Source organism: Onychostruthus taczanowskii, unplaced genomic scaffold (genome assembly GCF_017590055.1).
Source record: "Onychostruthus taczanowskii isolate IOZ18803 unplaced genomic scaffold, ASM1759005v1 scaffold28, whole genome shotgun sequence".
NCBI classification, from domain to species: domain Eukaryota; kingdom Metazoa; phylum Chordata; class Aves; order Passeriformes; family Passeridae; genus Onychostruthus; species Onychostruthus taczanowskii.
In genome coordinates, this window is record NW_024500128.1 from 1,702,923 (window position 1) to 1,840,775 (window position 137,853).

General features: G+C 38.8%; 1 protein-coding gene across 1 annotated transcript; it reads right to left on the minus strand.

The window, feature by feature from the left end:
- Positions 1 to 4,107: 4,107 nt before the first annotated feature.
- On the minus strand, positions 4,108 to 114,338 carry OSBPL10 (oxysterol binding protein like 10). The gene is given in 13 exon segments (XM_041407916.1): positions 4,108 to 4,216; positions 4,929 to 5,082; positions 6,857 to 7,039; positions 8,435 to 8,621; positions 17,228 to 17,711; positions 24,257 to 24,403; positions 42,498 to 42,658; positions 51,015 to 51,225; positions 70,424 to 70,615; positions 81,538 to 81,617; positions 83,350 to 83,531; positions 114,068 to 114,190; positions 114,192 to 114,338. Coding segments are annotated over 13 exon segments (2,241 nt in total). The 5' UTR covers positions 114,284 to 114,338; the 3' UTR covers positions 4,108 to 4,171.
- Between the last annotated feature and the right edge of the window lie 23,515 nt (positions 114,339 to 137,853).

Sequence of the window (137,853 nt, forward strand, 5' to 3'; positions counted from 1 at the left end):
GTTGCCTACTACTTACCTGAGCTTTATTTTTTTCCTAAATCTAACGTGACTTCAAGGATTCTGCCAATGTTCTGCAGTTAAAATGAAATAAAAAGTTGGGAGTCATTGAGGCATCCACATAGAAAAAGCAGCATTACAAAGAAGAACTGGCACTGTCTCACCTTCCTTGGTTCCTCAGGAATCTGCACACCAGGTATGTTTACAGCTGGACCATGGAATCAAACAGCTAAACTCACTCCTGCCTCATTGGGAGAACTGAACAGCGCTTCTACCAGCAAACACTATCAGCATCTTCCCTCTTCATCTCACACACAATTCCCAGACTAGTTTATTTCCTTAGCTCCAGCCATCCTTTTTCCTTTTATTTGTTCTACTGTGTCAAATTTTGAAGAATAATTGTCACAAAACAGTAAAAAAAACAAAAGAAACCCCCACCAAAACAATAAAACCAAACAACAAAAGACAAGTGAGCCAGGCTCAGGTCAGCAGTTGCTAAGGAACTAAAGCTGCAAGTGTCTAGAACTCAATAAGACTGCATAGCTTCTGAATTTCTTAATCATTACTGGTGGGAGCAGTGAGGCAGACAGTGCTGTTGGTAATCCCAGAAGAAATATTTTGACTTGCAGAAGTAATTTCATAACAAGGAGAAAAGTTGTTAATTAATGTCTTGATAGATTTACTCTTGAAAAAGCCACTGAATGCTTTGACAGAGCCCCTGGTACATACCAGTCTCATCAGGAGTAAAAGCTGAAATAATAATACTTGGCTGTGACTAAAACGGCCTCACATCTTTAACCCAAGTGGATAAACTGCTCCAAGATGGGGCCTTGAAGCAATGCCATGGAAGGCAAGGAACAGGGCTGGGTAGTGTTTCCTGCCCTATTTACAGGCAGTGTTGTTTTCCGTTTTGCATAAAAACAAAGTGTTCCAGCAAGATTGTTTCCAGCACACTGGATGAATGTTTAAAGAAAACCAGAAGGGCATTATTCAACACTTGAAAAATGCTGACCACGATCTGTGTGATTCCTTTAAGAACATTTTTTCTCCTCACGCAAGTGTCCAATGCTGCAGTAATGTAGAGGTGCGTTTTAAGAGGTTCTAATCAAGAATCTCTGTTGGTGATAAAGATTAAATGAAATGGGATTTTCAGAAACAAGTGTACACCTTTTCCTATTTCCTTTTTACTTGCCAAAATGAAGCAGATGTTCCCCAGCCTTTCCTAAAGCTGTTGTTGCTGCCCAGCTCTGTTTTCCCTGGGTAGAGCTATCCAATTTAACCAAAGAACTTACCTTCAGAGTGTCTGGGAGAATAAGCAGGGTGGAAAAGCCTGGCACCAAACCGGGATTAACCTAGCAAACTTCCATGGGAACCATGCTCAGGTGTCATACACAGCTCCTGGACAGTCAGTGACTGACACCACTGAACTAAGGCTTCCATGGAAAGAGAAAGGGCATTCCACTACTAAATGAAACAAATTTTTATTCATGAGCATTCTCATTTTAAATTAACAAATTATGAAAGGAAGGCAAATCAGAAGAGACTGCCAGAGCATCTTTTAAATGATAAAGGTATAAATTTTCTTTCTGAACATTTCTAATTTAAGAAAGAAAAAGGTTGCATAGGCTTTCTACAGGTGTGCACAAAAAAAAAAAAATTAAGTACATGGAAGTTTTTACATTACAATTCAGTGTACATCAGCTACTTGAAAAGGAAAGTATTTACTTGCAATTCCAAGACAGCTATTGGAACGACCTACAGAATAAGGCTTATGAATATTTACTTTTCAGTCCTGCAAAATATACTGAACACATACTATAAGAAAAATAAAATGACACTTGTGAATCTTGTTCTGGAATCTCTCACTGATGGGATCTTTTCTGAAAGGACTTTTTACTTTCATGTCTCCCAAGTTAATTTGGGAAAGAAGCAGTGGTAATGGCATCAGGGGATTCTTCATAGCGTCAGAACGGAAGAAAAGATTGGCCAGAGCACAAGTGGAATGTCCTCAGCATGCAGAAACAACCAACCATGCAGACAGAGAAAATCTTCAATAAATTACAAGCAGAAAATTATTCAAATTTCTCCTCAAAAGAACAGCTACAGCATCTCTGTAGCCTTGACAGTCACACCATCCCAGCTGAAAGAGGTCCACTCCTTCAGGGGCCCAGGCCTGCATGCCTGAGACACAGAGGTTTGCAATGGCTATTTAGTGAGTATGTGTCTTGTTCTTTGGTGTGTGAGAGTTCTGGGAGGATGTTCCATGGGTTTAACTCTGCTTTTTCCATTGTTCTTTGTGATGATACTAAAAACTGTAGGAATACTTTTAGGTACTTATCGGACTAATCTCTAGAACAAGAGTGTATCCATTATAAAGTGAATTCTTGCAGGTGATAAAGTGTTCCTGATGATACTCAGTAGCAGTTCAGTGATTACTGCAACAGCATCGTTTTGGTTTTGTTACAGAAAACTGTTACATCAACTATTCCTAAAAAATAAGTTGGTTTTTTCCCTCTTAAAAAAAAAGTGTCAGTTACAAAACCAAGCTCATACAATCCACTTTTTTTTTTTTTTTAAATAGGATTTAAATAATTTAGAATGTGAATCTTTCTAATGTATAAAAAAAAAAAAAAAAAAAAAAAAAAAAGACAGACAAGAGGACTAAATAGATTTAGGAGGAAAAGTAGCCACACCTTCCTTAAATAGATCTCTGAAGTTCAAATCCAAAGGAACAACTAATGGAATGTTTCCTTGTGCACACACCTCCTCCGCTCAGCCTTCTGAGCTCAAGAGATTTTAACATCTACTGAAAAAACAAAATGCAGGACATAAGGACAGATGTGAGCCGTGCTTTGACCTAGATATCTCTGTGGTATAAGCATAGGTCAGTGTATGAACAAAGCAGACAAAAGGCACAAAATTACTCAGCTCTACAGATGGGCATCCATGCTACTGTGTGTTAGAAATACAGTGGTTTTGTTACGGGACACTGTGGAAAGAAGCACTGAGCACATTTTACACATGCCTTTTGCTGCCAGCTCTCTCAAAAATATCTTCATTTCCAACAAATACAAACTAAAAAGCGACACAGCCTTAACACACTTCTAGAATCCACTTTGTCAGTATCACAGTGGGTACCTTACAAAGCAAGATCAAGCGACAGGAGTTTTTAATTTTTCTTTTTAACACTACAAAACAAATTGTATCCCATTTCATTTGCTTCATTCATAAAGTTACTGTCTCAGTGGAATAATTTACTAAATTGTTACTTTTACATCAGTGAATCATTTATCTGGGAAGGCTAGTTATATCACCTCTACTCATCCAGATGTTTTATCAGAAGCAATCCCATTTAGTGGAGCATGTAAGCCAGAAGTGTTGGCACGACAGCAGCCAGAGAACATTACACAGCAAGATCAAAGTTACCAGAGCAGCTGGCTCGGGGTGGTGACCAGAGATCGACTGAACAGCTGGAGATGAACAGACAAAGCAGCGAGGACACAACGGGTTAGTGTGAAGAACAACATTCTGGAGAAGGTGTTGCTACTTCTTACAGGGTGGTAGGAAATTCACACTCGTCAGTGACAGGAACACGCCCTGAACTCGGCAACCCAGAGCGGGCACAGCCAGTGGATCATTCTTATGTCAAAGTGAGTTACTCGCTGACTGTTCAGACAGATCGACTGCCGTTAAGAGACGCGTCACGTTTTAAGTGCAAAACATTTTTGGCAAAAGTGAAAAATAGAAAAACCTTAACCAGTACTAATAAAAAAGTATTTTCTTAAATACTAGCACAGGGCCTGATCCTGCAAGCACACAACTCAGGGAACCCCGGCCGAGGCCAGCCAGGGCTCTGTGCCCTAACACTTGGAGGAAAAGGTCTCTGAGTCGCTATTGGTGTTGGTACTGTTTACATGTAGTGTAAATAACACACACAACACATGCACACCGTGGGTACTTAGGGACGTGTGCCTGTGTGTCTGTGGATCTGCACACACAAAATGGCTCCTGAATAAACTCGAGCTCCTGGTTATTTTGAGATGCATCATTCACAGTACACAGCTTCCCGTGGGGATCTTCTGGGAACAGGACCTATCCAAGGACATCCTGAAGTTACATACTGTATCATTTTAATGCCTTTCAGGTAAAGTTACGAGGCAACTGCTCTCTCCTGTCAGTGGGTCTTCCAGAGAGGATTCACGTACAGCCAACCGTCACCCTGTAAGAAAATTAAGCAAAGTTTACAAACAAGACTTATAAATACCATATTTGTACGTCCACACAAAAGCTAAAATAAGACCAAACAAGAAGTCATCCCTGTCACCTCAAAATTTTGTGTTTAAAGAATTGACAAGTAAGGTAGGGGGGAGGGAAAAAATTACAAGGGGGAAGAGATGCAATGGGAAGATGCAAGAGATGCTGACTTAAATAGCAGCTAATGGAACCATTTCCTCAGTCTCCTTTCCCCTTCACCTTTCCTCCAAGAAAGGGGAAAGATGAACTTGGTAAAATTTGTTTCCTTTCACACACATGTAACCCAAGACTGTGTTTAGGATGTCAATACTTACTTACATTGGATAAATCTCCCTAGATTGTCCTCATTTTAGTATGCTAAGATTATAGGGGAAGTGAGTATGCAGAATTTGAGAAGTAAGGGCTGGATTTTACAGAAAAAACACATCATTTTACCTGCCTAACATTAGGCACCAAAAATGCAGATCAAAATCAATCTAACTGAAGAAAAGTGAACAAGTTCACAACATAGACATGGAAAAGCCCACTGCTCTCATTCAAGAGCCAGACTCTGTCAAAAATAAAATTTAAGCAATCAGTGGTACATAACAACACTAGCCCATGACAAAAGCCACAGACATTGACTTGTCCCCTGTGCAGGAACTTGCTAAAGGTCTAAACCAAGAAACTCCAAGTACCTCTTTGGCAAAGTATTTGGGTTTCCAGGGAGTTGTGAGCGCCGCTCGCTGCCGCTCCTCTGCTCGCTGTCTCTCTTCCAGGCGGTGCTTGTGCTCCGTGGCGGCATCGATGTTCCCCTCCTTCAGAGAGTTGGTGACCTGCTGCCACAGGCGCCTGCCAGGGAGAAGGAGCACAAGGGAGGGTGAGAACAGCTCTGCCACAGCCCACTGCTGCTGGACACCAGACTGGTGAGCAGCAGGCTGAGGCCACGCTATCCATGCTGGTTTTCCAAGTCCCACAGCTTGGGAACCACCACTCTGCTAGGATATTCATCACATTTGTGGACCAGATTTTCAGATTCACTCAGCTCCCAGTATTTTGCAGTGCAATTTTCTCAGCAGACTCTGTTTATATTCTCTTCACCACCTGAGCTTTTTTTCTCAAAGCAGGTGGTTTTATTTCTACCATTTCTAGTTCACATTCCTTACTGATGTTCCTCCATCCCCCAAATAGCAGGCGTTTAATTCTGCATTTTTTGCAGGTAATTTTTTGAATTATAAATGAGTGTCAGCCAAAAGCCAAAAGTGCATTGAGTGGTCCAACAAGGTCACTAGCAGAGGAACTGATTCTAGGGAGCCCCTGTAGTCTGTGCTCTGTATTCCCAGTTACAATATTTACCAGCACAGAGCTACACGCTTCTCACACAGCTCTCCACGCTCAGATACAGTGCCTTAGATCAGCCTAGAAGAAGCTTTGCCCAGAAAAGCACTGAGAAAAACCCTCATAGAATGGTTTGGGTTGGAAGAGACCTTAAAGATCCTCTAGTTGCACCCTCCCTGCCATGAGCAGGGACACCTCCCACTAGACCAGGCTGCTCAGAGCCCCATCCAACCTGGCCTTGAGCAATGCCAGGGATGGGGCATCCACACCTTCTGGGCAATCTGTTCCAGTGCCTCACCACCCTCACAGTAAAGAATTTCTTCCTAATATGTAATCCAAACTGCTCTCTGTCTGAAACCAACCATAGCTTTCACATCTGTCCAGGGCTGTTTAAATGAGGTTGTGTTCACAATGTGATAAACTGCAGATCCTGCAGAGCCACTGGATGGATGCAATTTGCTGACTAGTATCTAAAAAACACAATAAATACACTGAAAAGCTACTGGTTTCCTTATTTACAACAATCTTTATGTTCCACACTACAGGGGAAAAATGAGTTTGTGGATAAGCAAGTGGTCTAGAAAGTAGACAAATTGTATCTGACCCTGCACAATGACTCAAGACACCTTTGTAAAATAAAAAGACATTTACAGATAATAAAATGTAGTTTAACTCATATTTTTAAAACCTTCAATAAAATCTTCCTAAATTCAATTAAAGTATCGATTTTTCTGAAGATAAACATCAAGAGTTATTGACAGTGAATACAGAACAGGTTTTTTTCTAATGTATTTAGTCCGAGTTAGGCACATGATGTAGGTTCCAAGAGCCTCAAAACGACCTGTGTGTGTGTGTCTTTATATCATAATGCCTCACATTTTATATATGTTTATACAAATATATATTCTAAAATATATAAAACATGAAGCACCAGTTTCAATGATATGCAACATACAATATACATACCACTCTGAATTGCTTGCAACAAACTGACTGATTTGCCTCCCATGTTGCAATCACTCCAAGAAGCAGGTGAAAACACTGCATTACCATTTTCCAGATGCTCATTAAAACAAATATAGGCATTTTTCCCATCTACAAAATTGATGTACTCGTCACTACAGTGTAATTTATGCTCCAAGGAACCAACACACAGCCTGAGCTCTCTGTGCCCAGATTTTGTGCTGTAGGAAGCAAGGAATTTTTGAACCACAGCACTCAGAGCTGCAGTTGGCTTCCCCACTCTGTTCCCACCCAAAGTTCAGCACTGCAAAGCCTCTGCCCTTACCTTGATTCCAGTGGCCCTTGGTTTGCTGTGGGCCTGATCTTTTTCCTGATAACAGGCAGTTTGGTGGTGTCAATCACTTTGGTGTCTCCGTTGCTGTAAGTGAATTCCAGGGTGCCATTCCACTCTCCCTGTGCCTTGCACACAATGGTGTTCGTTGGATTGTGCTTCACTTCAGCTGTAACCCTGATTCAAGGGGGAAGGAAAAACAGACCACAGAAATAACTGGTACCATTTATTACCAGCACATGACAGCACTACCTTGCTGAGGGTGCAAGCAGCCTTCTAGCTCCACAAATCAATTATTCAGGCAAAGTAGTGATGCTGCCTCCAAAAAAGAAAGACTCATCGCAGGAAAGCTCCTCTAACACAGCAACAACTTTGGGATGACATTCTACCTAACTACAGTAGTAACCCAACTTAAAATTGTGATACTCAGCTCAAGCCCAGACCAAATGGTTACCGCAGCAGCCTGAAAAACAATCCATGACATCCATGTGACATTTGCAATACATGACACTTTCATGCCGGAACATAACGCTGCCAGAGACCTATGTCAAAAACTTTGGGTATCTTTGATTTCTTCTTTAGCTCTGCAAGTTCACTTCTCAGCTGCTGAGAGGCAATGAATAAAGCCACCTCTCCAGTCAAAGAACTGGTCTGAGAGTGAGCAAAATAGACACGTAGGATTGGAAAACTGAAATGCGGGGAGAAGTTCTGTGAATGTGTCCATGAGCACGCACACATGTGCTTTAGAAAGCCATGTAATGTGTAAACTCAATTTTTTAATTACTAAAGTAATACAGCACAACATCCCCAAATTTTTATTCACCCTGATGGCACCAATTATTAATCTACAACTTTTAAAGAAAAACCATGTCAAAACAGCCCCATGCAAACATTTACCTGAACACAACACTGAAATCTGAAATAAAACAGAGGTAACCATGCAAAGCACAGTCTCCTCTGGACACTGCAGCAGTCCACAGCAGAACAAGAAAGGGATCTGATGTTAATAACCAGGACATCAACCTGGGCACGGAAGCAAGACAGGAGGCTGTCCTGCACAGAGCCTCTTTGCACCCTTAGTAAAGGGGAACCAAAGAAGACAAATAACATTTTCACCATCTGGAATTTCAGTGCAGAGGCAAAGTCCCCAGTAGGGAGCTACCACTATGGTCAGTGACACTTTTGCTTCTCTCCTCTTTTCAGGAGCTCCACCTGGAACACCAGTTCATCTGCAAGACCCACACAGAAGCAGCAGCTGGGGTAGAAGAAATATGGCCTTTTCCATGTACATTCTTCTGATCCTACACTTACACTTTTACAAGCAACAAAGCCTGGAGAGATCCATTCACTTTATTTTAATGAGAGAAATACATCCAATTCAGTTAAACAACATAATATGTATTGCTACAATAAACTGCCCTAGAGCTTTAAGTCATCTCCAGCACTAATAGGAATAGAACTTTAGCTATCTGTCTGTAAAATACTGCAACAGAAGAACTGAACAGATGCCCTAGAGCCTTTTCCCTGAAATCCAGCAGCAGGTAAACAAGAGTAAGACAGTAATGGCTGTACCTGTGGACCTTCCCTCCATAGAAGGGCTTGGTGTGGAAGGTGACCGTGGCAGAATAGCCTGTTCTGGCACAGTTGATGTTGACTTTCCCTCCAAGCTCCACCCATGGGATGGTAAGGATTGAGCGAGCGTAGGCACTGGGCAGGGTGAAGACATACTCCTCTTCATGTTCCAGCAGGTGAAGAACACCTGTGCAGAAGAGGAGAAAGTGAGGTGATAAAGGGTTCACTGATAAGATCTGATGGTCACTGACCAATTACCACCATCAAAATGCACATCCACGGAGAGCACGTGCAGCTCTCCTTGAAGGAGGGCACTGTCTGCTAGGAAACTCTGCTCTCTAGAACAAGTTTCTTCCAACAAGCATTTTCAAAAGCATCCCATTTGACTGAGCACCCTGATATATTGACTGCTACCAAACAACTTCTCAGAAAATCTGACTGGATTCCTTACTTTGTATTACTGTTAAAAGCTGGATAAACATAGAATGTCCACCTAAAAAGCCATACTGAAAATTCAGATGCTCTCTCAGTGTTGTACCATAATCTCCCTCCAGAAAAAATATGGGCATGGCCAAAGGACTGTTCACTTCTCCATTCAGTTAGAAACAGCCATGTCCTCCACTAATTTCCTCTTGATGCTGTGAAAGGCTGTAAGTCTCTGTGGGTACAATAAGAAAACATGGCACCTACAAATTTCCTATTAACTTTGCTCTTTAATTTCATAATGCCTGGTTTCTCACACAGGCTTTGAAAAAATCTTGCATAATCAAAGAGGTGCCCAGCAGGGCCACTGCTCTATTAGCACCAAGTCCAATATCTGTCTCTACCAGGCAGAGAAAATGGTAATTCTATCTCTTTCTATAAAGGTCCCTCCACCCTCAGCACCATGAGGCTGTAACTAAAAACAGCACACAACAGCAGCAGTTTTTCAACATTACTTGGAAGTTGCACAAAGAAAGTTGCTTTCCTGATCAGACCTTTGCAGCTTCCCCTGAGGCTAAGGGTACAACTCTATCCCCATAAAATCTGTAGTTTGATCTTCAGGATAACAGGACATAAGACCAGGAAAAGAGCACCATAAACCTCGCACACAGAATTAGATCATGCCAAATGTCTGCAGTGTATTTTTTATTAGAGTTTTACAGTCTTTTGTGTCCCATTTACTAACTGCCTAAAGGCAAAAATGACACCTTTGAAAATATTTTTTCACAACAGGGACTGAAAATAACCTATCACAGGAAGAACTCAGAACCCAGAAATATTTGGAAATAAAAGAAAGGAAAGTTATTTTGACACAGTAATAGTATCTGTTTAGTAGCAAGATAAGCTGGAGCCCATTTGCCTTCACCCTGGGGCAGGCAGGGGAAGAGCACACTGTTAGTGGTATTGATTAATCTATCTGTTTAAGGGAATACTGACACTACTTTTTCAAAGTGATCTCACATTTAATGATGAAAAAGCACTAAATAGGAACATAACACTACTGCTGCCAATATGAAAATATGCCTTTAACACTGCATGGAAAAAACAAACTTAAATTAAAACACACTCAAAATTAAAAGCACAGAGCTCTAAGGGAGCCCTGATCTTGAATATTGGCTCCAGCTAACAAAACTAAATACAGGCACAGGAAACTCTGCAATTTGTCACTTCTGCCTTCTGAACTATTTCACAGGAAAACATTTGCAAACCAGAACAGCTTCATGCAGTTGTTCTCAGAACCTCTGCAACCTCGGCCTCCCAGCAGCGACACAGCCAGCACATCCACTCTGGCAGCTCTGACACAAGGAGCTGGGAGTGCAAAAGCAGGCAGAAAAGCCGTGTCTTAAAAGGACCTTTAACCATTTAGTCTTGGCAAGCTACAAGCTCCTCACGTCACGTGCTGAGCCCTCACCAGCAGGGAAAGGCCAGGAGGACATAGCCAGAACACACAGACATATTTTGCCTCGAGCTTCCTCGGCTTCACACCTGCACAGACATCCAAGCAGGAAGGCTGAACTACCTAACTCACCCTGGACATGCAGACAGGAATAACTTATACTCAAAAAACTATTCTGGTTATCAAACTCATTAAATGGATGCTATAATACCATTCAGTTAATAAAGAACAATTTTTGTAGAATCACAGAATGGCCTGGGTTGGAAGGGACCTTAAAGATCATCGAGTTTCAACCCCCCTGCCATGGGCAGGGACACCTTCCTCCAGACCAGGCTGCTAAGTAGCCCATCCAACCTGGCCTTGAACACTTCCAGGGATGGGGCATCCACAATTTCTTTGGGCAGCCTGTTCCAGCCCTTTAATACCCACTCAGTAAAGAATTTTTTTCCTAATATCTAACCTAAACCCACTCTCTTTCATTTTAAAGTCATTCCCCCTTTTGCTGCAGCTACATGCCCTTGTAAAAAGTCTCCCTACCTCTTAATACCCACTCACTAAAGAATTTTTTTCCTAATATCTAACCTAAACCCACTCTCTTTCATTTTAAAGTCATTCCCCCTTTTGCTGCAGCTACATGCCCTTGTAAAAAGTCTCCCTACCTCTCCCAATCTCTTCTGATCACCACTGTATGTGATGTTCCTCACGTGAGAGGGAACTGGTATGATAAACACAATTTCCTTATGGGTCAGTACAGGTTTGCCTCTGTCCCCCTGATGGGATCAAGAGCTTTTTCTCCCTAGTCCGGTGGGAGGGGCTCAGAGCTGCAGTGCTGCCAAGCACATTTAAAGTGGAGAGCAAACAGCAGCAGTGACCTTCAATGTAAATATTTAACCACCACAGCAGGTTAGATATTAAAAACTGAACCCAGCTCTCTTGGCAGTATTTTTAGCACCTGGTAGCATATTTTCTGAATTCCTTGAACACCTGAATAAATACATTTTTTAATGAAGCACTATCTCACTTGAAATATGACTCCAGCTCCATAATTACAGTCTAAAAGAGATTAAAGGGCTGATCTGAAATACCCATGACTTGATAATACTTTTAGTATTAACCTGACTGTTTTGCATTCCACTGTTCACAGAGCCCACATGCAAAGCCTCATTTAAATGAAGCACCAGAAACACTGTGGCTGCACCAGCAAATCTGAACAGAGACCTGCGCTCCCTTAGGGGAGAGGAAGCCAAAAATTACACTGAGATTCAACATTTGTAACAGGTACCACAATTTGAAGTAACTCCCCACCCAGCCAAGTGTCAAATTGTAAACCAATTAACTGAAAGCTAACAGTTACTTTACAATTATTTTTACATCTGGTTATAATCATTACATTGCAACTGATCTTTAAAAACAACTGCTGGAAAATACACAGGCTATTTTTCTTCCCTTGCTTCCCTGCTGTAAGGGATGATTCAAGTTTAGTTTGAAAATGGCTATAAAGTAAATATACATGAAAAACTGTAGAATATTCTCCCATTTTTAGTTTTTTCCCCTCTCATATCTAAGAGTTCTTTCAAAAAATTCCAATTCCTTAAAAAAAAAAAAATCTGAAGTATTTATAGGCAACAATTACACAAGGAAGAAGTACACCAGACCAGCACTCTGGGAGGAACAGTGGATTTAGTAACCTGGTTTGTCAAGAAAAAATGCTACAGAGAAGGGTAAATTTGTTAAAAACCACTGCAGGATATTGAAATTCCCCCTTGACATGTCCTCAACACCATTTACTCCTCCTTTTGACTACAGCAATGTATTCAGAGTCACACCCCTATCCATGAGCCCTCAGCCTGCATTAAAGGAAGCCATGGGCCTGGCGTATCACTCTCCCAGTTTGACTCTTACATGTCCCTCACTGATGCTGCAGCTTTGTGAATTGATTTCCCAGTAACACATATTGACAAAACACCCCAGAGGAGGCTCTGGATCAATAAGCTGCAGAAGAGACATGTGGGATTTAATGCTTCCCACTGCCTGCGTGGAGATCAATCTGAACAACAAATGGCACGTGGGACACCAGGGGCCGGGGGCTGTTTCACCATTTAAGCAGCTCTTCACCCTGTCTGTGTTTCCCAGAACACACAGAGAGGAGCAAGGTACATGTGGGCTGAGCCCCAAAGGGGTGCTGGGCATCACAACTGCCCAGATCCCAAAGGAAAACAGGAAATGCCAGAACCGGGCTCCTATTGTCTCAAACCTTCCAGGCAGCTGTGTTGAGCACTGCTCATTTTTCAAAGCTTGGAACGATTTGCTAAATTAAGTAACGAGTGCCATGCTATATGAAAATGGTTCTAAAAACACTGGGCTAAAAATATTAATGCAAAAATGAGGACTGAGGGAAAATCTTAGGTAGCTGTAATTGCATGGAGCAATCAAGCTTTGGGACTGGTAAGTTTTAAGTCACTCATTTCTCAGTAACAGAAATTATAGACCTGTACATCTATTAATACATAATATATGTATATGTATTTGAACAGAAGGAAAAAAAAAGAGAGGAAAAAACATTCATTGCTCTCTTTTAAATTTACCCTGGAAAGAGCACTGAACCTTTTACCCAGCTATCAGATCTTTTCAAGTTGATTTCAATTTAGACAAAATAATTTTGGAAGCCTATACCTCACTACTTTTTAAAACATTTAAAATAGCAGAAGTGAAAACATCAGATGTAACTAGCCACTTGACAATACAAAGCAATCCATTTAAATGTACTTTATGCTCTCTACAAAATTAACCCATAAATCAAAGATGACACTTTTTGTTGGCTTTTGCTGCTCTGAACCAAAATCCAAGAGCAGAAAAGGAGCAGGCACTAAGGTGTGCTCACCACGGCATCCTTACCCCACGACCAGTATCCTTTTAAAGATCCTATGGACCATGCAAAAACCATTAAATATTTATATTGACTTTCTCATCTTTTGCTAATTTAAATCTTAATGCAACCCTGTTCATTACAGCCTCATCTTCTCCCTCACTCCTTCATTAGTACATAATTAACATTAACCAGAATTAGGGACTGCGTATGCAACCTAAATTCTTTTATGCAAAATACCCTCTTTTCTATTCCGGATGGCTTTCTCATGAGGAAACTCAGTGCTGACTACTCTGAAGAATGGGGGTTTTGTCATACAGCAAAGAAAAGTTGCAAGATTTCATTAGCAAGCCAGATTTAGAGCACTCATAAACAGAAATGAAAAAAAGGCTAGCATATAAAACAGCTCCCCACATGGATTTCCAGCAGTGCTCTCCCAATTGTTCTGCATCTCTGCAGCTGATAGTTACTTTGAATCAACAAACAAAAACCACAGACAGAAAAAAAATCTTAGTCACTTTGAGGTGCAACGTACAAAAAAATGACACCACTGAGACACTGAGCTGAAGCCCTTGTGTGCCAAGACCATACCATCCTTAAATCCCCTAATTCTTTAAATTCCTTTATAAACCTTTGTACTTCCATGATATTCTATGTCAGCTTCTAAGAAAAAGCATAAAAAGCAATGTGCTCTATACATCTAAGGACTTGCTATAAAAATATGATTCAAAGCCTCCACAGACACATTACCATATTCCTTACACACTATAGGTCCAAAAATTCAGTACTATTTTCTTTCTGCAAATAGAAAAAGCTTCACTGAACTGTTGGAGGGACACATTGTATTGTTCAGTAGAGAGCAAACTTTCAAAACACACCACAGTTGCTTTATTGAACATTAGGCTACAATGAAGTTTCTGGTCATTGTCACAGAATCATAGAATGGCCTGTGTTGGAAGGGACCTTAAAAATCATGTCGTTGCAAACCCTCTGCTGTGAGCAGGGACACCTTCCACTAGACCAGGCTGCTCACAGCCCCATCCAACCTGGCCTTGGAAACCTCCAAGGACAGGGCATCCACAACTTCTCTGTGCAACCTGGTCAGACAGAACTGTAGGGATACATATCTGACTAGAGCAAGATGGTCACTCACTATCACTAAATTATCCAAAGCATTAATTACAGTTCTCTAACACTCTGTCTGGAAGGATGTTTTTCCCCTCTAACATATCAATTAATATTGATTTAATCTGTAGTATAACGAACCTAATATTGAACCAACAGCAGAATTATTTAACCCAAGTCTCAAAACAGGCACAAATATATTAGAGGCATCAAGGAAACTGTATTTCAAGTAACATGATGCCACATCTTAAATCCTTTCTGGTCTTCCAAAAAGGGAAAGGCCTCCACATGTATGTAATTTAACTCCAGCAACAGGCAAAAAAAAGGGCTGAATGCACATAATGAGGGGAAATTAAAAAAAAAAAAAGAAGAGACAAGACAAAATGCCAACAATAGCACATGATTAGTTTGGTCATCCAATGGACAGTAGCAAAAAACCCCGCAACAACCAAAACCCAGAGATTTTGAGGATCCATGAGATGTTACTTTGTCTCTCATCAAAAGTAGGATCAGTGATACTTCATTCCCCAGAAACTCACATAATCTGCTTTTAAAAGATTGAAATAATATTCTACAACCTTACTAGCCAACCTCGGTGTGTGAAAGTTTCTCCAAGGAGCTAACTTTAGTTTCTACCCACCTTGAGTAGCTTCATGTGCCTTCTAACTAACAGCATCTTTCCACAGTCCAACTAACTTTGCTAGACTAATCCACCCCATATGAAATGTTGCAACTCTAACACATCCCTAAACACAAGGAAAAATCTCCAAATTATATTTCACATTACAAAAATTATTAGGCACATAAATACAGGCTGAGGTTTTCTACACTTTTAGTCCAACAGCTCCTTTTTGTCAGTTCAGCAATATATTGCCTGGTACTCACACTGACCTCAATCTACTACAGAATTTATACTTATGCAGCACATAAGAAAGAAGCATCTGCAGTAGATTCTAATTTTTACACAGCTTGACAAACCCACACACCAACTTAATCAGGAAGACTTCCCTAGACCTAAAATAAATAAACAAAAAAATTAAAGAAAGTGCAGTTTCAAGTGAAGGAACTGCACTGCAAAACTGGTATTTTAAACTGAGGCTGTCAGGCTTAGGCTTGCTGTTTTCAGATGACAGAAAAGCCTCAGTGGTACAACTTCTTGCTGCCCATTGCCAGTCCTCAACGTGCAACAGAAATGCCTGGGCTGCACTGAAGTGTCTCCTCACTTCTCAGAAATGCTGTCACTGTGAAGGTTCCTGCTCTTGCACTGCTTACATGAACAAAAAGATGAATACTAACTATGAACTGGTGAACCCAGACTTCCTCCCAGCATGCACATCACAAATACAGCAGCAAACCTTGGAATAAAAGAGTTTGCTACTGCAGATGTTCCCCAAAGCCCGCCTCCACTCCTGGGATGTCTCCAGGATCATGAAAAAAAGAAAGAGCATAGGGAAGAATGTTATTCTCATAAGCACACATTAAACAATCCTTGGGGTGAGTAAGCAGTTAATTCTTAGACCCTTTCTCTCTCAGAACTGGGACACATCAGGACTTTGAAGTCTTAAATAATCCCCACAGTAGACACCCCCAATCCCAGGGAACTTGTGTGTGCTAGCAGCAAGAGAAAGAAATTTCCCTACTCCTACATAATCATAAGTGACTTTGTGTTTAATTTTATTTCCATTAAATAGTTCCCTTCACTGAGCAAAAGAGTACTAGAAATGAACATGTACCAGAAAAATGCAGAATGTTAAGCCAGTGACTCAGGCTGGCAGTAGTATAGGCAGGGGACAGACAGACAGACCGACCAATTTCCATTCTGACACTCCCTTCCCAACTCCCTTAACTCCATATTCAAAGCAAAATACCTAAATCATAGGAAGAAGAAAACGGGTGCTAACATAGACTTAATCACAAGGGTATCAAAACCAGTAGTAAGGAGGTTTCATGCCTCTTCTATTAAAAAAGGGAATATATTGCCATCAGGGAAGGACCTGTATTTTTTCACCATAGTTATTTTGTTGCTATTAATAAGCAAAACCAAACCACTGCATTTCCCACTCCATTTTTTTTAGTGCCTTTAATACCACAGTATTTAACATAATGGTGACAAAAATAAGCAAGTTGTCTTCATAGTTCTGAGAGTACAGTCCAAGAACTAGTTAAGGTAAAACACTAAAATCTATACATCTTACCCTCATCCATAGTATCTTACCCTCAAATGGCCAAAGGGATTAAATTGCTTAGAAACACACATCTCAATGCATTAACAGTCAGTGTCAACACTGGTACAAATGTGTGCATCAGTTCAGATCATCCATTAAGGATTTGTTATGACTTCCTGTATTTCTGAACTCAAGCTGGGCAGTGATTTATCACAATGCAGACTGCATGTGTATGACACAGAAAATCAGGATTCACACCTCTAACACGTGACTTTCTAGAAAGCTTATGAAAATACACTAAATTTGCAAACACTACAGAAATCATGATTCCTTGCAGAAACTATGAAAAACAAATGTTAGATTTATGCAAAAACATGTCCCTTCTCATTGCTTTGTTCCAATAGTGAACACCAAATCCCATATTACTTTAAAAGTGACCAAAAATGTTCTCACAGAATATGCTATAATTTGGCATAAGCTATTATAACTTAATTATTTCTGAAGTCTGGCCATATATATTAACAGAGTCTTATCAATATAATCACACATTTATATATGCAATGTGTATTTCATGTTCTGTCTGGACAGCAGTAGGTTATATGAATCCTACAGTTTTAATTCCAAACTTCATAAAAGCAAACAGTCGTAAGGTTCAAATGAAAGGTCAGAAGGGACAGCAAGTAGGAAAAACATTTGGATTTCTGTTGACACCCAGAAATACTGGCTCAAAAAAAGCAGAATAAAAGCACATTTCTTACCTTCACCTACCATAGAAACACCTATTGACATGCCCATGAACTTGCTTTTGGTCCATACGTGAGCGTTCACACACATTTTCTTCTCTTTGCACTCACAGTAAAAGCAAGATACTGGCGGATGATGAGACACTTGCTCGGCTACAAACCTCAGCTTGTAGCACGTGGACTGGTCCTGGCCCAGCTCCTTGGCTGAGTCCTTAGAAAGCGTGGAGGCACCATTAGTTCTGAATGCTTTCACTTTATCTTTAGGCACGTCCCACGAGCAGTGAAAGGTTTCACCAATTATGGGGTTATAGGGCTTCTTGGCAACTGCTCCCTTTCGGCCTTCGTGAAAAGCTGTTAGATAATACTCCACAAAGCAGATAATTCTTTCCTCGGGAGTGGCTCCAGCTGCAATTGACAAAAATAGGTCTGGATGGGCCATGAAATTTGCATACATCTCCAGCAGGGATCTTTTCTCCAAAATAAATGTTGGAAGCACTACCTGTATGCAAAGCAGACAAAGGCATATATGATTTCCCTGTGATCACACTACTGAGGGGAAAGGGGGAGAGGGAACAGTTAGAACAGCTGTAATTCTGACCCTGCCAAATTTTGGGATAGCATATTCCCTCCCATGCCACAACAATTTAATTTTCTTTGCAGTGTAAATAATGAGTGAAGGAAAAAGCAATGGCCTTGATACCCATGCAGGCTGCTTCCTATTTCATTATGACTTTCAAGAGCAGCTGTACAGCCCACCCCTGTACAACACAACAGGCATGGGCTGTATCACACACATGGAAACCCACTTTTTCCTCTCCTCTCAGTTAACAAACCAGCCATTGTTTTCCTTGTTTACAGGACACAAAAACATACTTGGATATAAACTAATGTACACCAAACGTCAACAAACCAGACTAATCACAACCCTCCAAAATGGGAGGGGCACACCCTCCCAAACCACCAGAAGATGAGTATTTTATATGAACGTACCAGTCACCAAACTCTAAGTGGTGGAGAATGTAAGGGGTACATCCATCCCTTCTGTCAAACATCTGTGCTCCATATTTCACCCCTGGGCTGCTGACCACCCACTCTCCATGGATTGGGTCCCTTCCAGCCTCTAACAAACGAACCCAAGGAGATCCAACCACAACCAAATCATAGCCAAATCTCCAGTCTATTTCCATCCCAAGGAGCCTTCCCAAGAGGCTGTAGGCAAGAAAGCACTCCCCATTTGCCCGAGCATGTCATCAAATGTCATGTCTCCCCTCAAATCCCAAGTCAAATCCCTTGCCATCCCCTAAGATCGCCTGTCTCCCTCAAGCCCATGGCACACCCCCTCAGTTTCAGATGGTACCATGTCACTGCATGGCTTCACTTTATTTCAAACAAGTTGAAACAAAAACTGCATAAACCATTACATTCATATTATGGGAAAATCTCATATTATTTCTGTGGGCCCAGAAAAAAACCTGGGGCTGAGCACTAGGCAGCCTGCCCAGGAGGGAGCCAGCCCCAAGTGATTTGGGTACAGTCTCAAGGGCCCTCTCCAGCAATGCAGATGCTGCCAGGTCACTCCACAATAACACTTTGTTGGAAGTTTCCAGTGAAACATCCTGGAGGGCACTGCAAGGCAAACAAGGGCTAAGGGACACAATTTATTTCTCTCCCTTCTTTCCCCCCGTGCTCCCCACACTGTGCAGGTCCATCGCAGGGGAGCTCAGGGGCTGCTCTCGTGTGACCAAAAGGAACTTCTGGCACACACAAATTTATCTTATGTGAATCCAAGTGGCTCAATGATGCCAGATGCAAATCAACAGCTATTACAGCAATTCTTCTGCTTTCATCTTTAAATTTTCACTGCATTTTCACTTTAAATTTTTATTTTTTTCCCTTTCCCAAAAGCAAGGGTTATTTACAGCAGGCAGGGAGCCACTGTTTGTCACAAACACATTTGCTTTCCCCCTGCTGGTCCAGCTTGCTATTCTAAGTGGGACCAAAGCACAGATCAGCCCTTTTGGATCCCATGGATAATGAAATAGAAGCTTTCAAACTTTTATTAATCATTCAGCCCTTCTCAAAGAGAACTTGTAAACAGGAACAAGAATTCCAGTCACAGCAGCTCAAACAGAGTCTTTACAGCTACACAGCAAGTCACAGTACCTTCTGCAAAAAGAGAAAACTCCTGTGTCTGGTAACTTATCTGCTTATTGGCTCTCTTCTGTATTTTATATTTACACATACAGTCCTTTATAGGCTAATAATTTTTACAAGTTTAGATATAAATCAAGCAAAGTTCCATCTGTAATATGCCTCTGACTCTACTCTCTAAGCCTTGAGGACTCCACATGATTTCTGCTACCAACCTACTGAGGCCCTGAATGATGGAGAACCTTAATTTTACACTGTGTGTGGCAGACTGAGTGCTAAAGACAGCATACAGTGCTGGTGGTGTGACATGACAGGCTGAGGAGATAGGTTTTCAAAAGTGAAATCCAAAATTTTGAAGGCAAAGTGGATAGCCAGTAGAGTTTGGTTTTGGGGTTTTTTTATTTTTATTTTTAGCTCTTTAAACAATTCCATCTTATTTGCAGCATTCTCATTCTGACCAAATATTCATTATCCAATATAATCTTTAAAAAAAATGCAATTCAGCAGCTGAGATCCTCAATTCAGGATCTCATTTTAATACAAATTGTATACTAAAACATCAGGTTACTAGAGGGGAAAGTGAAAGCAAAACATATAAAAATCTCACATATTTTCTATCTAGAAATACCAGTGGTGCCTTTGTGAGTTCACTGCAGAGACTTCAAAGGCCAAACTCATTTGAATAAACAGCACTCTGCATCCCACTATGGCCAAGAGCCTCCCTCTAAAGACAGTGACCTTTATTAGCACAAACAGAGGAGAAGAAAACTGCAGACCATCCTTCAGATGATGCATATTTTATGGTACAACACTAACACTGCTGTGGTTTCATCCCATTGTTGTGGTCATAGAGCCTTGGTACCTCCTCCCTTAAGCCCTAGATGTGTGCTTTGCTAAACCCAGCTACACCAGCACTGCCACCAGATGAGATGTGATGAATCACTGGCCTCTAACTATTGAGTTTCAAGAATCAATTTAAAATCTGAGTAAGGCCTGAACTCCAACTCAAATTATCTCACTTTAAAAGCCCAACTAAGCTGGAAATGACATCCTTAATTGTGGCAGGAAAGGATCCACTGAATAACTGAACTGTTTCCACACAAGGAGGCAGAACTATGAAATAAAAATATTTGACTTTTAAAGTTTACACAACTGCAGTATTACAAAATATGCCTACAAAACACGGCCTTTTATTAAATAACCTCACAGCCTTGAAGTTTCAATATGCAACACCACCACACATTCATATAGCAAAAAAAAAAAAAAAAAAAACACACCAATCAATTTTTTAAATTGCCCCATCTTGATTTCTGCAGAAATAAGAAAAATGAAATAAACAAATTTGCAAGTTTACAGAATTCTTCTTGTCCAGAAGCTGGGCTTCTTGTCAACAGCTTGGGCTGCTGTGCACTGGTGCCAGCACTCCAGCTTTTAAAGGAATGAGCTTTTTAACTTTTCTGCAGCCAGACAGAATGAACTGTCCAGAAAAATACACTTAGGACATATGTTCTTTATGCTGGCTTTAGACAGGACTATGAATTATTTTTTTAATTGCATATGAAGTCAAAACTGACTAATTTTTTCCTCTGAGAAAATGCCAGCATGACAACCATTTGGACAAAAGAAACACTCTAGAATAAATACCAAGTTGCTGAAGTCTGAAGAAAAAAAATCACCTCACTGCATGCTAAAATGTTAGAACAATCTATTCTTACTCTCTCTCAGGCTTCAGATGAAATGAAAGCAGTTTAAGAGGCATTCTTCCATTTTCATTGAGGTTGAAAAGACAATACTGGTTGAAAACTTGATTATAACCTCCTAGGTTTGAATTCACTTAATTAGATCTGAATGCAACTGAGAAAAATGAGCACAATGTCTTAAGAATAGAGATATTCATCCCCACTATTATTTACTGTGAGGAAAAACATGGGTGTCAGCATCATTCCCTAGTTTTTTCAGAAATCCAGCCAAGGTACTTCATGCTGAGATATCTTTCTCTTAAAGGTGTAAAAGCTTTCTTTTCACTGTCATCTGTGTCACTGTGGGACTAAAATAAGCTACGTTTCATGCCACTTACATTTTAAAATTGCAAGGTAAAAGAATATTGACAAGCAAAGTAAAAACTTATGACATCGTGAACAGATCACAATGTTAATTTACAACAGGTTGACATTCTGCAGAATTACTGGAAGCCCCTTTACAAAGAATCGCAACCCTTTACCTTTAGCACATATTTATTGTGTAAAGGAAGGTAGGGGAATGCAGGGGAGTGGATCACCCATCTGTAAAAGTAACTATAATCCATTAGATGCCATTTGCCAACAAAGGCTGTCAGTGGATTTTGGCACTATTTTTCATTTTCTAAAAGTCTGAAGAACAAACAATTCAGAAACTTGTTTTTTTCCCCAGCAATTCTATTTTTAAATGAGGCTGAATGTCCTATCCCAGTCCGAAGCATCAGTTGTGTACCACATTCTGCTGCTGTGAACTGCTCCCCACCCAACTCTCCCCAGCAGCTGTTGAAGTCTATTTGGCCACCATGAAGTTTAGCCCCTTCTAGCAAATGCCCACACAGATTTAATACTTCACTGCAGGTGTTCTCCTTCACAGCAGTTTTTACTCCTTAACTCCTCACTAAAAGGCAAAGCAGTATGACACATTCCAGAAGTGAAGCACCTCCACAACATTAAATGTGGCTATCTTCACTGTGGGAAACTGCTGTCAGCACAGGCAAGGCCACGGCTAACATAAGGATAAGATGTTTCCTGTGATATGGAATGTGAAGGTAATGCTCATGCATCCAGAACCCAAAATCACCAAAGGCTCAGAAAAAGCTGTTTGTTCATGTGAGTATCATGCAGCAATCCACAGCTCTCAGAATGAACCAAAGACACAGCCCTAGGGAAGAAGGCACAGGAAATGGAAACATGTAAAAACATCCTCTAATATTAGCAACCCCTGTGCCGCAACCACTTCCAGCAGAAGATGATGAGCATCAAGGTGCTCTGAAATCTGACTTTCAGAGGAATAATGAAAAATGGGAAGAAGCACAGCCAACAAACCCAGCTTTACTGTCAGATGTCAGCGGCCCTAAGGGCCTCATGTCAGTAAGCAAAGTTGATAAAAAAAGCAGCCAGCTGTCTTGTATTTTTTTTAATCCTCAAAATGGGCAGAAAAGTGATGTGCACATGTGGCATGTCTCATTAATACTTATCATATGTGTATTCATGCATCACACAGACTACAAACAGATCTAACTCTGCCATATGCCTGTTCCTTTTCTCATTTCAACATTTATCATTATCTTTAAAAACCGTGCTCTAAGAACACTACATAAGAAACAGATTATCATATATGTATTTACCTTAATATCTTTCTTGTAAGTGTCTACTCTTCTCTTATTTACAGGAATTTCTCTTACTTACATTAACTGTGTGTCTTTGGGTTTTGCCTACTCTGCCATGACAAGAAGATGACGGTGAAAATCAGGAAAGAAAAATCTTGTCTTTTGCCAAAGACAAATTGTTCTGAAGATGCAAGAACCACAGATAAGAAATCATAGCCTAGTTTGAACATTATAGAATCAGACAGCCTTAGAAAACCAACACAGAAAAGTGGAAGAGCTAAGAAAAAGTGAGAATGTAAGGAAAAAAAAAAAAACAAAAATGAACTGTATATAACCCCAGACATACTAAAAAGTGACAAGTATAAATTATTCAAGACGAAATTATGAAACTTTCATTTTATTTAGAATAAAACATTCATTTCTGTGCAGCTACTCAGCAACAGAACACAGGATTGCTCAGTCTTAAAAATGTAATTATTTTAAAACACTGGCAATCGTTCCAGAGGAAGCAGGAAAAACTACATTGAGAAAATTTTATTTTGTAAGAAAGTTATTGTTTTTGATTAACATGCAAAAAAAAGAAAAGCATACAAACTCTTCAGAATATCAAAATGCCCATGAGAACAACTTCCTGCAAAACTACTCCATGTGCCAGAGAACTTCTCTGGTCCTTCCAAATTTTGTATCACTTGTGGAGAGTGTCAGAATGAGCTCTTATTTTCATATGTGAAAAGTGGACAACAGGAGATTTCTTTTAAACAGAAAACCCTTGTGCAAGGAGAGGATATTCCATATATTTACCAAAATCTGCTTGATTATTTATTAAGCCCCACAAGAAGGTTTCACTGGAATACAAGACTATCCAAAAAGAAGCACTCCTTGCTTCCTTAACATCCACCTCATTACCAAAACTCTGAGGACTCAAGGGAAAATTCCTCTGTAATTTCTTTGCTTGTATCAGTATGGACAAGCTTGTGACAATACTGGTTCTAGAACCAGAAGAATACACAGAAGTTTAGACTGCTGAGCTGCTCAACACTGACAAGAATTGATACACTGAAGACTGTAATTTCTTTACCATCATGGGTTTTTTTGAAGCTGACTTGCAATTAAATGGAATCCAATCCACAAAGCAATTATGAGAACATGTATATCCTTAATCCGTACAACTGCCATTTTTTTTCCTCAAACTCCCAGTGCACCCTGACGTACTTGGTGGGTTCCATACACAACATATGGTTACTCTGAAAGACTTGCAAAAAAATAAGCAAGAGTGTTGGAGGATTTTTGTTTCTTCTTTTTTTTTTTTTCTTTCCCTCTCCCTCCATCTACAAAATACCTGATGAGGTCACTTCATGTGAAAGCCTGCCTAGCAAGAGACAGCACTCCATAGCTCTCTGGAACCACACTTTTATAAACAGGAAAGCTTGGCTGTCCACAGGGGCAAAACACACTCACAAGAACCGGCTGTGCACACAAACACACAGAAGAATGAGGAAAAAAAAAAAAAACAGTAAACAAATATAAAAGAGATACAGTGCTCATACCCTGGTAAGGTCCATGCCAAGTTTGAGCTGAGAGATGAGATGGAGAATTACACTGCGTTGATCATCCATGACTCCTAAATCCTCCTCTTCATTATCTTCAGTATCTGTCATTTCATCTTCAACTAGGATCAACTCAGAAGCTGAATGCTGAAATGAAAAGAAACGTCACCATCTGAACAAAAAGATACAGAATGGCTATTTTCTCCCCACTATATATGTTTAAAAATGGAGCTGTCTTGATAGAACTGAAGATAGCCTCTGTTAAAGCCAAGAAAAGATACAAACTCAAAATAAATAAAAAATCCAGTGATGGGTTCATAAAGCATTTTGATCCTTTCCTCAGAATGAGAGTACTAAGTAGGAGATCTTAATTTACACATTCTCTTCTCATATTTATACTGCAGTCAACTCAGATAAAACTCATAGCACATGTAAGTAACAAGTAATCTTTTCATTAAATAGAAATATGCAGTTGAAAATGAGTCTTCAAGTTTGCTCTATAAATCTCCCCAGCAAATATTCATGTCATACATAGATGCTGCATGACCCGATTTCACAGGTTTTTTCCTTTCTCTATCCAATTTCAAAGTCAGACACCTAAGAAAGTCAAGATATTAACTAAAGAAGATAAAAAGACAACTATAATTAAAGAACGCACCTCTGAAAAAAACCTAAAGACATTAAATTTTGGGAAGCAGAGCAATGCCATAACTCTTTATAACTATTGCAACACTTCATCACCTTACAGCACAACGCCCGTGCTGCTGAGTTTCCAAAAATACAAGCTGAATATCAATAGACAGGCACCATGCCAGTCCCTTCAAGAGGAACTTTACAGCAAAAGGGATAAAGACTTGTGATATTTTATTTTTCCTCAGGGTTTACAATGTATAACTAACAATAATCCAAACAGGTGGTAGTTACTTTGTTCAAGCCATTGAAACCACTCTGTAAGCCTTCCAGATATGTATTCAAGTAAGCTTTTTGTACTTCAAGGGGAAAAAAAAACTGGGTTATGTAGATGAAAAATTACAGCCCAGCATGTCATTATTGCCCAAAGATTCCATGCTGTAAATGAGACAATACTCCCTGTAAAAGTTAGCATTCTTTCATGCTAAATTGCATTTCTGCAGGAACAGCTAGCTCATTACATAAAACAAGAAATTTTTCATCTCAGTGTGGAAGCCTACGCAACTGAAAAGTTTCACTAAAACCAGCTAATATCCAGAATCAGGTTTCAAAGGAATATTTCTGAATGATCACATTAGAGACCCCTCAGGTGAACTGCAGCTTGTGTAAGGGGAGTTTCTTTGAAATTAAGTTACTATGGAGGTTTCCAAGATTTGAATAAAGAACTTTTTTTAATTACTTAAATGTTTAGGTAGCTATTCTTAAAATAAAAGCTATTTGGTGAAGCCCAATGACATCTGCAAGACACTTCACAGTTGCTTTATTTAGAAAGTAGAATATGTAGATTACATAAAACAGAAACTGGTGAGCTGTAACCTCAACAACTTAGAGCTTTTCAAAAGGACAAAACCACACTTTCTTCTTCCCACTCCCTCGGAAAATAAAAGGAGAGAAGATAAGCCCTTTTCTCCCAAAATGCACAGCATTATTACCCAACTGATGCCTCAATGACAAGTTCAATTAACGTAAAACCTGACAATCTCACACAAAATTATCAGTTGGGGAGGGATAAAGCACTGAAGCCTGGCAGAGTCATACAGGCTATGATTTATTTTGAGGTAGCAGGGAAAAAGCAGTATCAGAACTTACAGAAGATGCTTCCACAGGAGGCTTCCCTTTGATCCAGCTTGACCTCATTGAGAGCACTGAGCTACCGAAGAGGCTCTGCTGCTTCTGTTACTGCCATGAACCGAGCTTGCGGCAAACAAGCTCCAGCAGGAATTAACAGCGCTACAAAAAAAGCAAGGGAACCTCCCCTCCTCACTCCCACCCCCTTTTTTTTTTTTTTTTTTTTTTGCTATCTGAGGGGTTGGAGAGTGTGCACCGGATGGCAATCTGCTCCTTGCGTTTCCAGTCACATGGCATTGAGATCAGTGAGCTTAAATGCACGCAGCTCCAACTGGGAAACGGTGCTGCTGTTCCCAGAGGATATCCTGATCGGCGGCTCTCCAGGAGGGAGGGAAGGGGCACAAATTTGTGTGAGTATGCACAAGTGTGAGAAAGAAAGAGGACAGAAACAGAACATGCTAGCAGGTAACATCCTTCTACATGAACATAAAACAGCTGCGTAGCCTTAAGTAGCTAACAGCATCAGAAAACAAACTAATTACCATTGCCAGTCTGCAGACTAAATTACATACTAAGAATTTTCTTTTTCTCCCAAAGATTGTACATTTACCCAGGGCCAGAAAATCCTTGTTTCCTTCTTTCTTGATGAAATAGGTGTTAGGCTTCCCTTGCCTCTTAACTGTTACTAACAAAATAGCAAGCAACTCAGAATATTCTGTGAAATTACCCCTCTCTGCTACTCTGAAAAACATCCACGGTCAGAGCAAGCTACCCTATGGACACTTGGGGTGCTCACTAAACTAGCATTTGCACTGCTCTAAATTAAAGCCTTTCTGATCATCAGGGAGGATGAGCACAACGTAACATTAGGATCAATTGTGTTTAATGAGCACACTGTAAAGACTAAAATTTTAATTACCTTTACTATTCCTATTCTAAGGACTTGTGCAAGGTCACCAAAAAAAACACAACTCTGCTATTACAGTCATCAACACACTAGTGACCTTCAGTGAATGACATGCAGACAACTGCTCTTTTCTCATTTTTCAAGGAAAAGAATTTAAGGAAGCAGTTTACAATTCATGCTACAGGAACTGAAGAGCAGTCATCTTCAGAAAGCAATATCCTTTCTATATTTCTCCCTCTCTCCTCATTAGCTGTTCTACGTAATTATTAAATAGGTTTTTAGGAGCACATAAACTAACTTCAACTAATACATTTTCTTAAACCAACATGTAAGCACCACACAGTGTGAGTGGACACATGCAGTCACAAGATACAAAGCTAGTGCATCTTTAAAGTGTCATAAAAGTTGAACCATTCTTTAATTCTTTTTCTATCCATGAAAATAGTGTGCAGTTTAGTAGTATCCAATGCGTAAGCATTCAGCAGAATGCAAAGGATTATGTGGGCTGATTATCCTTTAACGGCAGCTTTTCTGAATTATCAGACACAGACTTTTTTTTACCTTGTCCTGTAAAACATAACTGCACAACTGACCTAGGAAAGCAGCGATCTGCTCCACCCCTGTGTGGTCAGAGCACAAAGTAAAAGCTATTGAGCTGTGCACTGCCCAGCTGGGGAACGAACAGCATAGCCTGCCTTAGGTGCTGACCCTGAGAAATCCAATACTGAACCAGTTACAAACAACCACAAAAAAAGGGGCTTATATTTAAAATCATTTAAATCAAAATCGGTTTCCAATACTGGATTGAAGCAGCAGCATTTTTCAGAAAAATCTGAAGAGAAAATAAAAGATAATTTCTAAAAATCCCAGGAAGAGATGCACTTCAAAGTTTAAATGCCAAAGACATGAAAATACACACCGGCAGAGAGCTATTTTAAACAGGTCACCTCATTAGAGCTGAGATCGATTAATTTAGAGAGGTCATCTGCCGGGACACAAAATGGATGTTCTAGTCAGCAGTCTCCATCAGAAAACATGCTGATTCTTTTTTAACAGATGAAATCTGTAAGGGTAAGAAATTGTTTCTGAAGGAAACATTCTGCATTTTTAAAAAATGGAAAAACACAGTGGGTTGTTTTTAGGAAAAACACACTGACAAGCCTGGGATAAAATCACAGAGTCAAAAGCTATACTTCTGTGAAAGGGCAAATGTGCCTCTGTCCTTCTACAGCTTCTTCCACAAGTTAAATTTTCAAATTAACTGTTAGGTAATTAATACAGACATACAGCTCGGAGCTTCATTTTCCAACATACTCCACAAACCACACAATGCAACAATACATTCAAGAATGACCTGGGTCTCATCTTGGTTAGTTTTTTGAGGGGCAGAAAGGAACACATAGAATCAGAGTCTCATTTAGGTTAGAACAGACTTCTTGGCATCTTCTTGTCCCTTACCCTGCTCAAGCACATGCATGTAGAACCAGTTGCCCAGGACCATGTCCAGCTAAGTTCTGATTATCTCCAAGGATGGAGACTCCACAACTTCTCCAGGCAACCCATGCCAGTGTTCAATGCTCTCCACAACAGAAGCGCAATTTCTGGTGTACAGATTCACTTCCAAGTGCCCAATGCCTCTTGTCTTATCAATGGGCATTATTGAGAAAAATCTGTATCCCTGTTCTTCACCCCTGTGAGATACGTATATGTACATTGATAAGATATGCTTGAGCCTCCTCTTTTCCAGGCTGGACAGTCCCAGCTCCCTCAGCCCTTCCTCATGGGAAGGATGCTCCAGAACCTTCCTCACCTTTGGGGCCTCTACTGGACTTAGCCCACTAAGTTCATGTCCCTCTTGCACTGGGGAGCCCAGAAATGCACACAACACTGCAGATGTGGCCTCACCTCTGCCAAGTAGAGGGGAAGGATCTCAACCTAGTGGCAACACTCTTCCTAATGCAGCCCAGGAAGCTGCTGGGCACAAAAATATTTTTGTTGGTTCATGGTCAGCTTGCTGTCCCCGAAGATCTCTGCAGAACTGCCTTCCAATCAGATGGCTTCCAGCCTGTACTGGTGCAAGAGTTTACTCTCAAATATCCTCCAGATAACAGGAACTGGCACTTCCCTGAGCTTATCTTTAAGGGCCTTCTCTGTGTCCAGACTGCCAAGATCTCTCTCTCTCTCTCTCTCTCTCTCTCAATCGCAGCACTCAATCCCCTGGCTCATCAGCCACTCCTCCCAGGTTTTTCATCACCTACAAACTTCTCAGGAGCGCACTCTGCATCATCATGCAGGTCATTAATGAAGATGTGGAACAGTGCTGGTCCCAGTATGGACCCCTGAGGTACACTGCTAGTGACTGACCTCCAACTGGACCTTGTACCACTGATTACAACCCTCTGGGTTGAGTTGTTCTGTGAGGATGTTAGGGAAGACAGGGTCAAAAACCTTACCAACATTAAAGCCAACAACATCCACTGCTCTCCCCCATAAGCACCAAGCTAGTCACCACCATTGTGAGGGCTATCATGCTGGTTAAGTGTGACTTTCCCTTTTTAAGTCCATTAAGATTACTTCTAATTGCCTTCTTGTTCTTTATGTGTTTGGAGATACCTTTCAGGGTTAGTTGCTCCACCACCTTCTAGGGGTATGAGGAAAGGCTGACAAACCTGCAGGTCCCCAGATGTTACCAGAACACCAAGAGTTCCTTCCTGCCCTTTTTTTTAAAAATGAAATGACATTCACTTTCCTCTAGTCTACACAAACCTCTCCCACAACCTGTTAGAGACCCTGGAGCTCTATAGGTGCAGCTTAAGTGCTGCCTAACATGTTCCCCCCCTCCACCAAGGGTCAGTCTACCTCCAGACTTTCCCTCTGATCTCAAAGTCTGTTACCAGTAAAGGCCAAGGTAAAGAAGGCATAGAGTAACTCAGCCTTTTCTCCACCATGATAGTAAGCAGAGACTGTGTATATCCTGAGATATCAGGGACACACTGAGGACCTCATATTCTTCATATAATTACAAAAAAGCACTCTAAGAATCTTCATTTAGGTATGAAAATATTTTTATGCACTATAAAAAGGACTGTAGTCAGGAGTAAGTGGATGAATCTTAGGAATTTAAAACATCCAGATAAAAACATACCATTTTGTAATATTCCAAGGAAAGTATTAAGTCCTTCTATGTTCAAAAAAATGCAAAAGATTGTTAAAAAACCCCTATTTATGAAACATGTCTGCATCAAGAGAAAGATGGAGTAAGTTAGAAGAAATATTAAACAGATTTAGCATTCTCAAACTAGACAAGTATTATCATATTTTCCACCAAGTCCTCTAATTATCTTTGGTCCCTATTAGTGCATATAAAAGTCAAAGGCCTCGTTTTGATTTTCAGATTGCCTTCAGTAATGGCACAGGTTTGCAAGCATCATTTACACTTTAATTTGTGTAACTCGAGAGCTTGCAAGCAGGTTTTCTGTGGGTGTAAGATTAAATATAACTCCGTAAGGTCAGGGAGCTTTAGCACATTTACACTAATGCGAGAAATTGGCCCCACAAGATTTTCACCGGTCTCAATACTAAAGTTAGAATTCTTTTTGTAAAGCACATACAGTAAGAACACCCCAAAGTAGTAGCATATAATGAGCTGTAAGCTTCTTGCAGGGCTTGTCACTGGATCAGAAGTGACATTAACTACACTAACTTGCATGTGCCACTTCTCTTCTTCCACTGGGCACTGCACATTTAATTGCACTTACTGTAGCATGCACCTGGCAGAAAAGCATGCAAGCTTACTGTACCCATCCCTCATTAGCAGTGATCAAATGTAGCTTGTGCAGTAAGTTGAACTTATCAAAGTATTTTATATATAGACTAGCATATTGTCATGCTACTGGTTGTCGTGGGCTGTCCCTGGCTAGGAGCCAGGTGCCCACCAAAAGCACTCCTTCACTCCCTTTCTCAACTGTGCAGGAGAGAGAAAATACAAAGAAGGCTCATGGGTTGAGTTAAGGACAGGAAGAAATCACTCACCCATTACCTCATGGCTAACACAGACTTGACTTGGGGAAATCAGTTCAATTAATTACGAATCAAGTAAGAGTAGGGTAATGAGAAAACAAAAACACATTTTGAACACCATCCTCCCTCCACTTCTTCCTAGGTTTAACTTTACTACTTCCTAACAGCTTCCCCACAGTGGTGCAGGGGCACAAGGAATGGGAGTTGAGGTCAGTACTTCACACCTTGCCTGAAAGGAAGTGTGATCCAGACTCTTTGCTTGCTCTAGCACAGACTCCCTCCCAAAGGGGACAGTCAGCTACAAACTTCACCATGGTGAGTCCTTCCCATGGGCTGCAGTTCTTCACAAACTGCACTTCCATGGGCGCCTTCCACAGGGTACAGCCCTTCAGGCACAGCCTCTTCCAGCATGGGCTCCTCCTCAGGGCCACAAATCCTACCAGAAAACCTGCTCTGGTAGGATTGGGCTTCTCTCTGCACAGATCCATAGATCCAGATCCTACAAGGAATCTATCCCAGCATAAGCTTCCACAGGGTCCCTGCCCCAGCCAGCAGAGGGTCCTCCAGGGGCTGTGGGTGGGTATCTGCTTCACTGTGGTCCTCCAAGAGCTGCAGAGGGAGAGCCTGACCCACCATGTTTCACACCACGGTCTGCCCATGAATGTCTGCTCTAGCAGTTGGATCATTTCATGTCCTTCCCCTCCTTCTTCACTGATTCACTGACTGTGGTCTCTGCAGCTGCTTCTCTCACATTCTCACTCCTCTCTCTGCTGCTGCTCTGCAGGGTTCCCTTTTTTCTCCCTTCATAAGTCAGTTATCCCAGCGGCACTACGACCATCACTGATGGACTCAGCCTCAGCCAGCAGCAGGTCCATCCTGGAGCCAGCTGCCATTGGCTCTGTCCAACACAGAGGAAGCTTCCAGCAGCTTCTCACAGAAACCACTCCTGTAGCCTCCCCACTACCAAAATGTTGCCACACAAACCCACTATAGGTTTTGAAAGGAGGAATCATTCCCATATAGAAAAATGAATTTAATAGAAACTAAACCTAAATCTTGAAACAAAACAAAGCCTGAAACACATTCACTACTCAGTGTGAAGACTGATTTCTGAAATCATCCTCATCCACTCACTTTTTCTCTAACTTCCAAATGCATTGTCACTTACAAATTACCAAGCCTAAGCTTAACTGTAAGGCAGTAAAACTTTTCAATATCCAACAAACTCCTGATCTCTTTATATAATTTTTTTTCCTCTATAAGAACAGTTAAAATTAAAAAAAATTGAAAATACTATTCTCAACCTTTACCACCACACAATGTAAGCAGAGGAAGGTGAGAAATGGAGACGGCAAGTGGTGGTGAAGTCAGGTCATTGCTTGAGCCCTGGCCTCCCTCCATCTTCCTGTAGTCTTATTTATGCTTTGCTTCTGGTGACATCTGTGACTGATCACTGCAAAGAATGAGTAGATTAAAGACAAAACCTCAAACACACTGACATCCCATATGCCTACTGTAATGTTGGCACCTGGATACCAAAGTTACAGTGATTTTCAAAGAGACTTAAGTCTGTCCAGTGTTCAGGTTTGATGTTTTCAAAGCCACATGAGCCCAGAAGCAAAGCAGATCTCAAATAGAGAATTTAGAGAGCAAAACTTATTACCTGTGTACACCTACATTTCATCCTGAAAAAGGTTTCTTAAAGGTAGCAAAATAGGCAGGCTCAGATCATCTGCATTTTTTTTAAATTTACTATGAATATTTCATAGAAGCTGTTCCCCCCAATGCAAAAGAAGTCTACCACCTCAAGGGGGAACCCACCCCTGTCAAACCCCAAATCACTCACCCACAGTCACACTTCTAGCATTCTGTCATTAGAGCTTAGCTCTAACAATGATTAACCAAAATTAAAGTTAACTTTCAAAATACTGAAGCAAGCAATAGAGGATGAGAATCAAATGAGAAGGATTTTACAATGAAAAAGTGAATGCATTGTAACTTACACACAACACCACCATGGCAAGCAAAAATATCACTTTCTTTTTGTCATCTACACAGAAAACCAAGCAAGACAGTTACTTTTTCCTTCAAGGAAAAATGGTATAACAGAGAGATTTTCTACTTACCTTGTATGCCAAGAAAAAGAATCCAGCCATATCTATCTGAATAGGTAAGTAACTGCTGTATCTGAGTTTGTGTTCTGAGAGTGTGGGGCCAAAGCGTTTAAGTAACTATGGATACATCATTCAGCACTAACAGGTCAAACCAGGTTTTATTTGGTAGAAAAAGCTTACATCAGGAAAGAATGTCTACAGAGTGGCCAGAAATTAATGTCTTGCCAAATGTGCTATTTGTGTTTGGTATTTCAGGTCTCCAGAGAAAACAAAATTCTTCAAACTAGGACCATCAATGATTAAAACATCTCTTTTTTGTGTGTATGGATAATTTGTATACATTTTGTGGTTTGTTGCTTGGGGTTGTTTTTCCTTGAATATGCTAAACACATTTGATGTTCAGAAAATCTCTCAGCTAGGGACAAGTGCAAGGATCAAAGTGTGGCAATCTGTCTATCACACAAGATTAATTTGATACAACATGTAATAGCAGAGATATCTACTGAACCAAGAAAAACCTGTCCTTCTTCAGGAGATATCCCCTCACTGCAAAGCAAGCAAGCAAGCAAAGCAGAAATGAATCCTGGCACTAACACTGCACAGACAGGCTGACACACAGACAATGCAAGCAAAGAAAATGATCACAAAACCTCTACCTTAGGTGACAAATAGGTCTGCAATCTTTTTCCTTCTCAACAAAAACAATCTGCCAAGCATCTGGAGACAAGCACATTATCCAGATACTACACACTTAGAGAACTGTACTAATGTCTTTTTGTTAATGTTTTGCAGGAGTATCTCTGGGAACACAAGTCTTTCCATCATTAAAGAACAAGCTCAGAAAGCTTCCTTTTCTCACACTGCAGATGTGTTTTACTATGACCTCTGACTACATTTAGGGCTGAACATAATGTAGCAGTGATGACGACCAGACAATAAAGAGATTTTAGAAGAAAAAGGACTGGCTTCTTCTTTAAAATATAGGAGCAAATGCATGTAACATGAAACAAAGAACATCTATGTTTATGTTGCATATAGCCTGTGCAATCATTCAGAAAAAAATGCTCAAAGCTAACTCTGAAAATGATTACGTTTAAAAATAAAGACTCTATCAGTGACTAAACATCCTGTTAAACAGAGTTCCTCATTTGGGTTACCTACAGCACTGTAACCCTGCTATGCACCAAATAATGTTTATCAGACAACTTTTTCACCATATGTTCATATTTTCTTCATAAGACAATTCCTCTTGCAAAAATCGATTTTCATAAAACTAAGGCTGTCAGTTCTGAAAATAGGCTGAAAAGCAGCTAATTCCCAAGCATAGACTCCACAGGGAAAGATGAAATATCTGTACCAGTCCACACATGCTTGTGAGCACCTTTCATGAAATGAGGGCTACTGAAGTACAGAACTGTTTAATCTGAATCCTAAAATACAAGAGGACTTTGCATTATTGTATAAATTCAGTAAGAACTGGGAATAAACATATTTCATCACTGGTATCATCAGAAGGAATAGTAACATGAGACTATAAAACAAAATGCCTGAATAGAAAAGCCCCACAGACTTGTCCAAAATTAAAGCAAAAAAAACCTTGAAGGCTGGCATAAATCACAACTGTAAGATAGAGAGTACCACAACATAAACAATTTTAACAAAACCTATACCTAATGCAATACAGATACTAGTGAAGAACAATTTCCTCAAACATATTCAGGGGTTTTTTTGGCTACTTATATTTTTTAGAAGCAAATGGCAACAAATAGAGTATCTGACACTCTCCAGAGTGTACAAGCTTACAAACCACAGAGTGCAGCAGGACAGATTCCAGCCAGTGCCAAGCAGCACTTCAGGCACTGCAAGGGGTCTGAAAGTCACATGGTTATGACTTTTGGGGAGCTGAAGACAAAAGACTGCACTGAGCTGCAGGTCGGTGCAGGAGAGTAGCATGGGGGGAAAGGCTGGCAGAACTTTATATACAGAACTTTAGACGCTCCCCTGTATTACAAGGCATCCTCTCTAGAATGATATCCTTGGGAAGAAACCTGAAGTAGTAGGTTCTTCAAGCCTCATATTCCCGTGAAGAAGGGGAGGACAAACACCTTCTGGTAAGGGCCCCAGCAGGTAGGTCCCTTTTAGCTGCTCACCAGACAGTACAGCACATTGAGTATGATGCCTTTCCTTATCAAACAACCCTTTGCTCCCATTGACAAAATCCCTAGAGAACTGCAAGATTTCCTGCAGAGAGGCTGTGGGACCCCACTGTGGGAGATGTTCAGGACTGGACAAGCTGACCTGATTAGCACTGCTCTCACAGTGTTGAGCTGCAGGACCTCTGGAGGTCCCTTTCAAGCCAGAGTACTCTGTGATTCCATTATGATTCTGCCTGCAATGCCCAGAAAAGTTAGGAAGTAACAGAGCTGAGCCATTTAGCCAGCTGTAATTCTCTTTTATGTTGCTTTGAATGCTAGCTAAGCAAATTTACTGCAGAAAAATACTGCCACATTAGTCAATAATACACCACTCACATATGCAAAGAGGGCACAAAAAGATGGACAACTACAAATTTAACCTTTACAATCATCTGGTCCTGCAATACCAATCTATATGTAAATCCAGTTCTCACAGTACTATTTCTTGTACGCAGTATCACATGTCAGCACATTTGTAAAAGGACAGAAATGGTAAAGACATGTTAATCCAAGCAGTATTAACAGTCTTGCCCCAAGACAACACATTTATTAAACCACCCTGACTCTTCCTGCAATTTCATCACTCATCCACCATACACATTCACATTGTTGGTAAACACACAAAACTCAAAAAACCCAAACAAAAATCCTTAAGTCTTTGAAAAGAAAACTGAATCATTGTAAATCATAGCAGGAGACCATTCAATGTGTATGTGAAACAAATTAGGCCTAGAAGATTGTCTTTTATGTGTCTAACTCCTTGAGGCCAATGGAACTCTCTGCTTGAAAAGCTTCTAAGAATTGTTCTCAGTCTGATGAATCAATTGCTTGGTCCATCTCAAACTGAAAACTCTCTATTAATGTAGAAGAGTTCTGCCTTTTTCACCTGCTCCTTCCACCTCCTCCTCTGGGACAAATTTTAGAATTCAATTCTGTTATCACAGCTGGGATTTATTTCCACATTCTGTGTTTTCAAATAAAGAACCACTACACTTCATCACCACAAGCTGAAAACCCCAGTTTTTTTTCTAGCAAGTCCAGACAGAACAGCTGAAGCCAGTCTGGATGATTCACTAAGCAAGATAAAGCAATGCCAACCTGAGACAAACTCTCCCTGTAAGAAAGTTGAGCTCAGCTTAGTAAGGTCTAGTTAAGGAATTGACAGTCTTAATGAGATGGGTAAGATTTCTAATGGGCAGTATCACCAAGCCTGGATATATACACATACTAAGAAATAAAACTGATAGCACAAAGCAAATTAACTGGCACATAACAAATCGGCACACAATCCTGAAATAAAATTAACATTGACTTCAGAGTTCCTTTAGCAAGGGGCACAGGTTTTATACTGAATAGAGTATGCAATTGATCCACTTAAAGTTAATTGTTAAGCCTTATTGCAAGGGAACCCAAGTTATTTATATTCCAATGATTAGATTTCACTGACTTTTCACTAGTAATTATGGAATGCCGCATTAATCAGAACCTCATGTTTATTCAAATTAGAAGCAGATTTGGAATAAGGGAGTTTTTTACACAGAGTATTACTCTCAATTATATAGATAGCAGCTGGAACACATGCATTTTGGAGGCGGAAGTGATTCAATAATATGCAGTGGGTTTGGCTGGTGATAAAATTTGTATTAATTATTTGCATAAACAGTTTTACTAGATGACTGTTTGCTGACACAGTAGCTAGTCCAGAAAGCTAGCAAAAAAATCAAATCAAAATTGGCTAGATTATCTTAGTCATTGTCAGTGCTGCTGTAGCAGGCTTAGGGTTATTTAATTCTACTTTTAGTCTAATTGTACATTTAATCCTTAAATATACATTCCCTTGATTATCCTTAAATATACCTTCAATTGATTACCTCAGATTTCATTTTTTAGATGGTCTGCATAGTGAATGGATTAACTGGTACCATCTTTGCCTAGAGATTAATTTAGCTAAATCATTACAGGCCATTCACTGTGCTCTTCAGCCTGAAAAGTACTTAATCATGCAGAGGACAAAAAGCAGAGCACACTGAGAAACCCTGTAATGCCTGCACTAAACAGTGAAAAGGGACCATCTGTAATACTGCAAACACTACTTTCCCCTCCTGATCTGTTGTTCTTCCATTACTGCACTTGTGGCTAGCACTCTGTGTTCATGGCTAAGCTCATGTCCCAGCATCAATTATACACATTTCTGTCAAGTACAAAAAGGAATTAGGAAACACTAGAAACAAATTTTACCAGGAAACAATCCACATACCTGGGCACATCTCCGAGACACAGATACATAAAGGTAATATTGAATTAGAAATAGTTTATTTTATCCAGCTGAGTGTCTAAAATTGCATGAACGTTTTTTAAATTATTTCTTTGCATCTCTAATACAGTCTGTAATAACTCTAAAGTCTACAGTCATATTAGGATATGTACTTAAATACAGATAAAAAACAAATTACAGCTTGAAAGAAACTATCACTAGAAGAAATGGGAAAAAAATACATCAACTTGTAACACTAAATAATGCAGTAACTCTTCCAAATAGAACAGCTCCCTGTTACAGTTGAAAACACCAAGGTTTAGATCATCCATGGGACCAAAATATCTTTAATAACCTGGACTTGACTGCCCTTGCAATCACTATCACAATTAAAACCTGCTTTAGCAGTTAGATAATCAGAGCTAAAGGCTCAATCCTACACAGCTCAAACTTCAATCCCATTAAAAAGACACTTCCATTTGGAGCAGCCGTACAGCTGCTCATGCTCACAGGCAAGGGAAAGTTAGGGACAGGAAAGCAGAGAGAGAGCACAGACACCAGATCCACAGGATGGGAACAATCTGCTGGTGTGGCATTTTAAGGCATAAAATCACATGAAGAGGACTATATTGCAGATCTAGCCACAGAACAATTTTTTAAATAAATTCTTAACAAAACTATTAGATCCAAAGGAAATTATTCCTCCCCTTTCAGGCCCCACAAAAAAACAGCCTGTTACTTATTTGTATTTAGCAGTCAAGGGAAGAATTTGGCAGTCACTTATTGTCAGCTCAGAGGGGGAATTCTGACCCCAAAATGACAATTAGCTGAACTGGAATAGTAGTTCACCCATGAAAGTGATTCACACCTTTATTCTACTTTGGCACCAAGTTTATTACAACTGAATTTACTATGAGATTCAAGCTAATTAATGTCAGTATTTCTTGAACAGAATTTCAAAATTATTAAACCTTAAATGAAGAAAGCAGGGTCCCATTTATGGCAGACTGGACAGAGACCAAGTTCACATCACAGGTCTGAAGAGTGTACCTCTGGCACATTTCACACCAGACTGATTCTGTTCTGCTTTAAGGAAAAATCCTAAAAATTGCCTTGAAATTATAACACATCTTATGCCAAAAAATCCAAAGTGGTTCACTAGGGAATGCACAGGAGCATTTTACATCAACTATCATTAAATTGAGGATAGTTCTGTGCAGCTCAACCCTTCCATCTGATGTTTCAGGTAGGAAAAAAAAAAGCTAACTAAAATTTAGAGACTTATAAAACATTAAAAACAATATGGCAAATAAGAGACAAAATTGCTTGATCTGGGAATTCACTCTCAGAGGTTATTTCTTTCAGTAAAGATAATAGGCTTTAACTTCATGCTGTCCTATATCACAATTCTAAAAGAATAATAGGCAAGGAACACACAAGAAAATAATCTCTGTCACAAAATCTTTTCTCTTCTGAACTGGTTAAAGCAGTATCTCAAATGATATCCCTGCATTTGGAAGCAGAAAACACCCTAAATAAACTCAAACAAGTAAACACTAACATAATATCTCAAGAAGATAATCTTTAGCTTCTACCTTATTTCACCAGAGAAGAAACTCTGCATTACTGAAACCCTGACAGTACAACAGACCAAAAAGAAAAGTTTTACTTTAGTCGCCTATGGTGTCAAAACTCAGCTCCAGAACTCTCTACATTCCTCAAGAATGCTTAAGTACTCAAAGAAAATTGCATTAGATGAACCTTGTTGTTCCAGAGAATTGTAAAGATCCACACACTTCTTCATAAACATACCAAATGCTGTCCCTGGTATTTTAATGACGCTGCTTGCCGCACAGCTGCCAAGTGTCTGCATGTTGTGCTGAGAATCAGCACAGTTATCACTAAACACACTCAGCCACCCGCTCATGCTGCCAGGAAACTGCTGCCACTGGCAGGCAGCTGGATGGGAGAGATTCCTCAGCAGGCACCCACAACCCCCTCTGCCCCAACACAACATCTCTGTTCTCTTCTTGAAATCACTGCTGATCCACGTTCCTAAAATTACCTTTGCCTTATAAGTAACACTCCATAATATAAGCAGCTGAGTCTGCTGCTCCTCAAGGTTAGCCATTTAATGGCATTTTCAGTTTCAGACGAGAGGTCAATTCACAATTTATTTGGTTGGTCCATCTACTATATAACACAGTTAGTCAGAAAGCTCTTTCCCATTCCTTTGGGGTATAGCTTCTGACTAAGAGATAGAGATTATACCATGAAATTACAGATTTTTTTTTTTAATAAAAATCTAGACCAGTCAAAGAAGAGAGTGGAATTAATTTTGATAGCACTGATATAGGAGCTAGCACTCCCATAACTTCTGCAAAAGCAAGGCTTATTTCTTCTGGCAGGTATATTTGGAAAGTTGAGCCCCATTAATACCCCAGCAGTTTCTTCAAGAAACCAAGATTGTCTAGTGCCTAGTTGGGTTTTCTTAAAAAGAATAGCATTAAGACAAATAAGCTTCATTTGAATGACACTTGTGGATTCCTCTTTTCTTCTAAAAGAAGCTATCAGATAAATTAAAAAAAAAAAAAAAAAGAAATCAGGGCATTCGGTGTCAACAAATTGCCAGCTAATGACATGTAGAAGCATTTTCTCATTCTCTGCTAATGTTACTAACAACAAAGTATCTGGACTATAAACAAGTTATGATTTTAATTTGCTTTTATATATTTTTTTACATGCTAAGTAATTAGCACACTCAGTGCTTTTATACCTTTGGAAATAAAGTGTCTACTCAGTGCCAGATCTAGGCACTTGCCTTGGACACACAAGGCCACAATATATTTAAAAATATGATTACATCTTGCACACAGAACTGTTAAATTGTGGCAAATCAAACATATTTGACAACTTTGGCCAGGTCAGATATCATCTCCTGAGTGACTACCTGGCTCAGATAACATTCTTACCAGGGTAACTATTAAGTTTCTCAGAAAAAAGTTTATCAAAATGATTAAAACTGAAAAGTGTATCAGCTACATTTAAAAAAAACCTTCCAATTCAGACCCAACAGTATCCATCTCAGCACCACACACACAGACTCTGTGTAAGAGAAGACACAGGTTTCTGAAGAACTTCCAGGAATGAATCCTGGTTTAAGCTACTTCCTTGGAGCAAAACCAAATTTCTGCTCATTAAAGTGTACTACTACATTAACAAAAATTGCATGTCTGATTCCAGCTGTTTCTTGTTGCTCCACCAATCCACAAACTTCTACTTAATCCTTCTACCAAAAATACCATTTTGAGCTGACCTTTTTGTAAATTAAAAATCTTACTCTCTTTCTGCCCCCAGCTCTTTTTCTTCTTTTTTAATGGCGAATGCCTCAGGGCCTCCAAATGCAGGTTGCTGATTTCAGGAAGACTGCCCACAAAGCACTGAGGATTCTGTACTAGAAACAGTGCTACACTTCCTTGTTTCTATTCTCCTCTTCAAGGGTACTCCCTGCTCAATAAATCATGAGTTCCACAAGCAAAGCAGTACCTCCAGCCACGCACACAACTCAGTGTCTCTCATCAGCAAATGAACAGGAAGGGATTAGACTCATAAAAAAATATTGTCATTTAAAACATGTCATAAATGGCTCAACTCAACTGCAAAATGATAACTTAATGTGAGTAAAATCAGCTGCTGCTCTTTATGTGCTTGCTGCAAAGTTCATGCTTCCAAATCCCATTTGGCTTTAGTGGATGATCAAGAAAAAAACGAATAAAAACAAAAACTAAAAAAAACCTAATGAAACAGATTTCAGTGGTTCAGTAAGTAGTAACTCCCAAAACAATACTCTTAAATAGCCTCTTGTCTTAAAAACACATTGTAAAAAATACACTTGGCTTATCTGAAAAAAGAAATTACACAGCTTCCTAATAAAAACTAATTACAGGTAATTTAAACATTTTGGTAAATGGACACTAGGAGTAACAGAACTCAAAATGCTTTTCTAAGGACAGAGGACCAAAGGAACATGTTAAAAAAAAACCTGGTTTATCTGTGAATTATTTTGAACTACATTCAATTCAACATACTACAAAAGAACTGGAAAAACAGCTTTATTGATGTCTCCAGCCATTACATATTTTGTTAAAAGCGATGTAATTTAATTTAATTTAATCCATTCCAATTGCCCAGAGCATTCACTAGTTTCTTCAGTTCTTTCAAAAACTTTGTTTCAGTTCTCCAGGTCTCACATGCTCCAGGTGCCCTATAATCTCTACGGTCTCAGAGTGAAGTGTTTTCCTTGTGGGCAGGACTGGTTACTGAAGCAGACAGTAGAAACTGGAGAAGTTTGTCATGATGAGAGATTTTCAGTGCATCAGATGTCTGATACGCAGCTGTGAGTTTCCTCAAAGAGTGGATGTTTCAGAATTGCCCTTTACCAAGCAAATGCCACAAAAGCACAAATCAGCTGGTTGATGCAGGATGATGTGAACAAGTTCTGCCCATAATCACTTAACAGGAAAAGGGATCAGGAAATAACATCATTTTTCAAATCAAAGAACAGTCAGCTATACTCAAGAGATGCCCAAGAGGAAACAGCAACACAGAAGAGCAAGTAGCAAGCAAGTAGTGTCTCCTGTTTATCTCAAACCAGAATGAAAAATAAAAAAATAGCTTTTATTTGCATCAGAGGGTAGAAACATGTACTGACAGTCTGTTGATTGTTTTTAAGATTAGGAAAGAAACTGTACACTTGCCAAAGTTTGCTTACCCACGCACCTCAGAGAAGTAAAAGCACAGAACAATATCATTAACATATTTTTCCAGTTTCTGGAGTGCATTTTTGCATGAAACTTATCATTTTCACATGTAACTTCAAACAAAGAGTACATTATCAAGACAAAATACAATAATTTATCAATGAAAGTATCCACCATCACACATGGTCTGTATCTAACCAACAGAGGTCTCTACAGAGACCAAGCACGCTTACCTCAGTGTTTGGCTGTAGTGCCTGTGCATCCTGGGCTGCAGATGGTACTATGGTACTTGCCCACGTAATGTTGGCACTAGCAGATGATAAGGAGCTGAGGGCACCATTTTTCAGTTCCTCTGTGGAGTGTGACTTGGGCCCAGGCCATCCCAGGATACCATCTGAAGCAGAAAATAGGTATCAGCTTACGAGAGAAAGATTACAGATTTCCTCCATTCACCTCACCATTCTACTGATCTAAATGAATTTTATCTCTTCTCTGCTTCCATGTACAGCTTTACTTCAGTAAAAAAATTATCTTGTACTTTCTGAACTAGCTTATGCATTATCTCAAATGATATCCTTGCCTTTGGAAGCAAGAAACACCCTAAATAACCAAAGTAAGCATCTTATAGGCAAGCTTTTTTATGATTTTTTAAGTCAATAAATGTTACCCCTACCACCAGACTGTATAATTCTATCTGGCATACCTTGGAAATTAAGCAAGAATTCTCTACCCACTATTTTCATAGCTATGAAGTCATTCAAGTAAACCCTCCATTTCTTCTGCCTGAAATCAAAGTTTTAAGCCTAGCAGCTGTATTTTATTTCTGTCTGTACTACTGAAAGTTTTTTCTAAAATGCTTTACTGGTACCAAGATCACAGTTTAAAAGAGGTCTCATTAGAAAGATACACATTAAATATGAATCAAACGAAACTTGGCATCAGAACAACCCTTATTTCTGGGGGCACTTGATTTCCTGGATGGTTCTGTATTTAAGGATGCCATGACAGAAAGTACAATCAGCTAAGGCAAGTGCACAGTTGTTCATCCCTAAGTGCTCTAAAACATAGTCTCAACAGACAAATTACTAGCCCTCAGCACAGGACTTAAAATTTCAGCTATTAATTGCACACTGCTCTAAAACACAGAGATATGGGTAAGAAAATCACAGCTCTTCACTCATTACCATAATTTATATATGAATATACAATTAGTGCCACAGGGAGGATTTCCTCTCACCACTGACAAATTTTTAAGACGATGCAGAGCAACACAAAGTACATTAAAGAATGTGCACTTTCTCCTCTCCATATCACCAGGGTTACCAGAGACTGCCTCCTAAGTGAAGTAAATGGTTAGACCTGGAGAGGCTATGCTACACAGCATTACAGTAGCACTTCCATTACTAAAAAATGGGCCACAAATCCCAAAGCTGACTGAATTCTTACCAAATGCTAGAGACAGAACAGTTACGGAACATTCCTCTCATCTAAAATGGCACTAAGTTATGAAGACACGGCAGGAGTTCAGATCTACTTTGCTTAGGATGCTTTTGTGGCGCCACCCTTTGCTGAAGAAATCGTGAGGAAAACATTAGCAAGTAGTTTAAAAAAAAATTATCTTCAAAGATCTGAGTAACCAACAGGGGAAAAATCCAGCTTTTTTTTCTTTTTTAAAATGTGTATTTCATACAATTACACAAAATTCATCTTGCCAAAGGAAGAACATTTCTGTGGCTCTGCTGTCAAATTATTTCTCACTCTTCATTATTTTGCAATAACAGATCTCAATCTAGTTTTCTGTTTCTCTCTGTCAAAGAAGCTGAATAATGGATTACTGTTGCTATTTTCCTATTACAGAGACACTAAAAAAAAAATTGAACTGACTTCTCTTTATGCCAATCTTTAAAAATATGTCATCCCATAATTTCCTTGGGCTATCCATTTTCTCTCTGCACAAACAATCTATTTGGCCATCACTGTAAACAGTTATTTTTGATTTTTTTAAAATCTAGTTTATGTAAATAACCACAATAAAAAGCTCCCACATGAAGAAGTACCTCACTTCAGGGGAAATTTTAAAGTGTGAACATTTACTTCATCATCACAAACATGTTTTTAAAAGCACTATACTGCTTTTCTTCTTCAGTGAAAACACACTGTAAAAAGGTCTTTGTATTTCTCTGAACATTTTAGAGTCTCCAAGAGAAATAGAAACTGTTAGATCTAGGCAAGCATGTTTTCTCTCCTGTATCAAGAGCAATGCTACCCTCACAAAACAACAAATCTTGTCAGCCTGATCAAATTTTAAACAGACCTTAAAAATACATTATGACCAAGCCAACACCAACAGGATGCCAAGAGTTACAGTCCAAATTATATTAAAGCATATTCATTTCCTCAGCACTTTGCATATAAGAAAAATTGTTTCGTTAAACTGTGCATCTGGAATTTGAGTACTTTGCCAAAGAGAAATATGCAGGAAAAGATCACACATCACAGAAATCTAAACAAATAAACAGTATCTCTCTGAACAAATTGAAAAGAAATCCCCACCTAGTTTCAAAGTGCCATCAGGGAACCTGTGATGATCTTTAATCTACAAATCTTACTCTGAGATGTCAGCATTCCCATATTATCCCCAGGAACTTGCCATATATCTAATACAGCAGCGCACATTTCAGGCAGAAGTAATCTCTAATAAGAGAACTTATCAGAAATTATCTTAAAATTAACTCAGACTAGAATACAATCTCTATGAAGAAAGTGAAAGGCCACAACAATATGGCTCCTACTTTACTCATATTATGAATTTTCCAAAATTTTCAGGACAGTTTTTCAGGGGTTTCTTCACTTTTTCAATACACCCAAAATGTTCTCATCTGCACTAGGACAAATTACTCTTATCACAAAATAGTACAGGTATAGCTGTTGTCTATGCCATATATAATCCAGTTGTTTTACTGGAATTTACTCTCCACAGACTGAGCTGCCATCAGTAAATCATTTGATCCACTCTATTAGAGTTGCCATCTTTGCCCTTTATGGGACTCAAAAATTTCTATCACTAGTTCAATCCCTGTTCTTATAAAGACTTTAAAAATATATCTATGAAAATTAAGCATGATATGAGAAAGTTTATCTTCTGAGTTAGATAAGAAAAAACTGCTGTCATTGGTTTGGGACAGAAAGGTAAATTCTAATCTATTTTGATACATTTCAGAGCTCTAAAGGAATTCTCCAGAAAGGCAGTCACAAATTATATAGAAGTATTGACAACTACATAACTACTTTACTACTTGCTACATAACTACTTTACTACTTGCTTTAAGACTATGCAAAGCACTACACTAATTAAAACAAAACATCTGTTTCTGTAGTAAACGATGCAAAAATTAGAAAGGACATACCAAATACACAACTAGTAAAATCAGCCGGATCTCTTCTACCTACATGGTGTTGGTTCTGTAGTTCCAGGAGTGAAAACCCAAGTCTGATTCCTCTAAAAGTTCAGAGCATATGTATATACAAAACAAGAGTTCTTATAGAACATACCCAAAAATTAGCTTCCTTCCCACTTCCCCTCAACAGCAGCTTCCACTGTGATGAACGCGCAGCAGACAAGTGCAACAAGGCACATGAGAACACTTGTACCCAAGCAGAGCACGGCATCCAGACACAACCATTTATCCTTTCCCTATAGCAGTGCTGCAGTTCACAAACATCTGTTTCAGAGGGCACAGTAGGTTGTATCACACAAATGCCCTCAGGAGAAACATAATTCCCTTCTACAGGTGCACACTGCCGGAGTGGGGGGAGTTCTCTCTCAACAGAAGGTTTACTGGAGATTTTACAGGTTTACAGTTAAGCAACGTTGATCATTTTCTTTTTCGATCTTCTGGCTACCTGATGTACCTTCAAACTCACTTTTGCATGATAAATGATGCATGAAATATGCTTAACACCTATCTCAATTCTATAACAAAAACCTCTCTAATTTTAAGTCTTCTGTGGTCTTGACTGGGAGACTACAAAAAACACCCTATATTTTTTCCCTGGCACAATTGTAAACATCTACTTAAAACACTTTCATGACATATTTTAAATATGTCATGAGTAAATATACTCTAGCAAATATCCCTTAACAGTGCAGTGGTAGGACTTGAGGAGAAACCAATATTACACCTGGATTCCTTCCCCTACCAGGGATGGATGCAACAGCTTGGTCTGTCTGCTGAATCTCTACAGCAGACTGAACCACCAACAGCAAATGGCAGCTGCATTTCTGCTTTCCACATGAGATTGTATTGGCTAATGTTGTGTGGGGACCAGAAAATAATGTTATTTTCCAATGAAAGAAGAACATGTAAAGAATAATGCATTATTCAGGAACAGGAAATTGTTCTGGTTATTCTTGACAGAAGTAAGGCTGGGGAGAGTGCAATTAATGGAGAACTGACTGACCAAGCCAACTTCAGTAAAGTACTCCAGTAACAAAGAATTTGTACTCCTGTTTTCTTTCCTCACTCTTCCCTTTCCAATGCATTTAAGCAAAAAAAAAGAACTTACTTGTCTCCTCATTTTTCTCTCTTGTCATCAGCTGCAAGAGAATTTCTAGTGGTCATTTGTCAACAAATTGAAAGCACCTAGTTTTTGTCCTTCCTATCCATTTACTTTCTCCAAAAAGGAGGCAATAGAGAATAAAAAGCTCAAGTATATCCGGCCCCCAACTCCAGAACCATATCTGATCCATTTGTTTCCATGGGGCCCAAAATCAGCAGCATTTGCACATTAAAGTGAACTGCAGAAAATCCACAGTAAGGATGAGTTTGGTTTTTGTTTTTAAAAAAGTCTTAAGAAAAATGAAACATTCTACAGTTTGGAAAAGCAGGCAAGGGAGAGACAGAAAAATATAGGAGCGAATTCCCGTTGGGAAGATGCTTTATTCAGTAAATGAATGGCCAAAGTAAAATGCAGATTTAAAAAATGGATTGATCTGTGCAAGCTGCTACTACAGGAGAAGATTGTGTCTGCCAAAACACCAGAATTAAAAAAAAAAAAAAAAAAAAAAAACAGATCTAAAACACAACATACGCTGGTAGAGCTACATCAGAACAAACATTCAAGTTTGCTGTGTTCACAGTCTGGGAGAGAAGAATGCTAACAATTGCAGTCAACAGGCTCTGGAGATACTCTTCTGCCAACGGCTGTACACAGAGCTGGAAAAAAATAGCACTAGAACTTCTAAAGTTAAAAATGAAGACAAAAGTTTCTTCTCCACATTTTTATTTTTAAAGGTACCCTCTCTTTGTCTGCATGACAAATAAACTCAAGGCTGTCAGAAGGTACTTTTGATGTACCTAAGTGGTGACATGCCCAGCCAAAAAGAAAGACCTTGACATTTTCCACCGTCCTACCAAAAAAATGTAATTCCCAAACACAAAGAAGCTGGTAAAGGTGCAATCTCTTATCCTCAACTCACACTATATGTAACCAACACTTTCAGCTAATAATACCCTTTTCTGGCATATTTTTCAATGAAAGAAAAAAAAATACAAACATTTAGCCAGTGATCAATGCAAATATCTTTAATAACGACAGCTAGAAATTATTTTGATGTTAATTTTACTTAAAAGTAGAAACACGGACAGGATTTTGCTTCACTGACTGTTCTTGTTGATTTACTTCCAAAACAGACAATCACAAAAACTCTTCCATAAAGCTTCAGACTAGAAATAAAAAAAAAATCATTGACTAGTCTTCAAGACAAGATTGAAGACTTCAGTTTAATCTTCATGTCTGCTTGTAGGCTTGAGGTCTAAGACTGACAATTCGTGAGAAACATGAAATGGAAAAATCACGTCATCCTTAAACTATTCCATTAGAAAGGATGCCATAAAAATATTTTAAGTCATGACCTACATAATTGTAGATTCTGGACAAAATTCCACTACAGTGAATGCTGATTTCTTTCTACTCTAATTACTGGAAAACAAAGCAACAAAAGTATTTACATCAAAAGAAAGAAGACACTTTTTTTCCTTGTCTAAAACAATAAATGTCAGTGTCTGTTTAAAATAGGGACCATTTTATTATAATCTTCATGAGAGCATTCCATAAGTACTAGGTCAGAAACTCTCAGCCACTTTTAAGTCTTTGCTTTAGAGGCAGTAAGACTGCAAGGCCTCCAGGGAAGTCAGTAAAACTTGCACAATTGGGTATAAAGACCCCAAGGACACAAGGAAAGGTACAGATTAAGTAGATAGATGTCTACTTTTAAGGCATAATAGTGAAAGCTTTGGATGCTGAAGGAAAGAAACTCAGAGGTAGTGGGTTCAAGTTAGCCCAGCTAAGCAGTTGAGTATTTCTCACACTCCACACAGGGAAGACTGTTGCCTGCCTGGACTGGACTGCTTTCATGAACTGTAGGCTAGAAGCAAGAAAATAAATTATCCAATTCCTATCTTGTCTCTATCTGTGCATTCTGCCCCACAATGCCCACTAGCATCTTTACACCACACAGCAGGTAATGAGCCAGCACTGGGGTGGAAACATTCAGCAATAAATTGCACAGGACCATGACATCTCACAAGCAAGGTGTTTGAGAATTCCTACCACAGGAGCACGTGGTTTTTTAAACTAAAAATGTCATTTTCACCTGACAGTGACAGAAAAGGTCATCTTCTGTTGTACTTGCTGGGTATAAAATTAAAATAATTCACCTGGAGGACACAATCAAAATGAACTAGATCATCTCTCAGAATTAGTTTGCCAGGGGATTACTTAAAGACTTTATTCTGAATAGGTATGAGCTTATGCAGCTTTGATGACTCTGAAACTCTACCAACTCAGCACAAACATTAAGTCTATCAAAGTACGCCTGGAAAAGATTAAGTGTGTAGGAAAATCAGTAATCAAGACTTGTAGGCCAGGTTCTTTCAGGCAACTGTGTTGCATAATAAGGCCTAGGGAAAAAAAATCATTTCAGCCAGGGAGAAGAGACTAAATATTTCAGCAGCTTTTAGTTCCCTTCTTAGTGTGTTTTTTCTTTTTTTTAACTTCCATACCAAAGAATAAGCCCACACACACACTGAAGAATTAACTGCCTGCATTCAAGCTCTCAGTTACACCAAAGATGCTGGTGTGAACCAGTGCTACAGAATTTTGATTCCTGATAGATTCTTGTGCAAGTTTACAGTCTTAGGAAGAACAAATAAAAACACTTATTAGATTTTACAATTCAGTATTTCATAGTCATGACTTTCCTTTTTTTTAAAAAAAATATTCCCCTTAAGCAATTACTATTGCTTTGCTTGCTTTTCTCTCTTCCTGTCCATAGATCCTCAAAAACCATTATCAAGTCAAAACAAAGAGTGATTTAACAGAAGATTATGTGGACACAGAGTCAAGGACACCTGCATCTCAAGTCATCTATCTCTTGACAGTTCACTTAAATCACATCAAGATGAAAAACAACCTTCAGAGACCTTGAAACTAGAAAGTAACTTTTCTTCAAAGGTTGCTTTTCATCTCTGTTTCAAACCATTCTTTTCTGAAATAAAGTTATATCAAATATTTTAATTCAATACACTTTAGCATTACTACTTAGGTAAGTACAAAGGAGGTTTGCATTTTCTACAACAAAATGGCAATTTTTTAAAAATCAAGTTCCTTTATGAAACTGATCAGTACCTGGATATGGGAAAGTCAGCACGTACCATAGGACAGGTGTCAAAAGGTTTTAATTTTTTTTTTCCAAGAACTACTTTTGTATCATTTTCCTGCTTCCCAACTAACCCTTTCACATTTCTATTCTCCTCACAATGGGAATGCTTCAGAGGCTGTCCCACCATCTCAGCAGCCTTGAGGGCATGTCCTGCCCTGTAGTGAACCTACTCCAAGTGAGGGCAGGTTGAGGGGGATTGTTTCGGAAGCACCCGAAGAAAACACAAAAAGCCACCCTGTATCCAGAGTTCTGCTGCTGCTGCTTCTCTTACATCAATACTTGCTCTTGTTCTCAAAACTTGGCAGTGCAGTTTACGGATGGGAAAATGCTAACCACCCTCCCAGAAAGCTCAAGGTCCAACTTCCAATATTATGGACAGATCCAGAAATGGGTGAAGTGGAAAAACTGACATAAATGGGGACTGAGAGGCTCATGCCTGCAGAGCTCACTGTAGTATCCTATTGACATTTTAGGCTCATAAAACTTGCCACTTTTTTTTTTTTTTTAAGTATGGAGAACTCTTTCCAGACTCAAAGAAAAACACAGACCAAAATAAATCCACCTCAACAGCATCCTTCCATGCAGAGAACTACAAATATTATTTTCACTGCAGCACTGCATAGCATTATTTTTATCAAACAAATCTGTATTGAGATTGAAATCTATGAAAAAATTAAAAAAAAATAGAGAGGGAGCAAACCAAAACAACCAAGCTGGTTCCACACTGCCATTAACAATATAGGTTTATGTATACCTCTTCCCCATGCCCCATTTTTTTGTGTAGTTGTCTTCAGGACCAATTTCTCTGAGAAAACTCAGGATCACCTCTTTTTCTTCTCTCTTCTGACTGCAATACATCTTGCATCTTTTTTTTTTTTAGGCAAAGAATTACAGTGCTTGAGGCTGCAGAAGCTCACAGCAGCTCATCCCAACTTGCCTCTCTGAGAATGGTTAATTTTGCCTGCTTCATATCTTAGTTAAACACCCCAAGGCACATGAAACAATACCCAAGGGAGCTTGTGCTCACCTGATGACAGTGTCCTGTTATGCTGTTGGCCCACTTGATGCATGCTTTGCTGCAGTAGACTCAGGCATTCTCCAAGGCAGCTCAGGGTGGCAGCAGAGGTAGCTTTTAAAAGTAGCAAGTCCTGATCCAAGGCAGTAAGAGGTCCAGAATTTGGGAGAGATTCAATGGCTTGTACAAGATTCTTCTGTTGTCCTTCAGCTTGGCTCATGATCTGTAAAGGTCCAAAAACATCTGCTGTCATAGGAAATATCATTATGTAGTTGTTAAATTCTTATGGATTGAAATAGTGACTAAATGTGAAGAACTACCACAAATGGATGTTAATGTTCTGATCCAAACATACCATATACTCACCTACAAAAACGAAGGGCTTGAGACTACCAAAGGCCTGTAAAAATGTCAAGACTATGTTAGAGAAAATAGTCTCTTAAAATAGTAGGTTCACAGTAGGTTTAATAGTGACTCATACTTTCTGAAAGTCTTTGTAAGGAAAAGTATGAAAATTCTACTTCCTTCTCCATTATTAATTTAGGCTTAGATTTTCTTGCCTTTGTATGTGATCTGAGACGCCCAAGGAAGTTACACTGTCCCTCCTCCCTTCCTACATAAAGTATCATCACAGTTTAAGAACAGGCATTACCCATTTCTCAAACTAAGGACCTATTTTTAGAAAATGCAGTAAATTTTAAGTTTACAGACATTAGCATAGGAAGCAACTTAGAGTACTTATTTCATATCCAATATGAATACAAGCTGTCAGGAAGAAAGTTAACGTCTTTCTAGGTTTGGACCATCTAGATGATGAAAGGGTTGCTTGTATAGCAGGTAAAAACAGTATTTGAGTAGGCTGCTCTTTAAGCAAATTGGCAAGCTTTCAAAATCCTAAAGCCAAAGAAAAAGAGTATGTTCAAAATTTCTCTCTCCATTTTTGCAGTCTGTAGGAAATCATATATGCATATGACAAGCCTCTTTCACTTACCTTGCAAAAAACTTGCTGCAAAAACTTACAGGACTACACTTGAGATACCCAAAGTTTTCAGAAAAATATATCTGAAGATGTCATAATAAACAAAGATTCAAGCTCCATTTGTCCACACTACTGTACTGTAAAAATGTATTATAAACTTCATTATTTTTTATTATCATTATTATATCTTCAATATTGTGTATTTCCTGCAGCCTACATTACTGTAAATTGACTGATTAAAAAATATATGTTGAGTGCACTAAAAAGCTAGAAAGGAAACTGAACTCAGAGATGAAATAACCACTCTTGCAAAAAAAGACTAGAATTACACAAGACGATGATGTTGCAGTTCATAAATTTAGCCAAATGCCTTGCTGAAGGTTAACATGACATTTTAATAATCAACATTTAAAACAGAGGCCAAAATTTCAGTAAAAGCCACAGACAATTTTAATTCCCTTTGGCAGAAAACAAGACCTGTCAGAAGGTGACACAGACCTCTCCAATATGCAGCTTTAGGGAACCAGAGAATCAATCCCAGGCAATGCAAGTATTCCTCTTCCACGGAAAGAGCACAAGGAGGCAAACAGAAGGAACAGGCAGGAGAAAAAAGATGACCATCTCCCCGGAAGACTAAACAATATAATTGTATGGAAAACTGCTTCTCTCCTTTTCCCATCCTGCATAAGGGTGTGAAATTGAAAACCTGACTCTCTCATACTTCACAGTGACAGAAATCTTCTATTTTCATTTCCAAGTGACTAGTTTTCCTAATTTTTTTTTTGTGCGGGGGGGGGGGGGGGGGGGTGTGACGACCGGGTGGGACGAGGGATGGCAGCTTACAAATCCCAGACTTGCTTCCATAAAAAAATAAAACCAAAAGCAAAATTTTGAAAACTTCAAACATTTTAATTTTCCCCTCCCCCTTAATGAAGGACTCTATTCTTTTGCAGATTAGACAGGAGCATAAGACAAACTGATCAGGGAGTTTAGAAAACATTTGGAAAATTAACTGAATGTTTGCAGCTATCACCCAGCCCAAAAGTTTACAGGCTTTGTCAGCTGTATTCTTCCCAGATTAGGTGAAATTTCAATAAAATCAAAGATTGATTCTACCTTTATCCAAAACAAGGTGTTGGTCCATGTCTTACTGTTTTCTAGCTGACCTAAGACAGCTTTACAGCAGCCTGTTGATTCATCTTTCCCTTGCTACCTAGTTTCATGTTATAGTTGTGATACCAGCAGCTGCTGTACGGACCTGGCACAGCAGAAGACATCTGGAACTGGAACTTCTATGTAGGATTCAAAGTACTAGAACTTGGTAAACTTTTACTGTTTTAAAAACACTGATCATAACCACACAGTTTAAGGGGCTGAATGCCCAGAACAAAGATGAAGAACCTTCCATATTGTAAAGTGACAGATCAACTCAATGGCAGAACGCATAAGGAAATTACATATATTATTGAAATAACTGAACTTTGTTTTTATATGTTTGCCAATTTTTTTTAAAGACCTTGACAAAAGATTTCAGAAGACCTGAAGTGTAGCTGTTCTACAGAGAGTAAATCAAGGAGGAGCTGACACAAAAACACCAAACCATACAAGATGAAACTCATTAAACACATTAACCAACAACAGGACAGCCACTAAGTCATGCAGTTATAGCATCATTCTGTCTTACTGGTGGGTCTGGTTTTTGCATTTTCCCAGGAGAGGAGAGGTAAAATGCTTGACTTACTAGCACTCTAAGCTTGTTTCAAGTTCAGAATAAAAAGCTTTGACTTTGAGAAAGGGAAGTTTCTAACCTTCCTTTTACAAGGTGAAATAATTTGCCTAATTTTGAATGACTTCCCTCTTACATGGGGTTATTTGAGCACCTTACAATTCTCCATCCTTCCCATTTGCAAATACAGACAGGTCAAAGTAATAGTTCTCTACTTGTAACAACAATGAAGGGCATTTGCCCCTGTCTCCTCACCAAATATTAACCTATTTCTCTTTCCACTCTCGTTTTGGATTTGATAACTCCTCTTCACCTATATCTTCTTCTCATAATATCACAAAACAACTGCACATTCTCAGAAAAGCACTGAAACTTCAAACATACAACTTTATGACAGATGTACACTAAAAGACCTGAAAGAACCACCAGGACTATATGTATTAAAAGGAATTACATGTGTGCAAATATCTAGCATTCTTAGGTCTTCATTTACTTAACTGCAAAATGTTCAGTAAGAGGAAACCTCATCCTAGGAAGACACCAGCTCAAATGCATAGTTTGCTTCTTTCTCCATCTTCTGCTTCAGGAGAACAAGCAGATGACAAGTGTTCCCAATTAACAGCTGCTCCTGAAGCATCAAGACAATTCAGACCTTTTAGCCTGTCAGAAACTCTCAGGTATTGCCTTGTAGTGGATTGACTTTGGCTGGTTACCCAGTGCCCACTGATTCCCCTCCTTGGCTGAACAACCAAAGGTCTGGGGAGTCAAGATAAGGACAGGGAGGTCACCCAATTACTACCACAGGTAAAACAGATTGGACTCAGGGAAATCAGTGCAATTAGTACCTAGCAGATTAAGGCAACGAGAAAATAAAACCAAATCTTACTTTTCCTCCACCATCCCTTATTCCCAGGCTTAACTTCATTCCCAGTTTCACTACCTCCTTCTCCAGAGCAGCACAGGGGGACAGTTACAGGGAGTTAGAGCCTCATGACACATTGTCTCTGCCACTCCATGCTCCTTGCTCTCTTCACCTCATCCAGCATGGCAAACAGTCCTGCATTAACTGATCCAGCACAGGTCTTTCACAGGGTCACAAGTCCTGTCAGCAAATATTTCAGCCCAAGTGTCCCCTGGGTCACAGCCTCTTTGAGGCATCCATCTGTTCTGGCGGGGTCCTACACAGGCTCTGGATCTCTGCTCACCAGGGGCCTCCATGGGCTGTAGGACATCCTACTTCACCATGGGCTGCACCGCAGGCTCCAGGGAAATCCTTGCTCCAGTACCTGGAGCAACACCTTCCCCTCCTTTGTTACTGGCCTTGGTGTCTGTAGTTGCTTCTCTCACTCAGAAGTTTTTCCCCCTTCTTAAATCTGTTATCCCAAAGGCTCTACCACCATGGCCGATGGGCTTGGCCAACTGCAGGTCCATCTTGGAGCCAGCTGGCCTTGGCTCTGTTAGACATGGAGATGCTTCTGGCAGCTTCTCACAGAAGCCATGTCTGTAGCCCTTCTCATGCCAAAGCCTTGCCATGCAAACCCAACAAATTCTCCTGAATAATATTACACTCCAAGAAACCTGCCATCCAATGACCCTCTCACGAATGTCCAAACGCAACAGGAAACATCTGTGATGCTTTCCTCTTTAGGTCATGCCCTCCCTACCACTTGCTCCAAAACAGACAATCCACAGCTTTTGTTGCTGCCCGCTTCCTCCTCTTCAGGGCTGATCTTAACATCCTGTGTGATTGCTTTCCCTATTTAACCCAGCCACAGCAACTGCTACCTACCCCTTCACAGCTGGAACTGCACCTCCTGTTCTGAACACATAGCTCACCATAAGGCAAGAGACCAAACACTTATGTGATGAGCATCCAAACAAATGGTAAGTAGAAATTACTAATTCTCAGGGTTATTTCCACAGTATGTGGAAGACAAGCAGAAAAGGCCATGAGATACCCTAGGCTTGCAAAGAAATTTATTTCAGACATAATAAGATGAAAGAACATTCTTTCATGTGGAAAATAAGCTAAAATTAGTTATCAAATTAGGAAGTAAAAATTAAAAATTGAAGTGCTATTTTCCATGATAAAAGAAAAAATACAGGAATTCAACATTTTGTTAAAATACTAGATGATACATTATTCTTTCCCATGCAGAGAAATCATCTTTAAAAATCTGAATGCCATTTTTGATTTAAGGCTTCAATTTGTTTCTGAAACTAGAAAGAGAAAGGGAGATATTCCAAATTATTAGGCATAATAATAATCTGTATTCAAGATTTTTCCTTCCGTCTAACAACAAAAATAAACAGAAACTTCAAACAAAGAAAACTGAATAACCATACCTAAATGTAAGAGCATATGATTGCTTTCAACATGATTTTATTGTAAATGCTTTTGCTATCCAGACTCCAAGATTACCAGGCATAAGTCTGTTTGTCTAGGACACATGTGTATTATCAGACATCTTTCTTTCCAGAATTATTGATCCTACAGGATTTTGCCCAAGTAACACAGTGCATTGCAACAACCTAAAGCAAACACCAGCTTTACGGCACCTGTAAAACTCAATCCACAGTTGCCGCAGGGGCACCTCCCAAGACAGTGACTTCAGGTTCCTCAAAGGAAGAGTGACATCAGCCACATGATCTCAGAGGGCAAGCAGACACTCTCCCTTTGTCACAGGGGCCATGTGGAGCTGGCCATGCAAACAAGTAGCATCACCAATCCTGTCTTTCTGCATGATGATTTAAATGCTTCAGATCATTCTACCCTCCTTCTAAAATATAAAACATGAGAGAGATTCTTCAGACTGTGCCAGCCACAATCTGATACACATATGAGCAATTTCAATTTCAGTTTAAATATTGTTTCAATAGTATTGATAACATAATTGAATCCTTTACAGTCAGTATTAAGATGTGCCTACCCATGCATGATGAAAAATCCAAAACACTCCAGAGAAAAAAGAAAACGTTCTTTTAGCACTGAAAAACCACAGAAATTCTGTATCATCAAGCTCATCAGTGATATGCTAGAAATCATTCATGAAAGAAACATTCTGCTCCATCAGTTAATAACACTTTTTCTCTACTGTAGTAATCTCTGCACACCACTGCCAGCAGCACGTGGTCTGACGACTTATCTGTAGGCAATTCCTCTGAAAGATTTAATGCAGTCATTTTTATTTTTAAATCCTTTCCATTATTGACTGCATGCAAGTTGAAAACAGTTATTAAAAACATGAGAAAATAAACAACATAATAAAAAGAGCTTATATGAAAAACAGAGCATCTGTAAAAATAAACAGTTATGCAGAAAAATCTTTAGATGCTTTAATAATAACAGAAATGCAACATGCATCACTTCCTTAAAACCCCAAGTCAAGCTGTCCTTATGAGAAGTTTACTGCTTTTAAAGACTGGGAAATAGCCAGCTTGCTGCTGCACTCTTTTTTGGCAGGATTTGATTGGCTGGTGCTTCATTTGGGGTGGGTTTTTCTAATATGAAAGCACAGTCTCTCTCTGACACACGCACACACACACCTGGAAATACTAGTTTTTTGCTTTTTAGAAAATAGTAGCACAAAAATAACTCTTTAGAAAGCACTGGGAAAGGACAGGAGGTGAGACCAGCTTTTCAAACTACTCTAGAATAAGTCACAAGTGATACATGAATGAGGATATTTAACCATTGTTAAACATGCAGATATCACAGGAGTTTGGATTTTTTTTCTTTTATTTCCTAGAAAACACCTTTTTTTCTTAAAAGCAAATGAAAAACAGAAGAGTCCACACACAAGAAACAAAAACCTTTTAAGTCACTGTAGATGTGATATATCGTGTTGCCACATGAACCTAACACAGTCATCAACTCTGACCTTGAGCAAGGACTCTTCCTGCAATTTTGACCTGTATTTCATCAACACCAAAAAACTGTCAATGTAAAAATCAAAAGTTAAAACAGCTAGTATAAGTAGAATATATGTGTGTGTATATATATACACACACATCTATCAAGAATACATCAAAATGCAAGATACTGATGCCTGGAACTACTGTGTCACTAAAGCAATCACACCAGCCACTAACTGGACACACTAGCTACCAATTCAGCTCATATTCACAAATCCAACACTATTTCCATTAAACTTGCCCCCTTTCCACTATTTCTTCTGAAAAAGGAAAGAGCATCAACACACATGCAAGACTACTGTAAATACTGTTAATCATCACCTCGGAAAGTATACCTCACCAACTGAGATGTCTGGCAAATTAAGGTTAACTCATACAAACACAGTAAAAGTGGTTTTGGGTTTTTTTTTTTTAAATGTAATGCTCTGTTGTTTTGAGTTAAGCATAACCACAGCAAAGGAAGTGAACTTTTGCCTTCACTTAAATTACTGAGAAGAGTTCTCAGACTACTCAAGGTTACTTGCTATGTGCATCTTACTACTCGACAAAAGACATTTTCTGATGAGGATTTACAGACTTCACTCTTTTCTTCAGTAGAGTCACATAACAGATCTTGCAATGGGATTCCATCTATAGCATGCAAGCCAGGAAGACAAAATCACAGCTTAATATACAACTAAGATGAAATAACTAAGAATAGAGGTTGCTGCTGGAAGTAGTCCAATAGCTAAATGAAATCTCTCATCAAGATAATTTTGCACTTCTGCTTTTAAAGTGTCTAGTGTAGAAACAGGTACAAGACCAGATGACCACCATATCTGTACACTTGGCTTGCAATAAAACCTGACCTTCAGACCAATAAGAACCTCCTTAAACTGTAAACAGCAAAGAATTCTACCCACAAATATTCATTCTGGAGTAAGACCCACAGTAGCCTCTGCAAACATTGCTATGCTAATGGCAAAAAATGTTGTAAGGAAGGATCCTAGAACACCAAGTGAGATACTGTGAAAGCGCCTTGGAAAGATGGAACCAGATAATGACATCCGTATCAGCTGTCCTTCCCTGATTACTGCTTCCCTCTCATTACCGGGAATAAGCACGAAAGTCTCGATTATCATCACCTCAGGGTAGCAGCCAGCTTGACCTCAATTATCTTAACAAAGCAAACAATGAACATTAAAATTGGAATGACTTGTTATATAATAGTTATTAAGGCTCAGACACATACATCCTATCAACAAAGCTTCAAAGGAGTAAGTTAATTTTCATTTAGCATGTAATTTGCAGACAGAGACACAAAAAGTGATGGAACAAACAGAACTATACCTCTGACAATCAGGATGGAAGCTAATCACCAGAGCACATTTCTTCATTTCTTCTCTTTTTAGTCCCTGCCTCTGCTTTCACCATTCAATTTTTTCCCTCAAAAGAGAATGAAAACAAGCTCTCTCCACCCCAATCTGTTATTTTTGTTATCTTTTCCCTAACCAGGAACCCACAATCTCTGTTAGGGGAAAAACTGAAAAGTCAGTTGCTACATATCTTCATTGTCTCAGCTAACAAAACATTATTTCCTTTGGGGTTTTGTTTTGGCTTTTTGTGCTCAGCCTTCTCACCACGCACTCTACAGGTTGGTTCCTTGTGAGGAAAACCTTACAGAGCAAACATCAAATGTCATCAGGACTGAGTCTAAAATCCAAGTCTAAGACAACCAGAAAAACACGGAGTGGAGGAAGCAGCCTGGCTCAATTGTTTCCTGTTCTCAGCTACTCTTACCAATCTGCTGCTGTCCCACTGGTCACCATCAGCACCTCCATGGGCTATGAGCTCTCCACAGACCTCAGCACAGGATTTACTCTCCAGAGAGCAGCTCCTACTTACCTACATTTGTCAGGAAAATTTTGGATTGGCTAGTTAATTTTTTCATATACTAAACATGGAACTTTTTTAAACATGCTCCTTTTTTTTATACATTCAATTCCTGTTTTGTATCTTCAAATTCTGCAACTTGGACACTTATTGCATATCCTTACAATATCATACAATTCTATTTTGCACAGACAACATTCATTGATCATTTGATGAACTACAGACATCTTCTCATTGGCTTACTAGCCAGTAGCTTATTAATCACACCTGCAAGCTCCCTTGTTATTAGTTGCACAGCTACAATAGTAAGACTTAATATTTTGTAGGTCTGAATACTATTGCTTTAGTCCATGAAATTACCAGATTTGAGGGAGAGAGGAAAAGGGGGACACAGGTTCTTTTGCTGAATGGTCTGAAAGCCTTAAACAGTCCATGCAGTGGCAGAGGAGGAAAACTGATCTACCCACCCAAGAAATTCTCAGCTGATTGCAGCTCAGGTATATGAGAGAAAGCTCCTCCCTTCCTCCCTCTAAAATAGGCTAAAATAGATGCTCAGCAAGAAAGGGAGCTGACCTAACTTAACTAGCTGTTTTACAAAAGCATCATTCTGTTCAGAAGAATGAAAGACATGATATATTTAACAGATCCATCTCCAAACACCAAAAAGTATATGATATGTGTAATTGTCTGTGTTCTCTGGGACTTAATGAAGACATTTTATTTGGATCCAGGACACTCCCAAGGACAATCTGAGTGTTCTGAGTTTCTAGTCCACTTCTTAAACCTGGGAAGCAGAGAGACACACCAGAGAGAGTTTCACAGCCCTTGCAACACAAATGGTTAGTAAAGGATCAAAGCAGTTTTAGCAGAATCCCTGAGAATGCCTCCAGAAATCTCAGCAAAACAGCCCACCTATGTCAGGCCAAAACAAATGGACTGCCTCCCTTTGCTACCTCCTTACCACACATGAGAACCCCAGACATAAAGTTAAACGCATGTTTTCTGTATTCAATCTGTCCTCCTCACCTGAGAAATGAGCTACTGAACAACAGAAAGGCAACTGGGGCAGGGGTAAGGAAAAGACCTTGTGTCCATGCAGACAGACTAGGACAAAAAGTTCAGATTTCGCCAGAGAATACTTAAGTAGACAGGCAATCTTGGATTTTCTAAACTACAGGATGTTTTTCGTCTTAATCTCTGATATATATTCAGCTTTCTGTGAGTGGCTTCATTACACAGGAGGGGAAAAAATGGGAGCGGAGGGAAGCTTTTCCTGTCATTCTCCCAAAATCTTTTCATTATTCTGAGAATACCTTCTTGTTGCCTAAATCTCAAGGAGAACATTTCTCCCTCACATAATTTTCCCTGTGGAAGAGGAAGATTTACAAACAAACCAAAGTACTAAAACACGAGAGAAAAATAAAATTCCTCTGATAGTGTCAGCTGTCTTGGAGTGTTTCATGGAATCACTCCACAAGTCTTTAGGTGAGAAGTGAATTTTTTTTTTAGAAAGAGCTGGCTGCCATAAGAAATACACAAGTGAAAGCATGTAATTCAGACAAATTGTATCAATGACCACTGTGTTTTCCCACAAATCAGAGTAAGCTGTTTTTCTGCAAAATGACCAGTATCAACCTAGCACTGGTCACTTTGCCACTGGATGGAGGTGTCAGGGCATCAGGGAGACATGACAGTTTTCTTCTCTTGCCTGTTGTGTTAGAGCTCCCTGTGAATACTCCATGTATCTGGGTAACATGTGACATTTTGTACAAAAACAACTAATAAGTGCTGGGCTCCCTCACCGTGATGCCTTTTCTTGAGTATTTTCTACGAACCATATCCTACTAAAAGCCATCTATTGAGACTTTGCTTTTACTGTCAAACACAACTCAATGGGACCAGAGAGTTGGGATCTCATGGAAAAATTAAAAGGAAGAGAAAAAGCAGCTTCCAAGGTTGTCTTCCCCACCTCAAGTTGCTTTCAGCAATCAAGAACCAAAAAATTAGAGAAGCAAAAGGAAGGAGTGCACAAATTCAAGTAAATCTTGGATGGCAGCTGGCTGCCATCTAGCCAAGCAGGAAGCACATAGTTCTATTTTAAACCACAGAATAACAGTGCTGAGAGCAGTTTATAAAAAGAACTTTGTGGGAATTTATTCTTATGCAATTTTACTATAAAAATTACCTCGCAAAGTCATTATTTTTTGTCATTAAACGTTACTCATAGGCAGATGTTGTTCTGTGGGCTCTTCTGAGTGGCAGTTTTCCTTACATTTCAGAAGGATCATTTTGCTGAATTTAACAGCTATAGCCCTGATCTGGAAAGCATATTTTGGTTATCAGGAATTTAGGCTCATTTGTGAATTTCAAGCATTCCAAAGAGATCTGGAAATGTTGGTGCTAGCCATTAGGTCAACATAAGCAATCATAGGAAAATCCTATCAGTTTACTGTAACATAGGACTCAGGTGATAAAAGGTGGGGTTTGGACTTCGAGTGAAATTAGTCTTTAGAAGAGAAAAGAATTGTTGAATATAAATTACACATTTCAACATGAGTGCTTCAAGGAGGCACAGGTTTCTGTCAGAACATCTGGTTCTGGGAAAAATAACTCCAAATCTTTTAGAATTATTATTATATTCTTAAATGCTACTTTAAAGCGTATGTCAGATTTGGGCAGATGTAGTTCAGGTTTGCTTGTTGGATGAGATGTTGCTAGCCATCGTCTTACCGGCCATTTTTTAAAAGCATACTGTCAGAAATCAAAATTGCAGCCAATAAGCAGGTAAGCAGCTGCTGAAAAGCACCCTTGTAACACAGTTTCCAAAGCATTCAACACCTGCAAGACAAGCATTACAGTAAGAACATGCAGCAAAAGCTGTCAGAAATCAGGTCTTTGTTAAATAACTAAGAGTTACGGTGCTTACTATTCACATTTATTGAAAACTTAAAATGTTTCCTGAGTTTCTTAGACTCAGTACTTTAGGTGCTACACAAGGAGCTGAAGATTACAGTAAACCCTCAATAAACGTGTATAATAATGTAAACTTAATGCTATGCTTAAAATATATGAGCCATTTCTATGGTTACTTTCTTCTTGAGGGCATTTATAGCAGTACTTTTTGTACTTAGTATTTGAAACTTTGCTAGCCACCTAAAATTACATTAACATATATTACCACTGAGAACATTCAAAAATACCTTCTACTTAATTCAATAAAAATAGCATATAAGTGTGGGTTAACAAAATGGCCCATGTATCTTGGAAGCAGTAATTTGCATTACAGAGTTGCAGAAGGTGCCCCTTGCCACTTTTGTTCAGGGTTTGTTGTGAAAATCACTGCTGTATCAACCAGCCACCCAGAAACCTGCACTGAAAACAAAACCATGAGATGTGATACCCTCATCCAAGAAAAGATTTACTGAATTATGCTTTCTTCAAAGCTTCATTTTCAAACTGAGAACTCTTATTTTAAACTACTGCAGTATTTGCGCTATAGTTGTGAAAGAAAACAACCCTATAGCTTTAAAAAAATGCACATATGTGTATGAGATGTTATGCTGTTTTATATGTGCGCATAAACCGGTTGAATTTTGTACGTACAGCAGAATTAAGTGGCAGTTTTGAAGGCACACAGAAACTGGATACTGAATTCCCTTCAAATGTAACTTCTCTCAGGATCCCTTGGGAACCTACCATTTACTTGAAATGTAATTAAATGTTTTAATAACTGAAAAGAATAATCCTGGCTTCTCTGCAACTGCTTAAGAAAATGAATGTTGCAGCAATCTCTGAATGTAGTTATCATATGTACTGTATTATCCCTAATTTATAATTTGCCATTTATTAAATAAAGGAAAATTATCATCTTTGCACATGCTCAGTTACTGCTAAACTACAGTCTGAAAAAAAAAAATTATGAAAAGAAGCCATGTTTGTATAACTCATATTTTTCAGGTTTGAATGGGTGGCTAGTAGAAGGAAATATCAAAAATAATAAGCCAGGTTCATTCTTGACATAACCCACATGGACAAACAGTGTAATTTTAGTAGAACATTTGCTCTACGATTCCCATAGCAACCTTAACCCTCCCTGCCTGGGTATCTGGAACCCAGGATGACTCAGCCTTCACAGGAATACAAAACCAAATGCACAGAACAAAGTATAGTTTAGGAAGATGCTACTTATTTGCACTCTTAGTGACCTCAAACATATTGCAAACACAAAACAAAGGTTCAGAGATCAGAGAAGTATTCAGGTCATGTTTATGTAATGGTAAGAGTTAGTTTATAGCATTAGAATAATTTCCATCTCCTAATCCCCAAAGTGAGACAGTTAATGCTACTTACTGAATAATTTTTACAAGCACATGTACATTTACTACTCTGGGAGGTACTAGACTGACACTGTCAGAGATTTAAGCATTCCATTTACTCCCCTAGGAAACAGGTTTCTGTTGATCTTAGCAGGACTAACCTGAGACAGAATAAGCAAATATAGCAGAAGAGATGTCTACATCTCTTTGTCTTTGGAAGACAAACGGCTTCCAAAGAAACTGCCACAGAAGGCACCAAATAACTGCATCTGTTCTACATGCTCTCAATTCTGCTTTTCTCTCTGAGGAGCTGAAGGGCAGGCAATCACACAAACACTGCTGCAGGGCCAGAAGAATATTTATGCGTGCTCACACTGGTATTTTCACGCTGTTCAAGTATTGCAGGTTTCTAGAACAGGGGCCAACACCAATTCAGAAGAAAGTGCAGAGGTAACACCTGCCCCTTTTAGACCTCATGTTAGGTTTGAAACTGGTTTATACTGTTATAATGCTTCTAAACAAATCATAATGGCTCCTATTAAAACCCAGCTGGAGCAACCCTTTTGGTATCAATAATCTCAGCTGCAAATGAGCTGTTAAATGTACCTGTAACACAAATTTGTATTACAACACTTCTCAATTCAAAAAGTGTGTCTAAGCACAGTTAAACAGTAGTAGCTGTAGTATAACTTACACTACCAAGTTCTGTGACAAATAAATATGAATTTACTGAATTAAGGCTTAAGGCCTCATTCACTTTGTACTGACTTCAACAGACACAAAATTGACACAAAGGTTTTCTGCTGTCTTTTCTTCTGCTTCAATTTTCTTCAAACCAAGAAGCATCCATTGCTTTCTGAGAAACAGCTGATTTTGGTTTGAGTTCTTTTCCAAGCACTTTTACATTACCTGTTCAGAGTGGAGACATTCTTCTGTTTTTCCCACTCAGATAATTAAAGTGATAATTTTCTGGCAATGAGTTTGCAGACAAATGGAAGTGGAATACATACAATCCATATAAAGTATAGATGCAGTGTTATGAGGATGTAACCTCTTCAGTAACATAACTCATTTCCTGATTAGCATCCATCTATAGTTAAAGACTACTTATCTTGTATCTGTTATGATGTACTTGATAGAAGATGATCAATAGGATGAGCCTTTGCGAATTTCTTATGTATAGTGAGGGGTTGGAAGAAGATATTTTAAATACAAGTTCAGGAAAAACTGGAGAGCTATAACTAACAAGGCTACTCCTCTGTGTTCTCTCCCTTCCTTTTCCAAAATTGCCACTCACTGTACCACCGTATTCTTTCCTAAAATGAACAGGATACAGGACACTTGGATTTCAAAACTGCAACAGTATAACACTTTCTACAGTATCTATGAGAGATGAAATGCCTGGTCAGTCCAACTGAGAAATCTGTCTAGAGTGTATTTACTACACTGGTTTTGAAATGCAAGAATACTAGTTAAAAGAATCAACCACAAACTGCCACAAAGAAAACACCACAAAGTACCTTTTTATACTAAAACATATTTAGAAAGAAAAATGGACATGATTTTAGGTAACTAGTTTTATATCTGACTAGCAGAGGCACAGCAACACAGACCTGAGCAGTGCCACTGTAGCTGAAGTGCACGGTTATCAGGTCTCCCCCAATAAAGCACCCACATTACCAGGCAAGAAAGACTGAAGTTAGCACAGTTCAGCAGCCCAGCCTACCTCCATACCCTAGGTGAATATGATATCCTTTTCATCTCCTAAAAGCAAATATTTGATTTATTACTCATGCAGACCTAAAGGTCATCTTTGTTACAAAGCTAGCTCTCATCTTCCTGCACTCCAAAATTACAGTGAGAACGGCCAGTGAAAGCAATGATCTAATATACAGCATTTCTCCCCACTTATACAAAGTAATTTTACACAAAATTAGGCACACACATTCAAAAACACTTAAATTGTTAAGAGGATTTTTAAAATGTTCTTTGTGCATACTTCACACTGTCTAAGCATGATGTCCTGTTCAAGGAGCTGAATCCATTTTTTTTTCCATGCGCCCTTATTGCACAACCCCACAGAACCCCAACACCATGCCAAATATCTAGAGTTACAGCATTCTTTTTGCTAGGACTCACATAATTCCTTATCCATTGACCTTTCCAAGTACACACTTTCAGAGAAAAAAAAAAAAAAAGAGGACAAAATATTGAAATAAAAAGCAAAACCTGACTTTTTTAAAGCTGCAAAGTAAAATTTGGCATAGGTCAAAAACCATCAAGATTTCCCCCACTACCAGCTTAAGCATTTACTACAAAGCTTTAACATCAATACACAGCTTAGTGTACATTTTCACATAAAGTTCACACCTGTAAAAGTCCTGCAAGTCTTAATGCTTCCCCAAGTGATTTAAGTACTGCATCTCCTTTGTCACCTACAATGCTGCCTGTGCAGCACTGTAATTCTGTGACACAACACACACTTCTCCACACACAACAGCATCCTTTTTTGCTAACAGTAGCAAGTCACCGTTCCTAACTTTGCTATCCAAATATTACAGCGACCTGATGACATTCATTTCTCACTCAAAAAATCCTCAAAAATGTTTTAGAATCATCTCTTTCTTCCAGTTACCACATAAAATTGCTACCTCACAAAATTGATGTTAAACCTCACTCCATGAAGCCCTAGGTGCAAATCCTAGATTTCCCCATATTGTAAGGAAGGAAGCAAAGAACTATCACTTAGCTGCATTATTCCTGCAGGAAACAAATAGTAACTGTTTACATATGGAAAAGGACATGCAAGAAGAAGTAGGACTGTCATCTCATCAAAAAGCAGTCCTTTCCAAGTTCTAGGACTGCCAACTGGCACACAAAAGAGATGTTACACTGGTAGGCCTGTGAAATCTGGATCTCCCTGTACCAAATGTTCAGAAACCCATGCTGATGACTAGTCAGGATATCAAAAGTTGTAACAAATACATTTCAAAATGATCAGAAAATCCTTCACTGACTTTTTTTTAAATTGTGGGAAGAAACATTTATCTGGACTTCTTTTAGTTTTATTTCTCTAAATGTCTGTAAATAATATCAATTACTACAAAATCTTCACACACATGGCTCTTCAACAACAATTGTAACACTGGCAGAGGCTGTACAAGAATCAGACACTCTGTCAAAATAAGCACCATTCTGACCACTCAGTCACTATTATTTAGTTCAGTGACTGCTAAAATTTAATATGAAGTGTGATGTGGCCACTTGGCTTAACCTTCCAGTTGATTTTAACCACCTACAGTAAAGAAATCTGAAGCATAACTCTTACTCATAAATTTCTAAGTGGATAATAATATGCACAGTTTTAAAAACACAACTAAATTTCAAGACCACAGAGACTTAGTTTGCCATACAATAACTTACTAAAAAATTAGCTCAAAGTAGCGCTCTAATGCTAAGTTATGGTCCAAATAAAGAGGTAGGATCTCTAATAATTCTGCATGGAGTACAACACAATGCAGATCATTTCTCACAAGTTAATGTATGGTTAATTTTAGTTTTGATGTAACATTCTATAAATCAGTGTGGACTGTATTATTAACACCAAGTTAATATAAGCAAAAATCTGATTTAAGAGATATTAAACAGAATAAAAAATTACATTATGATGAAAAGTAATGCTCCTGAGCTCCTTTACAATTCAACACAATACAAAAGTAGGGCAAGTATTAAAACATAATTTTTTTATATCAGTCAAAAGCTCCATACTTATACTCAATTTTAACTTACCAAAATTCGGAAAATAGGTGAAATTCCAATTTCACAATGGAAACACTTATTACATGTGTCATTTTGCAAACCTAGACATCTGTATCTACTACATTTATATGATTTTGCTTATCAGTTTGGCGCTAAATAGACCTCTTTGCTACAATTAGTTTCATGCTAAAATTCTCTAGCCTATTAAAAATCAAACTAAATCAACCAGAACAAACCACATAAAGAAACATTGTTGTTTATTCTTACTGTTTTGCTTATTCTTATTATGAAGTGAAAAGAGGGGGGAAAGAACAATCAAGTATTACCGAACACCTTGCATTATAAAAAATACAGGAGTATATTCTGCCCTATTTACAATGTGGAGGTACACCTCACTTTTCTCCAAATAATATGGCCAGATCAACAAAGTACAGAATTGAGAAGCAATTTGAGTTCTACACTTTCTCAGGAACATTGTCCCAGCTAGCAAACACCAACATGCCAAGTGAAGGATGCCCCTTTTTGCAGCATTATCTTCTTTCAAAGATCTCATATATAACATGGTAGCACTACCATAACATAACACTGTTGTGAAATTTAAAACACACATGCTTCCTCTCATTTTCCAGAATCAGATCAACTTTTTCCATTGACTAAACTACTGCATTTATAAGGTGCAAAATTAGCTAATGCAGTCCTATTTAGAGAACAATTTTTAAAAAACTAATTTGCATGTCAAAGCTTCAATGGCATCATTCAATCAGGGGAACACTAACATTGATCTATAATCCTTTTGCAGTCTCTTCCCTTCATCCAGATCATACCAAACAAATTTCAAATAAAAAGCAAAGATTTGGGCATTGAGGAAAGGATTAATTCTCTCTCTCACTGTACTTTTAGCTCCTATGTTTCATTGTTTCAGATTAAAAAACAGGGTTAGAACAGATTTAAGCGCAGTTTTGTGAGGGGCTCCGGACATATCTCTTCATTGATAAATTTCACAAGGGAGGGTGGATCTAACAGTCACTGCTTGACTCATACATGGATGGAACAAAGTCATTTCCTGAAAACACAGGTATCATATACCCAAGTCTATTTCATTCCCTCTGGAAAATGGGGGAGAAGGAAGTGCACAGAGCACACTGATGAAATAAAATCTCCTTCCTTAATCTGGAAAAAAGACTTATCCTTTCACAAGATGGAAACAACACCAGTTAAGCAGACACTTTTTAACACAAGACTGGAAAAGAGGGCAGAAGATCTGATTTCTCCACTGTTACACTGTTCTTTAGGAAGCAGCACACACACACAAAATATCCAACACATAAAAAGGTAAATTTCACACACTGTCTTATGAAATTTGCTTATGCATCATTCATCTTAGTACCATCTTCTCTCCCTGAAAAGCACTCATTTCTTTCAGCCATTACGGTATCTTCAATGTCTGAGCATTTTTTTTCATTATTACTGCAGCCCTCTAAAAGGAACTGGTGCTGAAGCTGAGGTACCATTCACATCAAGCAAAACAAAATAATTACCTTCCATCATTACAGACTGAATTCCTGTAACAGTTGCCTTTTTTGGAATGACATCACATTGCAATGCACTGCAAACAAGTGAGTCAGCAATTCACTGGCCTTCTCTGCAGGGAGGATACCTGACCTCTTACTCATTGTTTTACTGTAGGTTAGTATTTACTTCTTCCAGGTGTATTCTTTGCAACTGACGGCTTTTTCTCTTCCCAACTTATTATGATCAGCACATACACCAATACTCTCTTTCAAACAGCTTTCAGCCTTACTCAGCTTCATTTGACAAAATTGCAACCACTCCCACTGTTGACTTTATTAATAGGCTTGAGGCGCGCTCTGAATTCAACCTATGAGAAGCAAATACATTTAGCATGCTAGGAGCAACCTGGGGGATATGATTGGTAGACAAAGACAATTGTCTTTATTTTTATAAAAATATATTTTTATAAAACATAGACAGATGTATGTATTCTCTAATGTAAAGAAAATGTAGATGACATTCAGACAGCCAGTTCTTCATTTCTAATGTTTACTAGAAGAAAAACAAGCATTCCTCCTCAGGATGTACAATTTAAGCCTTCATTCAGAGCACATCCCAAGAATTTATTCAAATTCTTAGCATGAAAGACAAAGCAAAAAAGAGTAAGAGATGAAAGATTAAAGTGTGTTCTGTGAAAATCTGCCATACTATTTAAGCTTAAAACTCCATACTATTTTTGTTGTTGAAAGACAGCTAAGTCAGTACGAGTTAAATTTCTTAAATATTGGTACAAACAGGCTTTAAAAGAAACAAGATTTCTTCTTTGGTTTTCATGCGTTCGATACAGATGAACCATTTTTCTTCTGCAATGCCAGCAATATAAACTTGACACAAAGTTAAGACTACAGCAGGATAGCAACAAACTGCTGAGTGTGGGGAGCTACGCCTTTATTCACACATTCATCAGACTTATTCAAGTAGTTTTTTCCAGCTATATTTAAATGCTTCAGGGCCCACTTTCCAATCTGAAAGGTATTGCTGCATGCAGCTTCAAAGACATTTTCCTCCAGTACTGCAACACCACTGCAAATTCCAGGAGCTGTTGCCTATCTACTTCACTTTCACACACCAATTTTAACATCAGCATAAGAAAATCTGTATACACCTGACCTGAAGCTGAACTAGAACTAAAGCCCACCACTTGCTCAGCAAGGGGATCAAAACAAAGCCATCATAAAGTTGGAAACAAAGAGAATCGTTAACTTGTCAGACTCAATTGCTTATTGTGAAGCAAAATAAGCACTTCCAAGTTACAGCAAAACAGCAAATGTTTCTCTCTTACCTCTCGGACTTCATGGAGTTGACCAGATCGCTGGCTCTTCGCTCTTCGAGCAGCTGCAGGTGATTTGTGATGTGTGATGGTGACAACAGTTGGCCCACTTGTATTCATGTATTTCTGGCCACTGGGAGATGCAGAATTAGTTGTCCCAGGCGGCAGCAGAGATGAGCTTCTACTTCGTGAGGATGAGATGCTCTAGAATAAGCAATAGGATTGTTATATTAGCAACCTTTACACAAGCAAAAATTTACAATTCAGGCAATACATTTGCATTGTTCTACTTTTCTCACAAACCTAAATATGGAGGTGTAACTGATTTATTCCTTCCAAACCATATGCATGGCTCAGGAGATGTTCTTGGAAACATTAGAGCTACTGCCTTTGCTTCTTGGCGTGCCTGTAATTGGTGTTTGTAAATATCTTCACAAATTCTTACATAAAAATTAATATGCTGCTTAGTTCTTATAATCCTACTTTTTAGGAAAGCTTAGGAAAGATTTTGCAAACAGAATAACAACAATGCCAATACAAGTATTTTTCATTAAACCACTGACCTACAATTCACCAAACTGGTGCGAACAGCAAGGAAGAAAAAAATCTTAAAGTTTTCATTTGATGAACTTCTGAAACAGTGTAGTATTGCTCTCAACATCAGAGGAGGCTGAATTTTGGCAAGACCAATCCACACACCAATTACATATTAACATTTGAAACAAAACTTGTCTTCAAGAAATCAACACGTTTTGGAGTACGCTTGGGATAAACCCAATATACAAAAAAGGCCAGAAATAAATCTCCAATGGTATCTGCAGTATGAATACTTTTAACATACAATCTATAAAATCAGTCAGGACATTTGGTTTTTATCTAACCATCTGTCAGTGTTGCTATCTCAGTTTGCTCTCCACAGACCTCAAACACAAGTTATCCTGGAGGTCTATAGGACACCAGTTCTCGATCAGGCTCAGATGGCGCCAGATCACCATGGGACATCATATATAAAAGTGCAATATAAACCCTTCTATTTGAACTGTTGATTGCATCTGTAAGGTTAAAACTGAAACAGAGTAACTGTTACCTCAGGAAACACGAACCAATTCAGAGAGTAACATTAAGTAGCACTTTAAGACTGTGAGGAAAATGCACAGCCCCATGAGTAAAACACCTTTTCACCTTTCCTTCATAACCTGCACAAATAACAATGGCAACCTACAACATTGCTAAGACAGTCACCATCAACACGAGGTACTTCTCTTGAGCACGCTACACAAAAGTATTCCTACACAAAAGTATTCCTTGGGTATAATCTCTCTTCTTATACCTTCCATGTCATTTTTTGCAATTCTTTGGTAATCTTCAAACCAAGGTGAACAGGTTCCAACTCGCACTGTGTCATGGATTGACACTGGCACAGTGCCAGTGCCCCCATGAAAGGTGTATTCCCCAAAATGGTTACTGTGAGATGTGACGCGGGAACAGAACAAAGCAGGCTCTAACTTGGGAATGGAGGAAAAAACAACACTTTATTAATCTACATAGACACAAAAAGGAAGGAAAAAAAACTACCCACACAACAACCCCCAATAGAACTCTTTCAAAACACCCCTCCTTCTCCCCCCAGTCCTCTAACATTCAAATCCCCTCTAACATATTAATTCTCAATTCAATACCCTCCTTTCACACAAGCCGCCCCCCCCAAGTCCATCAGGAAAGAGGAATCTCCCTCTTGCACCACGTGCCTCCCCAGGAAACACAGTAGAACTTCTGTGCTTCCATGTCACACACGGTCTCTGCATCTGGCAAGACTCTGTGTTCTCTCCCTCTCTCAGGCTGCATGGCCTCCCCCTCCCTCACCCAGGTGCAGCTGGGCAGGGGAGAGGTCAGATCAGATCACCTGCTGGACTCTGAAGAGGAAGTCTCTCTGGGAATGCTCTGCTTTTAACCCCTGTGTGTTCTCAGAGGTGTATCCAAGTCCCCAGTGGCCACACCAGGTGTCAATTTGAAATCTGGCCACTGATTGGTTTGACCATAACTTCCCAAAACCCCACTTCCGGGTCAAACCATGACACACTGCAATTGAAGTCAGGCCTCATGTTACCACCACACTGACTGTAAAGGACAAGGCAGATTATTTGGCACTGCCAAGAAAGAGGAGTGAAACAAGTAACACAATCCCTTTGTCACCGCCACACAAAACTAGACTTTAGACTTTTTGAAGGTTTAAAAAATGGGTTATCACATTGCCAGTGTGCAAAGAGCTACTAATCCCACAGAAATAATTATTATTCTATTGGTCTAGATTTAACATTTACAAATGCTTCCAAGAATGATGGTCTGACTGTTTTTGAAATTAATATATTCTTTGCTACCATGGCCAATAAGATTACAATAATAAGCATCTTTTAAAAAATTATCCACCTTGGCTGATAAATCACAATTGCATTAAAACTGGATTTGACTCTCAGGCAAAAAAGCAGCACGAGGTGTAATTTGTCAGAAGGGCACAGAAGGTTGCCAGGTTTATAATTCATCTTCCATTTGGAAGAGCTTAGACATAACTACAATTAAAATAAGAGCCAGAGGAAAACATATTTGGGAGAAAGAAGGGGATGAGGGAAACTGAATTTTCTTTTTCAAACATATATTCCACAGAAAAAGGGTGTTCTGAGTATATTAGTGGAATATACTTTACTATTGTTTGTTCTTCAAAGTGACTAGTATCAGAATACCCTTTAAACTAAATTTAGGGTGTAGAGGTACAACAAGATAATTTTAGTTTTTTAATTGAAAAATCAACTTCTCTTTTAGGTTAATAAAAGTTTATTTTGTTTTAGAATTAAATCTTTTGACATACTCTGACATTTTAGAATCATACTATCACAACAATAAAAATACATAGCTGCTACTTTCATGTACCTAAGCAGATCCTAACAAATCAAACAGTTTGCTGTTCAGGCTAACAGCAGCCATGTAAAACTGAGTTTTCCCATTAGGTTCACTTAAAAAAAAAAAGAAAACAATATTCTGTGAGAGGTAAAGTTTTACTATGTTTTGATTTTCTTGAGGGAGAGCTATAGATCTGAATGTAACAAAAGCTAACACAAAACGTATATGGAAAAATCCATGCACTGGTTCAAACTGTGGGACCACAGTGCATTTAAGATGGCTTTTCCTAAGTTTTGCCAAGGTTGTAGCAGCTCACAGCAACTTCTGGTGAACAGTCATTTAGGGCATGACGTTTGGGGAGAGAAAAGCAGAAAAAACCAGCCCATCTCTAGTTTCAGTAGTGGTTGGTGCTCAAAAAGACTGTCCTGTTACAGGGACACTAGGTAAACCCAAGTCAATACACACACAAGCACACAGCCTGGCAAGTGCTGCCCATGGATCCACTGCCTGGTGTGCTTGACACTCAGCTCTGCTGTAGGGCAAGGCATGGAGCTTTGTGATCTCCAGGGAGAGACCACCTCTGCCAGTGAGTCTCCGAGAGCCCTCTGCTTCCCCCTGCAGCACAGAAGAGTCACCAGTCCTATAGAGCTCATCCAGTCAGGGAGACTGGCAATCTGGAATTCGCACATACATGGTCTGTGCAAAGTATCAGCCCTAAATCTATTGGTCCGTGATCAGCTGCTACAGGTCTGCAAGCAAGGTCTCCTCACCTCTTTGTTTTCTTCCCCTTTACATCCTTCATCCATCTACAGTGACCCAACATTTCCAAACAACATGCCAGAAAATTCCAGCCCGCAACATAAATACTCTAGCACCTAAATTTGATACTATTCTTTAGAGGGCATCTGTAACATACAAACTTTAAATGAGCTCAGCACCAGGACCTCCAGCTACCCATGAAGCTATCTCTAGGCAAGGACCCGTGGCAAACATAAAAATTTGCAACTTAAAACTTGCAAAATCAGTCACAGCCAGTATGCATGTGAATGGCAGTTTTTGGAACCACTCAAAACCTTTTCAAGTTGGACTCCCCTCCTCCACTGTCACAGAGAACAGCAGCAGAGTACTGTGCCTGCTGCATCCAAGAAAATGGGGGAAGCATCCAATTCCTTCTGACAGCTTCTTCCTGTCACTACCAGAAGACGACTCTCCAGGAATTGCACACTCAGCCCCTCAGGCACTTTTGAATTTTACAGCACATTGTCAACACCTATGTCCCAGCCAAATACTTGACTCCTCTTTTGCAGAATTTTTTGAGATTCAACACTGGGAATGACAAGCATTCTTTTTGCATTGACACACAGCTGTGCAAAAATCCAAATTTTCCATTTCTGTTAAAACGTGAAAACCTATGTGAAGTTTTCCACAGCTAAAAGCACTCTAATTAAAAATCATACTACAACAGCCATTAAAGTCATTCTCACAGGAAATCAAAGCAATGACAGTAACTGATGGGCCTTTATGCCTAATCCCCCGCTCTTCCCCCAGCACTGCTCCTATGACTGATCTGCCCCTCTAATTATTATCATATCTCATTTTCTTTGGTCTTGCTGCTTTCTGGCTCACAACTAAATAAATAAAAAGAGAGCGAAAAGTCTGATGAAAGGAAAATGTAAGCTCTTCAATATTAGCAATGCACAGTGCCAATAATGAGCCAAGAAATCCACAAGCTGAAGCATCCCAAAAGGACTGCATATGTTCTTTCCTGAGGCTACACACCTTACCATTGCACCAACACTTCACCTGCTAATAAAATGAAATCAATAAAAGAATAATAAAGAAGCTAATAAAAGATTAATTTGCAACTTGCATTCATATGGGTTTTATGACCTAAAGCTAGCTAAAGTATGCTTAGCTAAAACAGATTTGGGTTAAGATTTTTATTTTAATAGCCTGTCCATCCCCAAGATAAAAAAGCAGTGTAATGAATGCTTCCATTTGGATATCAAAAATCCTAACAATTAAAATAATGGAATTGCAGAACAGTAAGTTCGAACTATACTAATGTTTTCATGACTCATTCTCCCAGGAGATTGCCCTTCCTGTTCACAAAGAAGCTGAAGTGTTTTTCACCATTTACCAGAAGCAAACAATTTTGTTTATTTTGGAAAGTAAATGCAATTTTCCAGAGATCAATAAAATAATTTCTGAAGTGAATTGTCATATCTGCTTATGGTTGATAATCATCATTTTCACAGGCACTGTGCCACAGATGTTTCTCTCTGAATAATAATTACCAAAATGACACTCCTTTACTCCTCTGCACATACACAGCACAGAAAACCTACCCCTGCATGCAGCTTGAGTTATGGGAAGTCACACACTATGAGAAAGTAATTACAATTTTGAGACACCACCATTCAGTGTTTTAATTCCCATCTACTTCGTTTCCAATGCATCCTAAGTAAACAAACACCGATAAAAGATAAACCTAGACACAGTTCTGCTTCATTTACATTATAATCATCCACAAATATTAAAATGCAAATGACAGAATCTACATAATATCCAAACTTCAGCACTGTACAGGGACCAGCTTATGATGTTTTGCACATTTCTGTCAAGCATCACTCTATAGTACTAACTTTTCTGATAGAATATCATAGTGCTTCATCATCTTCAGTAAGGCAATATGTGTCTTTTTTTTAAGCAAGAGGCTATGATAATCACTCTATCATAAAATCTTTTCTTCATCAAGAATCACTGGAGCATGTTCAATCCTAAATTGATTTTCTTCCATTTCTGTGGAAAGATTTTAGAAGCAGCAAACAATTCTTATTTTCATGAAGCTTCCAAAGGGAGGAAAAAAGGTGTCAAATACACAACTAACAACAGCCAAGCACTGCTTCCCTACCAGCCTCACTACTGTAAGGATTTCAGTGCATATTTTAATTAGAAGTGCCATTCTTTAGTTGACTTCTATAGGTCAGAGATGAGAAGAGGAAGCAGACAAACATACCAACAAGAGGGAACACTTGAAGCTCAAAAGGCAAAGCAACTCAACATGCACAGGAGAACCAAAACAACACTGAAAAAGACTTGAAATTTTCACCAATTTGGCTTTATGAAAAGTTGTCATGCAGATGTTAAAAATACCCAGCCAACAATCTGCTTAAAAACGTAAAGGTATCACTGTGGCCATTCATTACTAAATGTTTCACATTATAGCCAAACTGCTACTGCAGGTGACACTTGACAGGGGAAGGTTTGGACTTTTTTCCCCCCACCATTACTCCAGGGAGGTAAGCCAATAGAGAATCACAGACAGGCACACATTCCTCAGACAGTTGGTCAGATAGCTAAGCTCTTTTTAGTAGGATGCCATTTTTTCTACTTTTGATGCCCAGGTTAATACAGAACTGGAAACATGACAAAACCCACACAAAAGGTGGCAGCAGAAGGAAGGGAATTGGATTGCAATTTACAGCTGCAAGGAACCAGCAAATAAGTTCAGCTTAAAGATCAATCCACACCATTCAATTTTAAGCAGCTAGCTCACTGTGCAGCTCAAAACCCAAAAGCTAAAACAACAGAGTCTGTCTCCTTATTCTAACACAGACCTAAGCTGAAAGTTACCAACTGAGCACAGAAGTGACTTCACAAGATAAAGGTTTTGTTCCCTGTCACATTCCTGATACAGACACACTGAGATATACAAGGGTTATATGCAAATCCAGCAACCAATCCACACACTGGCATTAAGAGTTGGTTTAAAAACCTGTGTTTGTTTTCAGTAGTGCTTTTACAGCCACCATCATTAAACAGTCAAGAAAAAAGGAGGATGAAACAGAAGAAAAAAAAAGCTTATGACAATTTCTGGATATAAAATTATTCTTGGAAGTTACCATAAAAATTATGCATAAACCTACTCCTTCTTGAAAGTACTTTATATCACTGAATGCAAATTTGATTCATGGTTTAATTAAAGCTTGTACAAAATATTCACTTAGAACAGTTTAAAAGAACCAGCAATCCTACCCAGACATAGAAGATTTCATCCAATACAGTTGATTTGGCACTTATGGAGGTTGAACAATCTGTAATTAAGTGAAATGAGACTTGTATGGGAATACCAAGAACATTAAGACTATGTGACAGCATGGGAATTATTTGCCAGTGAACACTTTGCTTTTACTGCTTTTTTTTTTCATTACCATGTAAAATTTAATTAAAACAAAGTCAGAGACTTAGCTTGTGTTACATCCACTTATTAACTGTACCGCTCACCTTTGGACCATTCATTAGCATGCAACTAAATTTAGCATTTAGTATACAACCTTTTCTTTCTCTTTTCAATCACTTCTCTATTTAATTTCCTCCACCACTCCAATCCCCAGCTGAAGCTTTAAAAACAATCATGACAGCAAGTTATTAGGTAGCATTTTGAAGCAGGCAGTAGCTGAGAAAAAGAAAGAAAACTAATGCTGATCTAGATCCAGTGCAGCAAGAAGGAATGATCTTCTCTGAGTATTTCACAGAAACAGTGACAACTTCAGCTTTGAAAAACATCCTCCAAATTATCATGTTTTTCTACACATTCCCTTCCAATAATATCTATTCAAGATTTTTAAAATGTGTTCTCTTTCCAGTATGAAAAAATCTGTCGCTAAGTTACTTTGCAGGTATTCTTGGGAACCCTCCCACTGCTTGCCTGGTTATCCCATTACTGGTTTTTTTTCACATTTAAACTATATCCCAGTTGCATAACAAAATATACCACTCACTACATGTTTTTCACTTCCCATTCTACCTCATTCAAGTGTATGACACGTAAGAACAGCTAGAAATTTCTGCATCTCAGTATTCCTATGAAAAGGTGAATTTAAGTGGCAGAAGAAGCTGGGAGCAAACACTCAGACTCCACCTTTCCAGATGCTGTTCCCAGCAGAGACAGAGCTTGGATTCTGTTCAAACTCCAGAAGCTCAGAACACATGAGTATCTGCCTGTTCATAACAGCATGATGAGAGACAGATAACTGGCAGTTTCCACTTACTACAGAGCACAAAGTATACAGAGAGGGAGGAATAAAGAGATCCAACCTTGCTGACAGCAGAATAACAAGTCACATCATGACAGTCCTATCAATGGTAGAGCTATTTTAACGAAACCCAAAAATACGGATTTTTGTGAAGTCCTTGATTATGCAAATTAAGTCAAATATATACCCATCTCTGTGTCATTACAGACCCTTCCATGTAAATCCAGACCCTAAGCTGAAACAGTAAGGTGCTAAAAATAGCAAAATTATATTTTACGTAAATTTAAAACATTTTAAAAGAGCATGTTTCCACTCCCATGCTAATAATAATTTAGTATCAAGTACCATCATCTACAAGAGAAAGAAAAAAAAACCATCACAATGAAATGAAGCAGTTCTCGCTTCTCTTATCTCCTACCAGGCAGTGAATATGAGGTAAGAAACTCTGAGAAAAAGAAGAAAAAAAAAAAAAGAACAAAAGGCCTTTTTTTTTTTAGCTTCTGGAATTTCTGTGAAGAATTGCTACCTTGCAAATGATATCCGATCTCCAAAGTCTAATTATTGTAGCATTCAACCTTTTGATCCTTTCCTTTTATAAAGAAAAGCAGAGAGAATTTTAAAATCTTACTTGTAGATGAAATTCAAGTTCACACTATATGCATTGCTAAAGCCAGGTAAAATATTCTTCTCAGTTAATACTCTAATACTGAGAAGACAGGAGGGGGGAAAGGAAAAAAGCATGTTAAAAACAAGAGACAAATCTTGTCACAAGAAAAGTTTCTAGGAACAGGTAAGCACAAAATTGCTTCAAGTACAGTCCATTTCTCGAATAAGAGGCAGAGCCATCAGTAGTGTCATCTGAAGCACATAAATTCTGAACATTTTATTTTCTGCACTGTTAAGTATAAAAATACAGAAGACAGATATTCTCTATTTGCTCTGTGGCTTACAAAAACAGAGAACTTAAAGTGCTTCAGTAACAAACATTTCAAGTGAAAAGTGACCTAGCCTGATTTGTAACACAGAACTAAGAAATATACTTTTCTTCAGCATTTCTGCTTTATACTCAACAGATTCAAGCTAATTAAAACATATCTATTCCAAAATGCATCTCTACTCCAACTTCCTATGCCGAATTTCTGTAACTCACCAGTCTTAAAGAAAAATGCAAGAACTCTCTTCCTACTACCTGAAATACTCTTCGATTTAGTTCCTCTGCTACTTACGTCCACCACCCCTCAGTTAAGGAAATACTTTTATTTTCTTGCACAATGGGCATAGGAACAAGGAACAAAGGACAGCATTGCTGGTCACTATGCAAGAATACAAGTAGTCCAGTGAGATGCTCTCCATTCTAAAGCTTTCCTGTTTCCAAAAGTTGTGCGTTAGATCTTCTGTGCCAGAAACTGTCTTTGTATTTACTAGCCTCCCACTCATTTAGTCAAGACTTTCTAATAAAATTTTGCTTTTCAAATACTTTTCAAATCTCTAAACACTTTTGGCATCCAAAGCATCCCAAAATATTCTCCACCTTTTGGTGGTTTTTTTCTTTTTTTTTTTTTTGCCTGTTTTCAACTCCTTTTCTTTGCAGTTCCCCATACCAATATTAACAGTTAAACAAATACTTCCTATTCAGCCACTGCAGAGCACTTGTTATATTGATTTGCCCTTTCCACTCTCATCATCAGAAAAAAAAGACTACAATGAAGTCAAATTTCATCACACAGAGTTCATCCTGTACAGAAGAATAACAAATATGATGAAAGTACTTCATTATCCCCTCTCCAATTTTTAATTTCAGAAATGGAAGGGGACTGATTAAAGTATTCATTACAAGTATTTGACAGAGTTAGAACAATCCAAGTACTAGACCTTCTTTTTTCTGATAATTTCTAAAATTTTGCTTGCTTTCTGTGGACCTCTACTAATTGCTGTTTACTTTCACTGTTGTAACACCAAGATTTTTCTCTTGACACACAAATTAATTCAGAACTAAATATGCAGATACTACTCCTGTTGAAGGAGCTCAACATGGAAAGATAGTCTGAACAGAAATTACTACTAAGTGTAACAGTTTTTACCTAAAGAGGAAATATGATCCCAACTTCAGTTCCACAAAGATCAGCTTCAACTAAATTACTGCTATTCTAAATTAGATTTTGCTATTAAAATAGAATAATTTATCACAAGCAGGAAAAGAAAATAAAATCAGTATTAAGAAATATAATGAAAATTAATAGAGTGCAGAAGCATAAGAAGCAATATGCCATTGCACAAATCTCCAGTATCATATATACTGAACAGCAGTTTTACCATCACATCACAGCTAAATTATAGATGCTAAACATCTAAATGCATTTAAGAAGTGACCAGAAAACATACTGAGGAATAATTCCTTGCTAGCAATTGAGTATAAAAAGTTGGCACAGGAGCTGCAAATCAACAGCAACTGTAAGAGTACCCTGACCAAGTAAAGTTGCACCTTTCTGAGTAGTACTGGGCCACATCCATATAAAAACTATATTGAATTCCAATGTGTAAGAATTTTTAAAGTACTGAAATATTCCAGCTACTTAATTCTCCTTCAAAAAGGGTTTTATTTGTACCATAATCCATACAATTTATACTTGGGAGGTTGGAGACAGCCTCAGCCTATCATTTTGCTATCTTTCAAGTCTATACAGTTGGTCTTTTTACCTGCACAAAATATTTAGCTGTTTGAGGACAAAAATTGTGGACAATTAGTTCCAAAGAGAAGTAAGTAACATAACTCTTCATACGATGAGCTCTTTCCAATTTAGCAAATAAGATGAAGACTGACTGATGCTAACATCTATCTGAAGCTTCCTATAATAAAAGTCACTAAGTTGCATAAAATTAAATAAAACTGTATTAGTTAACTTTTAAATACTAATCAGGACATCATACAGTATTTATTAATAAATGGTTGATTCAGCCACTCAATTAACTATGCACTTCACTAATTTGTCATACACAGGAAAATGTTTATTTATCAGGATCGCCCTATCGACTTACCCTGCTCCAGTTAGTGACAAATTACCACTTGCTGCTTTTACTCAAAACCTTCTGAACATCAACTCACTATTTACAGCAGCTAATCATCCAGGCTATGCTGTTCTTCACCTACTCCACTTAAAACATAATAGTTACTTCTCACTCTTAATTATTTACCTTAGAATCATTTTCCTTGTGGTATTTGGCACAGGATCGAAGCTGAGTTATCCAGTACTGCTTCTCCTTTGCATCAGCAGCTAGAACAGAAAGAAGAAAATGCAAGCAATCACACACAAATCAATACTCTTTTGCACAAGAGGTGACAGAGCAGGGCAGAGGTAGAAAGATTAATTATTTATTAGGATGCAGTATAAATCCTAAATTTATGCTACATAAATACACTTAAGTTTTTCAATGCTACACATCTAAACCTGTACTTAAGAGGCCAGTTGGAAGAAATAAGTTTATGAATCTTCTTCATAGTTATCTCTTCCACGTTAGCAAAGGCAGAACTACCTACCTCAAGAAGACATTTTTGTTCAAAAATTTTCATCCACTTTTGTTTTACTTGCCTGTCTTTGTGAAGGACCCATCACAGCATTTAAATCCATAAAAGCTCTGCACTCAGGTTGTCAATCAGCTACCAGACAAGCTACCAGTTCCCCAGATACTTAAGTGCTTCTCTTTTAATGGAGTTCAACTAAATTTCTCTCTAAACTCATGTCATTCACATGCACGTGAAAGACACAGGAATTTCCCCCAAACATCTTTAAAAACAAGCTTTAAAAATTATTGAAGAGTTTGACTGCTCTCAGATGGCTCCTGTGTAATACAGTAAGTCTGTTTATGAGAGAGGCTTTTCTTTTTTTCTTAAAGTACTGCTACAGGAATCCTCATTAAGAATGGCAACACAGAGTTGATAATTTCAGTAAATATTTTCTCTTACTTCCTCTGCTATTGAGTATCTTAATGGTTATTGACTCAGCATAAAAATTGTTTACTGATTTTAATCAAATTCACAGACATCATTAAATTAAAAGCAGCATATTGTAAGCATTTGATAATTTCAAGTGATTGGAAAAGCATAATGACACAACAAGTGCTCATGATTTCTAGCTGTGCAACTTTCAAAGCATTTTAACAGAAATTCTTCCTGGTTGTTTCTGAATTCAGTTCTGTGTATGAAAGAGCAACACACTGTACCACAGGGGACTCCTCCATGCTCAATCCTGCTGGACAACTGATAAACCGTGGTCATAAAATGAAGAACACTTCTGTTACACTGCATTATGTACCTTGTTTTTTTGAATAACAGTTTATTTTTTTATAAATTAGTTTGATTTGGAAGCATCATGACCAATCAACCATACTGAAAACACCTTAAAATAAGAACACTGCCATTTTTTTTTCTTCCTTTTTTTTTGTAAATATTCCAAAGTAACTCCTATATACCCTGTATTGTTTGTCTTATACTTGGGAACAAGAGATGGGAAAATTTTATGCCACAGGAGCATTCAATTACTCCAAGACTGATAAGAACACAATATCTCAGCAGCCTATCACTGGCATTTTTCCCTTCTCTGGCCCATCATCAGATTCATTACTGCACATTATCTGCAGGATGGTGGAAGGGAAGAACAGTACTAGAAAACAAATGTTATGCTGTGGACAGCAATAAAAGCACCTTTTTCTTCCTTTGGCAGCAAATAAGATGCAGCATTCAATGAAAATCCCACAGTAACAGATTACAGAAGCCATCTTGAAGTACCTTCCATCCCTGAAAGTCTGTACATTTTAAAGTCACATGTACTTAACTCCAGATTACTCCTCCACCATGTTTTAAAATATACTATGTAATAACAGAGCTGTATAGCCACTACTTTCTGACAGCACAGGAAAGTAAAAGAGAAATGAGACATGAGAGAAGAGATGCAGAAGCGGGAGTGGAAGACAAGAACAATTCACCAGGCATTGTGAGCAGCACTGTACCTCTTAATTTGTACATCTCTCCATTTGCAGAGTAGACCACCAACATGTGTGGCACTTCATCACTGGGAGATATTATAGCTCCAGCTAAAGACAAGGCTCCTCGTGGCTTTGGGCTCTGGTTTTTAGTTTGTTCATTCATAAAATACTGCAGAATCCCCGTCTCAAAGTCAAGCACAAAGTACCTGTTGAAAGAAATTACAAGCATACACTATTTCCATAGAAGCTTTTCATGCAATTACCCAACAAAGGGCACAGATTGATCTTAAATCAAGATCATAAATATACAAGGGAGGTTAAAGTAATTTTTCTAATTACAATTTTATAAGGTCCTGTTATTGGACTTGGTTTTTCAGGCGTAAGTGATCTATTCCTTTATTTGTAACACAAGCCACTCAAAATAAGCCAACACCCAGGACTGAAAGGGCACACAAACAAAAAATAAACTAACTGGGGTGTCCAAGTGCACTAGATGAAAGTGAAGGTATTTCAAAGGTGGTGTGTCAACATCAGGAGTTGAAACTATTTCTTTTTTTCCACAAATAAACCCATCTTTCACAACAGCACAGATCCTAAATTTAATTTCCCTCTGGAAATCTTCTATGTTATCACACAGAACAATTATTTAACACTAACCCTTGACCAGTAGAGAATATACAGCAACTTCCTGGCTCAAATGAAGGTCAGTCTGCTGCAACCTTCAACAGACTAGAGCAAAGATCACATAAATGCAGGCTATCCCCCCCCCCTCTTAGCTGCTTCTGAAAAAACACCCCTAACAATCTGGCTAATCCCACTAACATGGGCATTTGTAATACACAGTATTTGTTACTGTTCCTCTAAGATAAGATTCACAGGTCATGTGTGTAAATTTGTGTAAAACATTCCAGAAACTGTGGTTATTCTGACTTCTGTAGCTTTGCATATCCCAAATTTGCTCAAGTTACCACATTTTATCTTGACTCTTTCACAATATCCCCATATGCAGAACATCTCTAACTAACCTTCCCATCACAGAACACTTCCAGGATTATCTTCACAGCCTGCAGTTATTGGTGGTGGTCTACTCCTCTCTTTATTCACACTAAATAAGCCTGGACATGATGCAAGCAGTTATTGCCTAAGATTTACAGAGTTTCAAACACATTGCTTGGGACCCCATCCTTTGCTGCAGTTATGCTTAACCCTCTACTGCCACTGCCTTCACATCCGAGCAAAGATCAAATTCCCTTCCAATTGTTACAGATTAACAATCCTGTCCCAAGAATTTTAAACTAGTGCACCACCACACCCTTCACTTGTGCCCTAACTCAATCTCCTGCAAGCACTTCTGCATCCTTTTCCTCAAGAAACAAATGGAAATCCCTTTTGTAATCATGTAGCAGCTCATCACTTCATCTTTCCTCTGCAGGTTATCTTCGACACAAAGAAGGACTAGAGGAATGGAAGCTGAATGACAACCACATTTGCAATAGTAGTGTTAGAAATAAGGATGCCCTAAAAGGAAACTGCCAAAATTTCCTATTACCTTACTGACTTGTATTGTACCAGTTCATAACCTTCCTGTTGTGTTTGACTTCTAAATGATTTTACAATACTACTCTTCCACTTATAAAGCATTTTTTCTCTTCAGGTTGCTTAGTAGGAGAAAACGATGCACTTAACCGCAGGGGAAAACAGCAGAATTGGAAAACTTTTTTTTTTTTTAAGTCAGACTTGCATATTTCATAGTAAATTTTAATTTTGCTCATTCTCATTTTTCCAGATATTTTGGGAACATCTGTTACACACTCAAGAGAAAAAGCAGAGCACTAGACAGAAGTGACGCCACGCCCCTGAGAAAATTGCACAGTAGTTTGACCCTAGAGCTAATGCTTCTCCCCATCATCTCTGAGCTCAGCAAACAAGTCTAGACTTTATATGCAGTGATGTATATGCAGTGATGTTCATTCTGAGCCTCTGCCATCCTCATTATAATTTCATTGTCCTTTTATTGTTCAGGTACAAATAATTTATTTCAGCCTTTGTTATTTGGCCATTTTTTAATCGATTACTACCTTGGAAATCACCATTGTGGTTACTAAAGTACAGCTCTACAATTAACAAAAGAAGGAACAACAGCAAGAAGACAAAAAAAAAAGGAAAGGAAAGGAAAGGAAAAGAGGCAATAAAAAGTCTCTCCTTCTCCTATTAAGACCAAAGGTTTTGGAGAAAAAAGTTCCTCTGAGTCTATTAGAACAGAATCTATTAAGTTACATAAACACTACGAGCACTTCAGCTCAGAAACTTCTGCATGCTAGACCAGTAAAGCACTCCCAGAATGACTGTAAGCTCCACAAAAATGGGCTTTGCGTTGGCTTAAAGCTACCCCAGGGAAGGAAACCAGCCATTTGAGCAGAGAATATACCTTTACCACCATAATGACACCAGACAGCAGCAACTTCTGCAAATTCCCAAATGCAGAGACGGCATCCTTCCACATCCTTGCTATCACTGCTACAGCAGTAGTGTTAACTGGATTTCTAGCCAACCACAACCTATTTTACGTACAGTGTCAGAAAAACAGAACAACATGACTGGCCTTGCACCTTAGGTTTTTTTGTGATGTTGTCATAGAAGCCTGTAAAAGCAAGCAATTTAGAAATCAAGCAGTAATTTTAAGAAAGAAAAAGGTAACCAGTTTTCACAAGCCCTCACATCACCCTCAAGTATCCGGCCTTCTTTCTTGTCCCAAAAGAATCAGGAACTTTTCACAAGCATTTTGGCCATGACACTGTTCACATCACACAGAATCAAGCATTTCCTTTCCAAAGATTATGGTTTGATGTGCAACTCCCCTCTTCACCTTTCACACAGTGGTATCACAGAAAAAGACAAGAATAAACTGCACAGACAACTATAGCCTCACAAAAGAAGCAGGGAGATAACACACTTTGAAAACTGCTAAAAGGATAGAACAAGCCAGGAGAAGGACTTAGGAATTAAATGTCAAATCAAGCAGTGCAAGGCTTCATACAAAGGAGGTGGAGGAGGGAGGAACACAAAGAGATAGGAAAAACAGGAGCAGCTTTCAAAAACATTTTCTCGCATCACAGACCAAATGATGACCCAATTCAGACCATCACAAAAACACAGAAGAAATGAAGACCAGAGTCTTTCATTAACTGAGGATGGAAAAGCATTACACATATAAAGCAGAAGACAAGGGTACGGGTTCCATTTTAGAAGCACTGTGCTGAATCAAAAGGACAGAGATCTCTTTTTAACTTCTAAAAGTCATTTGTTCTGCCTACCAGGGAAATAACAGCACTAACCTCTCTACAACTGATTCATCTTGTCACCTCAGCCTTATTTCTCTACTGGCCTTGCCCACATGACATCACCTTTCTGTAATTAAATCTAAGATATTAGTGATGAAAACAAATGTACTCTTTAGAGAATAGTCAGGCAGAAGGTGGCAGAGCCCAGTTATGTCATACTTCTCACACAAAAAAAAATCAGTGCTATAGAGAAATTGTGAAACTGTTATTGAAAGATACTTCCAAAAGACAGCTGATTTTATCTGTTATTCCAAAACCAGAATAAGATTTTTTTAAAATTAATAGTCTTTAAAGGAGTCCATCTAGAGGTAAGGTAGAAAATCACCACTTAAGCATTTTTTTTTTGCACATGTATTTTAAACTGTGCTTTAGCAGTTTTAACTGCTAAAGCACAGTTTAAAATACATGTGCAAAATTACAGGCAAAAAAAATGCAGGCTACTTCATAAATGAAGAGACAATGGATTTCTCACTTCAGATTCAAATCCATTCAGAAACTAAAAGCTTCCTGGATCCTCTGGCCCAGCTTCCCTTAAGCTCCTGAGATCCACCAGGATACTCCCCTTATGCCATTCCAGCTGAATGTAGAGGCATTACCAACTGACATGAATTACAAGAGGAAACACCCGCCACACTCTGCAGAGCTGAAGTCTGACACTACCAGAATTGTTTTAAGTCACCCAGGAGTTTGTCAATATGGCCTGATGACAGTTGCTTTCTCTTTTACTTCCCTTATTTCAAAATTAATGCCCTCTCTGCATAAATCCCACATCTTATAAATTCTACAGCTGTCTTGATGAAACATTTGTGTTTCACCGTGCCCTTCATCATTCATCACTCATTCATTTATAGCCATTTAAAAAATTTTTAAATGTCAAGCAGAACAAGATATGCTAGGAAGTGGAACATGTTGCCTTCTGAATTCTTAGAAGGGAAGGGTGAAACGCTGTACTAATAAAGTACTTAAACTGGGTTTGCTTCCACTAATAAGAGCATTTATTAGAGTAATAAATATAACATGTTCATATAATTATATACTATTACAATAATTTATTATTAGCTCCCTATTCAAGAAGACTTTAAGAAAAAGCAGTGACTATGCTTTAAAGACTGATAAAATGCTGGTAGTATAGCCGCACTTGTGGTAGAGCACATGAAAGTGCTCTACCACTAGAGCTCGTCAACAAAGAACAGCAGCTTAACAGGTCTTCCATGAGAAAAAATGACATTTCATCAGTATAAAAGATTTGAGACAATGAAGAATTTTTTTCTTAATTTTAAAAGCCACATATAATTATCAGAAGCACCTGATACAAACATTTCCCACATAATTTACTCACCTCACTGGATTAAAAAATTTTAATTTTCCCATTTCAAGGCAAACTAATCATTTCCATATTCTCCAGAGGAAATGAATACTTTAGTAAGTAAATAATAAAAAATAAATCATACTTCTATGTATTTCATCATTCAATTACACATCATAACATGGTGCACTGCTCCTAGAAGCTGTCACTTGGATACAAACCTGTATCGCGCCCAAAATTATGCTCCCAACAGAAAGAACACCTCAGAACAAGTTTCTCCTTTTCTTCCCTTTTTCTGAACACATCTCACAAACCAACTATCTGAATCCATGTTTTCACTACTTTGTAATCCCAATAAATTTTCAGTGTAGGATTGCTAAATATTTCCATTGTGTAATGCATTCCTAGCAATTTGAATATTCCTTACACCCTTCTTTCCCACTTAAGTCAGTTTTCTGGACCAAATTTTGTACAAATTCCAGTTTGAATCCATAATGTGACAGAGGTTTTTTATAGACATTTACAGCTGGACAACTACAGTCCCAATCAAATCTTCAATTTCTGACACCATCTTCTGGAACAATCTCAACTCTTTTGGAAAGCAGTTTTGTATTAATCATGTCCTTGGATTCATAAAGGTAGCCTGTGCTGGAGTCCATGCTTCATAGTGGACTCTGTCTAATCCCAGGCTTTATGTTTAAAATTGATATGAATGTCCAAATACTGCACACTCGCACAGACAAATTCTGCTGACTGAAGACAAAATTCTTCCAATTTTCCATAATTTCCAAAACAAAATTGTTTTCATTATATTACAACCTAACACAGCAAGTACTTCTGCATGGAGAGGGATGCTGGGTTGTTTCTACAGCAGGCTAGCTTTGTTTCACCTTTTTGGAGATTTTTTTCCCCCAGTTACTTAACTCACTGATGCATAGAGGAACTTTTCTTTCTAAAACACCACTTTACGTCTTCTGCAGACATCTTTTCTCCTAAAATCTCAATCTCAAAATACATGCTTTATGATCTGCTTTTTATTTTGCTTTAGCCATAAAAATGCAAATTGTTTAAATAAAATATATTTATTTGAAACAGGACAGTATTCACTCAGACATAAAAGACCCTGACAGGCAGCATCACCTCCCTACCACACTGGAATAGTAACAATTTGTGCATTTTCCCTTCTCAGACTGCTGAACTCATCATTCCAGACAATGTGACAAATACTATCCTCTACTCCATACTTCAATACGAAATTAACTCAAAAACAGAAGCAGTTCACAACAGAAGAATTTCACTATCTTCTTCTTCAACCACTGTTCTCAACATTTCTGAGTTTCCAAACATGTTTTCCTTTCGCTCCATTCCAATCTTCCCCCCAGTCACTGCCAGTACATACTCTTCACTGATTCCATAACCCTCTAAAGGAAGATTTTCAAGAATAAGGAATCAAACTATTCTGTAATTTTCTTCCTTTCTTTTAGAAGTAGCTTAAAAATATATAAGAACTGTAGTGTGTCAAACAAAAGCAAACTTTATGGTTCCAGTAACTGAATAAGATGTCACACTGAAATGTTTCATTTTTAGGAAACTGTATCTCATTAGGACATCCTGAACACCACATTCATATAACTGCTTTTTTCCCCCCCCTTTCTACCTTGATCCATAAAATTAATGGAATTATTCAAGCCAATAAAGATAAAGTATGGCACGCACACATTCCACAGCCACGGACTTTATTATTAAAAATTATCTCCGAAGTTGTCATTTAAAGACTGATGATCAGGAGATTGTGCTTACATTTAAGTAGTTCTACCACCCTGTCTACACCGAGGTTCCTCAATTTATCATTTTTTAACATAAGAAACTGTAAGAATCGTGGTATTCATTAAAACCTTTACTGACTTTGAGCATCTCTGTATGAAAACTGAATTTTTAGAACAGTAATTTTTTGGCATTATTGGAACTCAGTCAAGATGAACTACAATTTGCTGGATACTTTTAGAGGTATTCCACATCTAAAATGCAGTTAAGAAACAGGAAGTATCATCCACAGCTAACAGATGAACAGCTTGTTTTTGCTGATCAACCCCTTCACTATTTTAATATCTGCAGAATTCTCACACAAATAAAATATTAAGAGAAATCTCTTTTCCTGTCTTGTCAAGTCCCAGCAAGTCCCCTTTATGAACCAGAATGTCACTTCTTTCTCAGTGAAGAAACAATTGCTACTGACCAGCTCATCAGGTCGTCAACCTCTGCTTACACTGCCAATTATTTTCAACTGTCTGAACTTCTCTGTAGTGACGAATGGAGATGTTGCCCAGATTTTACAGAAAAAGAGACTACAGTAAGGATAAACATTAAAAATTGCTTAGGGGTTGTTTTTTAGGAAAGAGGGAGGAAAAATAGGCCTAAAAATAATGCATCCATTTGTACCCATCAGGCTTTGATGAATAGAGAATTGTGGACATGTACATTCATCATACTAATCTACGTTTCAGTACAACATGGCCATGCTGAGGGGTTGCAATTGCAATTTAGGAGCAAACATAAACAAAAGGTACACAGTTGAGTTTGATACCATTAACAGCACCTACTGCTCACAGCCCATCACACTGGCTGGCTACCAGTAGTCCTTGCCACCTTCCTTTTCCTTGTTCCGAATTTACTACTAAACAATTAAGCAGACTGAAATTTTCATATTGCAGGTCAAGAAAAAAGGGACATAACTGGGAAAATAAATGGGCTGCTGTAATTTTAACTCTGGAAATGTTATTTTCAGCTTGATTCAGGTTGCAGATTAAAAACAGAGTTTTCAGGCAGGCAAATATGCTTTCCTTCATAAGAAAAACAATGAAGACCTAAAACAAAACAAAACAAGAACTGAGTATTTACATGTCACTTCTAATGATCTGCATGTAATGAAAGGATGGTAATTTTTAGAAATACACAATTCTATGAGATTCAACAACAAGACCAAGGAAGTACACATGAGAAAATTAGCTGTACACACACCAACTTCATTCCCCATCTAGGGGAAGGCAGTGCCCTGCATGACACAAAGCTCGGTAGCTAAATTGGTTCTCACTGAACCAAGCCCACAGGAGTTGTTTGCAATCATCTGAACACCAAAAGGAAGGAAACTGTCTGGTTCATCTTCTCTGAGTCCCACCTTTCCACTTTATCCAGGAGCAAGGCTTTGCTCCTTTGAGAAAGTAAAATTACAGACACCTACTTTGCAGCCTGTATGGACAACTGCTTCTCTGCTCCAAGCCTATGCGCAGTATTGTTCTGTCCCAACTAGCAATAAAAATCCTACCAATAAACAAGGCAGCTATCAGAAATCAAGTGCTTCACTTTCTTCTGTTATCCCTAAATCCAGCTAAATTGGGCTTTACATTCAGATGTTTAGCTTTCACCTAGTCATCCTCAAGAGGATGCAAAGTAGAATGCATGTAGATAGCCGAGGAATATTCTAGTTGCAAAGTACCTTAAGAATACCCAGAGAAACAACTGTTAGAAGACCTTATTACCAAACTTGGTGAGAGTCAGTAAGTAAATGATAAAAAGTAATTTGCTTTCATTTTTGTAACAAATCACTAAGAAAATCCAAAAGCAAAAACACACAAAAAGCCCCCCAAACCTAATTACTGGGGGGAAGGGAGACACACACTAAAAATCAGGAAAAAAACCAATCTGAGTTTCTTCCCCAAAATATACAAAAAATATGTATACATAATGAGATAATCAATTATACTTAGCTTGTGAAAGAAGCTTTTGCATACTAGTATTTGTAAATCCCTCTAATCACATTAGCAGTTATCAAAACTGCTGCTGAGCAAACAGCTGCATTACCACACAGCTTTAAATCCCTCCCAAAATTACACCAGCTATGGAAGCAATCTTATTGCCTATTCTTTTCTGTAACACAATACCCCACCAAAATCTGCAAGCACTACAGAAATATTCGACCTTCTGAAAAAACATGTCACTTTTTGCTTGACACTTCCTGTAATAACATTTCAAAAGATCTGACAGGTTTGGCAAGCACACTTCACATCAAAAATCGCCTGGTGCCTAACACCCATTCATCTTTCATTAAATACTTATAAAAAAATACAGAATTAAATAAACAGCTCAGAAGTTGGCCTGACATACCAAAAAATACAATTCTCCAACAAACTAAACACCAAATCTGAAGGAAAATAATCAAAAAGAAGGCAGCACTGAAGGCAGCCACTGGGAAGGCAGCTGCTTAGAGCACTAATGAGTCCAGCAGTGACTGACACTACTATGTATTATTCTTTCAATGTATTATTCTTTCAACAATCTCTCCTTTAAGTAGGGATATGCACACACACACACAGAACACACTTCCAAGATGATAATATATGAAGACAAATCAATAATGAAGTGATATTTGACCAAGGGCAGTATTTTATGGAGATTTCTGTCTCCTACCTGTCACAGCCTGGAGGAGACTTCACAGATTGACTAGAGAAGATGTGACCCTTGCTTGGTCTTTCTGCTACTTGCTATTACAACATCCACAAACGAATCAAATATATTCATTTGACAGTCTGGTTCTCATGAAATATAATGAGAGACTTGCAGCAAATTCACCTAACACAATGTCTCCACGACACACAGTCTCAGAGCCTGGAATTTCTGGTTTTGTATCAGCATTACCAGGCAACAGAGTTTAAAGAAAACCACAACCCACTGAATTGGTGTGAGTCAGCCAGGTCTAAATCACAGTTCTATCTCAAAATACTATAATCTGTAATCCAAATTCTCTACAATTTGCAGCTACTGAATTTTAGCAATCCCAAACACAAACACCCCGAAAAAGGCTGTTGAACAAAAAACATATTCAGTTGAAATGTCCCCACAACCCTCTCCTTCACCTCAGCAGCTAGAGCTTGCCCTCTGAACTACTTTACTAGCAGGTCATAAAATGTATGAAGGAAGCAGTAAACTCTCACAGAGTCACACACCCTGTGTCTAATACGCACTATCTTCCACTGGCCATATCCTAAGCTTCATTATCACTTCCCTCTTATGGTGTACCAGTGATGAATTGAACCCTTATTTGCAGAGGTAACGTTGGTTTATGTTTCCCTGACTTGTACCTCCCAACTCTTCTCTCTTCTCCAACAACTACAGTTACTGAATATTATGTCCCATCTAGGAGAAGCACCATCATACATCTGTAGATTTTTGGAGCTCTCTTTTGCTGCCAAGAATGACAGACCGTATACAGAAAAGCACTCAGCTATGAGAAAACTAGTATGACTCCGAGTTTTTATGCCAGACCCAATGTTAGTGAGGAATTCACCTGGAGATAAAATACTTTCAGGGACTGAAATATTTATGAAACAAACAACAAAGGCACAGGGAGTGACCCTGGACAACAGCACAAATGCTGACACTGAGGAGGAGACAAGGACTGGATGACAAACCAGGAGATGGCCTAACACCTGCAGGCATGAATATTAGGCAAACTATTAAGGTAATCAGACCACAAAACAGACAGCAAAGACTGCAAATAGAAGTAGCTTAAGTTACAAAACTACTCTAGCTTAAATTAGAGTAGCTATAGAGTAGTTCAGCTACTTTAAAGTACTGCTTTTTGCTGAATTTAACAATGAGAGTACAGAAATCAGCAGTATCATTCAAGTCGTATCTTAAGTCAATTACAGAGACAAAAGTATTCTTATCTCAGCCCAAACTATTTGGCCTCAGTGTCTCCACGTTAAAAGCCAGGGAAATTATCTATGTAGGTAAACTCTAATGTTCCTCACAGGTGAATATAGTCCCATATTCAACAATAACAGCCTGTAGTGCTAAGTCAGGAATCTTCAGAGAGTTGACCTGCACATAAATAAAAAGGAGTACATGTCAATGCAAGCAAAATGGCCATTGGAGTTCTTTGAAATTTATTTTTACTGCTTACTGGAAACCAAGGTTGCTTTAAGACACAATGCAAAAACCTCAGAGGAAAGACATGCAACTCTACGAAAAATTCTGTTCTAACAACTGCACTATTTCGTATATAGTTATTATTGAACTAAATAGCTAAATCACTGAACTATCTTCACTATTACTTCTCTCTTCCCTCATTTTTTATTTTTGAACATGAAATACATGGATTCATAAACCATCTTAATAAAAAGATGTCACCAATCTACAAGTTTTCAATAGAAACATGCTGCTGAAAATCAATTAGAACAGTCACATGTCATGATTTATTGAGACAGAACATCAGTTTTACTACAACCACTCTGCTGCCAACAAGCAAGAAACAATCCAGAGAGGAAATGAAGTGGAGGGATGAAGGAGCAGACAAGCAGAACAGTTTGGCAAAGGCATGTGCCAAAAGGTTTTCATTAAATGTACCTGAAACTAAATAAACAGAAGTCTGAAGAATCATTTGACACTGCAGTCTAAAAAAGCACTTTAATAGCAAGACATCCAACCACCATTCAGAGCAAAACACTCTTCTGCACCAGATTATATGTACATTAGGCTAATTATTAGGTTAGTGAAAATTGAGTTTTGCTACTTCCCACCAATTTCAGAGATATTTAATTCTGTTCAAGTTACTGATATGAAATTCTAAAGAATGTGACACTCCACTGGAAACTAAAACCCTTTCAAAAACTATATTTAATCTTATTTACATTTTCTATAATCTCCATGGATGAAGACTAAGGAAATCAGCACAGACATCCTCTTATTATTTCTTCCATTCTATGTGAACAATTCCATTCCAAAAGCACTTTACTGAAGAAAATATGTGAAGTAGACTTGGTATTTCTCAATATATGATCAGTTAACTAAAATGAAGGGGGAAAACGAAGATTAAACTTAACATATGAGTCCAACTTATATCTCCAAACTCCAATCACTGAAACATGTTTACACCACAGTCCACAGCAATGGTGCAAAATAAACAGTAACTGTTCCCCCAAAATCTCAATGAAGTGTTACATCACATAACTGGGCAAAGTGAAAGAGGCAGCCCTTAAAAAGCACAAGTGAAATCAGTTGAAAATTCTCTCTCTCTCCCTCCTCAAGGAAAAATTACTGGCTTGCTCTTTAAAAACCGAGCTCAGCTGAACCAGCCTCCCCTATTTGATGTCATGCAGAGCTCCTGCTCTGTCACCTTCCCTGCTCTGTTCCCGTCACTGCCCACGCAGCAACACATCCCAGTACAGCGCCAGTCCAGGAATGAGATCTGGATTCAGAATAACACAGCCAGGTCAGTCTTTGGGCAGAAGGGAAACTCTGCAGAGTCACACATACAGCAGGGAAAAAAAAAAAAAAAAAAAAAAAAAAAAAAAAAAAAAAACACCACAAAACCAAATTCCTTAGTAGCTACAAACATCACATGGAAACCACTGGATTGTCAGTATTCTCAGCTGTAGGTCTGTGTGGATACTTGACCCCAGGCTTTAATTTGGTACAGGCTGACTAAGAAGCCACAGGTCTCATACCCTGTGGTGAACCTGTGAGCTGGAAAGCTCCTGGCTCAGATATAAGTGAGTGAAGGTGCCTCAGGAAAAATATTTCTGAAGGTGGTTCAAAACCCAAAAGTGCCAGGAATCAAAGCACATAACAAGATAACAGCTAAAACGAAGACACCCATCTGGTTAGCACTATTGCTAAGCAGCCAACGACTTCTCTGCATAAATATTCCTACCAGGATGGATCCAACTGGAGCTCTCCCTGAACTGCAGCTGAACTGCCAGGTGACTCTCCCCTTGAACAGGGATGACTCTCAAGGTTTAAGATTCCTCACTTGACCAAGAGATCCTTCCTTACACAAAGCAGAGATCCCTTATGTGTGACAGATTCTTGGAGACAGAATGATAGCATGCTGAGTTAACTCTAATGAAACATTGCCAATCCACATAGCTGCTTAATATTATTATAGAGATTGTACAGATAAGTCCATTACAGATCAATTTTTGTCCAAGTCTGAGACTAAGATTGGATCCAGATCCACATATTCTCCATATGGAGTTAAGAAAGCAAGCAGGTTCCCTCTGAATGTTGTGACATAACATCAGGGTCCTCCTTTCTCTTCGCATCTCTGGTCTACGTGTGAATCATTCTAACTTGATTCTATTTCAACTTTCCTGTGTATATTTCTTCCATTCAGGAATTAATAAGGTGAACCTTGCCATCAAGCTTACTGAACCTTGTCAAACCACTGCTAAACCTTTTCTAATTCCAGCAAATTCATTTAACTGTCAATTTATCATTTTGCCTCAGTTAAACATATTGCTGCTTCTCTCTTTTGAATGAGGTGCATATTCTACTCATCCACAACAAGGTCACCTGCATTTGTGATTGTATGTAGCAGTCCTGACTTGACAGCACAGAGAAGCTCACTTGTTGCCCCATTACCAACTTGCAACTACCCAAAACTCCTGGCAAGAAAGCTTTTACTCAACTGTGCAACTACTTTCTCCCAGGCTGAAAGCACAGGCTGCCCCACAATAACAACTACTTTACTTATAAGAATCTTCAATAGTCAAAAAAACTTGATAGTAAGAACAATTTGCACCACTCAGCTCTAGCAGTTGTGCCAAAATAATTGCTGCCGTGCTCACATTTTAAAATTACAAAACTCCTTTTTTCAGGAGCCTCCTACATTACAGTACATATGTTTGTGTAAAATCTCTTGTTGCATCTTACTGAATGACTGAGAAGAGGCATAGTGGCTGATCAGCTGGCAGGTACTTTCAAATAAAATTTGATGCCATCCTTAATACAAAAACAATCAGTCTGTTCTGCAAAGGTCAAACTCACTAGTAACTTTTTTAAAGCTTAACAATTTCTGCTGTCATTCCTATGGTTACAATCACACTGCTATTAAAAACAATTTGGGAATTTCTTATCTAATCCATCCTCCCACACAAAAATAACTCCTTTGTCATAACTGAAACTATGAACTTTTGAGCTATGAACAGCTATGAACCAACAACTTCAAAAGGAAAGTTTAAATTCTTCCCTTTTGAAATAAAACAGTACATGGGTATTGAAGAAATTAGGCCAATAATGACAACATTATAGCAAAGTCAAATTATTTTAAACATGCTGACAATGTCTCTGCTTATTAATGGCATAAAGCAAATGAACTGCCTGGAAAAGATAAAGCTATGGAACAATGAACTAACTTAATGAGACAAATAAAACATCTTTTAGAGTCTGCTTCTAGCTCAACTTCAGGTGTTTATAGTCTCTCATGTCAGGCTTGTGCTCTCCCCTTTAGGTAAAAGTAAAAACCTTGCTTAAATATAGCAACAGCAGGCTTTTTTCCACATGACAGGCTGTAACATCAAGTTGTGAGATATCTATTAGACTTGAAGTTTAATGGTTCTAGTAACAGCTGAAACCCCAAATCTTACTTTTAGTGCCTGAACATTTAGGCTACATTTCAAAGTTTTTCATGAAACTCCACAATTATAATAATTAAATGCTACAGGGAGATTTGGAAGAAGGAAAGTTTATAGCATAACCATTTCCTCAACTAGCAGACATAAGCAGTATGTTTTCCTTCAGTTACCAGAAGTCCACAGCTTTAAAAAACAGAAGCAAATAAAATTGCTCAACCACACTAAGTTCTCTTCAGTAATGACCTAGAATTTATTTCAATGTCTTTCCTGCAAGTGTAGTTTAAAGACTTCCTCCATCTAGTTTTTTCCTTGTCCCTAATTATGATTAAAAAATCAATGGTGTGTTAAGTACTTCTCTACTTCTCCACTTGTCTGTAGCCTTTTTTTAGTTTATCAAATGTTATCAACTGTTTGCAGTCTTAATAGACGTTGCTCCTTAGCTGATAGTTTCTCTTACCTGGCACCACAAATAGACAACATATGATTTATTTCCACTTCTTCCTTCCCCCAAAAAATAATTCCTCTTGCACACTGTATCTGAGACATCCAGATTACAATCAGAAATGCTCAAGCAAAAAAAGGGTAGGGTAAAAAAAAAAGAGGTTAGGGAAAAGTCCAAAAGAAACATCCCAACTGAAAAACTGAACTAGAGAGAGAGGCAATTTTTAACAGCCTTTTAAAAAAACTTACTATTTCTCAATATAAAACATTGTAAAGCAGTATTGTTCATTCACTTTATAGAACACAACCTCTGAAGTCTCTTTCTAACAGAGATTTGACATTTGAAGGTCACCCCTGCTCTGCAGTGCTCTTTGGTACCCTATTACCTGCCTTCACCACAGTCCTCAGTACTCACACTGGTCCTGCACTGCAGCATTTGACAAGGTACCCCTCTCTGCTTTTCATTTCATTTCGAGCACTGAGAAGCAGACAACATGATAAAAGAACCCACAAATTAGTTGGAGAAAAAACTTCTTAATAACAGACTAAAACACGAGCAACTATTTCAGGCATATTTTTAGACTCCTCTAAGAGTAAGCCTCAAGCTTGCTGCAGTAGCCAGCTTGCCTACTATGCAGTCTCTGAAAGAATGAAAAAGCAGGTAACCATGCACAAAAAGAACTTGAGGAAAAAAATTCAATTGCGTGGATTTCAAGAAGTTGAACTTTTTTCCTGTGAAGGGAAAGACAAAAGGTAGTTTCATTTTTTCCTTCAGCAGTACAAACATGACACAATTTAAGTGAACCTTTGAACCCACTATTGGCACGTGTGTACAGAAAGGAGGTGTGAGGGGAGTGCACTAAACCAACCCACAAGTGTAAAATACTCCTTTAAACTGAAGAGATCCATCCAAGAATCCAAGTGCCTACCAGCAGACCAAAAATGCAACCACAAAACAAATGGAGGTAATAAATAAATAAATAGCCAGAGCAGAAATCGTTTTCACATTTCCAGAACCAAGTTAATTTCATAATTCTATTCATTTTCTGTTAAAAAGCAGGCAATTCAGCATTCTAATAATTAAATTCAGTTGAGGGAATTACTCAATGAAAGTTAAAACTCAATATGAGAGCTCAGAGTAGGTATTTTCAGTCTCTCAGGCATCTGTTCATGATGTCCTGACACCATCACAAGCAAAAACTATCTGTGAGAAACTGCACTACATTTTTGCCTATACCAGCTGCTTTCTCTATTACTAGAGACAGTTCCACTAAGCTTTCCAGCTCCCTCAGTTAAGACACCTATCCCTGCCTCTTGTGCTCAATCTGTTCAAGTGCCACTTTTGAAAAATCAATTTTTAAGCTCAAGGGGTATAAAACCTATAAAAAACATCATGTCATTAGCCTCCTCTCTGGAACCTAAAGTCACAGCTCATCTACCTCTAATTTTTAGCACCTGTAATATTTTCATATCTGATCTCCTTACTTTCAAATGTTTTCTTCTCCTCAGTCCATCTCCTATAGCACTACTCCCCTTGCTGTCACAGTATCAAAAAGCAAGATCAAATAAATGTGAGAGAGATCCTTAGAACACAGAAAGGAGGACAGACGGACTTGTATCATTTATCTGATCCTGCAGAAAAGCTTAATATTGCACTGCCAGCCTGTTTGTTCAGCTCAAGGAGCAAGACTACAGCTGGCAGCTGTTCTGCTCTTCTCCTCAAGGCTTTAATTCCTGCATTTAAAAACTAGCATAGAGAAAAGATAAGAACCTAAGTGATGAGCAGTTGTAAGCTGCTCCAGTCTGCTTAGACGGTCCAGCTATTTTCTGCAGCTTGTCCCTCAACTTGGGGATTCCCACTAGAAACCCCCTGCCCAAGCAGCAGCCACCTAAGCCTCCCACCAGTTTCCACAGTCATCTGACCCCTCCACAACAGGTCAAAGCACAGGGAGACACTTCCAATACTCCTCCCTCACAGACAGGAGCTACGGGAAACCCTGAGATACATTTGAATAATCTGCCAGCCTTTCGGTTCACAGCACAGCAAAATTACAGTATCTGTCACAGGATTTCCTTTGGCCAACAGCATTTAAAGCACTGAATGAAGCAAGCCATGCCATGCCTGCCATCAATCCTTTGGGCCCAGGGCTGTGAATCAGCTCAGCAGAGCTGAAAGCTCTCACCAGTGAGCTCAGAGGCACAGATGAACCCCAGGCCGTGCAGCGCCGAGAGCAGTCAGCACAAACCAGCAGGGCAAAACACTCCTGAGCGTGGGGAATGTGGGCATCACCTGCCCACACCCCCTAAACAGCACGGGGCATGCCAGGACATAAAGGCTGGGAAAGCTCTGCATTACCAGAAAGCTGCAGAAGCAAACCAGCCGTTTGAAGCCCTGATCCCCTGGCAAGGACAGAGCAGCTGAACACGGCTGTCACAACCCACAGGTTTATCAACTGCTCACTGCAACCCATTCTCACATTTGTGAGCTCTGCTTTAAGATACTGGCTGTTCTCACAGCTTCTTATGACTATCAAGTCTAAATTAGTATCTTAATTAGAAAAGAAGGATAAGTGTACCAGTGCTTTTCCCAGCATAATTACATTTTCACTAGGGTTTTTACTATCAACGTGTAACAACTGGGGGGCAAAACTAGCAGTCCTGTTAGCAAGATATTTAATGACAGAAGAAAAACAAGGAATTGGAAGTTTCTGGTGTTCCAGTCTCTGTGTTTTTCTCATCCAGGAGCAAAGAGACCCAGCTAGACAGAACTACTCCCAGATCAGCTGCCCCAGCTTTCACTTCAAGGGAAAATTATCAATTTTCCCCTAACCAGTGCAATTTGGGACTTGGGAGGAGAAGAGATAATTCTGAAATAAGCCTCAATAGCATGTTTGGATTAAAGTGGCATCCCAGAGAGAAACAGAGAGAAAAGAAGGAATAGAAAAGAAAAATATGAAATACACATTTTATCAGCAGCCTCCAGATCCCTTGTATTATCTCCCTGATGATGACTTCACTTGGCATAGTAAACTGCATTCCATATTGGGTGTGGAACAATTGCAGATATACTGCATGATGCCTGGTAAGTATTAAATGTATACACAGACTTAACTGGACAGGACTTGCATCAGCATCAATTTTAAATGCAGTTTTTACAAACAGAATATGGAATTACAGAAGTGCCTTAGGATGTTCAAAATAGCTTGAAGAAACAAAAGAGAACAGAGGTACTGGCAACAGAAGGGTAGACAGGGAAGTACAGCATGATTACATAGTTAAATTTTTAAAAATTTAATTTTACATAGTGATCTACAAAAGGAAGTAACTCTGTTAATAAAGATTGCCATAGTATGTAAGATAATTTTTCTTTTTTTTCTCAGTACATGTTATGTTAAGGACTGGTAAACATTTCATTTATGTTTTTAAAATGAAAAGGTTTCAAATATATTCAAGAATACTCCTAATTTGTTTTTAGATCCATTAGATTTCAAGTTGACATCTTTTCAATATTCAGAAGCTACTTTGTTGAAGTCAACTCCTTAAGAACAAGAACCTGTCAAAGAAAGATACTGACCGTACTGCATTACAATAACGCAATGCAATGAGGTTCAAAGCATAACCACATCCTATCCATGGATATTATTGCATAAATTTTCAATTAGCTGCCTTGAGTCAGCAGAGTTCTACTGAGGTTGTATCACAGTTCACTGACTTCTTTGCCAGACCTTCAGAGTTCATCCTTGTTTTGCAATGCCCTGTCCTCAGCAAGAATCATTGCCAGGAGATAGAAACTCTTCACTGTTGCTTTCTAGTCTGCAGCTAAAAACATCAAGGAATAAAAGACCTCAAGAAATAATAACCTTCCTGTAAACTGAAAAATTGATGTTGAGATTTTAAAACCATCTTGTAATCAATCAATGAGAGTCATTTTTAGACCTCACCATTACACCAAGAAAAGAAAAACAATATATATTTATAATCTAGCAATCATTTAATGAGGAAAGATGTGGTCAGTTAGAGATCCAGCCTCTCTTACTCTGACCTCAGGAATGTTAAGCATCACATCTGATGTTTCAAATTTTGTGATGTACCTGTGGTGTTTTCAGATGAAAGATAAAAACTTTAAAAAAAAAAACACTTTGGGTTTTTTAAGAAAACACTATCACCCCAAAATACGGTGTTAAAAGTTTAAACAATAGAACAGTTGTGCTGCAAACCAGTTTTAGTAAGTATTTCATTTTTATTGTGTAATGCACTGCAATACTGACAGAAACGTAAGCTCAAGGTTTTTTTCCCTTTACCATTTCTAACAAAATAGAACGTGAAATATTTTGAAACACCTTTTATCAGAAGAGTGCTCATCTTCATCAATCTAGGTCACCAGAGTTACAATGCCTATACAAACCTTCTGTATTCAAGAATCTGGCCTTCTGATACCTGCCTCACATTCATTTAGGTATTTTTGGCTTGTGGACATATCTACATTACTCATGTAATTTAAGTGGAAGATACTCATAGTAATAAAATCTGTTTACCACCAGCAAAAGGGAAACAAAAATTTTAGAGGTCATTTCCAAGAGAAAAAGATAAATACATTATGCCAGGAGACACCAGTACTCAAGCCAATTCTTCACTCCTCCATTCCACTCTGTACTTCTTATACAATTAATTGAGAGTATATTCTCTATAGTTGTTCCAGATACAAAGTATTAGGACATATTCTAAGTGAATACATGAAATGCCAGATATTTTCTAGCAGGCAAACGCCTTCTGAACACATCTATTTCAACAATAATTTTTGTGCAAGTTGATGGAATAAAATATCTGGTTTGAAACATGTTCTGTGGTTTTTTACTGCAATGGTTATAGGAGTTATTTTCACTTTCAAAATGCAGATAGTTTATCATCTAGATTCTCAAACTTGAACCACACGAATGTTGGCATTTCTCCCAACTGTAAGTTTCATTTAAAATACTATTTCACTTGCAAAACCTGTTGAACAAGAAATATTAATTTCACTGCCTTATACAGGGGGCTGAGAACTCATCTATGTTATATTAATGCCATTTTTGTGAACTGCATATACTTCTTATATACAGGGAGAGAAACACACAGAAGAAAAAAAGAAGCAAAGGCAAGTTAAGGTCTTGCTTTGGCAATTTCTGAAGTCCTCAATTTTATGTCTCCCCTTCTGTTCGTTCTTCCTAGCATCTGAAATTTTTCTTTTTTATCCGCAATCTGAAAAGTTCTCAGTTGGGAAGAATGAACATATTTGATGCAGTATTTTCTTTACACATCATATGGGAGAAAATACGATATACAAAGCAAGAATCTTGATAACAAGATCAGCATGTCAGTTTCCTTCCAGTTCTTCTACACCCAGCCTGTTCAAACAAAGCTTTGCAGAAACCAGACCTTTCTTACATCATCTCAGAATAGTTGTAACTTTTCAACTTTCTCTGCCAATACTTCACAATCCAATAGTGTTTCCCTTGCCTTTACTCTTAGGACTATTAATTCATTGACTGAAATGAGTAGTTTAAGTTTCCATGTTTGGTCTTTATCCTGTCAGCTGATATGCAGCAATCTTTAACAAGTATCTTGTCAACATGTCTCTTAGAAACACTATACATAGAGTTCACAGAACCTGTAAGAGGGTGGTTTCACCAACATGTTGCAAGATATGCAAAGCATTAGCCTTGATCCTTCTGAAGAAAGAGTATTTAGATTGGTGAGCAAACATAACTTCTGAAGACCTTTTATGCATTAGGCTGCTGCTTTGTACACATATATATATTTCTACAAATACTGTTCTACAAAAATTCAGATCACCAGTGTTCAAATCAAAAATGAAAAAACAATACCTATAACCTTTAGCAAGAAAATAGTTTAATCATCACAGATGCCTGAATTACCATATAAACAATACCATGTTTAAAAGGGCAAAGGTAAGTCTGGCACGTTAATATATATCCAGGTGGATGCTGTCAGTAGCTTCCTCTGACTGCTATTCACATCAGTCCTCTACTTACTTGAAATTAGCTCTGCTACAGAAGGTGGCAAAGGGAAGAAAGCAAAACCAGAAAAATCCTCACTACACATTCTGCAATTTAAAAAACATTGCTTTCCTCACTACTTCTTGTGTGCCATTCTTAATGACAATATTAAAATGTATAAATAAGAGCAAATTCCCTCACTTGGCTTTGTTACACAACTTCCAGACTTTCTTTTTAAAGAAGTAAAGGTCTAGCCTCGTGCTGTCCTCAGCTGAGCACCGACTTCAGTCTTACCCATTTCTTTCCTTAGACAGAATCACAGAATGGTTTGGGTTGGAAGGGACCTTAAAGATCACCCAGTTCCACTCCCCCTGCCATTGCAGGGAATACCTTTCACTAGAGCAGGTTGTTCAAAGCCCCATCCAGCCTGGCCTTGAACATTTCCAGGGATGAGGCATCCACAACTTCTCTGGGCAACCTGTGCCAGTGCCTTGCCACACTCACAGTAAAGAATTTCTTCCCAACATCTCATCTAAACTCTTTCATTGTGAAACTACTGTCCTGTCACTACAGTGTGCTTTGCCTTCATCAGTCCATCCTCCAGACGTTTTAACCCCTTTTCTAAAACTCTCCAGACATTCTACTCTTTTATTTCCTCCCTTGTTCTATTGCCAAGCTATCCCTTCCTTCTACTTGCATAATAAAAATAGGATGAATTTTGATACACTCACACAGTGTAAAACAAAGCTCACTAAGCTGGTAAGATAAAACAGGAGAAAAGCAGAGAAGTGAAGAAAGTAGAGACAAAACCCACACTACATTTTATGATGTGGAAGGCAAACTTTCAGCTAAAAAAACATTCAAAACAAAAATACAAGAATCAAATGACCACCCAACCAAAAATGCCAAATGCTTGATGCTTGCAGCAGTGAATAACCTGTTTTCCTCCTCCACTGTGCTGGTTTGGGCTGGGATAAAGTTGATTTGTCTACGCCTTGGTACCTTCTTCATGATAAAGTTCATTATTTTCCCCCTATCACCATGATAAAAGCACTACACACAAACTTTACACAACTCCAAATAATGGCAACAGACAAGAAATTGGCCTTTTCCCCTCTTCTTCCCGCCTCTTTTTTTTTTCATTTCATAAATTCAAGTGCACAAATAGCAGAATGCCTGGTCATGCCCGTATTTGCTTAAACAAGTCTCCTTTTACTAGGAAGACTTTCTCCATATTCCAAAGCTGGAAAAACACACACACCTTTCTGCAGCTGAGGTTGAACACACTACTCTGACTGCAGCGTGCAGATTTTCTCAGTGTGTGTGCCCTACCTCAATGGAAGATGTAGCAACCAACACAGCTCTAAGTGAAGTGTGGTTCACGATTCTGTATATAAGGTAAACACTGAAGCTTTATCAACACACAGCCCCACCTTACATTTATGCACTTCCTGTCTCACCGCTATTCTGGACTGTGCGTCAAGTCCATTCTTAAGCAAATCAAATAAACATCAACTTATTTTATAAAAAATCTTGTAAACCTGACTAGAGGCACACTACATAAGGCACAGGTCCTAACCCTGGAACAGATAACCCCTGAATGGCTGTGCAGCTGAAAAAAGCCATCTCCTCAGTCACTGAGAAATATGTACTTGATACACGAACTTGTAATAGTAACTTACTCAAAAGCATAATAAAAATATTAATTTAGGGATTTCAACTTAGAATCATCCAACTGACAGCCTAAGATCTTTTCAGTCAAGTACCTCTTCAGGCACCTACAAATGCTGATACCAACAGCAACCACATTTAGCCTGCAGGAAGGTCCTAAACAAGCACCAAGCATTTAGCAATTAGTACTACACATCACTGTATCCCTGTCTTTTATTTTGAAGGCTCATACTCCAAAGTTCACTGCAATTTTAACAAAAAAAATACCACTAACAAAACTGTTAGGTTACACCACGCATATACTGAATGACAAAAAAGGGTTACAGTTCATCAATACTTGGTGCATTCAGCTCCTCTTCCTCAAAAACAATGGGCAAGCACCCAAACCACAGAAAATTAATGCACTGAAAAACAGTTAAAAGATGGAGCTACCCTCAAAATATAACTAAATGAGGTTATTTGAGTGAATGTATTTCTAATAGGGTATTCTGGCAATCAGTACTTGGCTTTGCAGTGCTTAGCAATGACCTACATGGGAGGAAAAATTTCCATAAAGATTGCTGATGATATGAAAATAGGTTATCATCAGCCAACATCATGCTTTCCCATACTGTCAAAATAAAATTATATATCTAGTGACAAAAAAGTCATAATTACATGATACAGGATTCACCTGGAAAAGAAATGACTCATAAAAATTTGGCGTAAGGAAAACCTACTGATTATTTTGGTCAAATAATTCTTCCAACTAATAATAACTTTCCTCAACTATATTTTAAAATTATTGTCCTCCTAAACAAACAATTAACTGCTATTTTTCCCCTCTCAAAAAACAGGGCCTGCATGCACCATGAGAAAGCCCAAGAAAGATCACTGGGGATATGCCCAAGAAAGATCACTGGGGATACGCTAACTGCGGAGAGAGCAGTCTGCAGGTTGACAGCTCCCACAGCAATCCTTCCAAACACCTTCCCAAACAAACAAAAAAAGTGTAGTGAAGTGCTACCCTTCATTTTGACACTTCTGGCACTCACTTGGGTAGTACTATACCATATGTTCCTGGATCAAGTAGTATACTGGATACCAGGACAAAATGGCATAACAAGCACCAGGATACTGCAGCTCAAATAAACAGAAAATAACAAGTGTGGGTATGGAGATGCCTGTCTGGAGAACCCAAGAAGCACCAGGGAACACGAAGTCTCAGTGATGCCTGTAATCAAACTATTAAACTTAGGAGGCAAAACTAACAACCTAATTTTTTAAAAAAATTACCAACAAAGACCTAAAAAGCTAATGATCTTTGAACTTTTTAAGCAGGAAATAAATACCAAGTTGGAGCAAACAGAATGCATTATCCTTGTATTTGATCCCAAGTGCGACTACAACTGAATGCATACACAGTTCTGGTGTCCCATATAAATAAAAACTATGAAACACTTTGAAACCATCAGGACCACCATAAATTACTAAAGTTACTGGGAGAGCTGACTTGCAGCAAGAAAACTCCATTGGTCTAGCTACTCCATACACAGACAAAAGATAACCACTCAGCCTGCCCAAAAATAATGAACAAAGAGCCCAAATGTAATACAAGGTATCTTCAGTTCAGCATCATGAGATTCACTGAAGAGTTAAAGGCTGATACACACTAAATACTACCCGCAGTTTTTTAAGTAGTGATTAACTCTGGGCAAATTGTTCCCATGGCTATGATGAAGAATCCTCTACCACCAGAAGATAAATCCTCAGATCAATATCGAAAGAGAAATACAAATCCAGATGCAACAGAAACCACGGCAAATACTATGGCTTGTGCTATACAACTGAGTAGTAAAGAATCTCCACTCTTCAACTTGAAATTACCTACAAATTAAATGCTATCTTGGAAAGCGAAGTGCAGCAGCATTTAGACAGCATTTACAGCAACATTTTTACATGCAACAGTTAAGTACTAAACAAATTTTGTCTCTCTGGATTACATTCCAAAAAGTAATGAAACATCTCAGGAAGATATCCACAAAAGCCTCCAAGATCTAAAGCACAATGTTGATACTTATGAAAAGAGTTATAGAAACAGTTGCATTAGTTTATTGTATGGAAACAAACTGCATTTTTCAATGAACCAAGTTCATTACTTTTTTTTCCATCATTAATTATAATACATATTTAACAAATATAGTTGTACATTAAATAGCCATTGTTATGGCAATTTTTAGCAACCTTTTCACTTAGAAAGTTCAGTCTTTTAAATGTATCATAAAGAACAAAGAGTAGTGAAGCTTTAGTGAAGCTAAAGACCAAATAGATTCTTACTGAACAGCTGGTTTTAAATATAAAATGACTGGAGAAAACTTTTGAGTACTTATATACTCATTATTCCAGGCACACTACTTAATTTAACAACCTACTGTCACTCCTCCTACATTAACAAAATCCATATTCATAAATTGGTGGGGTTTTTTAAAATGAGCCAGCAAGTGCATGTGTGCTTCCTCTAACCACACTTATCCCTGCCTTGCTAAGCACAGAAATCACCACTGAAAAAGATAGCAGCAAAATGAGCCAGTAATAACAAAACCCAGAGAAGGGCAAGTGCCTGTTTCAGTGCTGGTGCCAACTGCCACTTCTCTGCACTGCCTGAGAGCTAAGTGTGACATCTGGGTGAAAGGAAGACCACACTCTATTTTGACTGTCACTTCATTCCCTCTGGTACAAGACTGCTGCTCAGCTCTGAAGAGCACTCGCAAATCCCAAATATACTGCCTGAGTGAAAATGCCCGAGTCTCATCTGTTTCAAACAGATTTTTCCTACACTACATAAAGCATCTTCTGCATTAGGTTATTATCCATTATATGAATTTATCCTCTGCATAGGCATAAGCAGCCCCAACACCATGTGATACAAGCAGATGAGGAACAAAGAGCTTGGGTAACCTGCCTGGGGACAAGAGAAATGTCCATGGCAGTTCTCCAACCAGAATCCACACCCCCACAATGCAAACCAATTCCTTAACCACAAGACCTTCCTTTTCAATTTTAGCCTGAGGTTCAAAGTTGTCTTCTTCCAAATGTTCCCTGCAAGCACTACTGAAGGGCAGAGAATGATGGATTTCTCAGCCCCTCTCTTACCTTGTTAAAATTGTTTCTCTGACTTTGCTGTTGGAAACACCTTCTCCATTCTCCCAACAGAGATGGTTTAGAGGCAACAGCAAAAGCTATTCAAACTAATTAACCAGCCTGTCATTAAATCAGTTAGGTTTAATCAGCCACTAACTAAACAAAGAGAAGATACACCTAAACTTAAATTTAAAAAGATTTATTTATTTTTAATTTAATTTGTTTTTTAAGTGAGCATTAATCATACTTAAGGGGAAAAAATTTCAACAGCAAAAAGTGAAAGAAGGAGAAGAAGAAGAAAAAAGAAAGCTTACATTTCAATGTGATTATTTTTGCTATATAGGTTTTAGGATTAAGAAAACAGATTAGTGCATTAATCCAAAACAGAACTTACTAATAATTGACTTTTTGGCATTTCAAATTCCAACTTTATTTAAGACTAATGACATAGATCTTCATTTAAATAATGTCAAATATGCAGCTACTGAGTTTTTAGCACAGGAAACATCATTTGCTCCAGAGAACTAAAATAAGTTTGGTTTAAGTAGATTTCTTCCTTTTCACATTGCCTCTTACTACTAAGAAAGCCTACAAGTGAAGGGACAACACAGTCTCCAGTAAAATCTATTTTGCAAGTAAAATCTTTAAAAGAATGTAAGCACTATAGTATAAAAACACCTTGATATTTTAAGGTTTACACAATTCCTAACAAATTATAAGCAAGGCTCCAAAATACAAGCAGGAGATGCAGAACAACAGAAGAAACAGAATATATTGCATCTCCAGCTCCTTAAAAGGGAGTCTCCCTGTGCACAGACTCTGCAAATAAATCCTGGAGAGTGTTACAACACTACACAAAACCCTGGATGGACATGCCACAGAATAACACTAAGATGAAAAAATACGCAGTGGAGGAGCTGGTGTTAATCTAATTCCAGTAAGAACACAAAAGATTCCCATTTCAGCAAACTTTGCAAACATTAAATTAATCGTGTGGCTATTTTCTCCTTCTCAGACACTGATTACTGTTAGGCTATTTAATATGGCTAATATGGCTTATTAGGAGTGTGGCTTATTTTTATACTAAAAAACCCCAGTTGATTTCTCTAGGACAGATTTCTCCCTCAGCAGCTATACAGGTATACCATAGTCATATAGTTTGTTCAGTATTTTTTTATACTGGAAAAATGCCCAAATTAATTGCTGGAACAACTTGACTGGTACCTTTGAAGAATACTGTAGATAGTATTATATATAGTATATCCTATACTGAAGAATACTAAGAATACTAGCGAGTACTAGAAGTGCTAACTACCCCAAAACTCCACAAGCAGATGAGTCAATCACAAAACTCTGTGAAAGACTAGTTAGCTGATTCAGAAAGAGGGAGAGGGAGGTTATTACTGTGTGTGAAGGTACCTTCGTCAATTCTTCTAAGAGGTCACAATCTGTTTCTCTGGAATATACATACAAATTTATAAAAATAATAATAACAAAAATGTTACACACAGATTTTTGTGCTACAGCACAATACAATGTTGACACATTTTGTCAGCATACATAGAAAACCCTCCCATAACAGCTGCAGTCAGAACAGCACAAGCTCTGGGAGCCAGTAAAATCAGCTCCTAAAGTGGCACTAAAATCTGAAGGCTACCTGCTGCTTGGGACACTGGTAATAAGAAAGGATCTTTCTCTTGTGGCAGGAGTCAGAAGAAAACTTTACACAAGACAAGAGATTACACCACAGCACTGGAGAGCCTGATAAAGATCCTGAGTGCAAAAAATCCCTAGACTGCCCCAAAGTACACTTTTTGTTGACCTACAGGGAATGCAGCTAATCCTCAAAAGAAGTCTGGTGGTGCCCAAGCACAAGAAGTCAGGCATGATTCATGCAGGCTGGTAACACAATACATTTCCTGAGAGAGGAAACAGGAGTAGGCCAAAATAATGTTTAAAAAAACACCTGGGCTACAGAACAACTTACACAGAGCAGTTCAGCTCAGAAAAGTGACAACATCCATCAGCCAGGGCTCCATTTATTGTTGTTACAAACCCAGATTTAAGTCCCAGCTCAAATGCAGACAATCCAGCACTTTATACACACTTGCAGGATAAAACCCTACAAGTGTAAGTACTAAGTATTTTCAGGGGAAAAGTGGAGGGGAGGATGCAAACACTGTGAATTTCCCATTACCTTGAGCAAACAGGGGTTTTAAGATTTTTTTACAACATTTTGCCAGTCTACTCAAAGGACAGGATAGTAACATAACAGGCAATAAGTATTTCAATAATTTCAAATTAATGAATGAAAACTAGGTCTTGCATGACATGAGATGACATTACAGAGACATATTTGTCCATCAAATCCACGTAATTCCTGCTTAGAATACAAGCTCTACCCTCCCATACAAAAGTAACAAGTAAATCCCAATAGAAATTATTTGTAACAGTACTTCAATTGAGAACACAATTACTTGTAATTTCATAGTAAAGACAGCCAGATGCCCTACTGTCTCAGACCAGACATAAGTGCTCTTATGTCAGAGTCTGTTTCAGATTAAGCTCCACTCTCTGTATCCATACCTGAATAAATTCACAGAAACTTACAGATTCAAGTGGAGACACTGCAAATGCCCAGACCCCTTGACACCTTTCTCACACAACAAACTGCCTCAAAACAACAAACCAAAAAACCACCTTCTCCTTCTGCTTGTCATAAAGGTGAGGAATCACCTCACTCATTTCCAGATCAGGTTGTTCCTGATCTGCTAGAGCAGAGCAAATGGATTTCTTTAGTAACAAACAACAAACACTTGGAAATTCTCAAAATAAGAAGTAATGCAGCTATCCAGATTGGCTGATTTTGAGGCCTTCAATTACTTCAGTTAATGCTTATAAACAAAGTGCTATGCTTCAGTAATCATATTCAGTTCCCTCATCCACAATCAGACTACCTTGCATATGCCTGCTAAAGGAACATTTATTCAGAAGTGACACTACTTTATTATAATTCAAATTACTTCAGACTTGTAAAGGCTACTCTGCACACTAAGTGTTGGATAACCTAGGAAAGCCTTTCAACTTCAATACCACATGGCAAGAGCTAACATCAAGTACATTTAAATTATTCAGGCTAATGGATAAGGAGCTTTAAAGAAGAACATTCCAAATCCACGATAAGTGAACTCTGTCAGTTTTCGCTTTATTTTTCCATTTTATTTGTATTCATGCCATCTGGTTGTATTGATCATGCAGTTGAACAATCTTGTGTTTTTTCAAATGAAGTAAATGCAAAACTAATTTGTCTGCTAACAAATATGCTGCAAGTGCCAGCTACGAAGTCGCTTACAGACTGTTACAGAATGAGCTCCAATTCAGTAAACACATTCCACAACAAATGGAATAACAGAAGGCCAAAAGGACAACCATGCTCAAACCCATGGATCACTACTCATTTATTGAACATTATATAGTAAGATCAACTTCTGTGAGCCTCAAGCTTCAATTGAACTGTTTAGAACTTGTATCGGATTCCGCACCCCAAACCACAGCTACACACATCAAAAGAACAGAGTAAGAGAGCAAACTAAAAAAGTAACTTATCCTAAAAGCTGTCTTATGATAAACCACTTGCTCAAAAAGCCAGACTTACAGAAAATAAAACTGGCAATTGACAAAGCACAATAAAGCACTATTAAAAAAGACTGCTAAAAGTAAACAAACATTAATTTCCAAGTGGTAGAACTGTTTAAGTGACATTTGTCTTTTTTCCATCATGTTTTCAGGTAAAATTTCTTGGACACACACAGATTATGCATACCATTCCAGCTGTTAGTCTTATCAAAGATTTAATGTTTCCAAATACAAAAAACAGGCAGCTTTAGACGCAAAGATTTATAAGCAATTACCTCTCTTTTGCAATTCCAGATTACAACCCTTAAAATCACACACAGTAAAAGAAGATACTATCTCTATAAACAGAGATGGAGGTGTCAGGGGGGAAAAAAGGGGGGAAGGGGGCTTTAAATTTTTAGTCATGGATTTCAGTGCTACATTTTAGGTATCAAAATGTGTTTGTTTCTTAAACAAAGCTACAGGAGGACTATATAAACCAACAAATAGGTAAAAGTCTAATGTGAATCTAGAAGAGAACTGCAGTAACCAAATGATAGCAAAAAGGCCTTCTCTATGTCTCTGCTGAAGCAGTTAAGCTTAATGGAGATGTGTGTCTCCAGCTCACACCAAACTTTTTAATTTGTAGCTGGTACACCTATGCATGGCCTCCAGTGTATGGAATTAGATCAGCTCCTGAAATGCTCCAGGAAGTACTGCTACAGTAGTCCTAGCACTGATTTAGCCATACACGATTCAGCACTAGAGCATCACTGGCATTTATGCAACTCTGTCACTTACAAATGCTTTAAATTTTGTGTCAGAACTTCAAGAATCCAGCCATTCCTGTGTTCCTATTGCTTGTGATCACCTAATAGAAGTAACAGCAGGTTATAATCTTTTTGTTTGTTTTCTTAAAGGTCTGTACTGAGCTTTATAACTAGCCCTGTACTTGTTCTCTCTATAGTATCTTCTTCTCTTTAAAATCACCACAGCATTGCTTTATATTGAGAAGTTGCGTTTCGGACACACATCTTTGTCCGTCCACTAAGACGACAAAGTTGAGCAACAAAAAGTAAAATATCACAGCAAATCCCTTTTGCTTTCAACAGATCCCAACACAGCATTATTAATTCCACAGTCTGGCTCCAACTCTGTAAAAATTTTACACTACAACTAGACCAAAACCAGACCTTCCTCGGGACTTCCACAGATGCAGGTCAGCCTGTCCACACCCAACAAATTGCAGGACCTGGGCCTGTCACCGTATCAGCATAAATTAGAGCTTGTCAAACAGGTAGGACATAGCAACATGAGTTATTTTATTGAAACAAAGGTAACTGTTTCCGCTGTCCCACCTCACAGCCAAAAAAATAATAGTAATAATCACAAACACGACATTTCTCCCCATTTATTTTGGGAGGCTCTCTGTTTTTCATTCTTTAGTTATCCAAGCTAACTTCATAGGAGACAGATACTAACGTGATAGAAAAAGGAGCTTAAAAGCGGAGCCCTGTCATGCAGGGACAGCAGTGTGTGCAGCCTCAGCCCTCCCCTGCCCCGCCCGCACCTGCGGCGGCCGCGCCGGGGGACACCGCTCCGACCCTGCGCCGGGCCACCTCCCCGCCGCCCTTATGCCAAACTCAGCTGGGAAAATAAACAAGTCGAACAAAAGGAAGGAGAGCGGGCGCAGAGGGGAACGGAGCCCGGCCTCGGGACGCGGCGGCCGGGGAGGCTTGGGGTCGGGTCGGGCAGCGCCGGTTGCCCGGGCACCATCTTGGGGGCTGCCGGGGGCGAGGACGCGGCCCCGCAGCGCCGCCGGGGGCCGGCCCGGCGCTTTACCTGCTCTGCCAGCCCTGCAGGAGGTTGGTGTATTTGCTGAGCGTCCCTTCCAGCACCGACTCCCGCCGCCTGCCGCCGCCGGGCGCCTGCGCGCCCCCCGGGCTGGCCGCCGCCGAGCCGGGAGGAGGACGAGGGGGACGAGCCCGCCGACGTGGGGCGGCTGCTGCTGCGGCTGCTGCTGTTGCTGCCGCCGCCTTCGCCCGCCGCTTTCTCCATGGAGCCCCGCGGCGGAGGCTGCCCGTCCGCTCCGGCCCCGGCTGTCGCCCGTGCCCGGCAAAGCCCTGACTCACAGGCGGCGCGGAGAGGGGCGGCGCCCGGGGGAGAAGGGGCTGGGCCGCGGCGGGCGAGTGAACCGCCGCGCCGCCTCCTCCTCGCCAGGCGTTGCGGGGAGCTGGGCGGCGGTCGGTGCCCCGGGGCTCCGCGGGGTCCCGCCCGCCGCCCCCCCGGGCGCCCCGCCCGCCCGAGCCAGGGGCAGGGCGCTGCTGCGGCGGGGGCCGCGCAGGGGCGGGGGCCGCACGCACACACGCGGAGGCACAGGGCGAACGGGGACAGGCACAGCACGCACACCGACTGCATGGTGCCCGCGGCCGGCACACACACGCCGTGCCACACGGGGAGTGACCCTGAAGGACACGGTGGCCGGGTGTGGGGCGGACGTGCAGACCCACGCGTGTGGCGGGGGCAGAGCGCACACCGAGACCGCCTCCGGCCCCGGCGGCCGCACCGCGCCCCCCGTGACGCGCCCGCCACATGACAGGCACTACCCGAGCAGCGGCGGGATGCGCTCCGGGACAGCGGCGGACCGCGGGCTGCCCGAGCCACAAAGCGTGCGGCTGACGCTTGCACAAGCTGTGCCCCGTCGCCACCGAGGAGGTGACTGTCCGGGGTACACTACACCGGCAGCACAGTCGTGCCCGCACTCGTGAGCTGGGTGCTGTGCCCAGCACTCAGGAGCACACTATTCCTGCTCAACCTACAGCAGGTAGTGTGTATCAACATACCACGAGTCATGCCATTCATCCAGAGTTTACAAAAAAAAATACCACAAGTCCACACCTCCTGAAAGGAGAGGATGTAACTTCACGATTACCATAACAAGCTAAGCAGATCCTGTACAGTCAGCCCAGACCCACGAATCACTTCTATGGCCATCCTTGCTGTCTTAGACAAGTGCCTCAGTTATGTTACAATGTGTATCTTCCCAGCATACCAGAGATGTAACTATTCTTCTTGTCATTTTATAATTGTAGATCTGAAATGTAGAGAAGACTCGAGAGTCCTTGAAAAGCATAAACCGAGCCTTAGCTTTTCTGCTTTAACTCTGTGGAAAATTTTAACAATCCTTTGTACTAGAGATATTTCAAGTGTAGAGTATCACATGTGCCTTCTGTTCTGCACCTCAGAAGATACTCAAACTATCCAAATCCACACACAGTTAGATATGTACATTCCCCATATAAATCAGCACAGAGACGAGGGATCCTAACTTAGATTCTCCCAGTTTTCTCTCTGAAAAATCCTACCATATGTGTTGTGGTTGGGTAGCTGAAATGTTGGGCAACCTGATCCTGAATTTTGGATGGTTAAACTTCTCATGTTGTAGTTAAATACTAAGGCACTGCAGTCTGGAAACTTGAATTTTAATATTTCATGGGTTGGACATATAACACTCAACTCTTGCGGAACAGAAAAAGATTAATAACTTAATTATTTTTAAAAATAAAATATTTTAGAGTAACTATTTTTCCATGTCTGTTACTTGAAATGGTCATGTAAAATTCCCAAATCATTGTTCACTATGGAAAGAAACTCCATTTCCACAACATGAAAATCCTCATTCTTAGGCTCAACTCTACTTTTGATGACCACAGTTTTCAGGAAACATTTAAATGAACAAGGAATGCTCCTTTGGGAAGCTCAGATCCTGCTTGGTGGAGATAAAGATGAGATCTCTTCACTTGTCTTCATAATGTTACAATGACAGGCCAAAATTGTGGAACAATTTTGTCGCCACATCAGCCACTTCAACACATCTCATGTGTATGTTCTACATTACAGGTAATCAATGTAATATTTTCTGCCTTCCACAGAATTCATTGGAACATAATTATTTCAGAAATTCATCAGGGAAAGAAAGTGACCTTACACAAGAACAGAGAAGCCTCTCCGTACATTTCTGTACAATAAAACTCAATTAGCAATGGTGCACTTATTAGCAAGTTTCTGAAATAAAAGGGATAACAGGCTGTAAGTGTATTATGCCCCCAGAAAGTCCGGCTACATCATAAAACATGCTTCACTGCTGCTAGAAGGATTGCTGTGATGTGATAACATAAGAATTCCTCTTGTAGGTTATAAACTAGTTACTACATGGGAAATGAAGCACAGGAATAAATGGGCAATTCTCAAATAGAGGGAAACCACTATGAGTTGGGTTCCGTGTTGTTCAGTATCTCCTTAAATCAGAATCTCTTCATTTGCTTATAGTTAAAACTAGAATCAAATGTGAAAAAACAGCAGAAGGATATCACAATAGTGACTAAATCACTGATAAAATGGCACTTGAAATTTAATCTTGCAAAAAGCCAAAGTAAAGCACATGGGGAGAAAATAGCTTTTACTATGCAGGCATGATGATCTATAAATTAGCTATAGACTCTCAGGCAAGAGATGTTGGAGACATTTTAAATAGTCCTCTGAAAACTCCATCCCAGTCACTGTTCAAGGGTAATCAAACAAACAGCTGTGATAAGCTCATTAGGAAAAACAGAAATAACAGCTTGCTGCTATATAAATCCATAGTACAGCCAGTATCTATACAACCCTTCATTTATAATACTCCTTCAAAAGGACAGAGTAGAAAGAAAAAAGTGTAAATCCCAGCTTTTATAGGAAGAGAGCTCACTGAGCAGTGTTTTCAGTTGAAAAAGAAACAACAAATGTTTAAAATGATATTCAGGTTAATAGCAGTTATTCTTTACTGTTTCTTATGAAACAAGAACTATGGGGCAGCTGGTTTAAAACCAGCGCAAGAAACTACTTTCTCTTAGATTTACACTCATAAAACTCATTCTTATGGAGATGGGTTTGGATGCTAAATATCTAGAAGGACTTAAAAAGCATTTATTCTTGAAGAACCTTTAAACAAGGCTGAGCAAAGTATTTTGGATATATTTGAAGTTCAGAAAGGCTCTAAACTTTTGGCTCCTCAAAGACTATTTTTACTTTATTGATTAATTAATCCCTCCCCTGTTCTTAGTCTTTCTCTAAACACCTACTTGTGGAAGGAATTAAGTGTTGGTCTAGAAAGACCTTTGGCTTAACCTATTGTATAGCTTTTCATATACTAAGGATTCCTTCTTCTTGGTCAACCAGTGTGGTTGAGCCAAACTCTGACACAGTTTGCAACTTTTATATTGTATTGAAGCAAAAGAATGTGTCATTCTTCTCATCCCTTTTCCCTTCCTAATTTGTACATATTGCAGCCTAGCAGAGCTGGACAACCTTTCATAGCAATCTTGATATGGGTGAGCTCCTAACCTCATTTACTTTAAGTTATTAATGGTCTTTAAAATGACTGAACCTGTGTTTATTTTACTAGCTAATGGTTTGTCCCAGTAGAGCTAGAGTTCAGGGTAATACACACTGACTTATTCTGATGCAATACCACATAATGTATGCCTTGTTACAAGTATTCTTAATTACCTATTTATTAATGCAACCTGCATGATGAAGGTTCACATTGTTCCCAAGGTAACACAGCTGCTATGTTACAGTCCTCCTTTAGAACATTACTTTCACTCTCTGACCAACTCAAAATTTTGCTTCTTTTATTAAGAATCCAAAAGAATCAAAATAACTCATTATTTATCCCACCCTTTAGAAAGCAAAACATCCAGTAAGATAACAAATTCAGTACTCTTCACTCTTCTCAGGAAACAGAGACCTTTCTCTGTCCTTTGCTAAACTACACAGTTTTAGCTTCTAGAACAAGGTCAGCTCATAATCCATTTGCTAACTTATGTTTCCTGAACACGTTGGTTTGGGTTTCTCTACCATTTTAACACTCTCCTAGTAAACAGTTTTCTCAAATTACTTTCCAATTTATTTTTATCTCCTTCCACCACTAGGTTTCCACAGAACTTCCCACTATCACAATTGCATGGAGGAATTTAGCTATATGGTCTACAGAAACTATTTCTGCCCAGCCTACATTCAAGTATTGAACATTGAAATGTCCCAAGGCTTGCTCAGCTGTACCATCTCTCCTTTCTTGCCCTACAGAGTCCTTCTGAGACACTGCTTCATTTCACTTGAGCCTTGGAGACTAAGTCCATCTGTCACTAAACTGTAGGCAATGTTTATGGCAAAAACATACCACAGTGCACTTCTTTCCCCACTGTCTAGAGGTGTCAGCATTAGAATGACTGGAACATTGCCCCTGAAGTTCATCTCATGCCATGGTAACACCTGCACCAAGCCTGCTGTCACTAAGGCTTCCCAATTGTCCACAGCAACTGGAAGGAGTGAATGTAGCAGGCGGAACAGTATGCACCAGCATGTCCTTCAGTCCTTTCTTAGATTCAGTGTCATAGGTTCCTGGGTTTGAAGGTTTAAAAGAAGCAGTGACTCTCTAATCAGGCCTTTTAAATAACACAGTACAACAATTGTAATATTCTCCCTTATATAGTTGTTAGAAGTAACCAGCACATCATCCATGAGTAGCAGGCTTCTCACCCGATGATTTCAAGAACACAGAGAAACAGCCACTAACTCTTCAGTCTGCCAACTTTAGCTTTGCTTTGCTGAGCCAGTATCCATCTTATCCTCCCTCCGTGGTGCATGTAAGCCCGCAATGTATGCCAAACATGCTGCTTTGCCGCACTTCATCCCGTTGTCGGCAGCTTCTCATCCACCAGCATAACCACCGGTCTAACCCCACTCAGCTCAAAGCTGGTGACAAGGGAAACAGCCAAGAGAGACATGGCATATGGCAAAGAGCACCCAAACTACCTTTACTGCCAGGAACATTGAGCCTAGGAGACAGGCACTTGCCTGCAGGTTCATATACTCAACCACAAGGCACTGCATGTGGGCTGAGGCTTCTGCTGTCACGGCTAGACTCTCACAGCTTGTTTACCCAGCTACAGTGCACTGCTCTGTAATTTGCAGGTTACACCAGCTGAAACAAAACTTGATCAAAATGGCTGATCCTCTGGAATACAAACTTTGGGATGGTTAGCTGGAGAAAATGCTAGTTTATATTATGCATGTTATGTATATATTTGCATTGGATGTCATTAAATGTGCATGAGGAAGTGATGTGTATGACAACCATGACGAAAGGCATTTTCTGCATGGCTAGAATCAACCCTTTGAACTGCAACAGGAAACAAACACAGTACATAAAGAAACTAAGTGAGCACAAAAAATGAAGTGAGCACAAATATCACTTACACTATATACTGTGTATTTTAGCTAGTGAGAACAGCTTTATTCTGTGCCAGCTCATCTTTGAACAATTTTTATAGGCAGTCACAAATACAGTTCTTCAAAATAAATTCATTCATACACTGAGGCCAGAAGAAAACCCTGTGATTATCCAGCATAACCAGCTGGATAACAGAAACCCTTTTTGGTTTGATGTTGGATTACAGATAAACGTCGATATGCCAAATGTTAACAGTCTGCAGGCATTTTTACTGCCAGTTTTTCTAGCTCTGTGGTTAAACATTTAGGGATTTGAAAAGCATACTAGCCCACTAAAGGTCAAATTCAGATCCAAGACCAAACTGAGGGTATTCAGTGTTGCTCTCATATCTCAAACCAGTGCTAAAGCTCTCTTTTATCCCTTTTTTTTTTTTTTTTTTTTTGAGAGCTGAGTGGTTCCAATGGAATCTGCCATATTTCAAATTTATTATTCATAAGGCATGAGGCCATATATCAGTGTAATAACACTCAGCTTTCTAAATAAGATATCTCTGCACCTGTAATCTTATGCCTAAACTGCAAAACCATTTGCACATCCAAAAAATATTGCTATAGAGCATTTATGTTGCAGAGTGTGTATTTATTGATAAAATAATGCTAGTTTATGCCACTTGGGTTCTGGTCTCACACCAAGAGCAATTTGTGTAGTTGTTTGATATCAGCAAGCAGTATCTTACAGACTAAAAACAAGTCTCATTCAAATTGGACTGGTCTCTAAGCCTGTTACTTACCTACAGCAGAGCTCTATTTCACTCACATCATCTTTAAAACTACTCTGTAGGTAATGTAAGAATCCAGCACACAATAAGATGACAGTTAAAAAAAATAAAAGAAATAACCATGCACTAGAAATCAAAACCAAAACACAAACATTTAAGATTTTATGGCACTGAGGAAGGAGGAAATGTTCAGTCAATAAAATTTTCCAACAACTGTTTATGCAGAAAGTACTTTTGATTACTAATTTCAGTCTCCTTTCTGTAAGCAGATTCATCTACAGAAACCTAATTAAAACAAATACAAGTTTCTAATGCAACATAACTGCCTCCTTTTTAGCTTACAAATCTGCATTAAGAACACTCATTTATTTCAATATGTGGGATTAAAATATATAGACATGACAAATGACAGAGTCTGCTTGAAATACTTCCTGAAGCTGCAGAATCTCATATTAAAACATGCGTAACACTCACTCCATTTTTCAGGCAATATTTTGGAAGCTGTGCAGACTTATACAGATTTCATAAGTTCTTTATGAGTACTGAAAATACACAAAAAAGTAAGACCTTTAGAGCAAGTCATGATACCTATATTTTAACTGCTTTTTACTATCAAAATATATCTCATGTAAATTCAATAAACTACTGAAATATATTTTACCACTCAGTTCTAAATTTTAGCTCCTACTAATAAAAGCCAGTCAATAAGCACATAAAAGGGAGTAAAAGGCAGTAAAAGGCAGTAAAACTTGGGGTTTTGTTACAGTGTGGGGTTTTGTAGTTTTGGGGGTCATACTTTAATTAACTGTAGAATATGTGAGGTGTGTAACAATCCCAAGCTGTGGATGACATCTTTTTTTTGCCAGGGTTCACCACTGAGTGATTTTAAGTTTGGCTGATAACAGACAAATTATAATAGCTTGTGAAAACACATGAACCAAAATTTTCTCTCATATTACAATAACTAAGATTACCTTTAAAAACCCCAAACAAAACAAAACAAGAAAGGGATGTGCTGCATATTGCCCACCTCATGCAAATGTGGTCTGCAGTTTTAAAGCTGATATAACAGATAGGCAACATTATGTTCAATAGGATCCCACAGCACACACTGTTATCTTCCCTGATTTTGAAGAACAGTACAAATTGGGGTTTCTAAAAGCCTGACAAGATCATTTATCCAATCCTCTTCTGGTTGCTGGACAGAAAAAGACAGGCATGGTTTTTTCTCCCTATTCTCTGGTGAATTTGCTTGTAATGCTTACTCTCTCATGTCATACTCAGCCTTGACAGAAGTATCCAGTGGAGATAACCTCAAATATGCGGAGAGCTAAATTATGATTCTGTCCCTCTGGTTTCTAAAACTCAGCTGTCAGCTTTGATCTTTGACTTTTGAGACCCTGTTCTGCAAAATAGAATGTGCATCCATATATGGCTTGATATGAGTATTTGCCATTATTTCAAAAGTAGAAACAAATATTAACTTTTTTTGAATAAGCACAGTATAAGTTCAGGAAGCAGACATTTTTCAGTTTAACTTTTTCTGACCTTGGCCTTTTCCATAGAGGAAGCCTGGAACAGGCACTGTTAGCTACAGTTCCACAAATCCAGACATGCTGAGCTCTACCAGCTTCAATCAGTCATAAACTTCGCCCTACAATACTTTGTTACAGACAAAAATAGGGCTATACTTTCAGAAAATGAGGTAGCATTGAAAGTTGATAAAACAGATTCCAGATGCTAGCAACCTGAAATGACAATGAGAGGAAGAATCTAAGAGTTTGCATATGCAGACAATTTTCTTCCTACTTTATAAGCTGCACAGGAGGCTGGAGAAATTTATTTTTCTGACATCCCATTTGTATGAAATGAAGGATATATTTAATCTTACTATGCTATTGGGAAAAAATAGAAAACAATTCTGAGGGACCTTGAAATCCTGATCAAGAGAGGTCAACCCCTGACTGCGAAGACAGGCATTGGATCTCTAAAATCATCTCACAAATATCTGAAACCTTCATCAGAAATGAAAACTTAAACAAACAATATAAAAAGCTTTGAATGGTCTCAATAAAAATTTTCCCTGTCCAGATATGTTCTCCATAGACTTTTCAATTCAAAATGCTTAATGAAAAACAAGTAGAAAGGATCTGAGGTTTTAGTATAAATATCAAATGGAATAGGAAAGGTCTTCAAAAGATCATGCACTGCTTGCTTTTTTTTTTTTTTTTAGTAAACTCCTTGAACAAAATCATCATCTAAAAGCTATAAATAAGCTCATACACAGCATGTGCTTCATAAACTAGAATAGGATCTTATTATGGGAAAACACAGCCCATACTAATTTAATCCGTTCCCAGATTCCTTCATGTCAGAAATAAAATTCCTACTGCTTTTTGTAGAGAAGGGCTTAGAATTGTATTTCTGACTGGGAAAAATGGGGTTTATGAGCAGAAACAAAGACAAGAATCAGCCAGTTGGAAAGAGGTTTAGATATTCATGTGTTTTTGCTAACAACCCTGAGGTCTGCCACACCACATTCAGAGCAGCAGCAAGGTCTTTGGCAGTTGCTATGGCCTTATTTTTGCCAGCAAGTTCTGTTCTAACCAAGTTTAGACAACACTTCTGATAGCAACAAAAGCGGCTGGTCTGCTTTAGAAACCCCAGTGGAGATGGAGCTGCTCCAGTGTCAGCCTAAGAGTGTAATGGGGAGTTTGCCAAAAAAGGCTAGGTTAGATGAAGTCTTCAGAGGCTACACACAAACCAAACGTGTCAAAATCCTGGCAGTTAACTGCCAGCAAGTTTATAACCCAGGGAGAAAAAGAAGACAAGTCTCCTGACATAACCACAGCATTTTCTCACTTTCATAGAGTTTCAGAAGGAAAACTGAAGTTGTTTGATGATGCAGTGCATCAGAAGTAAGTCAGAGGCCATCACCCAGGCAAGCATTTCAGGGTAATTTGAATCTTAGGAAAATATTACAATGGAAAACATACATAAGCAAGACAACCAAAGACATCACACAAGAAAGAAAAGGTTTTAAGGCAAAAAAGAGTATTCTCTGCATGAAAAGAAACTGATGAGCTGATGCCACAGATTTTAAGATTATTTTTCTTCAGCTTAGTAGCTTTGAAGGAAAATACCACTCCTATTTTTTTGCACAAACACAAATTTTATGCATAACAATTCTGACACATTCCTTGTACTCAAATAAACTTTCTTCACAGAGGATAGGAAGAGTGTTTGTGCATTCAGAGGTACTATGGCCTTATTAATTAATACATATGGGAAAAAATCTATGAAATAATTTCTTTCCACTTTGTTTTATTCCTAACATGCCTCTAACATAAAACAAGCATAACTCTATGAAGTTTATTAAATGCAGTATGTGTCCTTCACGCTTGAGTCTTGATAAAAGAAAAAAAAAATTAAATGAAGGAAAGGTAGAAAGATACTCTTGCATGAGCCTCTTTCTTGGGAAAATTCTCTACTTTAGTTCAAGCCAAAGGTTACCAACCTCTTATTTGGCCAAGAGCAGTTTGCTTCAATGAAGATTGGGGCGATAGAAATAAACAGTGTAAATTCACAGAAAAGGGTGAATCTCCATTTGTAACATAAAACCAAGGCAGTACATTTTTCATTTACAATTGGTAACACAATGCAATTAATGTTTCTCCCTAGAAATAAATAGAATAAAGTTCTATTTTTCTCTCCCCTTAGCTGTCCAGGAATACACTCATGGAAGGACTGACCAGGAAGCATCACAGCTTCCCATTTCACTGGTTACTGAACTTCCTGTGCATTCCCTGTACTGTTAGTGGCACCCTTTGGGAAGAGCTGGACCTCTGAAAAAATTGTGCTACACAATGTAGAAGATAAAGAAATTGAAACCCAACTAGAATCAAAGTACTTAATGTAGTTATCTCTGCTATGCATCCTGTTTGCCAGAGTCTACCTAATGTCACATAGCATCAGAAATAAAATCAAAATACATATTTTAAAGGTTTAATCAAAGCTCTTACTCTTCAGAAATCCAGCAGACAATGTCAGGAAGTTCAAACACTGTTATACCATTTACACAAAAGCAATAGGTATCGTTGAAAGTAAAAATGACATTGAGAAGATCACCTTTTTACCACGGCTGGTGCTGAAATACATGGTACATTTGGGCACCTCTTGTTAATACAGATCAAAGGAGGCAGTGAAAGTGCAGCATAGAAATGTAAGAAGTAAAATTGTGGTTTTATCTATGGTACAAGGTACATTAGATTATCTGTGGCTGAATGAAAATGGGAGAAACAAATTTGTTTTCTCACAAAGGAAAAGAATATTGAAATGCAGAACACAACTAAAAAGCTTCAGAAAGGGCTTAAAAGACTGGCAGGTTTAGAATTAAATCTGGGCACATTATTTAGACCTAGCTCAAGATCTACTCAGTCCAGAGCAAGGCTTCTAGCAGATGGATCGCAATTTAACTCAGCAGACATGACTGAAAATTCAAAATGTCAGTAAAAAGGAAAACTCGGTTATGAAGCTCAGCTCCGCAGGGTGCCAAGGAATATGCTTACAAAGCTCAAAATCAAAGTCAAGCAAAATACCACATGAAGCCTTGCATTCTCTGATAGCCAGCACAATCTAGGAAAACATGTCATAAAATGCATGTAGGAAGAAGCAAAACATCTAATACATTTTGTCATTTTGCAAGGGTGTACCAGCGGAGTGCATAACATCAAAAAGGAGACAATGAGGGTCTCATTAAATCTAATTAATTCCTCACAGGAGTTCTACCAGGAGATTAATAGACTGCCAGCTAGAAAGCAAATGGGAAATGTATTGCTTTGTTCACCAGTGTCCATCTTAAAACCAATGTATTGCCAAAACTGCAGAGTTTCTAAAAAAAGCCACTAATCATAGAAGTTAAGCAATAGGACATAGAATTCACAGTGGTTAACTCTCCCCACAGACATAATACATGAATTAGGTTATATTTCTATAAATTATAACAGCATCAAAGGAAAGAAAAGCCCCAACTTTTGGTTTTAAAGTAATTCATATCCTTGGTCTTACTAAGGAGGCCATGCTCAGATGCAAAAAGGGAAAGCAAAATAATTCAGATTATTATGAAGACATCTTCCTGGATAAGTACGAAAGCCTTCACAGAGTATTGAAAAGAGGTGGAAAAGTTCAAGAACTTCAGATTTCATGCCTCCAGAAAAGTTCCCCTTGACCTACCATAGCATGAGAAGAGAACCCAAATGCATTATTTTGGGAGCCACAGAGCAATCAGAAGAACTAAGAAAGCAAAAACATTTCAGTATCATTGAAAAAGATATTCCACTTAGGCATGGATTCCAAAGAATTCAGCAAATATTTAAAAAAGAAACATGGTCCATTTCCTCAAAAGGGAAGAACACTCAGGGAATGTGGCTGATGCCAAGGATTTTTCTTCACTGAATGCATACTCAAAATTGCCTGTACACATCTGCAACAGCCCATCCTACAAAGCTTACATATTTCACTCTTCCCTGTGAGTAAATGCTAAATAATATTTTTCTTTAATCCAATAGTCGAATTAAATTTCCAACGTTTCAAGGTGCAAGAAAGTGCCCAGTTAATGTGGTAATTAATGACTAGAAAGCCAGCTTTCCATTACGTTATTATTTGGACAGCTCACACACTTCAGAAGACTTCTAACTGTATTACTGATGATAAATGTTGAATGGTCAAAGCCTGTGTGTGTTGTGCATGTTTTACTGCCCTCAAGGCCAACACACTAAACAGTTTAAAACATTCAAATACTTTTGCAAACTTGAAAGTCAAGCCATAAACTACTACATTCTATTAAACCACTGTTATTACAGCAGATTAATTAGTCATGCCATGGAGTTTATGGGTGTACAGACAAAAAACTGACAATGCATCATCCCTACTAGCAGCAAATATGAGGATCTGAACATCCAAGAAAACTAATAACATTTCTTCTGAAAGATGCAGCAAGTTATATAGCAGTTAAGAAAATAAATACAAATAACAAGAGGTTCCATTATCTCCTGAGTTAATATATTTTTCAATACAAATGTTTTCTACACCATTTTGTTATCTATTCTTATGTATTAGGCATAAGCTAGAAGGAGAGCAGAGGAGACAAGTTTGCAGAGATGAGGATAACTATAGAGAGGATAATCACTTTGTGCTAATAATTGAAAAAGAATTTTTTTTAAACTAATGGATACAAATTAGTCTATCAAACAGTAATAAAGCCTGTCCTTTACATAAAATCATAGCTATATTCTTTTGAGACACTACTTCGTGGCACGCTATTGATTCACAAAGTGGATTTATGCAAATGAAAGTGGATTTATCCCTTATGTTCTACTGAAGATATCCACTGGTATTTACTGATATCTGGTGTTATCTATTGATATCTGTCTACTGATATTTACTGGGTTTATTTCCTAGTAGTGGTGCCAAAACTCAGCCCTTCCTCACCCTATTTATTAATCAACATGATTTCATCTTAAAAGCCCGTCCTTTATGCCTGCACAACCCTATCTGCAACAAACAAGTTGCATGAGCTTTGGAGATTAATACTTTGAGTTCTAGAACATTATTTTAAGTCTAAAAATCACATTAGTATATATAAACATTACAAAAAATGAAGTTTTTCTTCATAGAAAATAGATAGAAAATAGATGTCTATCCAAAATTAAAGAACACACTGCCCAGGTGAGTGGCTGAGTCACCTTCCCTGGAGTTACATAAAAGGCATGCAGATGTGGTGCTTAGAGACACGGTTTGGTGACAGTCTTAGCATTACTGAGTTAATGGTTGTACTCAGTGATCTTAGAGGCCTTTTCCAGCATAAATGATTCTGGGCTTCTATTAAAATCAAATTTGTGATGGAATTGTTAACATCACCATAGTTCATAGTTATTTTTCCAAGCACTTGTGGGTATTTTTTTTTTTCTTTTGCTTCTCCTGCACCCAAGTAGCCAACTAAGGCATCACTCAGGAATTTGGAATTCAGAACACTTTTGAAAATATCCCTGTTGAGCAGGGGCCTAAGTTGGCTGCTAAAACCTGTGAAGCTATCCATAAACTACAGATTATTAGATTTTTAGATTTTAGATTTTGCTAAAGAAGGATGTCCCAGTCTTTCTTAAACGTAAAAGCTGGAGACTCAAATTAAGTCCAAATTAAGTCCAAAGTGGGATATTAATTCAACTCATTCATTAACTTTAAGAATCACAATAAAAGATGACATATTCACTGCCTGTAAACTTCACTTTGTACCACATCCTGTTCAGAAACATTTGGTCTAATGCTTCTGTTGTCTCTATCTTGTCTTTTGCTTCATCAGTTTGCATACAAACTCTGTAATCCAATAAAGTTCCCATATGTTTGAACTTCAGCGGCATGGGACAGGTTTATTGCCAGAAAACAGCAACTCCCCCTAGTGCCAAAGGCGCTTCCTCTCTTACAGCACACAAAATCGACTCCTGTGAAAGTCCTTCATTGCTAATAAATGTTGTGATCTTGTTAAAAAGTAGCATTCAAAAGTCTTTTTCCTGTTAGTGTGTTTTGTTGTATCTGCCGACACAAGTGTTAACAGGAACTAAAATTTAATAGAAACAAAAATAACTCCTGTGTTTGCAAATTAGGACACGCTTGGACATTGATGATTTTTTTTCTTGAAACATATGATGTTAAGCACACTGAAAAGCTTTGGTTTACCTACTCAAGCCCTATCAGACTGGCACTAAAAGCTGGCCCTCTGCCGTCTTTGAAAACTGTTTCAGAACCCCGTGGCTGTTACAATTTATGGCAAGTGTATGATTTCCAAACAAACCACCACATTGAAATCAGTCACAGTTACTCGGGATGCTAAATTTGTCCGAGGTGTTGATACTCACCAGGTTAATATGCATGGAATCTACCACAGAATAACAAAGCAGAAAGTTGCAAGCCTTATGGGAGTTTGTATCCTCTGAAGATAAGATAAATAAAACTCCTATGCCCTTGAGTTACAAACTAGCTGTTACAGATCAGTTCCACTCGGGGCATTCCATGCTGGCTTGGTGTGCTGATAAGCAGGTTTGCACGCTGCTGGCACTGCTAAACTGCACATACTGGATACAAGGGTTATTGGAGTTGTCACACTCAATGCAGAGAAGCTTTGTGTACATTAGGATTGCACAGCTTGCTTTGTTTTCTGAGGCACAGCAATGGAACAGCACGAAACTAAGTGGTAAAGGCAAAAAACCAGCACAGTGCTGGGAAGAAATAAGGTTACACCTCATTAAAGGTGTCCTGCAGGGAAGCTGTCCTGCCTCCATCACAGAGGGGGGACTAGCCTGCAATGCTAGATCTGCCCTCCATCCTTTGCTAAGTTGCATGGGTGGAAAAGAATAGGAGAAGGGGCTTATAGGAAAGATCTCACTAGAAACACCCATAACAATAATCCAAAATTAGATCATGACCTGATGTTCAAAAAGATGTGGTTTTAGACCTTTACAGGGTCACTTACCATGACCTACTATGCAGAAAAAGATGAACACAGGAAACAAGCAGCTGCCCAGCTGTCTTTGGGTCAGAAGCTGAGGTACAAGCTGTCGCTCCTGTAGTGTATGTGGTGACCACTTACAAAGCAGACAAGCACAGGGCAATATCCATGCCCATGTAGCAAGAGCAGCAACATCTGTATCTGTTTGCTGCAGTGTGGCAGAGTTCTGTACAGTGAATCAGCTAAAATAGCACAAAGTCAGCATTCAGAGCATGAGGATCTCTACAGAGCAAATAGAAGGAATGCAGACACTGGGGCCATGAAATGACGTGTCTATCCCAGTGCAAGTGCCAAGTGCAATTTGGCTTTCATACTCCTGCAGCCTATATTTTTTTTTACCCTGGGATCACTGACACTACTATGCGAGTCCCACATAGTAGAACTACTGCAGACTGTTTTGGTTTACACAGCTGATAGTCCACAACCTGGTGTTTATCAACCATCCTGGCTTGGTAGTCAGCTCAAAGGTTCACAAACCTGCTACACAAAAACACCATTATGAGAAGGTTACCTGAGATTTAACCAAGCAACCAGCCTGACTGCCCAGGTGGAGCCATGGGATAAGGTGATCCTCTTAAGTCTCCCAAGAATCTCTTTAGGCTACTGAAAATAGATTTCAATATCTGTTAGGTATTTTGTGGCTAAAAAACACTGCTTGATGTAGTTGTTGGAGTTTTTACATCTTACATGAATAGTTAGCAAGCTGCTTTTTACTAAATACTATATACAACAGTACAGATACACATTTGGTTTATTTTCAATTTCATCTCACATAATCATAGTACAAGGGAATAAGAAGGTATTTTCACTTCCAGCCTTAAATATTTTTTTGTAATCAGGAATAATTTGCACCTTTTACATACCTTTCTTGCATGAATGAGTCATGTAACCATTGTTACTTCATATGGCCCTAGTCCCTAATCCTGCATAATTTTATTCAAATAAACTGGTTCTGTGGTTGCTTAAACAAATAAAGTCAGTTAGAAATACAAATAAACTGCCTTTCTGTGCAGCTGATCATTGTCCTGTTGTTAGTCTCACTCCTTCTCTCAGTAATGCAGGATCAGCACAGGTGCATCCACATAACAGCGAGGGCTGAGCTGAAATGCAGCTCCTGAGACAACGGGTGGTGTGTGCATGGATGGAAATGTGCATCCCAGTCCCATGTGAGCCTTCTCACAGCTGTCTCCTGACCTAGCTGTTTACAGAGCAGCCTGATCCAACATTACACAGCTGTGCCGCACCATAGTTACCTGCCAACAGGGGCAGCCAAAGCCTGGGAGATGGGGAAGACGTTCCAGAGAAGTCTCATGGAAAATGATGGTTACAGATTAGTCAAGATAACTAAAACCTTTGGGCCTACTGATGGCCCTGGCAGCAGCTGAGTTAAAATGTTCTGTAAAGACTTTTCTAGCTACTCATTTCCATTTAAAAATTGAGTACCCTTTTTATATTTTTTTCTCCTTGCTACATCAAATATTCACCAGTCCATGCACACCGAGGCTGTCATTTTGCTTAAAATGAACCAAGTTACTTTCCGATTTTAGTGCTTTACATTGAATGTTTCATAGCGAATTCCTATTTTTTATTGTTGCACAGTGTTTACATGATGAAAAACACATTCCATGGTTCTCAGTTCAGTCTTTCCTGATAGACATGACAGTTCACTAATTTGCTCCAAAAATATGACAATGGCGTGTAACCAAATTTGAATGACAACAAAAAAAAAAAAAAAATCAATTTTGGAACTGCATACAATTTCACATAGTCTATGTCAATAAAAGCTATTAAGCAGTAACAAACTGACTTTCAGGGACAGCTATTGAAAGCACCAGCTAAGCATATTATTGACTAGCAGGGACTGCTGGGCACAATTACTTCTAAAAAAATCAGTCAATATATCTTCCTACAATAACTTTATCTGAATGTTTTCTTCAGGCTACATAAGGCTGAATATATGCTATATGAAGAGAAATAAGGACATACATATATAACTCAACATTCCCTGTGTTAATGGAAATGCCTCTACTGTCTCAATCCTTATTTTAGAAGTTCCAAACTTCACGTCTTATGTTACTAAAAACTTGGGAAGGACTGCTACTGTCTTTTCAGAAACCTGGAAGTCTAGTTGCATGCCAGTTAAAATTCATTCGAAATGTACTAATAGTCACTGGAGTATAGCAGAGAGAGATTCTAAGTGATCTGTCCTGATTCCAGATCACTGGCCAGCACATCAGATTCCATTACGGCTGAGAGAACCGTGCACTTAGCTGTGTTTCCCATCTTGTGAATGTCGCTGACATCCATGAACTTATGATTCCATGATTCAACTGACCAGTCAGACACTTTACATCTTGACCAGCTAGAACCAGTTTTCACTTCAAGTCCAGATACTTCTTTACTCTCAGATCCTTCACTGTAACAACGTGCTGGTGCCAAGTGCCCCTCCAGAGCTGCCCAGAGTCAGCATGATGATAGGGCACAGCACTGTACTCAGCAATCCAAGAAACCAGTAGTAGTTAATCCTGACTAGTGCTTGTTAGGAGCTTGCAAGCCCACTTAGAGCTCTCTTACATTAAACAGTGGAGGCAATGATGCCAGTGAATGTGCAGCAGATCTGCAGCTGTCTGTGGTGTCACAGTCATAAACAAAGAAGTACAAAACTTCCACTCAAGTTAAAGCAGAATTTTCCTATCTGCAGCATTCTATGGTTAATTATGATGAGAACAATTATATTACATGGACATTAGCCAGTGCAGTTTACCTAAAGAACTAGATTGTAATTAATTTGGCTTTTTTCCTCCCTCAATAATCTCTTTGCAGACCACAGGGGGAAAAAATGCCACATGATTAAAACCTTTTTGACTAATAAAAGTGATAAACAGTAAATAATTTCAATTTACTCATCTTAAACCTCATTTATGCACTATACGTGCCTGATAATAGCTCTATACAGCTACAGGAACACGGTTCCATGGATTGAGGCTGCACTACTACTCCCCCAGTAGTGGGAGGCCCATTTTAGAGTTTTTTAAGAGATCCTCTCACTGCACTGTCTGGAAGACAGAGAAACTACTGAGCAAGAGTTATCCATGAAGCAGAACCCAATGAGGAGAACAGGACATAGCTGGAATAAGCACCAGACTAGAGGCACTAGTTAATCTCTAGCAGCTGTAAGGGTCACATCACAGATGCTGATCTATGCATTGCAAATTTAAGGCTTTATTAAATCTGACTGTTAAACAGCAGGGAAGTAAACCTACATTCCTACAACATCATTCCTACACCATTTTCCTAGCTTCCAAAGAAAAAGCTTGTTATTTTGTGCTTTGCTGAAGAAAGGTTAGAAAGACAGCATTCTCTGCATGCCATCGAGTGGTTCAGTGAGAAAGGTGAGATGGCTAGTTAAATTTCAAGAGGAATGGAAGAAAAGTTTGAGGTAATCTGCACTTCAAAGAACAAGGGAAAAATCTTCATCTCTAGAGCAAAACTTGCCTTTATTTTTTGTTTTGTAAGGAATAGACTTTAATGCTGTTTATATATACTACAGAGCAATGACAAACAAATCTTCTAAAAATAGTTCTCAACTGCCTAATGATTGTAGGCAAGAAACACTTTCCTGGCAGACACCCGTATTTGCAAAGATCATTTTTGTATATTGCCCTCAGCCCACATAATTCTGTCTCCATTTTATATTTAGACTGTATTCCAGAATACAAATCTAATAGCATTAAATTGCTTAGTCGGATATTTGACTTCTTACTATGGGCTGAGACACTCATTCAACAGTTTAAGTTAGAAAAGCACATAAACACAGCTGATTCTCCTTTCTGATTTTCTGCATGGACAGCAGAAATGACAACTTTTGTATTAGCATAAGGTGGGGGAAGAAAGTGCAGAAAGGGGAATGGACAATTGAGGGAGGCTGACAATTATCAGCCTTTTTATTGACAAAAATGTTTATCATGCTATGACCTTAATTAATAGAGATGTGACACAGAAATTTAATGAAGTAACCTGCAACAAATTACCTGAAAGAAGTTGTGCAGGAAAAAACAGTACCAGTATAACATGTAAGATACAGACAGGTCTTTATGAAGCTGAAATCAGATATTTCTTCTTCAGATTTCTCCTTATTTTTTAAGCTTTATAATCTGTGCTTGACCTAGGTTCACAGCTAGATTAAAATTGTATTAATCTTGTAAGGTCTGCCAAAATGCAATATGATAGAGCTGAAAACATTCTTTCTTCTTTGAGCATAGAGGTGTAATCTGTTTAGAAGACTGACTTATTTTGAAGGTGCTTGCATGAGGTGGGTAGTTCTCTAAACATAAAGCAATGTAAGGAAAAGCAAAGCAGATTTTAACCCACAAATCACCTTTCTTTCCTCATTAACTTTTTATCCTCAAAAATGCAGATTTGACAGTCAAAATAGAACAGGACTGGAAAGACAAACCTTTTAATAAAGTTGAGGAGACCTGACAAAATAAGCACAGATAAGAAGTGGAAAAACAGGTTATGTGAAGAAAGAATGAATAGGGAGTGGATGTGAAGGGGAGGGAAGGTAAAATATTTGTGCTTCTTAGCATTTCCTGGCCTTCATCTACACTTCTTTTTGCAGGACTTCAAATTTTGCAGGACTTCAAAGTTACCCAGAAGTCACTGGAAATAAAATCCCAAAAGCTAAAAGTCAAACCTAACTCCTTCTCATCCTGTACACCTTCAAGAGTCAAAGACTGGGACTTTCTAAATTTAATTATTCAGTTACACCTGTGTTTGTTTAATTTAGGCAGGATCTCATCCTCAGGTCTGTATTTGAGATGCTTTAGAAACTGAGGTGCCTTAAGAAAGTATTAATTATTATATCTTAATCTGCTTCCCCTTGAGGTCACCTACTCAGAGAGGCTAAGCTATGCTGCTTAATCCATATCCATAGGCAGGAATTTACAGTACTAAAGGAGTCACAGAATTTTATAAGCCCCACACTCTCACAACAGCACATACATAAAAGAAATTCCTAGAATATCACCAGAATTTAGAATGACTCAAAATGTGTTTCAAGATGTTAACATGTTCTGGTGAAATAATTTTCTAATTACATGTAACTCAGATTCTTATATTTTGTGCAGAATACTAAGAATAAACTAAAAGAAAACTGCTATTTAATGCATTTAATTATATCCTAAGAAAACTTTTCTTTCTAATGCATTCAACAAGAAAATCAGCCTATTTAAGGGAAAATCTCCAAGTACATAATCGAGACTCTTTTTCAAAAGCTTGCAATTGAAGCTAAATATTTTATATTACTGTAGCTCTTCTGTATTTTGCACTTGCCAGATGTTTCTTCTTTGTACAGGACTCTTTGTCGTTGTAGTTTAGCACTGACGTATCTTATTATCTCTGGGTACTGAGTTTTGAAAGGAGCTTGTCAGGTGCTTGGATAAATGCTTGGATCGTCAGACAAATAGAGCTAACTCCCCCAAAAAAGGGGAACAGGCATCCTAGCAATATCTAGAATAGTTAAAATAGATCAATACATTAAGCTGTAAGCACAGTGACTCTGCCTATAAGTAGTCTACAACATGCAAGTAGAGAGTATCAGAGCTTTATGCTGCCCTTTCATGAGTTGCTTTTTTTTCTTCTTAATGATTGCTCATCCATGCTGTCTTTTTTATCACCTTGTGTGAAGTCAAAGGAAGCACTGAAGAAAAGAAATAGATTTATGTCTACTGACACTGGAGCTACAAACCACTCAGTGCAGAGGAAAACTGGAAAACAAGAACAGTGATACCATTGTATATTACTTTCTCCCCCAAACAAAATGTATTTTTTATGTTAACAAACTTACTTTTTTTTTTTTTCCCCTGTAATTGAATTATGGGTAGCACACTAGCTGCTTTCTGATATGCACTAAATAAAGTTAATATTGACTTAGTACTTTGGGATGTTGACAGATCCAATGTGTCAAATCTTAGTGGTGGTTTAACAAACCCAGCTGCCTGCTTCACCTGTCAGAGGAGCTCCTACTGTTGCCATAGCAAGGCTGGCATAAGGGAACATGTGCTCCTGCTGCAGCTGCTTCCATACAAAGCCCAGTATCCAAAGGCCTTAAAACCCATAATTCGGGCAAACAGTTGTTTGACTTATCTATTACAACCCATCTGTCTGTCACTTCCCTTTGGCTGGTTGCTCTGTAAGGCTTAGGAGAATGGAATATGGATGTGAGTATCTGTGACTTCAATTAATTGATTACACCTGGACTGTCACAGCTACACCATCAGGATGCAGTTTTTTATGAAAGATGCTGCAAGTCTGATTTCCCTGAGATTACCTTTCAGATTGCCTTTGCTCCTGACTCTTCTCATTACCAATCTACAGTGAGATGTCAGACTCTGAACTCAAGCCACTGACATGTAATTTCTTCTGCCAGCCTTGAGAAGAAGATTAAAATCTCCATCTGGGGTCAGTTTGGCCCGCTAGGATAGGAGGACAGTACCTTCTGTTAGTATAACTAGATTGCCTGAACACAGCTGAGTCTGCAGAGGAGGCATAAAAGAAAATCTTGTATTCTTGCTAACATTAATGATCTGCTAGCACTTGTTTTAACAGTAGAAAAGGGGTTTTTCTGCCCTTTCTTCTCCATTGTATGCAATGTTTTTATTTAAATGATTGGCCATTCTTACCTCAGAAGCAGTTTAACTTAATCAGCCCTAAATTCATCAGGCAGTTGGACTAGATGGTTGTTGTAGTTCCTTTCCAACTGAAAACTATTTTACTTTATTCTATTCTGTAAAATTTAAAGTGGCACAGTAGACTTGCACAATGTACTTCTGCAATGCATCTGAGAATTCTTCAAGATGAATATGTGTTTATATTCTGGCTTTTTTTCAAGTTTGTGTAGACTTGATCTGTCTAAGTAGAGTACAGTTTAGTTCATGGTGTAAATGCATGTTAAATTTTAGGTTGCAGGCTGCCAGTGAGACAATGGAAATTCTATGTAAAATACAGAAGTACACACACAGCCTCACAATATGCTGCAGGCTGATGGACCATAGCCTCTAGACTGTTGAAGAAGTGTCAGCTTTTTGAGAAAATCTATAGAAATTATAATTTATCTGTATTTTTTTACATTTTACAGTAAGCCTAATAAAGACTTTAACCTTTCTGTCCAGACTCTCAAAATTATCCTGAAGTACTCATATTCAGGATGTACATTTTACATAATATTCAGTTCCTATTTCATTAAGCATTTAGATTCCAGTCACTCACTACTCAATTTTATAGAACTATCCCCTCCTTAATCCCTCAAAGCCTAGGCCAGATATTATCAACCCTGGTCTCTGAATGCCTAAAGCAAGGATAAGTAAAACACTCTCTCACTGGGCTCAAACAATGAGATGAAGGCTTTTTCCACTTTAGGAAGTGCTAGCAGTAGAAATAAAGATACTAGTGCAAGCAGATTGGATTTTAGGCATGTTGGTTTTGGTTGTTGTTTTGGGGTTTTTTTCTCTTCCCTTATGATTTAATTTGATAGCAAGCTGGCAGTGGAGTAAATGGAGTAAATGAAAACCCTGCTTTTAAACTGAAAAGAAAACAGCAGGTAGCAATTCACACTGCTTCAGCAATGACGACTCAAGAGGCAACAGAGCTAATCCAACTTTTCTTCTTATACAGTCTCTAATTGAAAGAGCATTTCATTGACAGCTAACCCCCAGCAAGTGATTTGGAAGAGGTACAATTGAAGAAATGTGCTGTAGTGAAAAGCTCAAAAGGGTACTGTCTTGATACATGGTTGATTTTAATAAAGAGAGGGGGACACTGTTCTGGCACAGGGACAAGAGCATTCTCAGAGAATCATAGAATATGCTGAGTTGGAAGGGATCCACTGAGTCCAACTCCTGGCCCTGCACAGGACAGCCCGCAAAATCACACCATGTTCTTTGTCCAAACGCTTCAACTCTTGTAGGCTTGGTGGTGTGACCACTTCCCTGTTCCAGTGCTCAACAACTCTCTGGGTGAAGTACCTCTTCCTAATACCCAACCTAAACCCCCACCCCAGCTTCCTGCTGTTTTCCTTGATGACCAGTGATGGTCATCAGAGAAAAAAGATCAATACTCGCCCTTCTACTTGCCCTCCTCAGAAGTTGCAGACCATGACGAGATCAGTTCTCAGTCTTTCCTTGAAAATTAATTATTAACTACAGCTAAAAGAGTCAGTAGAAATACACATATGATGGAAAAGTTTATCACAGATGACTCACACCCATCTATCAGACCAACAACTCATCCACTTTTTTTCCCGCTGGAGAAGCATGTGGGACAGAGAACAATATGATTTTGGCTGAAGGCTGAGGGCAAAGGAGTATTTGAAAACACTCGTATTTCTATTTTTAAGATCCCTCCAGGCCTAACCTGCTTTATTACCTGATACATCGGTTCCTCCACACCTGGGACCACTCACAGACTTACTCCAAAGCTATATAAGCACTAGGAGAGAGCAGAAGTTTTGTTGTTACATACATGACTGAAATGTGTATTAGTTCAGTAGATAATGGTGACAATAGGATTCTTCTCCTGCACTTGGCAGTGGTAAGGCCACACCTCGAGTGCTCTGTTCAGTTCTGGACCCCTCAGTTCAGGAAGGACATTGAGGGACTGGAGCATGTCCAGACAAAGGCAACAGAGCTGGCAAAGGGTCAGGAGCACAAGTCCTGTGAGGAGTGGCTGATGGAGCTGGGGTTGTTTAGCCTGGGAAAAGGAGGCTCGGAGGAGACTTTATTGATGTCCAGAATTACCTGAAAGGAGGCTGTAGGTGGGGGCCAGCCTCTTCTCCCAAGTAACAAATGATAGAGCAAGAGGACACGGTCTTAAGCTATGCCATGTTCAGATTGGACATTAGGAGGAATTTCTTCACAGAAAGGGTGATCAGACATTGCAATGGAGTGTCCAGGGAGGTGGTGGAGTCACTGCCGCTGGAGGTGTTTAAGGAAAGACTGGACGTGGCCACTCAGCGC